General features: G+C 48.1%; 3 protein-coding genes across 6 annotated transcripts in view; 1 reads left to right on the forward strand and 2 right to left on the reverse strand.

The window, feature by feature from the left end:
* Window positions 1-4,354: 4,354 nt before the first annotated feature.
* TRMT44 (tRNA methyltransferase 44 homolog) lies at window positions 4,355-33,414 on the reverse strand. 2 transcript variants are annotated; one of them, XM_077301607.1, is made up of 11 exons: window positions 33,087-33,414; window positions 32,801-32,918; window positions 32,282-32,501; window positions 28,279-28,347; window positions 25,023-25,130; window positions 24,225-24,296; window positions 21,705-21,805; window positions 20,194-20,377; window positions 18,620-18,995; window positions 12,636-12,752; window positions 4,355-4,837 (listed from the first exon to the last, which is right to left on the reverse strand). In XM_077301607.1, the coding sequence occupies exons 1-11, from the start codon at window positions 33,397-33,399 to the stop codon at window positions 4,596-4,598; spliced, it is 1,920 nt and encodes a 639-aa protein (XP_077157722.1). In that variant the 5' UTR covers window positions 33,400-33,414; the 3' UTR covers window positions 4,355-4,595. The 2 variants fall into 2 exon arrangements, with proteins under 2 accessions (XP_077157722.1, XP_077157724.1); XM_077301609.1 differs by having other exon boundaries at window positions 32,282-32,457; window positions 33,087-33,221.
* Window positions 33,415-33,779: 365 nt separating this feature from the next.
* Window positions 33,780-90,888, forward strand: ACOX3 (acyl-CoA oxidase 3, pristanoyl). 2 transcript variants are annotated; one of them, XM_077301892.1, is made up of 17 exons: window positions 33,780-34,113; window positions 34,212-34,445; window positions 34,616-34,690; window positions 36,403-36,492; window positions 38,578-38,721; window positions 39,493-39,581; window positions 40,935-41,031; window positions 43,601-43,783; window positions 44,453-44,572; window positions 46,539-46,659; window positions 48,767-48,889; window positions 53,149-53,262; window positions 64,060-64,175; window positions 72,689-72,863; window positions 77,098-77,165; window positions 79,171-79,257; window positions 79,573-90,888. In XM_077301892.1, the coding sequence occupies exons 1-17, from the start codon at window positions 33,967-33,969 to the stop codon at window positions 79,690-79,692; spliced, it is 2,103 nt and encodes a 700-aa protein (XP_077158007.1). In that variant the 5' UTR covers window positions 33,780-33,966; the 3' UTR covers window positions 79,693-90,888. The 2 variants fall into 2 exon arrangements, with proteins under 2 accessions (XP_077158007.1, XP_077158006.1); XM_077301891.1 differs by having other exon boundaries at window positions 33,781-34,113; window positions 44,450-44,572.
* Window positions 90,889-98,576: 7,688 nt separating this feature from the next.
* The window catches only part of HTRA3 (HtrA serine peptidase 3), a 54,161-nt gene continuing 10,160 nt past the window's right edge, over window positions 98,577-142,577 (reverse strand). Inside the window, exons 2-9 of one of the 2 annotated variants that reach the window (XM_077301929.1) lie at window positions 134,052-134,151; window positions 131,879-132,101; window positions 121,223-121,417; window positions 120,668-120,700; window positions 114,450-114,558; window positions 103,799-103,847; window positions 101,911-102,006; window positions 98,577-100,272 (exon numbers count right to left, since the gene is read on the reverse strand). In XM_077301929.1, coding sequence (XP_077158044.1) covers window positions 100,107-100,272; window positions 101,911-102,006; window positions 103,799-103,847; window positions 114,450-114,558; window positions 120,668-120,700; window positions 121,223-121,417; window positions 131,879-132,101; window positions 134,052-134,151 — 971 coding nt within the window. In that variant the 3' untranslated portion in view covers window positions 98,577-100,106. Of the gene's footprint in view, window positions 100,273-101,910; window positions 102,007-103,798; window positions 103,848-114,449; window positions 114,559-120,667; window positions 120,701-121,222; window positions 121,418-131,878; window positions 132,102-134,051; window positions 134,157-142,577 lie in introns of both variants that reach the window. The other variant, XM_077301930.1, reaches the window with a different exon arrangement.

Below are 142,577 nucleotides of genomic sequence, written 5' to 3' on the forward strand. Positions count from 1 at the left end.
GGATTTGGAGCAAGGGGAGGGGTTGGTTTTTAAGGGGACTAAACTCTACATCCCTTCAACGGTCCAACAGGAAGTTTGGAGACTGTGTCATGACTCTGAAGCAGCAGGACGTGTGGGCTTCATAGAAACCCGTCACCTAATTCGGAGCAGCTGGTGGCCCTCTTTGTTCAGGGATGTGGAGGTATGAACCTCCTAGCTGGAGAAAGATAGTGCTGGAGAGATTTGCTCAAACTTTTAGGGGTTGAGCACGCCCTCAGTTCTGGTTACATCTGCAAGTTCTTTTAGTACCCTTGGATGCAGTTCATCTGGCCCAGAAGACTTTGTTTCATTTAAAGAAACTGGGTGTTTGTGGACTGTTCCAACAGTGATCCTAGGCCACCATTCCCGTCCCCCGTGTTGTGTTACGTTTTTGCCACATTGAGCACCATTTCCCTCACAAGTGAGGAGAAATAGGAGTTAAGCAGTTCAGCCCTCTCTTCATCATCGTTATAATTTCACCTTCTTGTTCTCCCAGTGTTTCTTGTTGTTGTTGTTATGTGCGAAGTCGTGTCCGACCAATCGCGACCCCATGGACAAAGATCCTCCAGGCCTTCCTGTCCTCTACCAATCCCCGGAGTCCATTTAAGTTTGCACCTACTGCTTCAGTGACTCCATCCAGCCACCTCATTCTCTGTCTTCTTCTGCCATCTTCTTTTGCCCTCGATCGCTCCCAGCATGAGGCTCTTCTCCAGGGAGTCCTTCCTTCTCATGAGGTGGCCAAAGTATTTGAGTTTCATCTTCAGGATCCGGCCTTCTAAGGAGCAGTCAGGGCTGACCGGTTTGTTCGCCTTGCAGTCCAAGGGACTCGCAAGAGACTTCTCCCGCACCAGAGTTCAAAATCCTCAGTTCTTTGACGCTTGGCCTTCCTTATGATCCAACTTTCGCAGCCATACATTGCAACTGGGAAGACCATAGCCTTGACTAAAAGCACTTTTGTTGGCAGGGTGATGTCTCTGCTTTTTAGGATGCTGTCTAGATTTGCCATAGCTTTCCTCCCCAGAAGCAAGCGTCTTTTAATTTCTTTGCTGCAGTCCCCATCTGTAGTGATCTTGGAGCCCAGGAAAATAAAATCTGTCACTATCTCCATTTCTTCCCCATCTATTTGCCAGGAATTGAGAGGGCCGGTTGCCATGATCTGGTGTCCCTATTCTTTTTCTTGCTTGAAATATAACTAAAGAAACCTTTTTTATGTTTAGCATTTCTTGCTAGCCTAAGCTCATATTGAGCTTTAGCTTTTCTAACATTCCCCCTACAATTATTGATTATTTGTTTATACTCATCCTTGGTAATAAGGCCTTCCTTCCATTTCCTAAATGACTTTTTATTCCTCAAATCTTTTGACAACTGCTTATGGAGCCAACTTGGCTTCCTTAGGCTCCTTCCATCTCTTCTTCTCAAGGGAATTGTTTGTGATTGAGCCTTCAGTATTTCACTTTTAAGAAACTCCCAGCCCTCTTGGACTCCCATCTCTTTGTCTTTCTGACCACGGGACCACACAACATACTTCTGACCACACAACATACCTTTAGGTCTGTGAACATCAGCTTTCCTGAAGTCCAGTCTATATGTCTGACTACGTAAAGGTTTTCTCTTTCCCACTTGGAAAATTCCAAAAGCACATGGTCACTGCTACCAAGTGTGCCCACTACTTCCACCTCATCTACCAGTTCTTCCCTGTTGATGAGAATCAAGTCTAAAATAGCAGAGCCCCTGGTTCCCCTCTCTACTTTCTGGGAAATGAAGCTGTCGGCAAGACAAGTTAAGAATTTAACGGAGATTGCATTTTTAGCAGAGTTTGTCTTCCAACCGATATCTGGGTAATTGAATTCACCCATGACCACTGTTCCCCCCCCCCTTTGTGAAAATTGTGTAATTTGGTCTAGCAGTACCTCATTCAAGTCCTCTGACTGGCTTGGTGGTCTACAGCAGACCCCCCCCCCCCCAATAATACCCCTCTCATTTCCGACTCCTTTTACATTTACCCAAATACACTCAACTGAACTTTCATTCTCGGGTACCTGTATTTCTTCACAAGTATAAAGATTCCTAACATATATTGCTACACGCCCCCCCTTCTTTTCTGTCCCTTTTGAATAGATTGTAACACTCAGTTCTAGTATTCCAGTTGTGAGTATTATCGCACCCAGTTTTTGTGATTCCTATGAGGTCATAGCCCCCTTCCTCTATTAGGACTACTAGTTCCTCCTGCCTGTTTGTTAATGTAGCCCCGTGGTCCCCAACCTTTTTATCACCAGGGGCTGGCCAACGCTTTGCCGAGGGACATCACCACTGCCGCCTGAGCCCCTGCTCCACTTGCTTTCCCGCCGGCGCCCCTGACTTCCCGCCACCCGCTGGGGAGCGCTGCCAGCAGGAGCTGCGTAGTGCCAGGCTGAGGGGGAGCCCCAGCCATGGCGGCCGCTGGAGAGCACCAAAGGTGAGCCGGTGGCAGAGTGGCAGGGCGGCCCCCGAGGCAGCAGCCGGGGAGGACGAGGAGCCACAGCCCGGTACCAACTGATCCACAGACCGGTCCATCACCTGACCGGGGGTTGGGGGCCACTGGTGTAGAGCAGTGGTTCTCAGCTTCCTAATGCCACGACCCTTTAATCCAGTTCCTCCTGTTGTGGTGACCCCCAACCATATAATGATGCAAGTGTTCTTTCTTTCACAGAGACTAAACTGAAACTGAACAGTGGCGTGAAGATTCAATGTTCATGACTGTATATAAATTGGTCCCCTCCCCCCTCCCCCCCCCAGGGTTTCTCCGTTCAGTGCTGCCTCTTGTCCCACCAGGCCGATCTCGCCCTTTTCTGCCTGCAGGAGGAGCGGCAACAGTGGCAGCGCCCCCCCCCCCCCCGGCCAAGCTGCTGAAAGGATCGTTTGACCCTCAAAGGGGTCCTGACCCCCCGGTCGAGGACAACCGGTGTAGAGACATCGCCACCCATCCTATGTGTGCCCCATGGTTTTGGTCTCGTTGGTAGTTCCCTGCTTATGTGCCGTCCCCTGTAGCTTTGCAATCTTCTCACCTTCAGTTCTTGCCATCACGCCAGGTTCTGAATTTATGTCTCGCTCCCCCTTTAGATTTAGTTTTCAGCCCTCTTCACCAGATGGTTGCCCACAAGCCCATTGGTGATGTTATTGACGGCTTCCCCTGTCACGTGATGTCACCAATGGGCTGGCCCAGAAAACTATTTCGTGTGTGGTTTTTGTCAATTTGTGTTTCCTTCTTCAAGCCAGGAACCCCTGCTGTAGCCATGCTCTTGTTCACTCAATAAACATTTGCTTGAGATGGCCAAGTAGTTGTTCCTGACATTTACTCTTGAAAATGCCACCCGAAGCGGTTTTAAAAGCCTCGCTGCTCAGCACAAATGGATTTGCCTCACAGTCTCCTAGTCAGAGTGAGAGTCCCTGGCCCAAGGTCACCAGTGAGCCTCCCTGAACTGAGGAGCCAAGAGCCTCACGGCCAATCGGACTGTGGGGGAAAGGTTTGAGGCTCGCTCTGGCGGAGCCTTTCCCAGGCTGATACGTTCAGTCCCAGATGAGGAGTATTTGGGGGCCTTTGTGTGATGCCTGTATGGCCTGTGAATACTGCCGAGAGAGCCCTGCCGGCAGCATCTCCAAGGGATGGTTGTCCAGGGCTCAAGCTCAAGGCACCAGTGGGTGGGTGTGTAAGGGGGGGGGGGCAGAAGGACCTGAGCTTTCTCCTCCCCACTCTGCTGGAGGGCACAGTGATGCCCGGGAAGATCCTGCTTCTCTCACAGCAGGGGCAGGGTCATGTGCGCTGGCCTGGTGGTTCAGGTGTGCTGCTGCCACAGCAGCAGTGCTGGTTCAATGGAGAGACCTTGAGCTGAATGCAGTAGGAACTGAGAGTGCAGTTCCTGCACCACAGGCTGCGCTGATAAGAATGGTGAGATCCCCCAGCCCAGCCCAGCCCAGCCCAGCCCACTCACCCTCGTCCCAACTTCTGCCTCCAGGACCTCTTCTTCCTCAACAGTGCTGGTGAGCTGCAGCCAGCTGCCCTGGGGATCCCTGGGCCACTCTGGCCTGGACGAAAATTCCTTCCTGACCCCAAAGTGGTGATCAGCATTAGTCTGGCCAGGTAAGAAAGGCCCACAAGAGCCAAGCACTGGCTCATCCCTTCCCACCCTCCCCTCTCACAGGCTGCCTAAAGTCACAGCATTGCTGTCAAATGGCCATCTGCTCAAGAAATTTCCAAAGATGGAGAACCCACTACCTCCCAAGGAAGCCTGCTCCATTGAGGAACCACTCTAACTGTCAGGAACGTCTTCCGGATGCTTTTGATATTTCAATCCATTGGTTTGACTTTACCACATTTTACTGCAAGATATTTCCTCAGTCGAACGATAGATTTGCATGTTCATCAAAACAAAAGGAAAATAAACTATTTTGAGAATACAGATATTGGTCAGGGCAGTAAGTCAACCATGGAACTTGCATAATCTTCTCTTACCCAGAAAACCTTTGTTCTCCTGCCTAAAAAAGGTTTGTTTGCAGAGAGGCCACCCCGGCCACATGAGCTGCTCCACTGGAGCTGCTCCTTAGTGCTTAGATTGACCTTTCTTTGGCACAGGCTGATGTGGCCTCAGGTCCGCAATGCCGTGAGCATAAGAGCAGCATTCGGAGGTCAAAGGACAGCCATGAGGATGGTGCATGTCAAACCAACACAGACGAGTTTTAGTGGCTCCTGAAGGAACTCCTTGCTCAGCCGGCGTGCTCGGCTTCCGCTTGCTCGACTGCTTCGCTTCTCTCCAGTCACGGATATGAACTCTCCCACTGAGCACTGCATTACCAGAAAGACACAGAGCATTACAGCTGGAGGTCTCACACTGTATGAAGTGGGACACAGTTCTAAATTGCAAACATTTTGCCCCCCCCCCCAAGAAAAACACAGGAATCGCATGCTAGTTAACAATCTGCAGCATGGTTGGGCTCCTGGCTGTATTCCACAGCCAGCAGAGGAGGCCTGCATTTGCCATCACACCGGCCCAGAGCCCTCCACATACCTCACCCTGTTCCACCCCGGCTGGCCTCATGACTCACTCAGGGAGAAAATGCAAAACACGTTTAAGACCAGGAAGAATTCATTTACGTTTACAGTTCTATAACGCTGTAACAATTTAAAGAGTTCCCAAGACTTGGAAAATTGGCAATGGCTTACCTGTACATTCCAGCATCATCTGTGCCTGCAGAATAAACATTTCCCTGGGCTGGACTTCCGTCAGTCACCCGTGCACAAGGCTAATTCAGGAGCATGTTAGCATACTATTTTTCTTCCCCAAAATCAATACCGGAGTCGCTAACATTTTGGAGTACGTATGTGGGCCAGCTTCTTAAAACAACATTTGGATCATTTCTCTTAATGATCGTTCTTAAATGAGCTTTGAACTTTGAACGTGAAGTGGCCATAATGGCCACTTACCACGTAGTTCTGTGGGACCACAGACATTGGTTTGTTACCTGAAGGTAAGTGTTTCTGAGCCACGTTCTTCAGGCTGCGGTGACCAAGTAACAAATGCATGCAGGGAGGCATGCCACCAACATGTCACCGTGCACCACTGTGCATAGCTAAATACCAAAGGTCATCTTCTGGAAATGAGAACCAAGGACTTGCTTGTTGACAGTGATTATCTTTTCTCATCCAGAAACGGCAACTCTGGCACGAGTCAAGCAGAGCCAGCAAACAAAATCTTTGGGCATCACCAATACCCTTCCCTGCCTTACAACCAGTACACTCAACCTCGCCACACAGGGTACACTGGGAGTTGCCGCCATTTTAACTCTGTCCCATACCTTTCAACCGCCACCACAAAGGAAGCAGCAGGCTGTCAGGTTGAGACGAAAGCAGCCTCAGCCACAGTCACCTAAGGAGCATGCCGGGCATCCATCCGCCTTTCGTTTCGGCTGAGAGGAGATTACATCTGATTCCTGGGTCCTCTCCATCGTTAGCAATGGACTGAGCTTCAAAAATGGCCTCCTTTGAGCCCGCTGCCCACTTCATCTAGGTTATGTTGGCCTCTTCCACCAAGTGGGGGATCTACTTGCTACTGGAGCACTGAACACGTGACCTCTGTGGACTTGGATTGGGGTTTTTACTCCAGATGTTTTCTGACCCCTAAGAGGGATGGCAGTTCCAAGGCCATTCTGGAACTTCGTCCATTGAACAAATAGGCTTCTGTTATGCTGTATAGTTATGTTCCAGTTGTTTTCCAGTTATTCAAATTAAGTCTCTAATTTGCAGCACTGGACTTACAAGAAGCCTATTTTCATCTATTATTATTGTTGTTGTTGTTGTTTAATTTATATCCCGCCTTCCCCCGGGGGCTCGAGGCAGGTCACATAAAATCAATCCCCTAAAAACAGTAACAAGAACAATAAAACACAGTACACCAATCACAACAAGGCAAGACAAGAATGGCGGCCAGGTTCATGCAACTAACCCAATTTCCATAACCCCACTAAAAGGAAGAAAAAAAGAGCCAGCCTGGTGTCGTGGTTAGGAATGCGGACTTCTAATCTGGCGAGCCAGGTCTGATTCCTTGCTCCTCTCCCACATGCAGCCAGCTGGGTGACCTTGGGCTTGCCACGGCACTGATAAAACTGTTCTGACCCAGCAGTGATAACAGGGCTCTCTCAGCCTCACCCACCTCACAGGGTGTCTGTTGTGGGGAAAGGAAAGGAAAAGCGTTTGGAAGCCGCTTTGAGACTCTTTCGGGTAGGGAAAAGTGGCAAATAAGAACCAACTCTTCTTCTTCTTCAGTAATCTCAGGGCTCTCTCATCTTCACCCATCTCACAGGGTGTCTGTGGTGGGGAGAGGAAAGGGAAGGCGATTGGAAGCCGCTTTGAGACTCTTTCGGGTAGGGAAAAGTGGCATATAAGAACCAGCTCTTATTCTTCTTCAGTAATCTCAGGGCTCTCTCATCTTCACCCACCTCACAGGGTGTCTGTGGTGGGGAGAGGAAAGGGAAGGCGATTGGAAGCCGCTTTGAGACTCTTTCGGGTAGGGAAAAGTGGCATATAAGAACCAGCTCTTCTTCTTCTATCTTCTTGCCGTGAGGTGTATGGCTGTCGTTGCTGCCTTTCTAAGGTCCAAAGGATGCACATTATAAAATCACAGAGTTGTACCTCCAGGGTCATCTAGTCCAGCCCCCTGCACAATGCAGGAACTCACAACTACCTGCCCACCAACAGTGACCCCAGTTTCATGCCCTAGGGAAGCACGCCTAGCCTCGACCAGGGCCAGGGCCTTTTCGGTCCTGGCCCCGACCTGGTGGAATGAGCTCCCGGGTGAGCTGCGGGCCCTGCGGGACCCTTTAACGTTCCGCAGGGCCTGCAAGACGGAGCTCTTCCGCCAGGTCTATGGTTGAGGCTGGGGCTGCCGGGGTACATCGACTGCTCTCCCCCGGGCTTCTTGAACATCGTTGACCTCCTTCTCCTCCACCCCCCCTTTTTTAGGAATGGGGGTAGGAAGGGGGATCTTATTATTGTGCTGCCATGTTGTGACATTTTAAAGTCTTTTAATGGGAGTTTTAATGGGTTTTTTAAGACATTGTAACCCGCCGCGAGCCATTTGGGAGTGGCGGGAAATAAATCGAAATAATAATAATAATAATAACAATTGATTCCCCCCCACCAAAAATCTCCAGAATCCAGCCTGGCCTGGAGGAAATTCACCTCCCGTCCCACAGTGGGAATCAGCAATTCACTGGGTCTGCAAGGAAGGGCCACAAGAGACAACCACTGGCACACCCCCTCCTGCCTCCCCCACTCACCATCTGCCAAAGTTCATAAGATCAGCATTTCTGTGAGATGACTGTCTAGCCTCTGCTTAAAAACTTCCAAAGGAGAACCCACCACCTCCTGAGGAAGCCTGTTCCAATGAGGAACCACTCTGTCAGGAAGTTCTTCTGGATGTTTAGCCTAAAAAACTTTTGAATTAATTTCAATCCATTGGTTCTGGTGCGACCCTCTGGGGCAACAGAAAACAACTCAGCTCAATCTTCTATATTTACTTATTTTATTATTGCATTTGTAGACCGCCACTCTCCGAAGACCCATGGTGGGTAACAAATACAGATAAAAAGCCTATTAAAATTCCATTAAACCCCACAGAATCTTACTAAAACAACACAAATTCATCTCCCCTCCAAACTATCTAGATCAGCCATCCACCTCAGAGTATGGGCTCACCTCGTGTCATAGCATAGCCTGAGGAGAGGCCCTATTTGCTCTGTGCTCTGGTCTCAACAAATGACTTGGCAAAAGAGCTCCGTCTTGCAGGCCCTGCAGAACTTTGACAGCTTCATCAGGGCCCTCAGCTCTCCCAGGAGCTCATTCCACCAGGTCAGGCCTGAGTTGAGGTCAGGCACATCTCTCTAGGGGACCACCAGAAGCTTAGCACCCGCACAGCAAAGACCCTACGGGTGTCATAAGGATATATGCAGTTGCTCAGACAGGTAGGGCCCAAGCCATGGATAGCCTTAAAGGTTAAAACCAGAAACCCTGAATCTGATCCAGGCGCAACTGGCAACCATTGTGGCTGTCAGAGCTCTGGCTGGATATGGGCTATCCAAGATTAATCTGTGAGGACCCAGCAGCTGCATTGCGTATCAGCTGCAGTTTTCAGGTCAAGGACAAGAGTGAGTTACAGAAGTTCATGGCCAAGCAGTCCAGTGACAGGCAGCGTGCGAGTAGCCTCACCTGGTAAAGATGGAAAGACGACTTGCGGGCTACTCCTGTGACCTGGGCCTCCACTGATAGGGAGGTATCCAGGATCACCCCCAGATTTGTGGTCAAGGACAAGATGTTAAGCTGCTCCCCAGCCAAGGTGGGTAGACAAGCTTCCCGACCCACCGTCTTTCTGCCCAGCCACAGGACCTCCATTTTGGAGGGGCTGAGTTTCAGGTGACTATGCTCTAACCATCCAGTTATGCCTTCTAGATAATTTTTTTTTTTTTTGGGGGGGGAGAGTCCAGGTGGCCATCCTTGAAGAGAGCTGGTTGTCATACGCATATTGGTGACAGCCCAGCCCATAGCTCCAGACCAGCTATGCCAGAGGGCACATAAAGATGTTAAATAGAATGGGGGAGAGTGCCACACTCTGTGGAACTCTACAGGGGAATCGATGGTTCACCCCCCCCCCCCAGTGCAGCCCTCCGTGTCCGGTTCCTGAAGAAGGAGGGCAGCCATTGGAGGGCCATCCCCTGAATCCCAGTCCCAGCGAGGCAGTGAGCTAAACAACTTGTGGTCGACCATGTCAAATGTGGCCAACAGATCGAGCATCTCAAGCCCAGTCTTCAAGTTTCACCTCTCTCAGGTGATTTTTCTACCCATCTTTCTTCCAAAGCCCTCTTCACCAAGAACCAAAAAGCACTCCACACCCTGGACCTTAAAAGGGCCTTGTGGTACTATTTATACCAGGCCTAACGCTTACTGTTTATTTGTCATATGGGTGCCACTGTTGTGCTAATGATTTGTTAGTTTATGAGCATTGATAAAAGAATGGAATGGAAGGCCTGAGTGGGTAACAATGCAAGTCAAGGAAGCTACAAAAAATAAAGAAGCTTCTCTTAAAAAGTAGAAGGTGTGCCCCAAGGAATTAAATGAAAGATATTAAGCATCGGCAAGGTCTTAATATCTAGAAAGATAGCAGAGTGCCTTAGGATGGCAAGCAGCACAATGTGGAGCAAAGTGCCTGCGGTCAGGAAACAACAAAGGCGCATTCACCAACACGGGACTTAACTAATATAAGCACTGGTTATTAGAGAACGTGATTCCACATGCTTAGAGGTAAAGAGAAGGTTCCTATTCCAGTCTAAACAGCTGGAGGGAGGGAGATGCTTGAGGCATTTCCCTTCCATGATATTGCAGGCTTGAGAGATGGAGGAGGAGAGAGATGGACGAAACAGGAAACTACCCTCTAGGGCAGGGGTAGTCATGGGAATTGTAGTCCATGGACATTTGGAGGTTTGACTCCCCCTGCTCTAGGGACAGGTCAGTGAGATCAAAGGAAAGCGGTCAGTGTCCCTGTCTATCTCACCAACTCTATGGTAAAGAGAGTTTCTGTTTCAGCCTCGCAAGACAGGAGACATCACCCAGAGAGGCTGTTTCCAACATTGAACGGGAAGGACTACAGGCTCTGGCTACAAGCAAGCAAAAAGAGATTCTGAGGAGCAAGTTGCTAAGAGCATCAAGATAATATATATATATATAAATAAAAACCAGTCAGAGAAGCAGTGGGGTCTTTGGATGACAAAGGAATAAAAGGATTGTTAAAGAGAAGCTCAAACGACTTTTTACTTCTCTGTTGACCTAGAAAGTGTGGGGCATGTTACCCCCATACCACAACCACTATTTTCAGGAAGGGAGTATGAAGAGCTGAGCCAAACTGAGATGACTGGAGGAAGTTCTAGAACTAGTGAGGACACTAAAAACCAGCAGGTCCCTGGCTCCTAATGGCACACGCCTGGAAGTTGTTAAGGAACCTCTAAGTATGGGAGTTAGCTGATCTACAATCTGTAGATGGAACCTTTCACTCTGTCTGACAACTCTACCAGAAAGCTGAAGAGTAGCAAATGTTACAGCAATTTTTAAAAAGGGGTCTAGGAGGTAGTAGAAATTGTAATCAAAGAGAAAATCATTAAGAATTCTTTGTGAAAATAAAGCAAATCAGTAAACAATGGGAGATTTTTTTACACGTGGACTTTCAAAAGGTTTTTAATAAGGTCCCTCAGCAAAAAGTCCTGAGTCAATTTAGCAATCATGGAATGAGAGGACAGGTTCTCTTATGGATTAAAAATGGTTAAATGAAAGGAAGCGAAGAAAAGGATTTAGTGGGCAGTTCTCACAGATGAAAGAAGTAAGCAGCAGAGTCCTACAGGGGTCGTTGCTGGGGCCACTACTATTGAAGTGATTCATAAATGACCTGTAACTAGAGGTAAGTAGTGCAGAGCCAATTTAGCAGGTGGCACAAAATAATTCAGGAGCATGAAAACCAAGGCTGACTGTGAAGAGGACCAAGGAAAGCTCCACAAACTGGGTGAGTGGGTCCAAGATGGCAGATGAAGTTCAATGTTGGAAAATGTAAATTGATGCAAGCTGGGCTGATAACAACTCCCAGCTTCCAGTATAGGCAATGGGTCTAAACATGCTGAGATTGCGGGGGGGGGGGGGGGGAGAAATCTTGGAGTTGTAGTGGGTGGCTCAGTGGGAGTCTCAACCCAGGTGAAAAAGGCTACCTTGATGTTAAGGATTATTAGGAAACAGATGGAGAACAAACTACGATAACATCCTATGGCCTCATTTGGAATCATCAGCCTCCCAGTCCCAGTGCCGGGAGGCAACATCGATGCTCTGCTGCTGGCCCTCCAGTGGAAAAAACAGCCCCTTCACTTCTTCCTTGATGTGATTTTTAGCTAATCTGCAAGGTGTCTTGAAAAACTAAGGAAAAATAATATATTTTAAACTACTAATACCCAATTTCCCCACAACTAATGTATTAATTCCAGAACAAGCTATGGGTGCGAAAGCTGCACTCTGAAGAAGGAAGACAGGAGGAGAATAGATGCCTTCGAATTATGGTGTTGGAGACGAATGCTGCTAAATACCATGGACAGCCAAAGTTACCAACAAGACAGTTTTAGAGAGGAGCAAACCAACTATGTCATTAGAAGGCAAGATATTATGGCTGAAGCTCACTTACTTTGGACACATCATGCGATCAAACTCGTTAGAAAAATCATTAATGTTCGGCATGGTCAGCAGCAAAAGGAAACGTGGTCACCAAAGGATCTGCTGGCTTGACACAATCAAAGCTGATACAGGGATGACCATAAACCCACTAAAAGAAGCAGTTAGGGACAGGGGCGCATGGCGAAGGCTTTCCTAAAGAATCGCCAAGGGTCAGACACAACTGAATGGATAACATCATCATCATCATCATCAATGTTTTAATTCACTGAATCTGAGAAATAATGTACTGCAAGACATCCAACAAATTATTTTTCAGATTCAGTGTTTTAATACATTAGTTGTGAGGAAAGTGGATATGTACTGAAGAAGCCTGTGCTGTCAAACTTAAAAAAAAAAAAAGATCAGTAAGAATGCTTCAAGGCATGCATTTGGCAGGACACTTTTTTCCTTTGTCATGTTCAACCAAAATACAGCTTTTAAAATCTAACCCATCTTAAAGGGAAAAAAGTCAAGCTGAAAGTCAGAGCAGAGCAGACCGGTCCGGGGCTGCCCAAGGCTCTGGGGCTTGAACTGCATCTCAAATTGCCACGGACATAAGAAAGGAGGGCGATTTGGGCTGGTTTCCCCTTCCATCGGCGAGACACTTCTCATTCCACCCACCATGAGTAGCATTCTGGAGGGAGGGGGAATTGGCAACAACAACAACAACAACAAAACCCACATGGAGAAACTGGAGTCAGGCCTTAGCTCTGTGTTTCAGCAGTGTGCCAGGTGGCCTTCAAAAGAACACAACTCATGACTTAATTCATGAATGACTTCTTGTTTGCGTTAGTAACAACTCTCCTGTGGCACACGCCAGGAAACAGTCGTGAGATATTCTTGTTCTTACCTTCAAACACTTGGTGATTATTTCTGAGCAAGGTCTGCAGGCCTCCATATTCATTCCTCAGCCTTTTTAAAGTGTCCTCATTTAAATGTGCTGCAATTTCACTCAAGGTGAGACTCCCTGCAGAAAACAAGGTGAGACTTTCAAACTCAGCCTCCTGAGAAAAAACACAAGCTGGCTTCAGCTGAGCAAGGACCACATCTATGCGGAGATGGAAAGTTCACTGTATCTTTCTGTCAAGAGTGCAGAGGGTACCATGTAAAATCTGGCCACTGTTAATCCCTGGCAAAATCTTGGAAGAGTCAATATTGATAGACAACACACCTACTGCTCTGCAATCACTGGAACTACGTTGAATCACAGGAGAAAATACATACTGCAGGCTTCAACCAACGTTTCTTGAAAATCAGCATCCTTATATAGTGTTTGATTTAAAAAAGAGAAGGAAACAACCAAAAAAAGTTAAATTTTCCTCTATGGGGTTAATCCGACTTATATAAGGATCTGAGTTAACCGTAAGTGACCCAGCAGCTCAAATAATGAGGGGAGGTCTGAATGCAAGCGCGAAGCCCCTCAGAGTGGTCACCCAGAAGTCCCCGTGGCTCTGCAACTCCTGCTCACGTGGAGGCAGGTCCATAACTGCCTTCATCCATCTTATCCAACATGAGACAAGGAAGGAGAAGAGACTCTTCTTCCCGCACAGGCTTTGGCGCCTTCTTCCATCAGGACAGACAAGGATCCAGTGCGCAGGAAGTGGCCTGAGCAACTCCAAGAACTCGGCCAACATCAGCCAGGGAAGAGGTGTCCAATGGCACCCCGCCGACCTTGCCAACCATCCCTCCAGCATCATAAACTCAGGAGCCAAACAGGCCGTCTAGCCCAACCCCCCGCTTAATGCAGGATCAGCCTGGTCCAGGCTTCTAATCTGGAGAGCTGGGTTGGATTCCCCGCCCCTCCAACATGCAGTCTGCTGGGGAACCTTGGGCTGGAGTGAAAAGCAGGGTATAAAACCCAGCTCTTCTTCTTCAGAACTGGCATCTGACTGGATGAGAGAGATTTCATCAGCAGAGAATCAGGAACCCTCCTCACAGCTCATTTCCCACTCAGAGCATGTTGCCCAAAGTGTGTTTGTGCTCAAGGCACATAGCTAGAAAACATCATGCTCTGAACCATCCAACAGTTTGGGTGGCAAAATGCAGCTAAGTTTCTTTGCTGTCTCCTCAGCCCTTGAATGTGGTTTGCAGCACGTTTTGTCTGATTTTCTCCCCAATTTGATCAAAATTCCGAGCTCCCGTGTAAACCAAGGGGCTGGAAAAGGCACCAGGAAGCAACTCTGTCAGTCGCATGCCACAGGATCCCAGCGTGGGAGGGAACATCCAGGCCCTCTAGTCACACCTCCTGCTCAAGGCAGTCAGTACTCAAGTCATGCAACTTTCTGACCTGCCTGGCTGACAATTTCATTTATCAAATGGTAGATGAACCCACAAGAGGGTCAGCCATACTGGACTTAATACTGACCAACAGGCAAGAGTTGGTGGATGAGGTGAAGGAAGTGGGGACCCTAGGGGGAAGTGACCATGTCCTCATAGAATTCCTTTTGAGATGGGGAGCCAAGGAAGCTTGTAGCCAGAGGTGGATGCTGGATTTTCGTAGGGCAAACTTTAATAAACTCAGAGACATGATGAGTGTCATACCATGGACGAGAATGCTGGAAGGGAAGGGAGCATGTGAAGGGTGGACGCTACTCAAACAAGAGCTATTGCATGCTCAATCAATGACTATCCCAGAAAGACGAAAATACTGCAGGAGATCTAAGAAGCCTATTTGGATGAACAGAGAACTTCAAGAGGAACTAAGAAAGAAAAGGGAAATGTTCAGGAAATGGAGGGAAGGACAGAGCTCTAAAGAAGAGTACCTACAGGTTACTAGGCACTGTAGATCAATCATCAGAAAGGCCAAAGCTGAGAGTGAGCTAAGATTGGCCAGGGAAGCCCATTGTAACAAAAAAGATTTTTCAGTTATGTGAGGAGCAAACGTAAAGTAAAGGAGGCAATAGGTCCACTGTTGGGTGTGGATGGACAAACTCTAACGGAAGATGCAGAGAAAGCGGAAGGCTTAGTGCCTATTTTACATCTGTTTTTTCCCACAGGTCAAAGGGTTTAGGCACATCAAGAGATGGCCGTAGCCAAAGGATAGTGTCTGGGTGGCAGGTTAACATGGATAGAGAGGTTGTTGAGAGGCATTTAGCTGCACTGGATGAGTTCTAATCCCCTGGGCCGGATGAAATGCACCCGAGAGTGCTCAAAGAACTTTATCGTCTTCGGGACCTCTTTAAGGACTGGAGATGTCCCGGAAGACTGGAAGAGAGCAAACATTATTCCGATCTTCAAAAAAGGGAGGAAGGATGACCCGGGAAACTACAGACCAGTGAGTCTGACCTCTGTTGTGGGGAAGATAATGGAGCAGATATTAAACATCTGGGGGACAATTTGGTGATCCAAGGAAGTCAGCATGGATTTGTCTCCAACAGCTCTTGCTAGACCAACCTGGTTTCCTTTTTTGACCAAGTAACAGGTTTGCTGGATCGGGGAAATTCGGTTGATGTCATTTACTTGGATTTTAGTAAAGCTTTTGGCAAGGTTCCCCATGATGTTCTGATGGATAAGTTGAAGGACTGCAATCTGGATTTTATTATTATTATTATTATTATTATTATTATTATTATTATTATTATTATTATTATTTAATTTTTAGACCGCCCTTTTCCAAATAGGTCTCAGGGCGGTTTACAACATAAACAGTTAAAACACAATTAAAAAACAGTTTTCAAAGTACTCGAACACATTGCAGCCGCCTCTCGTGTTTTGATTTTTAACTTTTCACAGTTCCGGCCTTCTGCGGCTGCTCAGAAAAAGCCTTTGAAAGCACATCAGATAGTCAGGTGGATTGGGAATTGGTTAGAGAACCGCACTCAAAGAGTTGTTGTCAATGGTGTTTCATCAGACTGGAGAGAGGTGAGTAGCGGGGTACCTCAGGGTTCGGTGCTCGGCCCGGTACTTTTTAACATATTTATTAATGATCTAGTTGAGGGGGTGGAGGGACTACTCATCAAGTTTGCAGATGACACCAAATTGGGAGGACTGGCAAATACTCCGGAAGATAGAGACAGAGTTCAACGAGATCTGAACACAATGGAAAAATGGGCAAATGAGAACAAGATGCAATTTAATAAAGATAAATGTAAAGTTCTGCATCTGGGTCAGAAAAATGAAAAGCATGCCTACTGGATGGGGGATACACTTCTAGGTAACACTGAGTGTGAACGAGACCTTGGGGTACTTGAGGATTGTAAGCTAAACATGAGCAGGCAGTGTGATGCAGCGGTAAAAAAGGCGAATGCCATTTTGGGCTATATCAACAGGGGCATCACATCAAAATCACAAGATGTCATAGTCCCATTGTATACGGCACTGGTCAGACCACACCTTTAGTACTGTGTGCAGTTCTGGAGGCCTCACTTCAAGAAGGACGTAGATAAAATTGAAAGGGTACAGAGGAGAGCGACCAAGATGATCTGGGGCCAAGGGACCAAGCCCTATGAAGATAGGTTGAGGGACTTGGGAATGTTCAGCCTGGAGAAAAGGAGGTTGAGAGGGGCCATGATAGCCCTCTTTAAGTATTTGAAAGGTTGTCACTTGGAGGAGGGCAGGATGCTGTTTCTGTTGACTGCAGAGGAGAGGACACGCAGTAATGGGTTTAAACTTCAAATACAACAATATAGGCTAGATATCAGGAAAAAAAATTTCACAGAGTAGTTCAGCAGTGGAATAGGCTGCCTAAGGAGGTGGTGAACTCCCCCTCACTGGCAGTCTTCAAGCAAAGGCTGGATACCCACTTTTCTTGGATGCTTTAGGATGGTTAGGGCTGATCCTGCGTTGAGCAGGGGGTTGGACTAGGTGGCCTGTATGGCCCCTTCCAACTCTATGATTCTATGATATGCAGTAATGGGTATGAACTACAAGTACAACGATACAGGCTAGATATCAGGAAAAATTTTTTCACAGTCAGAGTAGTTCAGCAGTGGAATAGGCTGCCTAAGGAGGTGGTGAACTCCCCCTCACTGGCAGTCTTCAAGCAAAGGTTGGATACACACTTTTCTTGGATGCTTTAGGATGCTTAGGGCTAATCCTGCGTTGAGCAGGGGGTTGGACTAGATGGCCTGCATGGCCCCTGCCAACTCTATTATTCTATGATTCTATGTCACTTGGCAGACCGAGAGCCAATTCTGGAAGCTGAGCAGGGGGGCTTTGCATGTGGGTCCTCCACATTAGATCACTGACTTGTCCTGGATTACACCGCCCTGATCCATACTGGGAGGCCAGTATATAAATTAAACTAAATGATGATGATGATAATGATAGCAACAGCCAGATATGTAAGACGAGCAAAAGGCCGTTGTGGATCTGAAGGCAGCCTTCAGTTCAGTCGTCCGGGAAAGGCGGAGGGCAAAACGGGCAACCACAAGACACCCACTTTTCTTGGATGTTTTAGGATGGTTAGGGCTGATCCTGCGTTGAGCAGGTGGTTGGACTAGATGGCCTGTGTGGCCCCTTCCAACTCTATGATTCTGTGATTCTATGATCCGCCTCAAGCAGCCAGGAGAAGGATCTGTGCAGCAGCTGCTTGAAGTGAGGGGGAGCTCCCCACCTCCTTGGGCAGCCCATTCCCTTGTTGAACTACTCTATGAATCCTCCCCCCCATCTAGCCAGTATTATTCTATAAATAGTGTAAACCTGTAACTGTGGGTCCTCTCCTCTGCTGCCAACAATAACGTTTCCCTGCCCTCCCCTAACTGACAATCTTTCAGATACTTCAAGAGAGCCCTCCTGTCCCTCTCAGCCTCCTCTGCTCCAGGCTGAACATTCCCCAGCCCCTCAGCTTGGTGTCGTGGTTAGGAGTGCAGACTTCTAATATGGTGAGCTGGGTTCGATTCTGCACATGCAGCCAGCTGGGTGACCTTGGGCTCGCCACGGCACTGAGAAAACTGCTCTGACCGGGCAGTGATATCAGGGCTCTCAACCTCCCCTCCCTCACAGGGTGCCTGTTGTGGGGAGAGGAAATGGAAGGCGAACATAAGCCACTTTGAACCTCCTTTGGGTAGAGAAAAGCGGCATCTAAGAACCAACTCTTCTTCTTCTAGGACTTGGTCGCTGGGCCCCGGATCATTCTTGTCACTCTCCTTTGCACCCCCTCCATTTTTTCTACGTGCTTTTTGAAGTGTGGCCTCCAGAACTGCACCCAGCACTCCAGGTGGGGCCTGTCCATTGCGGTCTGCAGCAGAGGGACCTTGACATCTTGTGATTTTGATGGGATGCCTCTGCTGAAGCAGCCCGACAGGGAGAAAGGCCTCCACCATAGGCTGCGTTCTTCACCCTCTGTTCCTCCCACAAGTCTCGTTCTCCGGAATCAGAACTCCACACCTGACCCCTCCCCCTCCCCAGCCACACTTCCCGGCACGCGTTCTCACACGCACACTTTTGTGGCCAGAAGACCTCCAGAGGGGCCAGCACTGTGCTGGGGTTCAGCCCAGGGCTCCATTTTTGAGACCCATGGAGACCAGCAGTGCCTCCCCACCCAATGCAGCCCACCCTGCACCCCTCAACTCCTCTGGATCCTTCCCTCCTCAACAGGCATGACAAGGCAAGCTGAAAAAACTCTCAGTCTGTGGTGTGCAGTCCACAGAACTTCAAAATGCTTTTAGAGAGCATCGGAGGAGGACTTTTTGGAAGGGTTATAATGTATTTTTCATAGAGTCCTAGAGTTGGAAGGGGCCATACAGGCCATCTAGTCCAACCCCCTGCTCAACGCATGATCAGCCCTAAGCATCCTAAAGCATCCAAGAAGAGTGTGTATCCAACCGTTGCTTGTATCCAGCCTTTGCTTCTTATTCATGGCGTTGTCATTTTGTACATTAAGCAAACCTTTACCTCCTGGGCTCCATGTGTCTGACGTGGCAGATAAATCTTGGATTCCACGTAGCAGGAGGTTTGCCACCTTCAGCACCACGCTGTCCACAAAGGCTCGAGGGAGAGCAGTGCAGTTGCGGACTGGTTCCTTCCCCCTCGGCTGAAACGTCGATATTAAGGCTCCTCCCGGGTCTGTGTTTTCCAGCACTTCTTTGCCGGCAGCTGGGCCCACGGCAGGAACCGCAGCCGGCCGACTCTCACTGGGACACGACCCTCCCGCTTCCTCTGGCGGGGCCCTGCGGCAGCACTGGCGGCTCTTGATGTACCGTGCTCGCTGGCCATCAAGGGCAGCACTTTCCCTTCTGAGGTACGTCCTAGATTTCCCAATTAAACATACCTAAAAGAGCAAGAACAGAATTCCTGCAATTTTAATGCTGGCCTTGGAACAAATTATTAATTACCCAGAACAAAAGTGAATTCCTATTCGAGGTCCCAGGCTCACAGCTTGGCAGTCCCCAGCACTACGACCCCAGAGGGTGGCTTTCCAGCACACAATAACCTGCTCTGGACACCCCAGCCTCTCACGTTATGTACAGGGGCAGAGACTTTTGAGCAGAGTGTCCACTTCAGCCTCTGATGATGCAGCTCCCTTCTTTTGCGACTGATAACTACTTTGGAGGAATTCAGGTATGGCTTCCTCACATTCCTTTCCACCTAAATCAATGCTGGAGTGTCTAAAAGGAGACAGAGTCACTGCAGTGCTGCAAATTCTCCTGGGCTAAGGGAGAAGGTCTCTCTTGCATGGTGCTTCCTCCACAGCTTCCAAACTGGGAAATGGTGGATCAAGCGAGCTTCAATGGCTTCAGCTGCACCCTCTGACGGCTATGGGCCTTGGCAGCTGCTCAATATGGACTCCTGCTGCCAGCCCTGATTATCAGCCTAAATAATTCCGGCTTCAGCATACCAATGACGCCTGCAAGGTAGAGTTGAGCTTCTGAATTAAGTAGCCCATAGCTGTACACCAAGGTAACAACACCTCCCCCACACGCCAAGGTGCTAATCTGATGTCGCTCGGTTAGACTTTGAATCCCCAACTCCTGAATCTTGGTCAAGACCAAGTTCATTGGGATGAAACTCCATCCCCACTCATCTCTGGCCTCGGGCAATGACAAGACACAACTGGGAAAGGGGGTGGGGGAGAGATATGCCTGCAGAGGAGAAAATGGAAGCTGAGAGTTCCAGCATGGGGTCTCAGGAGGGGTATCCATGGGCCTATCTATTTACATATAAAGATATAAATCCTCCTTAGATGCAGCTACTGAGAAATTAACCTAAGTGTGCTCCCACTTCCCTTCCCATTATTTCAAGGGGAAACTCAAACAACAAGCAGAAATGATACAAAAAAGCTTCCCACCAACACAGTAGGATGGTGGGTGACCGCTGCAATGTCCCTCTCCTTGGACTCTGCTGATTGGAAATGCAGTGACACTCATGGTCCAGCTCCAGAGATCTACTTATGCTGTAGCTCTGCATCAAACATCACAAGCATTAGAGGATCAAAGGGCACTAAATAAAACAAGGTCAATAGAAATCACCCTTTTCGTCGAAGGAATTCTAAGGCAATCTTCATCAACATTAAAGCCACACACAAGTCCCACTTCTGTAACGAAATCAAGGTATTCTCTGTACTGGGTCTTCCTACTTTGCCTCCGGTTATACTTTCCATGGAAGTCAAAAAAGCAGCAAGGTAATACGAAATAGCAGCAAGAATACGAAGACCTACAACACAATGAGGTGTTAGCAAAGACACATTTCCCCTGCTGGCTGGTACAACTATCCCCATCAGCCTAAAAACATCTCCTCTCCCTGGATTTGGCACCAAGGAGAAACATTTCACTAGATTCTCAGACTGGTCCCAGATGTTTTTCTCCTCTCAAAGCTCATCAATTCTCTTGATGTTCACAATTCGAGAGGAGGCGAATACGATTAAGCAAGTGAGCACAACATTTCTGTTCCAAATTACGTACCCAAGCTCCAAAGACATAGGGCACCACTGCCACAGACATGCGGCTCCTTCCACTATATCTTGTACCTAAGAACAACTCCTGTACCTCTGTTTCACGTTCATCCTATGCAGAAGCTGCCTGCTTGCAGCCGTCACCGTGTCCTGCAGCAGTGAAAACCCCGTGTTAATGACACTGATGGAGTGACCATCATGGGCTTTCCCTCTTGCAAAGCATCCTGCTGTCAGAGAAACAGTGAACTTTGTACAGGCTAAGGTATCTGCCAGGGGGAAGTCCCTGGAAGCAGGTCCCCCACCATGTCCCTGAAGATGGAAAAGACTATAGGTCAGGCAGAGGCTTAGCAAACTTTGTACAGAGTGGATAATTAGACAAGGACCTAATTTGGGTGTGTTATTTGGAGTGTCCCCAGTGTGGTTCTGGGTGGACGCTGGATTTTAGACAGAAGTCACAGAGTCACCCCTTTTATGCTGCAGCCCTTAAAATGCTATCTTGAAAGAATTCTCTGGCCTGGTGTGGGTAACTGGACCTTTCCCCAAAATGGGTAGAAACAAGCCTCAACTCCCCAGTGCGGGCCTATTGGCTCTTTGGGCGAAGGAATACGTCTTTTTATCTGTTCTAAGCCTGCTGCTCATTAATTCCACTGAGTGGTTGCAGCACAGAACTCTCTTCTCTGGATGACATTCTAAAGAATCCAAAGCACCCTTCGCTTTCATCTGGCATTCCTCAAAGGAGTGGAAATAGTCAGTTTACCTTTGCTTTTAACTGGGGGTGTTTTCATTATTACTGTATAAGCCACCTTAAACCAAGAAGAAAGGTGGGCTATAAATGTTTTAATAAATAAGGTGTCTCACACTCCTTGCTCCACTCATGACTTTTCTACCCCCACCCCTGGTCCTGAGCCTTTAAAAAGCTGGTGTGGTTTTAAATAATGTACTTTATGGTCTCCTTCTTTGTTCTACTTTCATTAGGCATTCTTCTGTGCTTGCTAATAAAACAACACTTCGTAATTTATTAGGTGACAGATCGTAGTATTTCCAAGCGGCTCCTGACCGCCCGTTTCTTCCTGGCCTGGCCAGGAGTACCTTGCTGCCACTACGGGGATCCATGGAGTCAGCTCATCAGAATGGTTCCCAATTAACCAGTCAGCATCTGGATACAGATCATTTGGACTAGCTGCACATTCCTAGAAGGAAGCAAGACACATTTGAGGATAGAACTTGCCCAAGAGACACAGGCACAGGGACCTGCAATGACAAGGCTGGCAAAGTTTTCTGTTTTCGTAGTCCGTTGAAATCTATTATTAGGGCCAATATTATTTGTACTTTATTCTCCTAAATAACATGTGTTAGGAACGTCAAGCTGTGCATTTTGAGAATTGTTTACAACCACATTCAGGGAGAACTATGTTGGAACTGCAGTTTAATCCCACCAGCAGGCCGTCTCTATCCTGCAGAGGGGCTTCTGCAAGGTCCTGCAACAGCTCGATGGCAGTTCATGAAGGCAGGACTAGGGAAGGTCGTTCTAACTGGTCCACTGCCTTGGAGTAGGCAGCTGGGGGAGCACAGGCTCTTAAACGGGAAGATGTGCAGTCTACTGTAGAAGTAACCAGAGTCTCTCTCCCCTGTATATTCAAAGAGAGTAAGGATTCAGTATCTTCTGGCTCTATGCATTACAGTCTTATCTAAGCAAATCAAGCTTACAAGGCAGTAATGGGTTTAAACTACATGGAGAACAATACCAGAAAGGTATCGGGAAAACATTTTCACAGTCCAAGTAGTTCAGCAGTGGAATGGGCTGCCTAAGGAGATGGGGTCTTCAAGCAGAGGCTGGACAGATCACTGGCGGTCTTTAAGCAGAGGCTAGACAGATCCTTCTCCTGCATGCTTTAGGCTAACCCTACATTGAGCAGGGGGTGGGACTAGATGGCCTGCATGGCCCCTTCCCACTCTAGGATTCTATGAGCCTAGTTCAGCAGTGGGATGGGCTGCCTAAGGAGATGGGGAGCACCCCTCACTGGCGGTCTTTAAGCAGAGGCTGGACAGATCCTTCTCCTGGATGCTTTAGGCTAACCCTACGTTGAGCAGGGGGTGGGACTAGATGGCCTGTGTGGCCCCTTCCCACTCTAGGATTCTATGAGCCTAGTTCAGCAGTGGGATGGGCTGCCTAAGGAGATGGGGAGCTCCCCTCACTGGCGGTCTTCAAGCAGAGGCTGGACAGATCCTTATCTTGGATGCTTGAAGCTGAGCCTGCATTAAGCAGGGGGCTAAACTAGATGGCCTGTGTGTCCCCTTCCTACTCTAGGATTCTAGGAGGCTGAATTGTAAAAGGTTAGCTGCAGCACTCAGACAAGTGAAGAAGAGAACGACCCCCATCCTAGTTATGCAGACAGACTCCTCATACTCACTGCTCTAGACCTCTGCTTTAAGCAATAAAAGCAGTTCCATGTTTTACAGGAAACCATAATTAAATCAGGGTCCAAAGCAGGATCATTAAGTACTTACAAAGTGCCAATTCAGCAGACACATCAGAATCCGTCTTTCCATATGCAGCCTATGCAAATGCCTCAGCTGCCTACATTGCTTTCTGCTTGCTGAAAGAGTCAGTGGTACACCCACTGCTGAAAAAACCCCTCTCGCTCAGCGGTAGCCCACCAACCCGTCTTGAATCTAGCCTTTCTGGGGGAAATGGTGGAAAGAGCTGCAGCAGACCAATTAGCAGCATTCCTAGAAGAAGCTTCAGCCCCGGCTCCATCCCAATCAGGTTTCCAGCCTGGCCCTGGGGTTGAAACACCTTGCCCTGACAGATGAGCTGTGGCCTCAGCTGGACCAAGGGGGGTTAGCGCTGAGGGTTAGTGATACTAGACTACCTCACAGCAGCATTTGAGCTCCTAAGCTCCCCAGAATACGAGGGACAGCCCTCCAATGGCTGATCTCCTTCCTCCAGGGTAACGGACAGGAGGTCGCAATTTGAGAGAGACAATCAAGCTGCTGCCAAATCACATGCAGAGTTCCACGGGAGCGATCCTCTCCCAATCTTATTTAACATCTTTATGCGCTCTCTCGCCTGGCCGTTACAGAGGTTTAAGACAGGGTGCCCTCAATATGCTGATGACCCCCAACTCTTCCTCCTGATGGATGGCCGCCCTGATTCACACCCGGACTCACTGGCCAGATGTCTGGAAGAAGTGACGAGCTCTCTCTGGCAGAGTCGTCTGAAGCTCAACTCTTCAAAGACAGAGGTCCTGTGGGTCCAAGCGAGGAAGCGTGACTGCCCAACCTGGCAGTGGCTCATTCCACCAGGAACTTGGGCATGATCCGGGATGCTTCCCTCTCCACAGATCACAAGAGTAGTGCGGCTGCTCATTCAAGGGCCAGGTTGGATCCTTTGCAATGTTTACTATAAAAGTACTGGAAACGTTTTCAGTTTTATCTTGTATGTCGATACAGGCCTGTATTAGATGCCACTCTGCATTTTGATTTATTTTGTTCTCATGGGAATTAATTCCAGAGAATGTGTTTGTAGAAAACAGACCAACCCAACCACCCAGGACTGAGACATAAAAAGCTGGAAATCATTATGCAGAACACTTTAAAAAATCGTACCTCCAAGTGTGTTTGGGGTCCATACATGTCCCATATTTTTCTTCTTCTAATATCAATCCCTCTGCCAGGATGCTGAAAGATTCCATGCAGCATTATCCGTTAAATGACGTTCATTAGACCTCACAATTCAAGAACGCTTCTCTTCCCCAGAAGAGCAGACACAATGGGCAGAATTCTCACACCTTGAAGGAGGAGCTGCAGGCAGGGATCTGGTCTGCTTGCTAATACTTTCACTTCCCCCTTCAAGTCTTTAACTCTCATTCCAAGGGACAGGCTGGATTTCTTTAGCTGATAAGGGAACTGGCTATTATTAACTGGAGAGGGGGGATTAGGGCATCCAAATGCATTCCCCCCCCACCCAAATGAACAGCACCCACTCATTTATCTAGTGAAAGGCAGGTCCAGGAGTACAGACCAAGCCTGGCCCATGCCAATATCCCTCTTCTTGGGCACAGCAGGTCTTCCACACACATCCCACCCCCAGCCCTGCCAACGACTCAGATACTGAAATGGGGGCCAGGCAGAGAATAAGGCCAGGCTCAGGGTCTGTTACGAGGTCGCACTATGACAAGGCAAAAAAGCCTGTTACACAATGCAGCACAAGCTTAAGTGTTGAGCCCTGAAGGCCAAAAGGGGATTGGCGTGGAGGGGGGCATCTGTCATCACTACAAGCTCTGCCAAGGAATTGCCCAGCCTGGGAAGGACAAGACGGGACATGCAGAGCCAGCAATCCCGTAATATTCCACTTCACGTCACAAAAGTCAGAGACGGGGGGAAAAGTTCCTTCAAACAAGTTACCCCTTCGTTGCTTAAGATGTGAACCAGAAGACCATTTCCACAGCCAAGGTCCACAAAAGACTGTTTCCCAGGCAGGCCCTTTGTGGCTCTCTCATCTTCCCAAAGGATCTAAGAGAAACAAAGACAAAGGGCAGACAGGAGCCGCTCGCTCTCCGCTAGGCCGGCGCATTCAGTTGAGTCAACGTATCAGGCAAACATTTTCACAGTCAGAGACGTTCAGCCGTGGAGGTGGGGAGCTCCCCCTCACTGGCCGTCTTCAAGCAGCGGCTGGAGAGATCCTCCTCCTGGACGCTCGAGGCTGATCCTGCACTGAGCAGGGGGTGGGACTAAATGGCCTTTGTGGCCCCTTCCCACTCTAGGATTCTAGGAGTCTAGTTCAGCCGTGTTAGGGGCTGCCTAAGGAGGTGGGGAGCTCCCCCTCACTGGCTGTTTTCAAGCAGTGGCTGGACAGATCCTTCTCCTGGATGCTGGAGGCTGATCCTGCACTGAGCAGGGAGTGGGACTAGATGGCCTCTGTGGCCCCTTCCCACTCTAGGATTCTAGGAGTCTAGTTCAGCAGTGGAAGGGGCTGCCTCAGGAGGTGGGGAGCTCCCCCTCACTGGCCGTCTTCAGGCAGCGGCTGGACAGATCTTTGTCCTGGATGTTTGAGGCAAGGCTTTCTCAGTCAGGATTTCATGAAAGCCTGGGGTTTCTTGACAGCTGTAAAAGGGTTTCCTAAATGGGTGGGAGTTAATTAATCCTCTATTATATCCTATTAGTAGTAAAGCCCATTGCATTCTGTACTGCAACGGCTACTAGCTCATGGTCTGCTGTGGGTTTAGTGCCTCACTTGGAAGCTGGCAACCCTAGAGGAGGCTCCTCTGGGCACAGCAGTCTTGACCCACGTCAGGTTTATGCACACCAAGGAAATATGGAATTCCAGAACATGAACATACACCAGTCTGGCAACCTTACCTCCTTGCTTCGATATTTTCTTGACCTGAAATAGGTCAGGGGGTGCTGGGTGGCTGGTTAGGTGGCTGCAGAGGCATTGCACACTTTTGAGGCCCCACTTTCAAACCACAAGGAATATGTTCAGATGAGGGGCAGCCAACCTCCAGGTGGGGCCTGGAATTGCTGCTCATCTCCAAACTATGAAGATCAGCTCCCCAGGCATAAGAGGCTGCTTTGGAAGGGTGGACTGTGTAGCACTATATCCCACTGAGGTTTAGCGATGCCAGCCTCCAGGTGGGGCCTGAGAATCCCCTGGAAATACAGCTCATCTCCAGGCAGGCTGAAGGGAAAGCTCTCTCCTCTCACATGCATCCTTTTAAAAAGAATACACATGGCCCAAGATACCCCTTGGCTAGCACAGTCTGTTGCTTGGTTGGTGATGTCTGCCCTTCTGAAGCCTGAGGCCAACTGCTGGCAACTACAGTCCCTGTTGTTGTCTGCAAGGCCAAGTCGTTGTCTAATAAAAGTGGATCACCTAGTTTTCCACAAAGTCTCACTGTCTATTTTTCTGTAAAACTAACTCCATTTGAAATTCTGGGCAACTTATGCCTTTGATTTCATAGGAGCTTCCTGGAAAATACTGATTTTTATTTACCAGGCCAAGCTTGAGCAAAGTCACTTCAGTTCCCATGTCTCTCTAGCCCATGTCTCTCTACTTGTTCACCATTTACAGTTTCAGGCTCTAAATGTTCCTTCTTTAGATCCTCCTGCACTTTCCAGACTTGCAGGACCCTTGCTGGCCTGTCTGTCTGCACTCCAAAATACGAATAGTTGCTAGTAAAGAATAGCCAGAGCTCATAGCCTAGGAGGGACACATCCACACCACTCCACCCCATCCTCAGTATGGAAGACTCTGCCATCGTCTCTATTGTCGCTGTTCATCTCTGACTATAAATATCAGCTCTGCAGGCAAGAATGGCTGCTTGGAAGGTGGACTCTGAGGCATTGTACCGTTTTAAGGCCCTCCTCCAAACCTCCAGGAATACTTCCAACCCAGGGGTAGCCGACCTCCAGGTGGGGCCTGGAGAGCTCCTGGAATTACAGTTCATCTCCAGAGTATAAAGATCAGCTCCTCAGGCAGCTGGTTTGGAGGTGGACAGGGTTGTTGTGCAGAAGAAACATTTAAGGCCTCCCATGGAAGTTGTTTTGGAGATGAAACACTTGACGTCTACTGCACAGGGTTGTTGTACAGATGAAGCAGGAGGCAAAAGTACCCTCGCAACAGCATCCAGTTTCATCTGCACAACTACCTTGCACGGTAGGCCTCAATGTTCAGAGAATGGTGAAGACACACGCATGGCTTTGCTGCATCTGCCCTTGAGCAGCGAGGCCAGCTACAGCAGCATTTTAAGTGAGGAGGGGCTTTTCTGTGGCCGTAGGCAGAAGGGGAAAGCTCTCCCCCCTCTAAAGGAATGCCCACGCACGCCCACGGACTCCCCTGCGTGGCTCTCAGAAGGAAGCTCCTCCCTCTCCTTAGTCAGGGGCTTTCAGAGGATCCTTCACAGCAGGCCTGAAGGGAGGGGGGATGTGGCATCCTGAGCAAGAGCAGCCATTGGCCCTGAGAGGGAAGAGATTCCACCAATAGGAGGCTTTGGAACCTTCAGCATGTTGTCAGAAGTATGAATCGCTCTTTATACATACAAACTCGTAAGAACTGAAGTAGAAACTGAAGTGGAGAAGGCATTTCTGCAGGGACAAAACCAGTGCAGCCAGAGTACTAGTGCCTAGAAGCCACCTAACTAGTGCCCGACCGCAGGACCTCTTGCCACTCTGTTCGAATCACCGAGTCGGAAGGGATCTCCAGCATCATCTAGTCCAGCCCCATGCACAAAGCCAACTGCAAAACCCTGTGCAAACCAACTAGTGTCCAACAACAGAACCCAGTGCCCCAACGTGGCAACTGCCAGCTCGACAGGGCTGTAGCCATGGAATCACTATTCCAGCGAAGGGGCAGTGGAACCAGTGCCCAACCCCACAGGACCAACTTCACAGCTGAGCATCTCTGAAACTGAGGGGGGGGGCATTTCTGCAGGGACAGCAGAACCAGGGCAATGTGCTAGAGCCTAGCAGCAGAACGCAGGACCTCACTGTGACATATGCCAGTTCAACAGTGCAATTTACTTCTAACATCACACTAAACTGCTTCATAAATTAGCCCCCATATATATTACATTTAGGAGCCCTGTGCAATGAAGTAATTTTTAATATTTTACATCTGAGTTGCATCTTAATGAGAAACAGCTGGTGCCTAAAAACCACCTACCAGCAGATATGCAGCTATAGCAACATCTTCATATACAAACTTTTGAGGATCTGTTACTTCTGGCCACACCTGCAGATAAACAAGGCAGAAATCTGAAATTCATTCTCAGGGTTACATATTACCGACTTATCAAGATTCTCCACACACAAAGCATACTCCAGCATAAGTAAGAATACTTATTTTTAGACACTGTGATGGAATGAGGGGTGACAACTTTTGCTCTTCTACTAGAAACTGGATAATACCTTTGCTTCCATAATTGTTTCTTAAATCAGCAGGCCTGGCTTGCAGGAGAGGAGACACTTGGCTGTGTTTCGGAATGCTGTTTTAGATAAGGATCCCCATAGCCAATGATGATCTTATGATTATGCCAAACTGACCAAATCCCGAGCCTAAAGGAAGGAGTCATGACTGCTTATGCAAACCATTGGAGGCTGGGTGGGTGGAGGCATGGAAGCTTTTCAGAACCTGCCAGCAATTGGGGGGGGGGGGCTGGCTCAGTGGCTGCAGGGTGGTCCTGTGGGATGACCAAGGTGGATGGAGACCCCAGTTTATTGGCTTGACCCGGAAGGACATCATCTCTCCCAGCCTCCAGTGGGAAGGCATTTAATCTTATGTAATGGCACAGGTCCTTTTGGGGGGCCAATCCCACCTGTGTCTGATGGCATCATCAGCCTTTCCACTAGAAGCCAGGAAACACCAGATGGGTCCCAAGTCAACCCCCCACTCCTGATCCAGAGGAAGAGGAGGTGTTTGCCACACCTTCCATTATTTGAATAAACAATCCCCTCCCAGACGAACTGACATTCTCCTAGAGGATTAATGGCTCTCAGTTAGTGAAACCTGAACTCGGAAGCCAAGCAAAGGATCTGGAATATTGAAGATCAACACCAGATATGTTTTGTCACAAATCACCATCTTATCATATTAGGAATATAAGAAATCTATGCTGTTTATTTGGTTTATTTATGTATTTGTTTGTTTATTTATTAAATCCCAAATATTGGCCCACTTCAAAGCTCTTCCACCTGTCCTTTGAAAAGGGAAATACCATGGCGCGCCATTCTGTGAACATGCATGTCTGTGTGCATACTTGATCTGCTACACCCCACTCCCACGAGGAAGGGCCACAAGAGATAAGCACAGGCACATCCCTTCCTGCCCACCCACTCACAATCCACCTAAGTTCATAAAATCAAGCAAAAGAAATGAGTTTCAAACTGGTGATGGCAATTAAGAGTTCATTCTAATGCAGTGGTCCCCAACCTTTTTATCACCAGGGACCGGTCAACGCTTGACAATTTTACTGAGGCCCCGGGGGGGGGGGTAGTCTTTAGCTGAGGGACATCACCACTGCCACCTGAGCCCCTGCTCCACTTGCTTTCCCGCCAGTGCCCAACTTGCCGCCGCCTGCTGGGGGGCGCTGCCAGCTGCAGCTGTGTAGTGCCACACCAAGGGGGAGCCCCAGTTCAAAGGTGAGCCGGCGGCAGAGTGGCAGGGCAGCCCCTGAGGCAGCAGCCAGGGAGGAGGATGAGGTCCGGTCTCCAGACTGGGGCTGGGGACCACTGTTCTAATGGAAAACAATTTCTCAACCTTTCCAAATCATAAAACAAACTCCTAGGTATATTCCGTTTTCAATATCTTTATAAGCAATATGTGACACTCCTGATATTTAATTAACAAATCCTCTTTAAATAAATTCTTTTCAGTGATAAAATCCTATAGCGATATGGTAGTGTATTTGGTTCATTCTCCAAATGGTTTTGATGATTTGGAAAGTCTGAGAAATTGCTTTCCACTTCTCCCTTCGTACCCCGTCTTTGCCAATTCCCTGGTTCTCTGTGTTCCTGCTGCTGATGTCTGTTCCTGTAGAGTGCCTTCAATTCTGATCTGGTCCAGTCTGGGACCTGGCTCTGCTGGTTAGCTCCAGCTCTGGAGAAAGCTGGGAAAATGTTGTCATGGCACATAGCAATTATTACTTAACTAGTAATAAAGCCCATTTCTAAAAATGGGCATGTGGAGGGCGGCGGAGAAGGCTGCGTGGGCAAGTGCAGCGTTCTGAGGACTGGTGTCGGGAGAGCAGGGGCAGAGAGGGCCAGCAGTGGCACCGTGGGAAGGGCCTCGTCGGGTGAATGGGGGAGTGGGGGCCCCAGACCCTTCCCGGGGCGCGTGGCAGGCTTGGCGGAGCGCCCCCCCCCCCAGCAGGCGAGGGCGGGCATGTGTAGGCTCATGGGTGTGGCGCGGCCTGCCTGGGTCCTCAGTAGCAAGGGAGCAGATGTTGTTGGCGGGCTGGCGGCAGCGGTGAAGCGTGTGTGCCAGCCGGTGTGAGGAGTGGAGGCAGGCTGGGGAGAGAGTGGTGTCAGGTGGTGCCCTGGCGGCGCGGCTAGGCGCCGGCTCTGGCGGGTGCCGTGCAGCCGCTGAACACCAGCTCCCCCGCAGGGCGGTGGCGGCGGTAGCTGCCAGCACCGGCCGCCTCCGCAGCCGGCTGGCTCCTCGTGGCCGCAGGTGTTGGCGGCGGCAGTGTTCGGGGTGTGTGAGCGATGGGCGGCGGCCACCACCTCTTGCCGCCCCTGTGTCGCAGCGGCTGTGGGGCGCGATGTCCTGCCGCCTCGGCTGAGCCTGGCAGGGCGTCGGTCGTCTGGGCGGCGAAGCTAGCAATGGTGGCGGGCCAGGGAACGCAGGCAGCTTTGGAGGGGGGCGGATCGGGAGCCTGCCGATTGGGCCCTCCAATTGCCAGTCATGAGGAAGGGGCCTATCGGCACCCTTCCTCATCACGGACAGGGCCCTCCTTAGGCGCCCTTAACCGATTATTTTATCCGCTCCGAAGCAGCGGTTAAAGATTAGTCACCTTAGAAAAAAGTGATTCCCATTCTTTGCAACAGCACTTTCTATTGCTAATCTATTTTTCACTTTTTCAAAGCAAAAAGGGAAGGAAGCCTTCTTAAATGGAATTTCCTTCAGCTCCTACAGCTTAGCAAAAGTTACTCCAACTGCTGCTGCTGCTGCCATCACCTGAAACTTTTTAGATGAAGCCCTAAAGTGAACCCGCCTGGACTCCCAGCCCTTCTGTACACTCACTAAAACTTTCCCTTATTTTAATCAACCAGCTGCTTCTATTTCTTAGGACAAGGCTAATTTTTCAAGGTCATGTGGACTCAACAGCCAAAAATGAATCAAAAGGGCTGGTTCAAAAATAACCAATATGGGGGAAGCCTCCACCTTCGGCTTTGAATGATTTTTATGTAACCATGTCATATTTCCTTAACCCATCTTACCTTGCCAGTATTAAAGATGAAAATCTAGCACTACAGGAAGGGAAAGCACTATTTTAGCCGTTTGGGCTGGACTTCAGACTCTATTAATATATATTGGTCAACTGTCACAGGATGGTTATTTAGCAGTACTCCTAGATGTTTTTCCACTGTCCACCTGAAGCCTCAATTGATAATTAGCCCTTGAAAAGGAGAAACATTCAACGCAACACCATAGTAGTCAAATATAAAAGGATGAATCCCCCTTGTCTTGTGTGTACGATATTTCCCAGCTCCAGTCAACTCTGGGCATCTTTTTACTTCATCTTCCCGGAGACTAATTCCTTTAAATTCCTTATTACTATCCATAATACATTGCACAAGTCAGGGAGTCAAGCTTCGCATAAATTTTTGAGAGCCTCAGCAACCAACACTATCAGTGTTGCAAGCAGATGCAATTTCATCATCTTTAGGGGTCTATCTTAGAATACAAATTTGAAAACTCAAGACTCTATAGTAAACTGAATTTATTTGATGTTTTCATTATTTAAGAAATCTGGAACTTACTAGCTACAGGATTACCATCTTCAAAGAGGCATTCTCTTTTGCCACTGATATCAGCTCTGGTGATATTTAAAATCAAGTAATAAAAACCTGACAGAGCAAAACTCAAACATCTGAAGGACAGACACCCCCTACTTTGGAAGAAATGCAAATTAAGAGTTTTTACCTAAATAAATAATTGTTCTTACCTTTACAATTTCTTTGTATTTTTCCTTTAAACTTTGATAAGTGCTGTTATATCTATCCACAGAAATGAGAGAGAGGGTATTCTTAAATTCACACTTTTTGGTTTCCAGAGACCACTTAGCCAGTTTAGTCAGCAGTTCATTTGCAAGCCATGTTGTCTTGGGGTATACAATTCCATCTGAAATATAGTTTTCTGGAGATGGTGATAAAACTGAGAGAGACCTTTGAACAACATCAAAAAACATAAATCAGGGTGGCTCATGCAAAGGCATTTGCATGCAGCTGTGTCACAGACAGGACATGAAAATCCTAGTTACTTTTGGTAGGTAACAAAAAACGGAAGATGCTGATGGCATGGCTGGGAGGGCTTTAAGCAGGCCACCTAACTCTCACTTGTGTCTCCCTTGAGTTTAAGCCGTAGCTTCATTCGATACTGTCACACACCAAAGGAAACAAAGTGAGCTCAGGCTCATTTCCAGGTTCACAACACCTGCCCTCCCCCCCCCCCAAAGGAAACTCACCATTCGCTATCTTTTCTCTGCACAAGTTTAATCTGGTAAATGTTGCATGCCAGGATCTTGCATTCGACTTCATGGACTTGCTCCAAGGGCACGAAGGTTACAGTCCCATTAAAGACATCTGTAAACACAGACTGCAGTTGTATTTATTTGCCCATCCATCCGGCCGTTCATTCATTCCTCCCCCACCCCCCACCCCCCGTGCGCCAGGCGCGCAATTCCCACGGGGATTTCAACCGGCGACAGGCCCCGCCTCACGAGCGAGGGGGGGGGCGGGCGGGGGGCCTACCCTGGAGGACGAGCTCTGCGGCGGGGGGCGTGCGGGGCGCGCGGGGCAGGAGGGTGCGGCGGAGGAGGCGCGGCGGGGGGGCGCCGGGGCCGGGCGGGGGCCGCAGGGCGGGCGGGAGGCGCGCGAGGGCGGCCCAGGCGGCGGCGCGGGCGGCGGCGGGCAGGGCGCGGGCCTCCTCCAGGCGGGCCCCGCACAGGCGCTTGTTGGCCACCTGCGGCCGCTCCAGCCACACGCCCACCGCCGCCCAGAAGCCCCCCGGCAGCCGCCCCGCCGCCTCCCCCCCCGCCAGCAACGCCTCCCCCAGCGCCTCCATGCCCCGCCCACTCCGCGGCACCCTGGGAAAGGGGCGGGGCCAGAGGAAGGAGACACGCCCCCGCCGTCGCCTTCAGCGCCTCCATGCCCCGCCCACTCCGGGGCACCCTGGGAAAGGGGCCGGAGCAGGAGGGAGAAGACACGCCCACGCCGCCTCCCAGCGCCTCCGTGCCCCGCCCACTCCCGGGCACCCTGGGAAAGGGGCCGGAGCAGGAGGGAGAAGACACGCCCACGCCGCCTCCCAGCGCCTCCGTGCCCCGCCCACTCCCGGGCACCCTGGGAAAGGGGCCGGAGCAGGAGGGAGAAGACACGCCCACGCCACCTCCCAGCGCCTCCATGCCCCGCCCACTCCGGGGCACCCTGGGAAAGGGGCGGGGCCGGAGAATGAGGAAGGAGACACGCCCCCGGCCGGCAGCTGGGGAGCCTCGGGTGGGAGAGAGAGAGAGAAAGAGAGAGGGGCTGCCTGAGCCGCGCCGCCCGCCCCGCCCCGCCCTGCCCTGCGCTGCCCGCTCTCCCTCCCTCGCTCTCGCTCTCGCTCTCTGGGGAGGGGAGGAGGGGGGGGGTCGCGATGCTGCCGCCGCCGCCGCCGGCCCGGGAGGCGCCTCCGCTGCCGGATCCTCCGCGCGGCCCTCTGAGCGCCTACCGGGCGCGGGCCTCCTTCGCGTGGCGCGACCTGGCCGCCTTCCTGGAGGACGAGGAGCTGCTGCGCTTCAAGGTGGGTCCCGCCCTGGGGGGTGGGGGTGGGGGTGGGGGTGGGGGCTTCGTGGGCGCTGAGCCTCCTCCGCCTCCTCCCGCTTCTCGCCCCCCCCGCAGAGCCGCGTCTTCGGCGCCCTGGAGAGCGACCCGCTGTTCGCGCGGCTGCCCGGGGAGGAGCTGGGCCTGGAGCGGCACCGGGAGCTGACCTTCCTGCGCTGCCGGCGCCTCTTCGAGTACGACTTCCTGCGGCTGGACGACGTGCTGGAGAAGCCGCTCAAGGTGGTCGGCCTCATCTCCTGCCTCGGCATGTACGACTGGTCCCTCGGCGCCAAGTACCTGCTCAACGCCCAGGTGCGGCCCGGCCTCGGCGCCACGGAGGGAGGGGGGGAGGGGGGGCCGTGTGCGCGGAGACCGGGACTCCGAGGCCGCGTTGGTACTGGCAACTGTGCATCCGGAACTGTTTGACATTTTATGCCCATGAAGGTCCTCTGAATCTGAATCCCTCACGTCCATGTCTGCAGGTGTTCAAAAGTGCCATTGAGAGTTCGGGCTCAGAAAGACACGAAGAATTTCTTAAACAAAATGGAAACATGGAGGTACTTTTCCTTGGTTTCTTCCTAGGTAGGAATATGAAACGGTCCAGTGAGGTCTTCCATAGCTGCAGAGATTGTGCTGTCAGGACGCCTCCCTTCGAGCCCCTAGAACGCCCGTTGCTGCCCCGGCCCCTGCTGGTGAGGCTCTGCCTGCCTGCCTGCCTGCCCATGGCCCCACCCACAGTCGCTCAGACCACCCCCCGCTTCTGGATCACCCACTTGGGGCTTGGCCAGCTGGCCAGGGGAGCTCCCCATCCTGGACCACCCCTGAAGACACGTGGCTGTCCGGGAGAGTATGACACCCCCATCACTGGCTGGAATTGAGCTTTCTCTGGAAGACTTGTTTATAATTTTGGGTTTTGGTTGCCTGCTGCCTTCCTATAAGAACTACAGATGGGCTCCCTAGTTACCGGTCCTTGTCCTAGCTTCTTTGTGTTGTGTGCAAAGCAGCTCCCCCACTTGGAGGCACCTGCCCTAGCCTGGCCGATGCAGGGCCCGTCAGCCTCAAGGCTCACTTTCTGCAGCCCTGGGGGGGGGTCCCTGGAAACCATCAGTAGGTGCAGAAGGCAGTGGCCTGCGGATGTGTTGGCACCAGCCTGGAATGAGACCGTCAGGATGTGTCCAGGTGCTGGTACTTCTCTTTAGAGCCCATTTTGTTGGGGGAGGGACCCACACATTTGAAGGACTGTGGCAGCTCCATTCCTCCTATCCAGATTAATGGACTGTTTATCCCACTGCAGCCCACTGATTTTCACCGAATGTTTTATCAAGAGGGGCTGGGAATCTAAGGGGGACTGCAGCAGCAGGAGGGGGAAAATATTAAGCATATTAAGAGAGCCAGCTTGGTGTAGTGATTAGGAATGCGGGCGAGCCGGGTTTGAATCTGCACTCCCCCACATGCAGCCAGCTGGGTGACCTTGAACTCGCCACGGCACTGATAAAGCTGTTCTGACCGAGCAGGAATATCAGGGCTCTCTCAGCCTCACCCACCCCACAGGGTGAATGTTGTGGGGAGGGGAAAGGGAAGGCGACTGGAAGCCGCTTTGAGCCTCCTTTGGGTAGAGAGAAGCAGCCTATAAGAGCCAACTCTTCATCCTCTTCTTCTTCTATGTGTGGATCCAGCTCAGGGTCTAGATATCCTCCCAGGTTGTCAGGTGAAACCAGCCTGTTTACGGGCTTGCTTCATGGCTTTCTATCAAATGAAAGAGGTTTGTCTCGTGTTCATTTGTTTGCTAGAATGAGTGATTTAGCTCAGTGGTCCACAACCTTTTTTTGGCTGGGGACCGGCAGGGTGACGGCCGTGCCCGCGCATGCGCAGCCATGCCGCGCATGCACATGCGCGCTGCGTGGCCAAAATCGCGCATGCGCGGCACTTGCACGCACGCGCTATTTCGGCAGTGCGCATGTGCGCATGCGCGGTGTGGCCCTTATTCCCTCTCCCCCCCCTCCCGCAGTAAGAAGCTTCCTGGGCCACAAGCTTGCGGCCTGGGAAGTTTTTTACTGTGGGGGGGGGGCGGGGAGAGGGAACCGCGGCCCCGCACCGGGCTGCGGACCGCAGGTTGGGGACCACTGATTTAGTTGATCAGCTTTAATTTTTTTGAACTCTTTGAATAGAGGCTCTTAGTTTCTCTGACCATAATACTCCAAGGATTCTGGTGGTATCCTTGTTCGATTAAACACAGGTTAACCTCTATTTCATGTGTGTTTTCCTACAGAATTTTGGATGTTTTGCTCTGACTGAACTCAGCCACGGCAGCAATACCAAGAATATGCGTACTGTAGCTAAATATGACCCCTCTACACAGGTTAGTCCAGCATCACTGATGTTCTTTTTGGGCATGGGTTAACTGAAGCTTTATTAACTTGGAACTTTGTACTTCTCAGCCTGGCCCCAACGGTCCTTTGCAAGCTGTTTTGAACTCTAAAAGGAAAAAAGGCAGTTAGTCAATATTTTAAATAAATACTATTTACAGCAGCAGAATAAATAATTTCTTGTGGTTTTAGGAATTATTAACAAATCTCCTGCTGCATTTTGTATTCTAGTATTAAACAAAACCCAGTTTCTCTGTATTTGTTGTCACCAGAAATACTAGAAACCTTAACCAAAAACACCTTTTAAAAAGTAGCTGTTTCATTGCAAAGGAATTTCAGAAACCGACTAGAATGGGAGATTACTGAGTTATAAATTATCACCATACTCTGGACCAGTGGTCCCCAACCTTTCTGAGGTTGGGGACCGGCAGGGTATTGGGGAGCGGCCCGCGGCCCGCGCGCGGGCCACGCCCCCGCATCGGGCCGCGCCCACGAGCCGCGCCCGCACACCGGGCCGCGCCCGCGAGCCACGCCCGCATGGGTGCGGCCCCGATTCCTTCTCCCTGCCCTCCCGGAAGTTTTTTACTGCGCGGGGCGGGGGCGGGGAGAGGGAGCCGCGGCCCGGCGCCATGGCCTTCGCGGCCCGGCACCGGGCCGCGGCCCGCAGGTTGGGGACCACTGCTCTGGACAATGGAACACCCAGGGCTTAACAGCTATTGTGGTTTCTTATCTCTACATCCTGATGTCATTCAGTTCTCAGACCTGTTTGTAACGTCTTTTATTATGCTGTATTTCTTACCAGTTGTCTTCATCTAGTCTTAGCTGTATTTATTGCTCAGTTACTGATGCATGTTGACTCTTATTAGCTCTTCCTGGCAACAACCTCCCACTCTCTGTGTATCTGAAGAGCTTTGTGTGCACATGAAAGTTCATACACAGAATAAAGTTACATAAGGTCATGTGCTGCAATCTGTAGATCGAGCTGCCCTCTGCTCGGTTAGGGATTGGCTTAGCATCGTCAAAACGTGCTAACATTCTTGCAGTACTCTGTAAAAACAACTTCCTGTTTTCCAAGTGTTATCATTTGGTTGGTTTGTCATCAAATCACATGGAGCTTCATCCGTAAAATAATTTGGTTTGCTATGTCCACTTATACATCCTTATTTTTACTTGTTACATGAACCTTCTCACATTTCCCCCTACAAATGCCCTTATTGTGTTTTAATGCCTCGTTTCTCCAAACTCCACTGATATGAAGGAGGGGGAGAATCAGAGACTGTTGGAAACGGTAGTTATTCAGGTTATAAACTTTCAAGCTTATCCTTATCCATGGTTCCTCTATATATTTGTGAAACAGCCTGGGGGGCGGAACGTGTCCGGGTGTCCAAGTTGGAATAGGGCCAATCAGGGTCTGGCCAGCAACCGAACACGAGCCCTCATTCCCTCCTATCACTCCTGCTGCAAGGGAGGCAGAGAGAGCTGCTCCAAGCTGCTGACCAGCCCTGTGTCCCTCCTAAGAACAAGCCCTAATTACCTGCTATGGCACCTGCTGCCACGGAGAGAGAGACACAGAGAGTCCTGCTGTGATGGAAGGAGAGAGACAGAGAGCTGCCCCAAACTGCACACCAGTCCTGCTTCCATTCTACAAACCACCCCTAACTACCTGTTATGCCTCCTGCTGCAAGGCACACCCGAAGACATGTAGGGAGAGGAAGAGAAAGAGACACAGAGAGAGATCTGCACCTCCTGTTGTCTCCTGGGTCCTAGCGCCCATTGCATTCCTGGTTGCAATGGGCTTCCTTGCTAGTATTCTGAATAAAACTTTGTTGGTCTGCAAGTTGCCACTGCACTCAAGCGCCGTTCCTATTCAGCCCTGCCATTTCTGCCAGATTTCAGCCTTAATTTTCCTGAAATTTGTTTTGTGTTAAAATTAACTCTGAAAATTTTTGTATTTTATTATATTTGAACCCGGCACACTCAAATCCTAAAGCAGAGGCATCGTTGGATTCATTTAATGTTGTGCTTTTACAAGTAGGTATATCTTGCAATAAGCATACTCTTTTTGGCCACCTGTGCAGGAATTTGTCATTCATTCACCTGATTTTGAAGCTGCCAAGTTCTGGATCGGCAATTTGGGGAAGAATGCCACGCATGCCGTTGTTTATGCCCAGTTGCATACCCCGGATGGCCAGTGTCACGGTCTGCACTCTTTTGTTGTCCAGGTAGGAAGGATGAGTGTACTGCCGTTCTCGAATGTTGGCGAAGCTCTGATGGAGACAGTTGAATTCTGCACACTGCAGAGAATCCCTGTATTTATCTGGCCCCAGAGAATATTCCCCCGGAGAGTTTCCATTCTGCCACAAACAGAAGCATGACTGCCCCAGGTCAGCCTGTAGCATGCACATAGGTTTGAGGAAAGTCAACAATCCGCACTTCCTTCTTCTCTGTAGGATTGCAGCAGTATCTGGAGTATCTGCATGTGAGATCATTAATTGAGATTGTCTTTCCCAATCAAAAGTATCAAAGTTTAAAGGTTTATTGCCAAGGGCACAGATAGGGGACAAATCTATAGAGAGGTGAAACCTTACAGGATAAGCTGTAGAAAACCAAGTTGCTTACTCAGCTCCTTAGAACGGAGTCTGTGGAGACCGTAGGAATCGAACCACCCATCTTGTCATCCCTCCTTCCCCTTTTCCAGGCAACCACAGGAACCTGTGAGTGGGGCAGTTGAGGCAGCCCTGGCAAGTGAGTCATTTGCACCCTTTATGCAGCTGTCCTCTTGCCCAGTGAAAGTATCTGCCCCACCCTCTGGTTGGTCTGGAAGCTCAGGGGCTTTCCCTTCCCTAGGCTGTCCCACATCTAACCATTTTTTGAACCAGTCTGGGGCAAAGTTTGGAATAATGCATAGCTAATATGCACAAGGCTTTCCATTCAACGGTGTGCTCATAGAAATGAAAACTTTTACAGAAACATAATGAGGAGTTTTGTTACAGGTTCGAGATCCGAAGACCCTGCTTCCCATGCCTGGGGTGTTGGTGGGTGATATAGGCAGGAAGCTTGGACAGAATGGCCTAGATAATGGGTAAGTGTGAACAAGCCCCCTTTGTTCCAATGGAACTCAATGAGGTAGTCGTGCAGCTATTATTCTGCAGCCCTCTTGGACAAAGACTCGTTTTATCATGACTGGATAGAGAGAGAGAGAGAAGATGGTGTGTCTAAATGGGAAGCAAGGGCAGCCTGGTAGGAATCCCACCCAGCTCTCCAGGTTAGAAGCCATCGCTCTTAACCACCACACTGAGCTGGCTCTTAAAAATCACTTTGGGACAGGGATCCTTAGCTGGTTGGTGTTGCTGGATCAAAGTGATCTCTGGGGAATGTATTCAGAGAGGCAGAGGTGAATCCACAAGCATCCTCACCTGATTTTTAAGAGTTCTGTCCCCAGTGGACGGAACACCCATTCCCAAACCAGCTTGGCTCAATCCATGGTGTTTCCTTTTGGTGTGGAGTGGTCTTGTTCACTCGCATCCGGGCCCTGCTTTGAGGGCTTTCATCATCTCCCTAGAATTAGGTGGAAAGAAGGACAGCAAAAGAGAGACAAGCTGCACCTCTTTCATTCTCTCTTCCATCCAGGGCCTGATGCAGCATGTCTCTCTTCTGCATTGCAAGAAGCTCATGCAGCAGCACAGACCTCATCTGCCAGTTCAGGGCGAGGCCTCTCTCCGGGGCTTGTGGGGTCCTGTCTGCTCATGCTGACGACTCCTAGAAAGGAGGCGGCCTCTCCAGAACATTTCCAAAGGAGGGAGTCCGAGCCGTCTTCAGCGGGGCAGCAGGGCTCAGGCCTCCCAAGGGCAGGGGTGGGGCTTGCAGCTTGGGGCTGTTTGCCTTGAGCCCCCTAGTGCTGCCACTTGGCTTGGGAGCCAGGCACCTAGCCAGAGTGGCCCCACCCATCCTGGATCTGTAAAAGAAATGGCTGTTGTGCCAAAGTTGTGAAAAGAGAAAATGATGGGGGGGGGGATAAGATCCCCTCCAGTGAGGCCTTCTGGGTCCCCTGGTCGCTGGGATGCTCTGCTTGCCAGGGCTTCCTTGGCTGTTGTGTCTTTGTGCATTCTGCATTTCTGTGCACTCAGATCCGTAGGGAGGGAGGGAGGGAGGGGGCCTGCAAGTGCCAGGCAGTGTGCGGCACAGAGAAATCTTCCTCACCGTCATGTTGAGACCGGTCCTCTGCTTCTTCTGCTCCCTCCCTCACGAGCCATGCCAAGCCCTTGATGCCAATGCCCTTGGGGGGAGGGAGGGAGGGAGGGGGAGGGGGGAGCTGGTGCCACGTGAAACGGCCGCATACTGAGGGACCACAAGGTCTTTGTGCGTCCAGCCTCTGATTTGGGGCTCCTGGGCCCCCCTGCGTCATCCTTGAGGGAATCCCTGTCTTTCCTTGTAGGTTTGTCATGTTCCACCATGTCAGGATACCCAAGGAAAACTTGCTGAATCGAACTGGAGACATCACAGCAGAGGGAACCTACGTGAGTGCCTATAAGGTAGGCATTGTTGCTTAACACCCATACTTAATCCCACAAGCCGATCAGGGCATTGTCCATCAACGCTTGTTACAAGAAATGAGGATTAAGAAGTTCGTCTTATTTATTTTTATTTTATATTTTATTTTTCGATTTTTAGCCCGCCACTCCCGTGAGTGGCTCATAGTGATCTACAAACTAATTATTACCCCCCAAAAGCCCATTAAAGCCCCCAAAACAATCACAGTATCAAGCGGCGAAAAAACCCCGCTCCCTACCCAACCTGCCGGTCCCCCCCACCTAGAGGAAAGGGAATAGGCCAGTGACCTGGCTCTGCCCACGATCTAATCTGCCCCAGCCTCAACCCAAGGCCTGGCAAAAGAGCTCCATTTTGCAGCTCCTGTGGAACTCCCCCGGGAGCTCATCCCCCACTGGGGGGGGGGGGCAGTATCAAAAAGGCCCTGTCCTGGGTCGGGACCAGGCACACTTTCCTTCGGCCGGGGAATTCCAACAGATTAGCACCCACAGAGCAAAGAGCCCCGGGAGGGGGGGGATAAGTAGGCAGGTGGTCTCTCAGGAATGTGAGGCCCAGGCCCTGTATGGCCTAAAGGTCAATATGAAAACTTTGCACCTAATCTGGGCCAGAGCTGGCAACCAGTGCAGCTGCCTCAGCACCAGCTGGATGTGGGCCCTCCGAGCTGTACCCATGAGGGCCCCAGCAGCTACATTCTGCACCAGCTGCAATTTCCGTATAAAAGACAAGGGTGGGCCCGCATAGAGCGCGTTACAGAAGTCTAGCCTGGAGGTGACGGTTTCATGAATCACTAGAGCCAAGCAGACCAAGGACATAGGGTGCAGATAGCCGAGGGTGGCGCAGGTGGAAAAATACAGTGTGGGCTACTCCCTGGGTCACTATTGATGACGCATCCACGATCACCCCCAAATTCTTGGCTGAGGGCAAGATCTTGAGCTGCACCCCAGCCAGGGTGATTAGGCGCGCTTCCTGATCTGCTCAGCCACAGGACCTCCGTCTTGGAGGGGTTGAGTTTCTGGCGACTCTACTCCAACCATCCAGCAACGGCTTCCAAACATCCAGGGAATGTATCTTGGGGGGGGGGGGGTCTGGGCAACGGTCCATGAGGAGATAGCGCTGGGTGCCACCTGCATATTGTTAACAACCCAGCCCATAACTTCGGGCCAGCTGGGCCAGAGGGGGCACAAAGATATTAAACAAAGCAGAGGAAGTGTCGCTCCCTGCAGAACTCCACAAAGGAGTTGATAGTGGCACAACAGCGGTGGCGGCGACGTCCCTCGGCCAAAGACTAGCCCCCCCTCCCCCCACCGGGCCTCAGTAAAATTGTCAAGCGTTGACCGGTCCCCGGTGATAATGAGGTTGGGGGCCACTGCAGTAAGGGATGGACCACTGCTGCCTTCAGAGCTTCTGGGAACTCTCCAGTAGAATGGGAGAGGTTGAGAATATCCCTCAGAGGCCCTCCTGTCCACTGGTCACTCGTCTTGAGCAGGGATCACGGACACAAGCGGTTGCCCTCTCTGACCCCAGCAAGTGGCTCACATCATATCGGGGAGCCACCCAAAGTCATCAAATGTATCCCGCCCCCCAGACGGCCAAGGGCCTCCGGCTCCTTGTTTGTATTAAATGCGGCCAGAAGGTCACAGCAGAGTGACAAGGGCCATTTTTTATTTATTTGAAAAAAAGCTGTATTTTTAGTCAGTGCAGCTATAAAACATTTGTTTTACTAGAATTAAAGCCCATTTATTAAAATGGGCAGGGCAGGGGCTGCCTGCGGAGGGAGGAGTGGGCGAAGCGTGCTGCCTGGCGGCCACGTGGGCCACTCGCGGCCAGCGGCATGGGTAGGGCTGGGGGGGGGCCTGTTGGGGGGGGGGCAATGGCAGCCAGCCACGCGCGTGCGTGGTGTCTCGGCTAAGAGTGGGGGGGAGCGGCCGTGGGCTAAGACTGGGGGGGGAGGGGGTGGCGAGTCTCAAGCGTTTGGGTTGGGGGGGGACCGGGACAGGTGGGTTGTTGGGAGGGAGGAAACCTTCGGCGAGCAACGTTGGTGGGGGGCTCCAGAGCTTGGACGGCTGGTAAAACTGTCAGTGCCGTGGCGAGCCCAAGGTCACCCAGCTGCTTGCATGTGGGGGAACGCAGAATTGAACCTGGCATGCCAGATTAGAAGTCCGCTCTCCTAACCACGACACCAAACTGGAAGTGATTTCCCCACACACACACATGCACCAAATATCTCCAGACACCAGCCTAGCCTGGAGGGAATTCACCTCCCATCCCACAGTGGCGATCAGCAATTCCCTGGGTCTGCAAGGAAGGGCCGCAAGAGACAACCACTGGCCATCCCCTCCTGCCCACCCCCTCCCCATCTGGCAGCCCAGGAGCTAGCAAGGTCTCCAGGATGTCTGCCTTAGGGGAGGACAGCCAGTTCCAGAACAGGGCGACTCTTCAGGCAAACCTCTTGTCTGGACTGAGCTTCACTTGTCTATTTTGGTCAATTGTTGCTGCTGATGGAAAAAGTTCTTAAATTGTGGGCTTTGTGTTTGTGTTGCCCTCCTTCCCCAGGACCTCAAGCAGCGCTTGGGAGCTTCGCTTGGTGCTTTGTCTAGTGGCAGAGTCATGATTATAGCCATGTCCGTTGTCAATCTGAAGCTTGCTGTATCGATAGCCGTCCGTTTCTCAGCTACTCGGCATCAGTTTGGACCAACCGATGAGAAGGAGATCCCCGTCCTTGAATATCAGATGCAGGTAGGAAGCAGACCTCTGTGAAGGGTTGAGGCACCTGATGAGCATCTGACGTAGACCACAGGACGCAGGTGGCACAGGCCTCTCTTGTTCTCTGGTGCCGTAACTGGACTTTGACTCTCCATGAAGTTGGCTGACCAGCATTATTGCTGGCTGGATGATTCTCATTGCCTCGTGAGCAAGACGTGGCAGGAGTGGGGAGGGAGGGAGGGAGGGAGGCAGGGAGGCTTCCAGGGCCAGAGGCTGACCTTGCCAAGGCTGAGGACACAGAATCAACTTAGCAAGCTGTGTTTTTCTCCTGTAGGAGTCAGCAAGATGACTGCCTAAGAATATTGTTCACGCTTTAGCGGTACAAAGGGATCTTGGCATCAATGTAGTTTTCCGTCTGAATCACTTTTGGGACGTGTTCCTGATAACTAAGACTTACTAAGACTCGTCTTTAAGAAGCTGAGCTCACTCAAAATTTAAACCGCAGGCTCCTGGGGGGCCGAAGTAATGTGGGGATGACTGATGTGGAGATTTCCGTGTACACAAATGTTATTGGGGGGTGGGGGCTGAGGTGTTGTTGTTTTGGGGGGGGGGGTGAATGTTTGTGAGGGTGTTTTGAAAAAGAACTCTTTCGTGCGCATCTCCTGGTTTTCCCTCATGCAAATTCCATTCTTATTTCAGCAGTGGCGGTTGGTTCCTTATTTGGCAGCTGTCTATGCCTTGGACTATTTCTCTAAGTCCTTATTTATGAACTTCATTGAATTCCACATCGGCCTTCTCATGAAGGACAAGAGTCCGGGGCAGGTGAGAGGCTTCTCGGCTGTTGGTTGTGTGGTGAGGCAGCCCCACTCCTTCCCGGGCTCAGCCTGGGCGTGCCAAGGTGCCTGGGGTGGGAGGCCCCCCGGAATGCTTCCTAGGCATGCAGAATACAGTCCCTGCCCCTGTTCTTGTGAGATGGGGGGCCCGGGGTGCCAGACTGGCTGCCAGGGCTGAAGGTTGCGGACCTTTATTGCCAAGGTTCTCCTGCCAGCAGGGGAGGGAGGTGGAAGAGAATGTGCTCCCAAACCGCTGCCTTGGCTCCATGACCCGGAGGTGGGTGTGGGCAGCAGTGCAGACACAACAGGGTTTTCAGCCCCATTGTAGCGTTATTCGCCCCTAGACATGGGGCAGTAACAGAATATTTCCAAAAGAAAATAAAGACATGGGTTCCAGCAAGGCAAATAGTTCTAAAGTACCCTTGAATACAGTTCCTGACCTAGAAGAAAGGATCTGGCTGATAATAGATACCCGCTGCCCTATTGACACCTTTGGGGGTAGCTTGGGATTTACCGGGATCAGGTGGGATTGACCTCATTGTCAAGAGGTGTGCAGAAACGCTGACTTGCTGCAGTAGCATCTGGTTTGGCCCCATTAATGACAGCTGAGCCCATTGTCCATGGACCCATGACAAGTCTTGGGGGGGGGGGGGGGAACATGGATTCCCCTCCGTTCTGTGCAGATGGATTCAGGTGGGCAGCTGTATTGGCCTGAAGCAACAGAACAAAGTCTGAGTCCAGTCAGGCACCTTTAAGACCAACCGAGCTTCATTCTGGGTCTAAGCTTGCGTGGGCACTGTGCAGCAACGGAATTATTCAGCCACATTCCCTCATATTGTTTCCAGTGGCTTGGTTGATGTTTGTGGGATACTCAGTCATGGTGCACATTCGATAGTGGGGCAAAAACCAATAAATGGTCAGAGAAGTGATCTGTCTCCTTGCAGTCATTCTGATCTGCTGTCATAGAATCATAGGATCCTGCACAATGCAGGAACATGCAACTTGCTGCCTACCCACCGTGACCCCAGATTCATGCCCAAGTGCCCCCACCAGGCATCTCAAGAGTCCAGCCTGGCCTGGGGGGAATCCTCCTCCCATCCCACAGCAGTGATCAGCAATTCCCTGGGTCTGCCGGGAAGGGCCCCAAGAGACAAACCCTGGCCCATCCCTCTGCCTCAGTTCATAAAAGCAGCATTTCTGTCAGATGGCTCTCGAGCCTCTGTGTAAAAATCTCCGGGGAAGGAGAACCCACCACCTCCCGAGGAAGCCTGTTCCACTGAGGGACCCCTCTAACTGTCAGGAACTTTCCCCCCAAGTCCCTTGATCTCGTTCGTTGGTTTGGTGAGCATTACCGTGATCTGCAATTTGCGGTGTGGCTGGATAGATTGTGAGATCCGTTCTTTTCTTCTTGTTTTCCAGACTAGCTGGGAGTTATAAAAAGGATCTTGCCCCATCCTCTTGAATCCGAGCATCCTTTATATTGCGCTCATGAAGCCTCTTATGCCCAGCAGGGGGGATGCTCTGTGGCGACGGGTCCTGGCTGGTCTCTCCACCAGAGAAGGCCGCTTCTCCCGAGGCTCCCCTGCAGCCACCGTCTGCCTCTTTCCCCTTGTGGCCACCCTGCCTCACCTAGTTTGCCTAGTGGCTGGGACTGGTGAGACCTTCAAAGCGTGAACTTTTTGTGCTTTGCTTTGTGAGTTTTCCTCCTTCACTAGGAAGAGGGTCATGCGAAGTTTTCAGAGAGTACTTGTTGGGAACCTGTGAGGCTTGCAGAGGCTGGAGGCCCTATCTTCTGCTCCTCACGGGCTGGCTGGCCGGTCCCCCCAACCACCCACCCACCCACCCACCCGCAGCACCTTGCAGGGAGACACTCTGATAGAGCAGAGGGACTTTGTTAGCTTATAAGGAGCCCTTGTACGTTGACTGCTGTATCCTTTAACTCCTTTGTGCATCAGGCTGAACTTGGGCGCGAGATACATGCCTTATCCACTTCGGGCAAGCCGCTGGCCTCCTGGCTCGCACAACAGGGAGCGCAGGAATGCCGAGAAGCCTGCGGGGGGCACGGCTATTTGGCCAGTAAGTTGGTTTTTTCATCATCATTTAAAAATCACACGTATAATTAAACTCTGCTTCTTACAAGTGGGGACCTGCAGTACTCATGTGGGGGACTCATGATGGAGGTGTCCGTGTGACAGCTGAGGATGGGAGCGGCCTGGCTGTCGTCTTCATCCCCAAGGCACGCAGGGCTGTCAGAACCAGCTGTAACACGGGGGGGAGAGAGAGAAATCTGCCTTAAAAGTCAGAAGTCTTTAAAGCAGGGGTAGTCAACCTGTGGTCCTCCAGATGTCCATGGACTACGATTCCCATGAGCCCCTGCCAGCAAACAAATTGTAGTCCATGGACATCTGGAGGACCACAGATTGGCTACCCCTGCTTTAAAGGAACTATTCTTTGGAGTTATCAGAATCAGCTGTACCCTGGGGGGGACCCTCCTTCTGAAAGCTCCCTGCCAAGGCTGAGAACCTTTAAAGAGATGCCCCCCCCCGCCCGCATTGTAGTTGATCACGCCAGCCTTGCGGTGCCTGCTACTCTAGTCAATGCTAATGCAAATGGTCCGCACACATTACATAGAAAAATACCACAACTCATAATGTTTTATTTCTTTAGATTTATAAACCACCCCCTTCCCTAAAGCAGAACAGCATCAAACCAAAAGCACATTCAGTCCACAACCGTAGGCCTGCTGGGAGAGCCTGCCAAGGTCAGTAAGCTCCAACAGGGCCCTGAGGCTTCCTGGGAGCTTGTCCCGCCAGGCAGGAGGCCAGCCCAAGGTCTCTGGGGCTGGGGACCACTGGCCTGGAGAATCGCTCCCTGCAGAAGCCCCCATCGGAGGCAGAGGCAGTGGTGTGACCGTTCTTCCCCAGTAGCTCTCTTCTGCCCCCAGCCCTGGAGAAAGGAGATGAACCGCTTGAAGGCAGCCCCCCACGTCTTAGCATCGACAAGGCGGCAGGCGGGAGGCTCACGATCTGCGTGTCAAACCCGGGCATAATGTGCAGCCATGCAAGCAGCGCTGACCCGCCTGGGCCCCACCCTGTGATATTGAAGAGCAGCTTCTGTGATGAGGTGCAATAAATTGACATGTATCTACAACTTGCAGGCCCGTTCTGTAGTTGATCATCCTCAGAAGTTATTCATAGTGGATCTTCCTCAAAAATGTAACTCTGTTTGATTTACAGCTGAACTTTGACAAGAGTCCAGTCAGGCACCTTTAAGACCAACCAAGATTTATTCAGGGCGGGAGCTTTCGAGTGCAAGCACCCTTCTTCAGACTATGATCTTCTTACATGACAGGGAATATATAGCAAAAATCAATTCTGTTGCATCAGTAGACTGTGTCACCACCAAATACAGCCAATGATAATCCTTTGTCAAAACAGCCAATCAATCCCCTGGAATTCAGTGGGCTTTACAAAGAGAAACCAAAATGCTGTTATCAGAGATCAAAGGACCTCTCCGTAGGATAATGTGACTGTAAGAGGAAACTCTGAGTTTGGCTCCCTGGCCTTGGGAGAGTGAGCAGCAATTCCCTGGGAGGCCACATTCGCCCCCTACTGCGGGTTAAGCAGAGGCCCTCTCAGGCGCCCCTCTGCTGCGGGCAGTGAGTAGTGGCAGCCTCTGCTGCGGGGCCCGCCATTCTGACCTCTGCGTGGGGTAGTGAGCTCCGGTGGCCTCCGGTGCCACCGCCCACTGGTCTGCAGAATCCTCCACGCCGGGGCGGGAGTGCTGGTGGCCTCTGCTGTGGGGGCTCACCTTTCTGGTCAGCCTCCCTGCAGGGCGAGGCACACTACCAGCCTCCCGTCCTGGGTGGCAAGAGCGGTCAGGGAGAGGGGCCCCTGCCACCCCCTTCCTGCCCCCCCGCAGCAAGACCTGAAGGGGGGGCCTTTTAAAGCGGGCTTCACCCCGAGTTAACCATAAAATACAGCGGCCATAAATAACAGCGGTCCCTTTTTGCAGCCTTTCCAAGGCTTTCCTTTGCTCACAGGTTTGCCACTAGCGGGGAGCAGCCCGCCCCCCTGCAACGCAGCATGTCCGTAGTGGGCTGCTTTGTATACCGTCTGCTGAGGCTGCAGCTTGAAAATCCAACGTGTTGTTTGCATGTGTTTCTCTCCCCAACCCCATAAAGTGAACCGTCTCGGTGAGATCCGTGATGACAACGACCCAAACTGCACGTATGAAGGAGACAACAACGTCCTGCTGCAGCAAACCAGCAACTACTTGCTCAGCTGGATGACTGCCAGGCGCCAAGGTGAGTGCCTAGACCAGCCTGAGGCGGCTGGGAGGGACCCCGGGAGGAAGTCCGCCAGGGGCCAGAGCCAGGGGCCAGAGCCAGGGGCCAGGCGGTTCGCCAAGGCAGCCTCCTGGGGCGGGCGGGGGGGGGGCTTCTGACGAGCACAGGTGGCCGTGCCTGCCTTCTGCTGGCTGCACTTTCCTCCCCCTCTGCTGCCCTGGCCCTCCAGGCGAACTCTTCCTGCGCAAGGAAGGCAAGTTGAGCCAGAATGTTCCTTCCTTCTCAGCGGCTTGCTTAAAATGCTGATGGGCGGCCCCTTGCAAGTGGGGATCACTCCCTGCCCTGTTCTTCTTGTGTCCGTTCTCTGTGGATGGGGGTCTTCTTACCATCTGCAGTTGTTGGTCAAGGGTGAGGGAAACTGCCAGCCAGAACCTTCCACACTCCAGTCATTCCTACAGCAGATAGTCTCCAAGGTACATGATGTTTTCTCCAGTCATTCCGGCTGAGGTGTCATTCGGCTTTGGGGGCGTGATTGGTGGATGGCGCCAGAGGGTTGGTGAGTGCCGGTGAATGCTGCCCCCCCCTCCCCGCCAAGAATTGAAGCCAGGGTCCCGTTTCTAGGAGACCCACAGTCTGGCCCTCCAGTCACTGCTGCTGCTCATGGCTGCCCGCCATTCAGCCCGCTGTGGTCATGGCCATCCTTACATCCACTGACAGGGCGTCCCACATTTTAATTATTAATCTTCCTTGGAATCACAGAGGTCCTTCCTTCCTTCTGCCTGTCTTGAAGCTCCACTTGCGTTGTGATGGGGGAAGGCAAAATGGTCTCCCTGTGCCCTTTCTGGACTCCAGGCTGCACTTGTGTCACGGTCACCCTCGTCCCTCTGGCTGCAGAGAGCCCTCGATGCCCCCATCCACAAGAGCCGCATGGCTGCTGCATGGCCTGCCCCATGGCAGGTGCTGGACGATTGCTCTTGCACACGGAGGGTGATCTCTCCCTGGCACTGGACCGAGGGAAGAGGCTTCCTTTCGCCAGGGGGAAAAGAGAGTAAGCTGGCCGAGGCACTTGGAGGGGAGCAAGGTGGAGGAGTGACTGGCTGGCTTCTTCAACAGAGATCCTTCTGAAGGTCTTTACAGTCTACCTTGCTTTTTACCATCCTTTATAATTTCGTATCCTTTGCAAACTTGGCTGCTATGCTCACTCCAGTTCCAGATCATTTAATTAGCAAATTAAATAGCACCAGTCCTTCTGACACTCACTGTTCCCTCCCCCCCCCCCATTTATGCCTGCTGTGCCCCCTTCCTCTTGTTTAACTTGTCATTAATTCTGAAGGGAACCTGCCCACTAATCCCATAACAGCCAAGATGAATCAGTCTCCATTTCATTCCTTCTTCCCTGCTTTTCTCCCTGGTGGAAACGCCGAGACCCCTGCCTCATTCTCGTCTCCAGAGTCAGAATCACACAGAGCTGGGAGGCTCATGCCCAAAGGGCTATCCAGCCCAGCCCCTCCCCCATCTCCTTGGGCACTTAAAAAGCACACACTCTTTTAAAATATAATTTTATTAAAGTTTTTCAATGCGTAAAAGGAAAACAAAGTTTTAGAGTAGAAAGAACAAGAGAGAATAGAAAGGAAGATAAAAGTATAGCAAGAACAGACTTAATAAACCATGATATAAATGTATTCTGAATTTACCCATATTCTTCATCTCACCAGTTGCCATAAAAAGCACACAATAGGTGTTCATCCTGTCTCCTTAAAAAACTTTCAATGAAGGCGATGCCATCACCCTCCGAGGCAGCATATTTCATCTACTGACAGCCCTCACCATCAGAAAATGTTTTCGAGTATTTAAGTGAACCCTCTTTTCTCATAATTTGAACCCATGGCTCCTAGTCCTTGTCTCTAAAGCAGCAGTAAACAAATTGGCCCTCTCTGCAACATGCCTGCCTTTTACATAATTAAACACAGCTCTCCTATCACCCCTGGCCCTCTTCTCCAAGCTACACATATCCTACTCCAGCTTTTCTCTCATGCAAGCAGCATCAGGCATTCTAGCTCATTTCCAAGGATCCTAAAGAGATCTGGCTCTCAATTAAAAAAAAATTTTTTTTAATTATATATAAAGTGTTTACAGAAAGATGGAAAAAGAAAAGAACGACCAGCTACCAAAGTAATTGTTGATACATATTGATACATATGAGAATATAGTCTGTTATTATCTTAAGAAGTATATAGTCAGTTCCCATCGCATACCAGCCCCAACCTAAAAGTTACTACTGTCTTTCTTAAGAAAGTCCAGGTAATTGCTCCACTGTTCGTCATAATCTTCAGGTGGTCACAAACAATGGAATTGTGCTCTTTTCCATAATATATCTGCTGGTAAATCTTGAAAGATTTGTGCTTCTTGATCCACCAATTTCTGCCTTTTGTAACCAAAACATTTATCTCGTCCGGAGATGCCCAAGGACGTGTAAGAAGTAACACTTTGGTTTATGGCACCTGGTGCCCCTCTCCCCCCTCCCTTGGGAACCTTCAAGGTTTGGGCGGGAGATTACCATTGAAAAGGGGTGGCAAATGTGATTTCAGGCAGAATTGACTTTTCTAGCTTAGGTGTCTGAAGTAACTTCTCAATAAACGCTTTCTTTTAAAGAAGCTTGTTGTGAGTTCTTGCAACGCTTGACACCTGGCTTTAAAGAAAGAGAAAGCGAACAGAGAACTCACAGTCTTTGTTTTGATAATTCACCAGACTGCCGCTCCTTATGTTGATTGTTCAAGCTGGGAAGAGAGAGCCTGAGAAGAATGCAGGATTTTATGCGGCTGGTTGTTTCAAGATTAGAAAGTTGTTTTCGAGAGCGGCGCCATTATAGCCCCGAGCACAGGCAGCGGTGGTGATCTGGAGAACTTAGTCTCCACGGATCTGTAGGACCCTCGGGATGCTGTTCCCAGCTCCTGGGGCAACCAGCGAGCGAGATTTGCACACCTTGCTCAGGTCTGCCAGGTGCTTCTGCTCCTGGCCCTCTGCTTGGCTCGGGAGCCCGTTACAGAACGGGCTAGCACGGCGCTATCTTTCTCTCCTCCCCCTGGCTCTCAATTTTGTGTTAACTTCTTCTGATGTCCCCTTATTTATGAAACGTTTACTCATTTGAAATCAAATGTGATTGTTTTGGACTGTGGGGGGGGGGGGCAACTATCCATTGTGAACTATGCCCAGCAGTTCCAAGGCACAGTCATTCATAGTATCTAGAGAACTTTCTTGTAGCATGACTTGAAAACACTGTCATCCTTTCCACAGCCCAACATTTTGTTGGGTGACCTCAAGATAATGGTTGACAGAGATCCCTGATGCCACCTTGGATCTGCTGATGTAAGGAGACATTTCTTGGAAACCTCGTGCATGTGAAGCATAGGATTACATGGCAACTTCCTCAGCCAATTATATATGTTATGAACAATAATTAGAGCATGAAGCTTGTGCCCTAGTGTCAGGTCCCTGCTGTGGCCTCAGTAAGTAATTATTATTTAAAATTGTTATTATTATTTAATAAATGTATATTCTGCCCTCCCATGCAGCTCAAGTCGGTAAAGAAAAAGAATTTCTTTATTATAAAAGGCAAAAGAACAAGGCACAAGGCTTTTCCTTGCTAAAACTGAAAGGCAGTTATATAACCATACTTTTATGTAAACGTCCCCCCCCCTGCCCCCAATTCTAGTCTTGGCGTGCTTGTTGATATGCCGGGCTGTCATTTTCCCTGGCCAGTTTTCTCAGAGGAAAGTGCATACTAACTCCCAGATACTGTAAGCATTCCTAAGAGCACCAATCAGTCCTGCAAGGTCAAGGTCACAACTGTGATGAAAAGAACTAAGCTAAAAAAAAGCACTACATAACTAAAACAAAGGTTAAACACAGGTTAAAGGAAACATCATTTAGCTATAGCATGGCACATGTCAAAAATCATAAAACAGGTCAAGCAGAACAGTACATACAAAAAAAATCAGGAGAGCATTACATGCTAAGATCACAAAAAATAGGCTCTTAACACCTGGAATGTAAAATTAGCTGCTGTTTCCAGCTTAGACTTTAGGACATTCTTCAAAAAAGGAAAGACCCCCCCCCCCCCAGAAGTATGGCTGTGGTGTGAAGAGGAATGCATGCTTGAGCCTGCAGAGAAAACAGCTTCTTAGGGAGAAGAATGGATAGACCTCTCCGTGACTTTCAAAGTTGATGCTGCTTGGCTCTTCATGCCTTCTCAATTGGTATTTGGGTTGCTGTTTCAGACAGGGGTCCCATGACATCACCCTTGGGTTCCTTGGATTATTTGGAAGGATACGACCAGATTCTTCACCAGAAATTCACCGTGTCAAATGTTCTTGACTGCATGGATGCTTCAGGTAACTTCCCATTTCACCTGCTTTGGTTTTCAGTGGGGCCTCTTCTTCTTCAAGTCATTTGTGTTTTCTGCTTTTGAGGTGTTGTACTTGGCAGTATCTGTGTTACAGGGGAGAGAAGAAGAGTTGGTTCTTAGATGCCGCTTTTCTCTACCCGAAGGAGTCTCAAAGCAGCTTAGAGTCGCCTTCCCTTTCCTCTCCCCACAAAAGACACCCTGTGAGGGAGGAGAGGCTGAGAGAGCCCTGAGATTACTGAAGAAGAAGAAGAGTTGGTTCTTAGATGCCGCTTTTCCCTACCCGAAGGAGGCTCAAAGTGGCTTCCAATTGCCTTCCCATTCCTCTCCCCACATCAGACACCCTGTGGGGTGGGTGAGGCTGAGAGAGCCCTGATATCACTGCTTGGTCAGAACAGTTTTAGCAGTGCCGTGGCGAGCCCAAGGTCACCCAGCTGGCTGCATGTGGGGGAGCAAGGAATCAGACCTGGCTCGCCAGATTAGAAGTTGGCACTCCTAACCACTGCACCAAGCTGGCTACACCACGAAGCTGCTGTCACCCTTAATCATTTGCCCAGCATTGGGAATGGGTTTAGTCTCAGGGATTGAGGCTTGAATCCCTTTGGTTTGTAGTAGGGTTGGGTGCTTCAGCATCCAAAGTGCCTGCCCCTCCCCTCCCCCCGAGTTTGATGTTATAGGACAAATGGGAAAGCCTTGAGGCACTCTGTCGTGCAACATGGTCTCAACCAGCCATTTTCAACCCTTTGACTTTGCGGTAACCCCCAAAATGTTTTGCAGACTTCAGGGTAACCCTGAAGTGATGTCACAGCTACACCTCCCTGCCACACCCCCGGAAGAGACATATCACCAGAAATAACTCTACCCAGCCAACCCCCCAACCAACCAACTCCAAGGAGGGGTAGCCTCCCCTTCCTCCAAAACACCCACACATTGTAAAAAGAAACCAAAAAAACCCTGAAAGAACCCACCCCGCCTCAAGAGGACTCTTCGCTCTCTGGCCTCCACCTGCCGCCCCCACGCCAACCAGGGGGGAGGAGTCTCGGCCCACAAGGGATTCCATGGCTGGTGCTCCTCCCCTTCCCAGCCTCTCCAGGGCCATACCTGGAAACCACTCTGGGTCCTTTAAAATAATCTTTTAATTAACAGAAATTCTCTGCTGGTGCTCTGATGTGAGCCTGGGGTCACCTGTAACCCTGGTTGGGAGCCAGAGGCCTACGCAGTGCTTAAGGCTGTATCCTTAGACATTTTTCATGTGTTGAAAACAAATCAAAAAAATGTTACTATACATTTTTACACTGTAAGTTCTTAATTACAGGAGTTGACCACCAAAACCTTTGGAAATATAGGAGTTTTAAAACAATATGGCATAGCAGTTTCATCTGCTTTGGCTTACATTTATTTAAAACTTATATAAAATACTTTTCAATTTCTGGACACAGGCTATCTATCTTGAGTAGATGTGCTGAAAAATAAAAATCCTTAAAATGTAACTTGCAGAAAAGGCATCTCCCTTTCTTTTCCTTCTGAAGGTACTGCCGTCCGTCCCCCCCCATCCTTCCAAGCACAGAGGCCTTGGCCACACTCCTTTCCTCAACTAGAGGGGGGGAGGCGGCAGGGAGGGGATCAGTGTTATATTCAGCCCTGGGATGGGATAGATCCTCCCGCAGGGACGACCTTAGAACAAAAGGAAAAACTTCCAAATTATAAAGTTGCTTTTGATTATAAAGTTGCTTTTGATGATGTACTGAAACTAGTTGTTTTCATGGACTACAACTGTCTCTTACAAATCAAGGAGTAAAATGCCTTCAACAGCATTTAAAAGGATGTGTTCTGGTGGTGAATAACGCTGTCTTGTCTTATTTGCAAGGAACACTGCAGGTTTTTTTTCACAAATCACACCATAGGATCCAAGGAGGGAGACTTTTCTTTGGTCTACTCAGATTAACATTATTAGGCCATAAATGCCAGTAATTTGTGATTTCCTTAATCCTTCTCAGGTCATCAATCAATACTCATTTTACTTTGACACATTACAAAAGCTGAATAGCACAGCTGACTTACATTCCGAAATACTTTTAGAGAGACGAATAAAAAAACGTGTCCAGCTCTATAAACCTGAACTAGCGGGAACGTCACTCAACCCTTGGATGTCTAGCAGTCCTCCTGCCGTGCAATGCCATTCCTTTAACGATGTGTACAACACTCCTCTTTTACCTGGATGTCACTCACTTTATATAGTATTTTAAACCTCCACAAAAGGCACTCCTGCCATGGTGAGGCTTCGTTGGGAGGGCTTGCTACAGCAAAAGCCAGCAAAACATCCGTAAAAGCACAGCTTGCAGTTGCACATAAAAAGTCCCAATTTTGTTTTTTTGTTTACATCCAACTGGTGTGATCTTGGCCCCACATTTAATCTGAGGGTTTCAACTAGAGGCACTTACTGGCCAAAATAACTGGGGGGGGGGGGGCTTCTTGACCAATAACATCTTCAGTTTCTGTTTCCTTAACAATATTTGCCAGCAATGCCAAAAACTGCTCTCATGGCACTTTCCCCCACAGAATGTGACCAGACATGCAGAGTCTTACAAGTCTTGTAGCTCCCTAACTCCCTGGAAATTTTTAAACCAAAAAGATCCTCTCCCTCTCCACCCAAACTGAATGGGAGCAAATAAGATGTACTAGCACCCAATCAAACCAACTCCAGACTGGGTAACCCTGAGATGGAGTAAGCCGATTGGGGCCATCGTTGTGGAATCCCAACCCAGCTGAAATTACCACACACACACACACATACACACACACACAAAATCAAATCAATCCACCTGAAACTGGAAAAACCAAAGGTTCCAAAACCAAAGGGGATTAGGGATCCCAATAATAAGCAGAAGAGAAAGAGACAGCGGTGGGAGGAGGCTGGACAATAGAAGGAGCTTGAGATATGACCGTGCTCGAACCCCTTCTAACCTCGCCCCATCTCTCAAGCCACTAGGGTGGAGGCAAAGGGCCACCTCCGACACTAATGCTGTGCAACGCCAGGTCAATTAACAGCAAAGCCTCCATCCTGCAAACTTACTTTGCAGAGCATGGGATAGATGGACGACCTCCGACGCCCTGTCAGCAGCGTTTGACACAGTAGATCATGAGCACATGTTATTTATATTATAAATGTGGTATTGTAATCTTTTGATGTTTTACTGAAAGTTACTTTGATGTTACAATCTGTATAACGTTCCATGTAAGTAAATAAATAAATCTTTATACTGCTCCGCGGTATAAATAAAAGCCTAGGGGGGCTGGGGGGGGGGCTCAGTCCGGAATACCTTACAGGGGCCAACAGAGGGGCCATTCAGAAGGCACGCACAGCTCTGTGCCCCATGCCAATGCCTGGGGACTTGTGGGGGAGGATTCAGGGGGGCAGGGGGGCAGGGCTGCCCCGGCCCCTTCAAAGCCCATCCTTATGGACGGGTTTTGAAGCCTAGTAAATAAATAAAATAAAAAATCTCCCAGCAAACCCCACTAACTTACATGGTGGAAACCAGCAAATCAGGGACTATGAGAGGAGGGAGAGGAAGCCCTTGATTCTCACCCTCTTTTCATTTGGCACACACCTAAAATTACTTCTTAACATCCAGAATCGGAGGTATATTTAGCACTCTCCAATTAAAATTGAAACCTAACATACAAGGACACATGCAGTTGGTGAAACTAAAAGTCTTTTGGATGTCTCAGAATTCGGTGTGAGGCACATTTGCCATCTTGCCAACAAATCTGATAAAAGCCAAAATGTTTTTAACGGCATGACCCCAGAAATAACTCTAAGAGCCCCCAATTAGCAACACCTTCAGTACATTGATTCATTTGGCTTCTTCACTGGAAGCATTAGAGCATTATGTGGGGAGTGACAAGATTTCAGTTTTCCAACAGCAAGCATTGACTCAATAGCAAATTTTAACCCCTTTGTGTCTTCCAGGGACATGGGAAACTGTTTTAGAGCCACTGGCTTCTTATCCTTAGGGATTTCTCCTTTCCAAGATCCAGCAGTCTCCTGCCATTCCTCCCAAATTCTTCCAGAATTGGGGACTGCACAGGCAGCCTGACCTAGCATCTATCTTTTCCCATTCCCATGCAAGACACATCACTTCTCCATCCGCCTTCCAAACTAGGTGTTAGCCTGCGCCGGTGAGAATTCAACCTAAGCCTCAGCCCCATCCCGTTGATCTCTAGCTGCCCTGCATCGGCACAGTCCAGGGCCAGCTCCATGGCTCTGACCCTCTCCCTCGTAGGACCTGCAAACTGCCCATCTGCTTCCCAGGTCGCCGGCCTTCCCAGGAGCTCTAACATGAAATGGGCGGTATAGAAATCTAAATAAAATAAATAAATAAAACATTGCCCCCCTCCAAAGGGCTACATCACGAAAGAGGGAGGAGGGAGTCCACATACACATGCATGTAATTTTTGTACAGCAGTTTCTAGAAACAAATAATGGAATTTTCCAATTTATAGTCCTCTGACCGTTTGAAATTAACTCATCTTGTTTTACCCATGCAATAATTCTTTTCCATGCATAGACAGGAGGTTTCCCTTCAGATCATAGAATCATAGAATCATAGAGTTGGAAGGGGCCATACAGGCCATCTAGTCCAACCCCCTGCTCAATGCAGGATCAGCCCAAAGCATCCTAAAGCATACAAGAAAAGTGTGTATCCAACCTTTGCTTGAAGACTGCCAGTGAGGGGGAGCTCACCACCTCCTTAGGCAGCCTATTCCACTGCTTGAACTACTCTGTGAAATTTTTTTTCCTGATATCTAGCCTATATCGTTGTACTTGAAGTTTAACCCCATTACTGCGTGTCCTCTCCTCTGCAGCCAATGGAAACAGCATCCTGCCCTCCTCCAAGTGACAACCTTTCAAATACTTAAAGAGGGCTATCATGTCCCCTCTCAACCTCCTTTTCTCCAGGCTGAACATTCCCAAGTCCCTCAACCTATCTTCATAGGACTTGGTCCCTTGGCCCCAGATCATCTTCGTCGCTCTCCTCTGTACCCTTTCAATTTTATCTACGTCCTGTTCATCCAAATAGGCTTCTTAGAGCTCCTGCAGTGTTTTCGTCTTTCTGGGATAGTCATTGATTGAGCATGCAATAGCTCTTGTTTGAGTATCGCCCACCCTTCACATGCTCCCTTCCCTTCCAGCATTCTCGTCCATGGTATGACACTCATCATGTCTCTGAGTTTATTAAAGTTTGCCCTACGAAAATCCAACATCCGCGTCTGGCTACAAGCTTCCTTGGCTCCCCATCTCAAAAGGAATTCTATGAAGACATGGTCACTTCCCCCTAGGGTCCCCACCTCCTTCACCTCATCCACCAACTCTTGCCTGTTGAGCTTAAGATGCCTTAAGCTCATCAGTAGTCTTAAAAGAATACATTGCAGTCTCAAATCCTGCTGAACAATAAGTGATCAGTTCATTTCCCAATTTTATTTGCCATACAGCATCAGTCCCAAAAGGTTATCCAAAAGAATTATGCCTTTCAGATGCCATAACATCAGCGGCATTAAAACATTTTGACCAAGAGAGCCACCTTGTGGCCAAATGTATACGGCAGTCAAGAATGGCTTTTCTCAACAGAGTTGTTTGTTCTCCTTTCCAGGGGCTTTCCAGTTCTCTAAAGAGCATGGCGCTGGGCTCCCCCGGGGTTCCTTGCTGAGGAATCCCTCATTTATCTTTTCCAGATGGCCAGTGCTTTCCAGTAAGGGGGGATTTGCTGACAAAACCTTTCAGGCAGTCAATTCCAACAAGATGGAAAAGAGTCTATCTGCGGAGTTGCAAAGGCAGAATCATCAGGCACATTCACCTCCACCCATCGGCAGCACTGGCTTTAGCAGACTCCCCCTTGGAAAGACTCAGCCATGCCCTACCTTAAATCCTCCGCAAGGCAATCTCCCCCTTCTTTGACGAAGGAGGATCCACTGCTCAGGCCGAAATAGGGGCAGCAATGCCTGTGTGTCAGGGAGGAGTTGGTCCAGAGGCCAAAAATGATAGTGCGGCCCCTTCAGCGGTGCATAGATGTCGGGGCCACCCTGAGCCAGGCACTCAGGCCCAAATTCTAGGCATCAAGTCCCTGTTCAGGCACCAATTCTGAGGCCCTGTGGCCTGATCAGGGTCCTTTTGTCGAGTGCATCACTTCTCAATTATCACATTCAACAGGAAAACATTTTTAAAAAATTATTTTTCTACTGCAGCAGGAAAATAGACACAGGGCATTTCTCCAAATCTGCATGCTTCACACGGGGTTACGAAGAATGTTATATGTCCACATCATGCCTACCTCACAGGGCTGCCAGTGCCCATTCCATAATGCCACTCCATGAGAGACATCTCTAGGACCTCCTCCCACAGCCCTCCCCATAACCCCTGAGGTGGGAGGCTCATGCTTCACAAAACAAGAAGTCCACGCTTTTATCTGGGGCCTGGATGCAGAGGCTGGCTGGCCCAGTCTTACCATAAACATCCTCTGCGTAATTTCCAGAAGTAATGGCAGAGACAGTCCCTCCCTCCTTTGAGGATGCAACATGCCGTCTCATAGACACTTTCCCAATAGGAGCTTAATCAATGAGAAGGTTGTAATCATTTCTTTAAATGTTGCTCCATCACCTGAAGGCATCAGTCAAGAGTACATACAAGAGGACAGACAAAGCAAGCGCATCAGTAACCCTGCGGAAGAGGGTCAGAGGCTAAGCATGGTGGCACTTTTCTGCCCAGCCAAGCTTAATTCTGGGTAACGTCAAGCCCCTGCCGAACGCTCAAGGAGCACCCTTGCACGTTGAAGACCATAACAGAGTGAGGTGTTCCTTACAAGAACTGAAAAGCAAAGCTAACAAGCATGACTCTCTGCTTTCTCTAATTGCCCGCCCCCTGATTTGTAAACAGAGACGCTGGACAAGAGGCCAGGCCTGGGCAGTGTCTCCCTTACAAAAGCACCCCGTGCCACTTAGACATGGCAAAGGCATGCCCAAGAGTTACCAGCAAGGTCAAAGCAATAAAATGCCCCTTGAAGTATAGGGGAGAGGCTTGAGAATCTAAGCTGTGGGAAAATACCATGCAAATAGAGCAGGGCCTAAACAGGTCAAGGATACATCCCATGAGAAAAACATAGAAGCATTCTCTAGCCTCTGCTTAAAAACTTCCAAAGATGGAGAGCCCACCACCTCCCGAGGAAGCCTATTCCACTGAGAAACTGCTCTGACTGGCAGGAACTTTTTCTGGATGGTTAGCCGAAAATTCTTTTGAATAAATTTCAACCCATTGGTTCTGGTCCGTCCCTCTGGGCCAACAGTAAACAACTCTGCTTCATCTTCTATAATAATAATAATAATAATAATAATAATAATATAATATGTGACAGCCCCTCGGGTATTTGAAGATGGCTATCTTCTTTCCGAGCTCCCTCTGGTCTGCCATCAGTGGGGCCTGGAACATGCCCAACGAAGCTTCCCAGGATCCAAGGTCCTGCGCATGGCTAAAACTAGGCATCTTATACCCTAGACTAGAAGTTAAGCCCGCTGTAGAAGAAAGACAGCAGGCCCTCGCGGAGGGGGAGGCAGACTGTGCGAATCGGGAGGGGGAGGTGGCAAGTGAAGAGGGGGGTGGAGAGCAGTGTGTGCCTGGATGTGTGAGGTGGGGGAAGAGGTGGGAGAGCGCGGTGGGTGGGTGGGTGGCTGTGTGTGTGTGTGTGTGTCTGGGCGCGGGGAAGCGGCGGCGGGGCAATAGGGGGTGGCCAGGGGGCTTTGTGTGTGTGTGTGTGCGTGTGCGCGCGTGTCTCTGGGCGCGGGAAAGTGGCGGTGGGGCGATGGGGGGGGCGGCCAGGGGGGTTTGTGTGTGTGTGTGTGTGTGTGTGTGTGTGTCTGGGTGCGGGGAAGCGGCGGCGGTGAATGGCCATTGGGAAGGGACCCCAGGCGGGAAAGGAGCAGGGATGCTGTGTCTGCGACGCAGCGTCCCTGCTCCTTTTGCGAGGGCGACGGAAAGCCAGCGGGAGTCCTCACCGTCGGGGAAGGCTGCTTCTCCTTGTGTGTGGGGAGTCCCCGGCCGGGCAAGGCGAGGCGAGGCTGGGCCAAGCAGCCAATGAGGAGCTGCACGTTGCGCGGTTGATAAAAGTGGAGACCAGGGCATGGATAGTAGCAATCTTCAAGAAGGACATCGATAAAATTGAAAGGGTACAGAGGAGAGCGACGAAGATGATCTGGGGCCAAGGGACCAAGCCCTATGAAGATAGGTTGAGGGACTTGGGAATGTTCAGCCTGGAGAAAAGGAGGTTGAGAGGGGACATGATAGCCCTCTTTAAGTATTTGAAAGGTTGGCACTTGGAGGAGGGCAGGATGCTGTTTCTGCTGGCTGCAGAGGAAAGGACACGCAGTAATGGGTTTAAACTTCAAGTACAACGATATAGGCTAGATATCAGGAAAAAGTTTTTCTCAGTCAGAGTCGTTCAGCAGTGGAATAGGCTGCCTAAGGAGGTGGTGAGCTCCCCCTCACTGGCAGTCTTCAAGCAAAGGTTGGATACACACTTTTCTTGGATGCTTTAGGATGCTTAGGGCTAATCCTGCGTTGAGCAGGGGGTTGGACTAGATGGCCTGTATGGCCCCTTCCAACTCTATGATTCTATGATTCTATGATTCTATGATCCTGCGTTGAGCAGGGGGTTGGACTAGATGGCCTGTATGGCCCCTTCCAACTCTATGATTCTATGATTCTATGATTCTAATTTACTATTGGCTAAGATTCCTTCTTCAACCTGCAGGCCTGTTTTCCTGTTAGTTGGCCCACAACCCACCTGGTGCACGGAGATAATAAACCTTTCAAAATAGATTTAGCTCATGATCAGTTTCCAGAAGAGGGATATAGGCAAGCAAAGCAATTGGTTTATCAGCGACTTCTGGATATTGGAGTGCAAAATAAGATGACCCTTCCCCTAAGCCCTCCTAGGCTATGGAAGTCTTTGGAGGAATTTTCCATACTGAACATCTGTCACCTTCTCCAGATTCTGTTGGGCTTCATGGGGAGCTTGGTGCAGTGCATTCCCATCAGCCCTGCTCAGTGGGACACCACAGCCGAGCCCTTGCTGTCCGCTGGCAATTAGATCAGTTGCTTGTGTTCCTTTGCATTGTGGCTTTAGTGGGACTGTCAGAAGCAGACTCCTGTCACCCTTGTTGCCTGGGTTTTCTTGATATCCTAAAGACATCTTGTAGCTGGAGTCAAAGTTGCAGGGAGAAGGGAGGAAAGTGGGAGCGCCAGAGATGGTGTCACTGGAGAGAAGATTCCATTAAATTCTTGTCTTGCCGACAGCTTCATTTCCCAGGAAGTAGAGAGGGGAACCAGAGGCTCTGCTATTTTAGACTGGTAGATGAGGTGGAAGTAGTGGGCACACTTGGTGGCAGTGACCATGTGCTTTTGGAATTCTCAATTGTGGGAAAGAGAAAACCTTTACGTAGTCGTACGTATAGACTGGACTTCAGGAAAGCTGATTTCCACAGACTTAAAGGTATGTTGCGTAGAGTCCCGTGGTCAGAAAGACTTAAAGCAACCTGGGGGTTGCTTTAAAAAGCCATAGCCCTTATTGGAGGATTCCGGCCTCATCTAGGAGGTGCCCATGGCTCTCTGCATACATATCCAGGGGGGTGTTTTCTTCCATGTCTGTCATCTGTATCTTCTATATGAATAATGATTTCAGCAAGAACAGCCACATGACATCTGGGCCCCAGTCCATTACTCACCCCAGGTGGCCGGCTGATAGGAGGCCTTAAAGGACATTATCAGTTTATTCCTGATGTCTGGGGAGTTCTCAGGGAGCGGAAGGAGGCAGTGGTTCGCCCTCTCCTGAAAAAAACATAGCTGGATCCGTGGGACCCCGCCGGCTACACCCCAGTCTCCCATCTGGTGTTTCTGGGAAAGAAACAGCACCTGACATTCTTGGAGTAAACTTCAGCCCTTGATCCATACCAGTCGGGCTTCCCTTCTGGCCAGGGGGAGACTCTGAGAGTTCCCTTGGTGGATGACTTCCAGCGCCAGCTGGATCAGGGTGGTTCATCTATCCTCTTACTTTTAGAAGAAGAAGAGGGGGTTCTTATACGCCACTTTTCCCTACCTGGAGGAGTCTCAAAGCAGCTTCCAGTCGCCTTCCCTTTCCTCTCCCCACAACAGACACCCTGTGAGGGAGGGGAGGCTGAAAGAACCCTGATACTACTGAAGAAGAAGAAGAAGAGTTGGTTCTTATATGCTGCTTTTCTCTACCTGGAAGAGTCTCAAAGCAGCTTCCATTCACCTTCCCTTCCCTCTCCCCAGAACAGACCCCCTGTGAGGGAGGGGAGGCTGAGAGAGCCCTGACATTACTGCTCAGTCAGGACAGCTTTATCAGTGCTGAGCTGAGCCCAAGGTCACCCAGCTGGCTGCATGTGGAGGAGGAGCGGGGAACCAAACCCAGCTCGCCAGAATAGAAGTCCGGCTCCTGACCACGACACCAAGCTGGCTCTCTTCTATTCTGTTTTATGAGTTTTATTGTCAACTACCTTGAGCCTGCATGGCCAGAGGTGGCAGTTAATAAATTTAAGTATAAATAAATAAACATGCATAAGGGAATGTGTTGCTCAGGTTTGTCTGTGTTTTTGAACTTTGTTTTCGTAGAGGAATGCAGATTTTGTTACAGACAATCAGCATACTTTGCTATCCACAGTTTTAAGATTTCAGATGCCTGAATTAACACAATAAACATCTACATGCCCTTTTTTGCAGTTCCTCTAACAGCATACAAGTGGCTGGTTTGTTACTTGCTCAGAGAGAGTTTACAGAAGCTGAGAGATCAGGAAAAATCTGGTTCTACTGAATTTCAGGCCAGGAACAACAGCCAGGTAAACAGCTTCTATAATTCTATGAGTTTGGGCTTTGTTTCACCTAGTTTTTCATGAACTAAGCTTATGTCCTGTTATTTTCAACTATTTTAGTCTTATCTTGGGCTTGCCTCTGCCTCCTAGATACCAGGCCCCTCAGAATCCAGAAAAAGCTCCAGCTGATATTTCATAGAATCTTAGAATCATAGAGTTGGAAGGGACCCCCCTCCCCCCCAAACACACACACACAAACACACACAAGAATCCCTGGTCATATTCCACTGAGGAACCGATCTGCCAGGAACTACTTCTAAATGTTAAGCTGGAAATTCTTTTGAATTAATTTCATAGAATCATAGAAACATAGAGTTGGAAGGGGCCATTCAGGCCATCTAGTCCAACCCCCTGCTCAACGCAGGATCAGCCCTAAGCATCCTAAAGCATCCAAGAAAAGTGTGTATCCAGCCTTTGCTTGAAGACTGCCAGTGAGGGGGAGCTCACCACCTCCTTAGGCAGCCTATTCCACTGCTGAACTACTCTGACTGTGAAAAACTTTTTCCTGATATCTAGCCTATATCGTTGTACTTGAAGTTTAAACCCATTACTGCGTGTCCTCTCCTCTGCAGCCAACGGAAACAGCATCCTGCCCTCCTCCAAGTGACAACCTTTCAAATGATAAAAGGGAAGACTGGAGTGAGTGTGGCGGAAGACTCGCGACGAAGCTACGAGAACATCTTATCGCACGCTTATGAGGGCGTATGAGATGGCGGTGAAAGTGGCAAAACGTGAATTTTTTGCCACGGAAATTGCGTCTGCAAGCTCTCGCCCAGCCCAACTATTTAGGATAGTTAGATCTCTTATCGCCCTTGAGGAGCGCCACAATAGTAGCAAATTGGAACTCGGCTGTGAGGCATTAGCGAGCTATTTTGCGGACAGAATCTCGTCACTCCGCCGCGATCTTCCCGCCACAGTTAATACAGCAAACGAACTGGAGGCCTGTTGGCCGTCTTTGGAGGTGATGTTTGATGGCTTCAGACGGCTCTCCTTACCCGAAGTGGACAAGTTGCTAGGTTCGGTCAGGGCGACCACTTGCCCCCTTGACCCCTGTCCGTCATGGCTCCTCAAGGGAGGTGGCCAGAGGATAGGAGGCCAGCTCAGGGACATTATCAACCTCTCCCTAGATTCCGGGGAGTTCCCTGAGCAGCTGAAGGGGGCAGTGGTTCACCCTCTCCTGAAAAGATCCATGCTGCACCCGCGGGACCCTGCCAGCTACCACCCAGTGTTGCACTTGGCTTTCCTGGGCAAGGTGGTTGAAAGGGCCGCAGCAGACCAGCTCCTAGCATTCTTGGAAGAAACTTCGGCACTCGATCCATATCAGTCTGGCTTTCGACCTGGCCACGGGGTGGAGACGATGTTGGTCGCCCTGTTGGATGACCTCCGCTGCCGCCAGCTGGATAGGGGCGGGTCGGCCGCTTTTGACATCGTGGATCACGAACTGTTGGTCCACCACCTCATCGGCACAGGGATACAGGGCACAGCTCTACGCTGGATACGCTCCTTTCTCCAGGACCGGACCCAGAGGGTAGCAGTGGGGGATGAGTTCTCGCGCTTCTACGGACTTCCTTGTGGGGTCCCCCAGGGCGCGGTCCTCTCCTCCACACTGTTTAACATCTTTATGCGCCCTCTGGCCCAGCTGGTGCGGAGTTTGGGGCTGGGTTGCCACCAGTACGCTGATGACACCCAGCTCTATCTCCTCATGGACGGCCGCCTGGACTCCCCCCCCCCCCGGAACCATTCGCCAGATGTTTGGAAACAGTGACGGAATGGTTCGAGCAGAGTCGCCTGAAACTCAACCCCTCCAAGACGGAGGTCCTGTGGCTGGGACGTAGGGGGCAGGACCAGGAAGCGCGCTTACCCACCCTGGCAGGAACGCAACTTACCATCGCGCCCCAGGCCAGGAATTTGGGTGTGATCATTGACGCCTCCCTGACCTTGGAGGCGCAGGTCAAAAGAGTAGCGGGCCAGGCATTTTTCCACCTGCACCAGGCCCGACTACTATCGCCCTACCTGTCCCCCAAACACTGAGCCACAGTGATCCATGCAACGGTCACCTCCAGAATAGATTTCTGTATCTCGCTCTACGCGGGCCTTCCCTTGTCCTTGATCTGGAAACTCCAGCTAGTGCAAAACGCAGTTCACTCCTTGAAGTGAGGCCTCCAGAACTGCACACAGTACTCCAAGTGTGGTCTGACCAGTGCCGTATACAATGGGACTATGAGATCTTGTGATTTTGATGTGATGCCCCTGTTGATACAGCCCAAAATGGCATTCGCCTTTTTACCGCTGCATCACACTGCCTGCTCATGTTTAGTTTACAATCCACAAGTACCCCAAGGTCTCGTTCACACACAGTGTTACCTAGAAGCGTATCCCCCATCCAGTAGGCATGCTTTTCATTTTTCTGACCCAGATGCAGAACTTTACATTTATCTTTATTAAATTGCATCTTGTTCTCATTTGCCCATTTTTCCATTGTGTTCAGATCTCGTTGAACTCTGTCTCTATCTTCCGGAGTATTTGCCAGTCCTCCCAATTTGGTGTCAATTTGGTGTCCTGAAGGGTTAATGCATTCTGCATTTTTAAAGCACTCTAGGGGCCAAGTGAGCTGTGCACATGAACCTCCATATTACCTAATAGTCAGACATTTTATTCTACTTGTGCCCTGAACATTTGGTCTACTTGTAGTTCGAGTCTTATATTTAAGGTCTTGAGACTGTTGGGAAGTCACAAACCCTAGTATTGCCATATTATCAGCATAGAGTTGATTTGATGTTTCCCACATCCACCTCAGGAGCAGAGAGGGCCCTGCTTACATACATGTTCTCAAGGTCCTACTCTTTTAGTCAGATAGTGGACTGATCCAGACACAAGCTGGACAGAACTCAATACGGCCATTTTAAGGAACAATGCTGTTCTTTAAATGGCTTAATTTCTAGGCAGATGGCCCTGTTGCTGTCTCCCTGAATTATACATATGCAGAGACTGTTTCTTCCGCAGCCATATGGCTCGATCGCCTCTAAGAGACATCTGCAGTATGACGACCTGGGTAATGCCTTGTATTCAATCCACTACCACGTTGTTGTGGATGTCAACTCCTGGGAAGGAGTTAATGTGGGTGCAGCGGTATTCTAATCCATTTCCGCAGTATAAACACACACACACCTCCCGGTGGAGTGATCTTGCTAGTCTCCCATGTGGGACAGCACAGAAACCACGAAGATGAAAACAGAGTTGCACTTACCTGTAACTGTTGTTCATTGAGTGGTCTTCTGTGCAGTCACACAACCCTCCCTCCTTCCCCGCTGTGAGCCGCTTAATGGATTGATGGCCTGTCTGGCGGCAGAAAGGAGTACTGAGGGGAGAGTGCTAACGCTTCCCACATCACGTGACTTTGGGCGAGAATGTCACTCTCTGTGAGGGGAGGGGTGAGCACTCCTTGGAGCTTCTAGAGTTTTATATATATAGCTTGCTAGCTCTTTCTCCGTGGCTGGCCTGCGATTCCGCAGATCCCATGTGTGACTGCACAGAAGACCACTTGATAAACAACGGTTACAGGTAAGTGCAACTCTGTTTTCTTATATGCCGCTTTTCTCTACCAGAAGGAGTCTCAAAGCAGTTTACAGTCACCTTCCCTTTCCTCTCCCCACAACAGACACCCTGTGAGGGAGGTGAGGGTGAGGGAGTCCTGATATTACTGAAGAAGAAGATTGGGTTCTCATATGCCACTTTTCTCTACCCAGATGAGTCTGAAAGCAGCTTACAGTCACCTTCCCTTTCCTCTCCCCACAATAGACACCCTGTGAGGTAATTGAGGCTGAAATCTACATCAGCAGTGTCCCCTGGTTTCCCGGATAGTTCCGCCGCCATCAGGCGGGGTGGGTTGGGAATTGTTTTTAGGTGTTTTTATGTATTAGGGTTTTTGGAGGGGGTTTACATGTTGTCACCCGCTGCAAGCCTTAGGGGAGCGGCGGGTTAGAAATCCAATAATAATAATCATAATAATAAAGAGTCCTGAGATTACTGAAGAAGAAGAGTTGGTTCTTATATGCCGCTTTTCTCTACCCGAAGGAGTTTCAGAGCGGCTTATGGCCCCCTCTCCTTTCCTCTCTCCACAACAGACACCTTGTGAGGTAGGTAAGGCTGAGAGAGCCTGATATGACTGCTCAGTCAGAACAGCTTTCTCAATGCTGTGACGAGCCCAAGGTCACCCAGCTGGTTGCATGTGGGGGGGGGGCATGGAACCCGTCTCTCCAAACTAGATGTTCGCACTCCTAACCACTACACCAAGCTGGCTTGGGGATCCCTCCAACCAGCGATGCCAAGTAATAAGAGCTAACTTGATCGCAGCTGCCTCTTTTTCCCAGATGGCTCAGTTCCTCTCTGTGTCCTTAAACTTCTTTGACAGATACACACCGGAGTGTAACCACCCCTCTTCCCCCCTTTGCAAAATTATTGACCCCATTGTCATGGCATTTAATTGACTTGGACCCCGAAGGACTTGGTGGGGTCGGCTTGGTGGAGGATGGGCTCGGTGGTAAAAAGTTTTTAAGCTCCTCAATTGCCTGCTGCCACTCGGTAGACCATTGGAGTCGCCTCCCCGGCCATTTCACCTCCACTTCTTCCCCCTTGGTCTTTAGTAGATCTGTAAGGGGAAGGGCCACTTGCCCGAGCTTGGGGAGGAAGGAATGGTAAAAGTATGCAAATCCAAGGAAGCTTTGTAGTTGTCACTGAGGGCGGGGCCCAGTTCCTGCACTTTAGCTGGGTCCATGTGCAAGCTTTGAGGAGACACCCAGTAACCCAGCAAGTCCAGGCTTTCTTTATGGAATTCATACCTGACAAGCTTGGCATATAGGTGGATGGCGTGAAGTCTTTTCAACAGCTCCCACAACAAACATACATGCTCGTCCCTCATTTTTGAATATAATACAATATCATCAGGGTAAACTAGGACCCTCTTGTACAACAGATCATGCAAGACCTAGTTTATGAGATTCATGAACACTCCCGGGGCGCTGGAGAGTCCAAACAGCATAACGAGGTATTCAGACTGTCCCAACAGGATATAAAAGCTGTAAGATATTCATGACCACGTTTTACCCTCGCCCTGTAATACACCTCCCTCAGGTCAAGTTTTGTAAAGATCCTACGTGATCCTAACTGTCCCAAAAGGTCCTTTATAAGGGGAGAGGTGGAGGTGGAAATGGCACAATCATAGGGACTGGTCTTTCTTTTTTACAAACAACACAGGAACCACCATGTGCTGGGCCGGATAAAACCCCAGGCTAAGTTTTTATCCAAAAACTTCTGCAGCTCTTTCATTTCCTGCGGGCTCGTAGGCCTTTGACAAAAGCTCCCCTGGTTTCAACAAATGACACCCTCCAGCAAGGGAGAAAGCTTGCCTCTTCCAGACCACACTCAGAACAGGCTGAGGTCTGCATTGAAAAAGCCTCCACTGCTCATCTGAAAGGTTGAGAACCCTGACAGGAATTTGTCAGTGCTAGGAGTACAGATTATGTCATATACATTTAAGATTTCATGCCTCAGTGCATCAACACAATACATTTTTCTCTGTCTATCTTGGCCTAAGTCATAAACATCAGAGATTTCAGAATGTCTTTTTCCTGCCTGGGCAGGATTCTAGGAGCTGGGATAGTCTAAAGTCAGAGAAGAGCTTGGAACAGCTGAGGCAAAAAGGGGCTAGTTCTTTCTGTTAGGAGGGGTTCATAATGAAACAGCATATTGTTAAATAAACTTTTTGAAGCAATACACCTCTTCAAATTTAACTGGACTGAAAACTCAGACTGAAAGTGTCACTTGTATTTATCATTTATTTATTATTCCGATTTATATACCGCCACATTTCCTAGGAACCCGCGGCGGTTCACAGAATCAAACATTAAAATATTGAAAGGCACAGCAATTAATTTTAAGATGTGAGAGCTGAAGTAAAGGGAGGGAGTTGGGGAAACTGGGAGACATGAGGGGTGGTGTATGAATTGTCCCTACTGCCACCATGTTGTTTGTAGAAAACCAGTCCCACTAAGCATCTGCATATTTCTTAAATCCTCATCTTAACAGTCAAGGGATTTTAAGGGGAGTTGTGTGTCTGAGAGAACTCATACGAGGTCTAACAAGATTTCATGATCCATCAAACATTGGGATAAGGATTGACTGTGGATAGGGGAGGGATGGGCTTATGCCACTTCTTGTGTTTTATGGGATTGGAGGGGTTGATTGGATTGATTTATTCTATTTTATGTGACTCGCCAAGAGTCCATGGAGAATGGTGGGATATAATAAATTGAAATAATAAAGAAAAGAAGCTGACCCAACTTTCAGAAATGGGACAACAGGTTGAGGGAATTGGTATTAACCCTTCCACATGGAATTTGCATGTTTTCCCCTAATATTGAATGTGCATGCAGAGTTCTTGCCAAGTTGGTTATGTAAGACCCACAACTATGTCCGGGTTCCCCCAGTTGGCTCACCAGCTGGCCTTTCTCCCATTCTTGGTCAAAGCAATAAAATTCTCCAAGGAAATATTAGTTAGAGAGGCCTCCAGGCCTCCAAGCTTTTGGAAAAATACTACACAGGCGAAGCTGGGCAAAAACAGGGCAAGGTAATATCCCATAGCAAAACCATGAGAACAAGTGAGCAGGCAACCTACAGATATGTGAACAGGGTCTTCATAGATCTGTTAGATATTGTTCCCTTCCTCTCTTTCTCAATAAAGATGTGGAGCCAGGCAAAAAGTAGCACCTTTTTATTTATTTATTTATTTAGATTTCTATACCGCCCATTAGAGCCTCTTGTGGCGCAGAGTGATAAGGCAGCCGCCTGAAAGCTTTGCCCATGAGGTTGGGAGTTCGATCCCAGCAGCCGGCTCAAGGTTGACTCAGCCTTCCATCCTTCCGAGGTCGGTAAAATGAGTACCCAGCTTGCTGCTGGGGGGTAAACGGTCATGACTGGGGAAGGCACTGGCAAACCACCCCGTATTGAGTCTGCCATGAAAACGCTAGAGGGCGTCACCCCAAGGGTCAGACATGACTCGGTGCTTGCACAGGGGATACCTTTACCTTTACCTTTATACCGCCCATTTCTTTGCAGCTCTGGGCAGTTTACATGGAACGATATATAGGCTGTAGGCCTATAGATATATAGGGGGCATCTGGGGGCTCAGCAGGTGTTCTAAGTCATTGGCCTCAAGCGAATGCCTGGTGGAAGAACTCCCTGTTGCAGGCCCTGCGGAACTGTGGAAGTTTGGGCAGAGCCCTGATCTCCTCAGGGAGCTCGTTCCACCAGGTTTGTAGGGACCGAGAAGGCTCTGGCCCTTGTTGAGGTCCGACGTGCTTCTCTGGGGCCAGGGATCCGCAGCCAGCTGGAGGTGGCAGAACATAGGACTCTCTTGGGGGTATAGGCAGGGAGGCGATCTCTCAAATACACTGGGCCCAAACCAGAACCTTAAACTTGATCCGGAATTCAATTTTGTATGTTTTTAGAAATGTGCATTTTAAGAAATTTAAAGTTATGATTTTTATCTTATATTTGTAGAGCTTTTAAATTGTATCTAATGGTAGAAGTCAGGAAGGCCTGGAGGATCCTTGTCCCTGGCGTCGCGATGGGTTGGACACAACTTCGCACCTAACAACAATAACAACAACATGTGTTGTTACCCACCCTGAGTCTTTGGGGAAGGACAAGTTAGAAATCGTCGTTAGTTGCGAAGTCGTGTCTGACCCATCGCAACCCCATGAACAAGGATCCTCCAGGCCTTCATGGAGAAATGCAATGATATAAATACAAAATGCAAACTGGTGGTATGACCACTTGGTTGTGATGTGGATTTGGGGGACAAGGTCACCAGATTCATGAGGCCTTATGGGAAGTGTGCCCCATTTCCCATCTCCTCTTCTGAGGAGTGCTGATATAAAATCTGTGCTCCAATTAAGGCCAAGTAATTTTGTTGTCTTCTATTATTACAGAGTTAAGTAAGGTGTAAGAAAGTGTTGAAATTTATGTTTTGGGGACAAGTCATTTTGGATAAGGAACTAGAAGTGAACATACCTTGTAGTATTTATTTGTGGAGGCTGAGGGTAGAATTTATTCTCTTTAGTTGAATAGAGCTAATAGAAATGCATTATTTGGGGGAAATATATGCTCCTCGGATGAGAACCATGGGGAATCCAACATAGATTTGTCTTCGGTTTTAGAGAATGTATCCTCTAGGGTTGAGGAATATATAATAAGTTGAAATGCATGAGTGAGCCTTGTTGCTTTAAAATTTTCATTGTTGGATAGCAGGAAATAAAGTAGCTAAATAATATTTGGATGGTGTCTTGTTCCATTTGCACAGGCCATTGCTTCTTTTAAACTGAGGATAAAATATCCTTTGCAATTCAAAATTATCTGTAATCCTACAGATTAGCATATCTGTATTTTCATTCACCTTAAATTTTGCTTCTTCTTTTCTCCAGGTGTACTACTGTCGTTCCTTAGCGATAGCTTTCATTGAACACACAGTTTTGCAAAGATACCATGACTATGTCTGTGGTGCTGACACACCAGCTGCTCTCCAGCCAGTCCTGAAGAACCTGTGCTCCCTGTATGGACTGTGGTCTCTAAATAAGCACATGGCTGTGCTCTACCAAGGTGAGGTCAACATCCTACCTGTGTACAAATTTAAGTCTTGATGGCCTGGAGGCTGTTCTTCTGCTGGTCTTGTGCATTGCATTGTACTTCCCTGAAGTCTGAATAGGTCTCCCAGCTGGGAACCAGAATGATCGTGGGGGGGGGGGGGGGCAGGCAAAGCACCTTCCAAAGCAGTTGGGAGGGAGAAGGGCGGAGTTGTTGGCAGAGTTGTGGTGAATGTTCCTTTGTGGATGGGGGCTCTTGACTGTGATTGGATCGCTAAACAGAAGTTCTGTACTGAGAAACACACAGTCTCGGGAGACAGGCCCCCTCCTCGTACTTGGCCACTTTTCAAAGATCCAGCAGGATGTCAGACTGGAAGTGTCTTGCAACTGGATTCTGTTATGTGCTCGAAGAAGAAGAGTTGGTTCTTATCTGCCGCTTTTCTCTAGAGGGGAGGCTGAGAGAGCCTTGGGATTCCTGCTCAGTCAGAACAGCTTTCTCAGTGCTGTGGGGAGCCCAAGGTCACCCAGCTGGCTGCATGTGGGGGATGAATGCGAAATCAAACCCAGCTTGCCAGATTAGACGTCTGTGCTCCTAACCACGACACCAAGCTGGCTGTTCTTAATGTATATCAAAAAATCTGTATTGAGGCATATGAAATAACTAACAGGCAAGCTGGTGTCTTAGGATTTCAGTTACTTGAAGATGTGATTTCCCCCCAGAATGTTCCTAGTCTATTCAGTGTTCAACCTCCCAGTCTAAGGAGAGATGAAAAGCCTGAGCTTGATGCTTAGAAGCTGGTGGTTTTTACAAGGGAAAGAGTTTTCGGCAGGGGGGAGGAGGGTGCTTCTCCTTGCCGTGCTCATTTAATAGGTGACGGACACACCCCGATTCAGGAGGATGGCTCATCAGCAATAGAGTGGGGCTTCCTCCTGGGTCTTGATTTGGGCTGCTGGGTCAGTGAACAGGGAGTCAAGACTCCTTTGGGGTTGGCCTCAGTGATCCTGGAGCCTCTCAGACTCTTTCTTCTGTAACTCCTGACGGCTGGGGGAGAGGGGTCAAGAGTGGTTGCAGCCTGTGCAGTCAGGCACCTTTCAGGCCAACAAAGCTTTATTCAAGGCGTGACTTTCATGTGCAGGCACTCTTCCTCAGACACACAGCAGTGCATGAATTGAATGAAGCCCAGCTTCTCCTTCTCTGCAGAGTTGGATAAAACAGTGGAAGGGTAATGAACGGGCAGGAGCCGGGGGGGAGGGAGGGAGCGGGGACCAAACTGAAGCTCAGTCCGGGGAAGAGGGAGTGACTCCTCAGTGGTCATCAGGGAGTGAGGCATGAGCTTGCTGTGGATGGAGAGTGCGCTCCCTTCAACAGAGCATGATACTCAAGGTTGGGGGGAGGTGCTTTTCGATCTGTATGTGTGCCGAGATCTTGTTTGTAGTGTGGAACATCTTTAACCCACTTTATTTATTTATTTATTTATTTATTTATCATACTTCTATACCGCCCTCCCCGGAGGCTCAGGGCGGTTTACATTATAACAGAGAACCATACATAAAACAGTCTGTAGAACATGTATAACTGATAACTAATAATTGTAACCAAATAACAACACAGTATAACAGTAAACAATATAGTAATACAAACAGGTCCAGGGCTTATTGATGGGATTCTGAGGGGGGGGGAGCAGGGGCCCTTGGTCGCTGATTGATTACGTCTGGTCTCGGCCAAATGCCTGGTGGAGGAGCTCCTTTTTGCAGGCCCTGCGGAACTGTTTAAGCTCCGTCAGGGCCCTGATCTCCTCTGGGAGCTCATTCCACCAGGTGGGGGCCAGAACAGAGAATGCTCTGGCCCTGGTCGAGACCAGGCGGACTTCTTTAGGGCCAGGGATCCTTAGCTGATTGGAGGCAGTAGAGCGCAGAGCTCTTTTGGGGGCATAGGCGGGGAGGCGGTCCCTCAGGTACACTGGGCCCTGACCGCGTATGGCCTTGAAGGTAATTACCAGAACCTTTAGTCTGATCCGGAATTCAACTGGTAACCATTGCAGCTGATGGAGAATAGGCCGGATATGAGACCTCCACGGTGTTGCTGTGAGGATCCTGGCTGCTGCATTTTGAACTAGTTGTAGTTTCCGGGTCAGGGCTAAGGGCAGGCCTGCGTAGAGCGAGTTACAAAAGTCCAGTCTAGAGGTGACCGTCGCATGGATCACTGTGGCTAGGTGTTCCGGGGCCAGGTAGGGCGCTAGTAGTTTGGCTTGGCGGAGATGGTAGAATGCCAGCCGTGCTACCTTTGTGATCTGGGCCTCCTTTGTGAGGGAGGTGTCCAGAATCACGCCTAGGTTCCTGGCGGAGTGAGCCGTAGAGAGCTGCACGCCATCCAGGGTGGGCAGGCGCGCTTCCTCGCATGGGCCCTTCCTACCTAGCCACAGGACCTCCGTCTTTGAAGGATTGAGCTTCAGGCGACTCTGCTTGAGCCATCTCGTCACTGCTTCCAGGCAGCTGGCTAATGCTTCTGGGGGAGAGTCAGGGCGGCCATCCATCAGGAGGAAGAGCTGGGTGTCATCTGCATATTGATGGCAACCCAGCCCAAACTTCCGTACCAGTTGTGCGAGAGGGCGCATGAAGATGTTGGATAGGATAGGAGAGAGGACCGCTCCTTTTGGGACTCCACAAGGAAGTTGCCGGCGGTCCGATGTTCTCTCTCCTATTGCAACCCTCTGTCCACGATCCTGGAGGAAGGAGATCAGCCATTGAAGGGCTGTCCCTCGTATTCCAGCATCGATGAGGCGGCGAGCTAGAAGCTCATGATCGACTGTGTCGAACGCTGCTGAGAGGTCTAATAATATCAGCAGTGCCAACCCGCCTCGATCCAACTGGCGACGGAGGTCGTCCGTCAGGGCGACTAGCGCTGTCTCTACCCCATGGCCAGGCCGGAAGCCTGACTGGGATGGGTCTAGGACCGAAGCTTCTTCCAGGTATTCCGTCAGTTGGTTTGCGACTGCCCTTTCTATCATCTTGCCCAGAAACGCTAAGTGCGAAACGGGCCTGTAGTTGTTAGGCTCTTGTGGGTTTAGAGATGTTTTTTTCAACAGTGGACGTACCACAGCCTCTTTCAAACCCTCCGGGAATTCTCCTGTTGTGAGAGATAGGTTGATTATCTCCCGGAGGGGGCCCTTTATCTTTATGCCAGCTGTTTTTAGGAGCCAGGATGGGCAAGGATCTAGTGGGCATGTAGTTGGTCTTGTTGTCGCTAGAATCCTGTCCACTTCGGTCAGCGTGAGTCGTCTGAAGTTACTCATAGTTTTCTCCAAAGACGGCCAAGGGGCCTCTAGTTCACTTTTTGTATCTAACGTTGGAGGGAGGTCGTGGCGGAGTGTCGAGATTTTTTTTGATGCACCACTTTGATGCACCACTCATGGCCTTTCCTTTAAAAATACGATCCGGCCTCCGTTCTCCATCCTACGACCACTGCCAGCTTTAGAAGACTCCTTAGAGACATAATTGGGTTCCAAATGCAGCAATGTAATGGCTGGCTGGTATAAACGAGGAAGAATTAACCTGGTCAATACTGTGAATATTATACTGGATGCCCATTGGCCTGTGGGCCTTCTTCAGAGTTGCTGGTCCTTACCTTAGTCCCAGGCCTTCTGGGTGGCCATGGGGTCCCTAAGGAGCCTGCCTGATGTTGAAGACCGTGAGATGAGGGCCCTCATTCTCTGACCTGAGGACCAGGGCTGCCCGGCCATTTCCAGCCAGTCCCTGTCTGCAGAGTTTCCTCCACCCATAATTGTACCTGGTACCTTCGCTTCTGAGCCTCATGTGCCAGGGAAAGTGTTTTTGTTCTCCTTGGCATTTGGCATGGGGTAGACTACGGGGGTTCTTCTCCCCCAGCCTCGCTCTTCTGCTTGGCCTGTTTGCTTTATTTGCTTTATCATGCATTGCAGTGAATAATCTCTTGCAGTTTCTTACTGGTCACTGTATGGCTACTGTTTCCACTTCCTGTCATTTCTGTTCTGCCATGAATTCTGTCTCATTCTCTGTGGTGTTTATCCGGGGGTCCCTTGGAAGAGCGGAGACAGATTGCCTGGAGAGGTTCACTGGGGGGGGGGGCTTCTCCAAGCCCCCCCCCCCCAGCTCAAGAAAAGAAAGGCGAGTCCCAGGGCCTGGATGGTGCGCACAGGCAAACTGTCCCTGCACCAAACACTTGTATGGAATTTTATGCTTTAGCAGGACTAATGACTGAATATCTTTTCTAGGTGGCTTTGCTTCAGGTGAGAAAGCGGGGAGACTCGTGCAAGATGCAATTCTAGAGCTTTGTTCAAAGGTATGTTCCAAACTTGGCCATCTAAGATGACAATAGTGAAAAATGTAAAGTTCTGCATTTAGGTAGGAAAAATAAAATGCACCGTTATAGGTTAGGAGAGACCTGTCTTGGCAGTAGTAGGTGTGAAAAGGATCTGGGGGTCTTAGTAGACCAGACACCGAACATGAGTCAGCCGTGTGACTCGGTGGCTAACAAAGCAAATGGGATTTGGGGCTGCATCAAACGGAGTATCGTGTTCAGATCACGGGAGGTGATGGAGCTGCTTTACTCTGATCTGGTTAGACCTCACTGTATTGAGTTTTGGACATCAGAATTGAAGAAGGATGTTGGAGTGAGTCCAGAGGAGGGCAACCAAAGTAGAGAGGGGTTTGGAAACCAAGTTGTATGAGGAAAGGCTGAGGGAGCTTGGTCTGTTTACTCACAGTCAGAGTAGTTCAGCAGTGGAATAGGCTGCCTAAGGTGGTGGTGAGCTCCCCCTCATTGGCAGTCTTCAAGCAAAGGTTGGATACACACTTTTCTTGGATGCTTTAGGATGCTTAGGGCTGATCCTGCGTTGAGCAGGGAGATGGATGGCCTGTATGGCCCCTTCCTACTCTATGATTCTATGATTCTATGTTTAGCCTGGAGAGAAGATGACTAAGAGGTGATAGAATAACCATCTTCAAGTACTTGAGGGGCTGCCCTAGAGAAGATGGAGCTGAGTTGTTTTCTGTTGCCCCAGAGGGTCGGACCAGAGCCAATAGGATGAAATTAATTCAAAAGAACATTCAGCTAAACATCCAGAAGTTCCTGACAGTTCCTCAGTGGAAGAGGCTTCCTTGGGAAGTGGTGGGTTCTCCTTCTTTGGAAGTGTTTAAGTAGAGGCTAGGTAGCCATCTAACGGAGAGGCTGATTCTGTGAACTTAGCCAGATTGTCAGTGGGTGAGGAGGAGCTTGGCTCTTGGAGTCCATTCTTGCATGCCCAAGGAAATCCTAATCACCACTTTGGGGTCGGAAGGTGAATTTCCTCCAGACCAGACTGACCAGGGATTCTGTTTTTTGGGGTGTGGGGGGCATCCTCAGGGCATGGAATTAGGGTCCTTGTGAGTGGGCAGGTAGTTGAGAATTTCCTGCAGTCTATAGGGAGGTGGACTAGATGACCCTGCTGCTCCCTTCCAACTCTATGACTTTATGACAGACTCTAAGGTCCCCGTGGTGGCATCTGTATCTGGAGGTTTCTTCCTGCCTTATCCAGACTCATTCACGAGGCACATGAGGCATTCTGGCTTTTCTTGCAGCTCTGACTATAGTTTTTTCTCTTTATTTTTGTTAACTAATTTTATCCCACTTTCTTCAAAATGGGACCCAGAGCAGCTGTCAGAGTTACAGACACCCTGTGAGGGAGCGGAGGCTGAGAGAGCCCTGAGATTACTGAAGAAGAGTTGGTTCTCATAGGCCGCTTTTCTCTACCCGAAGGAGTCTCAAAGGGGCCTCCATTCGCCTTCCCTTTCCTCTCCCCACAACAGACACCCTGTGAGGGAGGGGAGGCTGAGAGAGCCCTGATATTACTGAAGAAGAAGAAGAGTTGGTTCTTATATGCCGCTTTTCTCTACCCGAAGGAGTCTCAAAGTGGCTAATATTCGCCTTCCCTTTCCTCTCCCCACAACAGACACCCTGCGAGGTGGGTGAGGCTGAGAGAGTCCCAATATCACTGCTTGGTCAGAACAGCTTTATCAGTGCCGTGGTGAGCCCAAGGTGACCTAGGTGGCTGCATGTGGAGGAAGAGTGGGGTATCAAACCCAGCTCGCCAGATTAGAAGTCCGGCTCCTAACCCTTCCACCCAGCTGGGGAAGTTATTAATTTAGCTTTTGAAAAAAAAAGGCAAAGGTAGACGGGATCCTGAAGCTTTCCCAGTCTAAAGGCTTCAGCTGCTGTATGCTCCCAGCTTATCCTCATGACTGTTGTTTCTAGGTCACCCCAGAAACTGCAGAACGGTTTCCAATTTGCCTTTTTTGTCTCTGCACAGCTGAAGGATGAAGCCGTTGCCTTGGTGGATGTTATTGCTCCTCCTGACTTCATTCTCAACTCCCCCATTGGCAGAGCAGATGGAGAGGTAAGAACAAAACCAAAAAGGACACTGTTTCTCTTAAGCTCTGGCAGGGAAGATGGTGAGCAGATGGAAAAGAGGACGAAATACCTTTTCTCCCAGTAATGGCATGGAAAAGTTATTCAGCAGGTCACTCCCCTATTCCACCGTGATTGGTGGAATTCCTTTCTTTCCCCACCCAGTTCCCCTAGAAAGAGGCAGAGGTGTGCAGTAAACCCATTCTGTCCTCCTGAGTTGCCGTTTTGGGTGAAAAGTGGGTCCTGTGTCTGGAAGGGGGTGAAAACAAGGGCTCTGACAGAACTTGCTCTGTTTCCTTTGCAGCTGTACAAGAACCTCTGGAGCTCTGTCCTCCAGGGCAGCAAAGTGCTGGAGCGGCCATCTTGGTGGGCAGAGTTTTGTGCCAACAAACCAGTTGTGGGTAGACTGAGGTCAAGAATGTGAGTTGAAGAGTACGGAGGAACAGCTGAGGTAGGGTTGGGAGGATGGACTCTGCTATGAGCGAAAGAAATCATGTTTTTAGAATGCTGCAAATGACAGGATGTTTTGTGAAGGAAGTGCTGGGCCGCGCACAGCTTTGAGTCGGCATCCAGGCCTGGGCCCATGGCATAATCCGGTCAAGACCAGCACAGACCAGTTCCGGGCCAGTTCTCTCTTGTGTGGTTTATTCAAAATGCAGGCGCGTGATCCTTCTGAAGCTCAAATATTACTTCCCTTTCTGCTCCTGAGAGCTGGTGGCTGGAATTGAACAGCTGCTTTTGGAACAGTAACTCTACAGGAAACTCAAGGTGGGAAAATAATTGTAGCAAGTAGAAGGAAAAGTATATCCACACAAAGCTAAACTATTCACTTAAATAGTTCTGTCGGAGTCACTGAAGTGTCCTCTTGCGGCTACTGAGCAGGGATGTTTGACTTGGTTCACGTAGGATGAGACATTTCAGATTTTGATTGCCTCTCTAAGGCAACGGATTCCATATCCCTTCATTTAAAGTATATTTAATTGATGGCAGTGAAAATGTTGAATTTTGCATAACATCTCCAGTGTTCTGCATCGTGTCTGTATTTTTAGTTTAAGTGAAAGCAGATGACTTAAGCAGATGCCTCAAGCAGCCGTTTTCAGAATGTCAACATTTAATTTCTGTTAAATGAACTAAAATTATGATACGTTATAAAATAAAATTCTTCTACCTGCTAGGTACGTTTGGCTCTCAGAGTTTGTATATATTTTGTCCCATCATTAGAAATGATGGAATCAGTATTAACAACACTAAACTCAGTGGTTTCTTTCAAATACTCATGAATGATCCAGTTTTCTGGTTTCCTGCACAGTCTGTGTCGCTGTGACCTTTCTGCCTCCGCCTTGTTGCCTTTGTCTCTCCTCTTTAGTCTGCAGCCTGCCTGTCCGGCACAACTCAAGACGCCTCTCCAAAAACATCCTTGCTTGAGGATGGTTCTGGAGTGGGCTGTGCAGGGCCTAAGGACAGCAGAGACATGAAATGTCCAGCCAGCTTGGCCTACAAACAGAAGCAGGACTGTCACAAAAGAAGGATTCCGAGAGAAGAAAGAAATTCTTATGAACACTGCTGTCAATTACGTTACTTGAGAGTAGGCATTTGAACTTTCCATTTGCAGCCTCCCGCTTACAGTCCTCCTGTCAGTCACCCCAGTGACCCTGAGTGCATGGAGTGCCTCCACAGCCTCATGGCGGTGACCGAGCCTGGCCGAAAGGCAGCTGAGAAGGCCCGGATGCGGGGCAGGAAAGCGCTGGGCAGCGTCCTCACCAGGAGGCCCCGGAAGCAGCGGGTGAGAAGTGTTTCATACGAGGACGAGGGTTGGCCTCAGAGAGACTGGAAAGTCCTTTATAAACTGGCTTCCTGAAGCATCTCAGTGCAATTGGAGGCACTTTTGCATGTTAAGAGACAAGCCCCTTTTAAATAAAGACAGCAACAAGACTATAAAAGCTCCATGGGCGTCCTCAGTCCAGTCAATCTCTTTCAGCTTAGCCTACCTCACATGGTTATTGTGAGGATAGGAGGAGGATAGACCACCTACTCCACAATGTGCGGGAGGGAGGGAGGGAGGGAGGAAAGAAGGAAGGAAATAATTTTAATGAGAAGACAGGTTCCTTTTTACCTTTGCCAAATGTTAAAAGGACATTCAAAGTGAGAGAGCGATGGGACAGTGTTTCTTGCTGACTCAGATCCTGTCCCCAAAGCGCTTTCTGTACACAACAGGCCTTATTGCTCGTCAACCCTCATGATCAGGGGACTCAAGGAGCTGCCCTATGAAGATCAGTTGTAACACCTTCTGGGATTTAGCCTAGAAAAAAGGCGAGCAGGAAGGTTATGCCTGGTGGAGAAGGAATGGACACAAGAAGAAACCCTTCCCCCTCTCCCGTAAGAGCCCAGGGTCATCCACTGAAGGAGGGTGGGAGATTTAGGACAGACAAAAGGACGTATTTCTTCACAGAGTGTAAAGTGGATTGTGTGGGACTTGCTGACATAGGATGTCATTATGGCTGCCAGCTTGGAAGCCTTCCAGAGGGGGAGGAGTGGAGACATGGCCATTGGATTGGGTCTGGAAAACAGGATCAACACCATAGGAAATACTCTCCAGGATTTCTGTTTCTGTTGTATAGTTCAGAGTTCAGACTCTGAATCTACCATTTCCTCTAGAAGAATTTATTTCTGTGCTCTGGTGGTCAGTGGTAATTTTGGGAGCGCTACAGACCCCACATTAGATTGGGAAGCTTAGAAATGAGAGGGAAGAGAGAAGAGATTCCTTCCCATGTTCGGCTGTTTTATGTGTTCCTGGGTCCGGCTTGGGAAGCGGTTCAGAAATAAAAACCCGCCGGGGTTTAGCTGCCGTCATCCACTTGCTGATCAAGACCACAGATGTGCGAGTGGGAGATACTTAAGCGTCTGCAGATGTTCAAATCTTGAATAATCTCTTTTCCAACTGGCTTTACAAAATAATTTTTAAACCAGTATTTTTGGGATGAAGCAAGTAGCACATCAGAGTAGCTGAAATATAGAACGTGAGACTTGAATCAGTCAAGAGCTCTTGCACGTGTTAGTTGAAGCCTGGCTGCATGATATGGGCTGCCACAGTCCTGGCAAGAGATGTGATGCCTGGAAAGAGTAGATGCCACTCCCTACATGAACCCCACAAGAACATTGTGGAGTCCCCAAGCGGCCCACCCTCCAACAACTGCGCTGGCTAACAGTTGAATCCCGGATGAGGCTTAAGGTCTTGGTAATCGCCTTTAAGGCCATACGCAGTCTGGGCCCAGGGTATCTGAGGGACTGCCTCACTATTTCCCCCAAAGAGCTCTACACTCTGCCAACTGACTGGTGATCCCTGGCCCCAAAGAAACTCACCTGACCTCAACCAGAGCTTTCTCTGTCCTGGTCCCCTGCTGGTGGAAGGAGCTCCCAGAAGAGACCAGGGCCCTGCCAGAGCTAGCTCAGTCCCACAGTGCTTGCAAAACAGGCCTCTTCCACCAGGCATTTGGTTGAAGCTGATCTGCTGGGCCTCCCAGAACTCATCCTCCCTACCCAAATGGAATCCTGAACTGACCAACTCTTAGGGTTATAGTTAATATGTTAATGTTGCTGAGTTAGCTATGTTTTATCAGTTACAAATTATGCAATCACTGTTACTATTGTCATTCCTTTGACATTACTCTTAATTATAATGTACTCACCTTGTTTCCTGTGTTATACGTAAACTGCCCTGAGCCGCAAGGACAGTTTACATATAACATATGTAACATATATAAATAATTTATTTATTTAATATATAATGAAGCCACAGGCTAAGTTTTTATCCAGGAACTTCAGAAGTTCCTTCATTTCCTGCAGGCTCATGGAATACCTTTTTGCCTTATGCAAAGGCTTTCCCGGCTTCAGTTCAATAGCACAGTTGTTTTACGATGGGGAGGGAGGTCTTCACATCCTTGTTCCTCAAAGGCATTGTGTAAATCCCAGTACTCCCATTCTTCTTGACTCACCCCTGCATGCTCAGCCTCAGATGGAAAGGGCTCTCAGTGTGGAGCTGCAGAACGGCAGTGATCCCAACATCCAGGATCATGAAAAGTCAGTATTCTGGATCTCCGGCGCATGCTGGGGCCCTCCTCCCACAGCTAGTCCAACCCCCAAACAAAAGGGAAAGTAGTCCCCGGGCCATTTTGGGCTGGATCATTTTGCAATGCTCCTCAATGTCTAGATTAAGGGGGGCTTTAAGGTGTGTAGCTGCCCCACCCTTTGAAAGGCGCCCATCCAGTTGTGCAAACTGTGTGGATCACTTCAGCTCTTCCAGACTCACTCTGAGAGTATGGACCATTTCAGGGTTAAGGAGAATCTGTGTGCACCCACAATCCACTACTCCTGTCTCTGGATCTGAAAGAGTGACAAGTATCAACAGAAGAGGGATGCAGCAGCATCCAAAATTATGTCAATACACATTTTATTCACACAGACACAATGCCTATTCAAGAATAGACCAATGCTGGTCATCAAAGCAGATGCTCTCGAAACGGATAAATTCTGAAATACTACCAAATACGTATGCGGACCAAAATCCACTGCTAATTGAACTATCTATAAGAAGAATCGGATTGAAAAGGTGGAGGATGAATGATCATCTACTTGAAGACCCAAAGATACACCAAACCTGTGACTTGTAGAATCATAGAGTTGGAAGGGGCCATACAGGCCATCTAGTCCAACCCCCTGCTCAACGCAGGATCAGCCCTAAGCATCCTAAGGCATCCAAGAAAAGTGTGTATCCAACCTTTGCTTGAAGACTGCCAGAGTCCAATCTGCAAGAGTTCTTTCAGCTAAATACCACACCCCGTCTCCCTGGCCACAGTCTGGGATGCGAGCAAAGCTTTTGCAAGGGGCATATTTATGCGACAAAACACAAAGACAAGGAAAAGAAAAGAAAAAACTGGCTGAGATCAAGGAAAAGTTACAACAATTAGAATGCCAGCATCAAAAACTACAAACTAGGAAATTGTTAAATCAAATTAAACTATTGAGAATATAGAGAGATAATATTGAGGTAGAAGAGATGAGGAAGAAACTAGACTACCTCAAGCAGAAAACTTTGAGTGGGCAGACAAATCTGGAAAATGGCTGGCTCACAAATTAAGAATTTTTTTTTCAAAAAAGTAATATTAATAAACTAAACCACAAAGGTGTAAATTATATCAAAGAAGCAGAAATTCATACATGCGTCACCAAATCTTTTCAGGACATATACAAAGAATCAGATCAAAAAAGGGATTTCATGATGTTTTGCAAAGACATGCCAATCAATAAATTCACAGATACTCATAGAAAGATCTTAAACCAAAGAATTACCATGCAAGAAATAAATGACGCCATATCTGCAACGAAAGTACAAAAAGCCCCAGGGCCCGACGGGCAAAGCGCAATATATTACAAGAAGGTGGGACACGTAATTTCTCCCTATCTGCTTCAGTTATTAAATGAGGTCATTGATGGGCCTCACAACGCAGAAAAGTCCCTTCCGAAATTTTGGCAACAAGCTTCAGTTTGGTGTAGAGAGCCAGTTTGGTGTAATGGTTAGGAGTGCGGACTTCTAATCTGGCATGCCGGGTTCGATTCTGCGCTCCCCCACATGCAGCCAGCTGGGTGACCTTGGGCTCGCCATGGCACTGATAAAGCTGTTTTGACCGGGCAGTGATATCAGAGCTCTCTCAGCCTCACCCACCCCACAGGGTGTCTGTGGTGGGGAGAAGAATGGGAAGGCGACTGTAAGCTGCTTTGAGCCTCCTTCGGGTAGGGAAAAGCGGCATATAAGAACCAACTCTTCTTCTTCTTCAATAACGCTCATCCATAAAGAAGGAGGGGACGTAACATCACCCAACGCTTATAGACCAATATCTTTACTAAATATGGATTATGATTTTTTTGCGAAAATATTAGCGGAGAGACTGAAAAGATGTATAGGGGACATAGTACATCAAGACCATGAAGAACAACCTCAGGTTTGTCCTGAATGTTGCAGACTACATGCGGAAGAAAAAGTTGAAAGCGGCTTTTTTATTCCAAATGTTACCAGTAGAAATTATGGGAAGAGTACTGGAAAAATGGCAATTGGTATTAATAAATTCATATGGAGCGGGAAAAGACCAAAATTGCTTTCAAAACACTACAAGATGTAAAAAGGAGAGGAGGACAAGGAGTACCAAACCTAAAGCTGTACTATCACACAGCGGCACTCACGTATATAGCGGATTGGATACGAGAGCCACAATTAAGAGAACTAATATTTGAAAAAGAGGCCTTAGGCAACAGTTTCCACGAAAGACTTTGGCCGACAGGAACGCAAAAACAAAAGACACCTGGGAACTCCTGGATTGACGGACTGTTAAAAATCTGGACAAAGTATGGTAGCAGATTATCTCCGACGCCATCTATATTGAAATCACTAATCGAAGCTCATTTTAGCACAGCACAAAAAAAAAGACTGACTTGTCTACGATACAAAGTATTTTTAACAAAATCCGGCAAGTTCAAAGAAAGACAAGTTTTAGAGAAAGGAGTGGAAATCCAATGGCTGGAATATAACCAACTTCTATCTAGGTTCAAAGCAGAATTCCAGCATCCATTAAACTTAGAGGCTCCAGTACCAGAATTTGAAAACCTATTAATCCAAGAAAAACCACACTTACCACCGCAGTGCCTCCCAACATACACAAGAAGTCTATTCTTCTATGTGATGACAGCTGCAAGATTAGTGCCGGCTAGAAAATGGAAAATGCAGGAGCTACCGTCAATAGAAGACTGGTTGAGCAAACTGGCAGATCTCGCCAAGATGGCTAAATTAACATTATTGGTTAATGGAAAATCAGAAGAAGCCTTTCAGGAACAATGGGGTCCTTACCTGAACTATCTAAAAAAGTAAATGAGATGGGAAAGGAGCGGGCTCTAATATGCTTAGATCCTAAACAATTGCTTCACTAATGTTTATTATATGTATATTCTAACTTTTCTGGAAAAATAAAAATTATATATTAAAAAAAACAAAACAGAAGAGGGATGTGACTAACTGATCTCACACCCCTGGAAGGGACCTGCCAGTGGGGCTGTCTCACGTCAGGTCACCCCGCTTCCCACTGTCTTCTTTCCTGCTTGCTGGGCTTCCACCATTTCCACTATCCGGAAACAGGCTTAGCTCTCCCCCATGTGACATACCCATCCCACTAAGGTAGTAGGGTTTGCCTGCCCCATGCACTGCCACAGAACATCGGGCTGCAACCCCTTGTGTAAGAACTGGACCTTAGTGGCCTCATTCAAGTGAGAACTGGACCTTAGCCACTAGATGCCAAAACATACCTGAGGGACCGCCTGTCGCTCTGTGTGCCCTGCAGGGCTCTACGCTCTGCAGGAGAAAACCTACGGATCATTCCCGGCCCCAGAGAAGTGCGCCTAGCCTCAACCAGGGCCAGGGCCAGGGCCTTCTCTGTCCTGGCCCCTACCTGGTGGAATGAGTTCCCGGTTGAGCTGCGGGCTCTGCGGGAGCTGTCAGTGTTCCGCAGGGCCTGTAAAACGGAGCTCTTCCACCAGGTCTATGGTTGAGGCTGGGATTGGCGAAGAAGAACATTGCCCCCCTGGGGGGGTTGAATCCCCAATGGCCTTGTTCGGGTAGGGGAGAGTGGTATTTTCCGCCGTGTTGGGTATTTTTATAGTCTTTTAGCGGGGGGTTTAATGGGGGATTTTAAGACTATTGTTACCCGCCATGAGCCTGTAGGGAGTGGCGGAAATAAATTTAATAATAATAATAACAACAACTCAGTGGCATACTAAGAGACTTTTTTAAATCCCTGCCACAGGTTTTCAAAGTGCGCCTCCAGGGCTTGTTTAAACAGGTTGTAATTCAGGAGCTCCAAATCATGTAGCCCCACATACCACCCCTTTCTCTAGGAAGGCACCCACATGACGCACTTTCGATATTCCATTGGGGAAAAGGTGGCCACAGTCATCCATATAGACTTGCACCTGAAACAGGAAGGACAGCTTCTCTGCTGAACCATCAAAAAAGGTGTGGAGCTTCCTTAGCTCTTGGGACCCTCCTGGGTTCGGGGCCGGAGGGGTCAGGACTGCTGCATCCAAAGCTTCCTCCTGTGTCCGGGCCTCAGTCGATGTCGAGGCCGCCGCCTCTGCTCCCGAGGCCGATGTGCCCAGTCCTTCCTTGTCCAAATCCTCACCATCCAAGTCTTTTTCCATCAACATGTTGGTCAAACGGGGGGTGGGGCAGCTCAGAACCAATAAGCTCTTGTAAAATGTGAGGATCTTCATTAGGCCAAAAAATAAACTATTTTAGTAAAAGTTTCATTTATTGAGCCAAGCAAGTACACTAAGGCATTGATAGAACTGGGTTTTGGGTTACAGATCTTTGCATATATCATCCCCTGTTATTTCCCCCCACCCCCACCCCTATGGGAAGCGCCTGCAAATGGCGGGCTTTTTACAGCCATAACATTCTGATAAGGACACAGTCTCCAAGACACCAGGGAGAGGCAGGGATGGTGTGTGAAGGGAAGGGGAGGTTAGAATACAGAGGGAAAGTGTCATAAACCATACATTAAAACTTAGCTACAATCAATCTCTTAAATCATGACAGACCCATGAGGATTCTGACAAACTCCCAATACCTGCCTATACACAGTGACCCCAATTTAATGCCCAAGTGATCCCTCAAACACACACACCAAAACTCTCCAGAATCCTGCCTGGCCTTGAGAAAATTCATCTGATCATTGTGGTGATCAGCAATTCCCTGGGTATTCAAGGAAGGGCCATAGGAGACAAACACTGGCGCACCCCCTCCTGCCCACCCACTCACAGTCTGCCTAAGTTAATCAGCATTTCTGTCAGATGACTCTCTAGCCTCTGCTTAAAATCTTTAAAAGAAGGAGAACTTGCCACCTCTCAGGAAAGCCTGTTCCACTGAGGATCTGTTCTAACGGTCAGGAACTTCTTCCAGATGTTTAGCCGAAAATTCATTTGAATTAATTTCAGCACGGCTGAACCGCCCCAAACCATTGGAGATCATCCACCAAAGCACCTAGCACCGTCTCTACCCCATGGCCAGGATGGTATGGGTTGAGCACCGAAGCTTCCTCCAAGTATGCTAGGAGATGTTCTGCACCAGCCCTTTCAACCACCTTACCCAGAAACACAAGATGTGAGACTGGGCAGTAGCTGGCAGGGTCCTACGGATCCAGCGATGCTTTTTTCTTTTAAGTAAGGTCCGAACCACTCCCCACTTCAGCGCCTCTGGGAACTCCCAGGGAGAGATTGATAATATCCCTCATTGGGACTCCTACCTTGTGGTCACTCGTCTTGAGCCACTACAACGGACAGGGATGCAGGGGGCAAGTAGTCACCCTCACCTTCCCCAGTCACTTGTCTACTTCAGTTTCTGAGAGCCACCTGAAGTCATCAAACGAGGCAACCAAGCGGCCTCCAGTTCCCTTTCTATGTTAAGCGCGACAGGAAGGTCCTGATGGAGCAACAAGCTCATTAATGCCTCACAGCCAAGTTCCTATTGACTAATGTGTTAGCGCCCTTCCTTGGGGGCAGTAAGAATCCAAAGTACCCCAAACAATTGTGCTGGGCAAGACTCATGGAGGTGATAGAGGTGGCATAAATTGATTTTGGTTTGGGGGGCCTGGAGATCTCCCTGGCTACAGACTCATTCAGTAATGAAAAGTGGGGTATAAAAACCAACTTCTTCTACCTACGGTGATGCTTAAGAGGCTGTTGTTCTGAGCTTTGGGGAATGAACTTGTTCTTCTTGCACAAAGGAAGGAAGATACTGTGAAGCCCCTGATTCCTCCACCTGAATGATGTAGATGACCTTATACGCTATCTCCGGTCATTCAGATTTTACTGTAGTGACAATCAACTAAAAATAAACTTTGAAAAAACGAAGATCATGGTATTTGCCAAGACCCGATATAAGTTTCCCTGGATAATAAATGGTAAACATATAGAACAGGTCAATCACTACAAGTATTTAGGCATAAACTTTACTTATAATAACAGTTGGGCCAACCATAGAGAAAAAACAATCAAATCTGTAAAAGGCCAGTTGTCCCTTTTAACCAAGTTTTATCATCAAAAAGGCAACACAAACCTTCAAGCAGCCATTAAAATCTACAATGCCAAAATAATTCCTCAGATTCTTTATGGAATCCCAATATGGATGGATGCATTTAATAATAAATTAGATAACATCCAATCTTTCTTTTTCAGAAATCTGCTAGGAGTCCCAAACTGTGTGGCCAATCATACACTTGTCGCAGAACTTGGCCAACAGAGTGTAGAAGCCTGGGCTTGGTTTCAGTCCTTTAAATACTGGTTAAAAATCCATTTCTATGCTCAAACAGGTAGTTTGTTAATTTTGAGTGACCCTTATTCTTTCAGCTGGCTGGGCAAAATGTCAAAAAAAACTTCAAATTATGGGTCTGGACATGTCATCCCTTAGCATGCAAGATGAAAAGACGATACTTAAGCTAATATCACAGAGACTAGAAGATCAGGATACACAGATTCTGGGCTCCTCTAACAACAGTGTATGTTCTCCCCGCTTCTGGGATATTCCCTTATCTTACAAATCCATGCCCATGTATCTCCAAATTCTGGAGACACACCAGTTAAGAAGAGCATTTCTAGTAGCTCGCTTAAACATCTTTCCCTCAAATGTCACCCGAGCTGAAAGAACTCACAACAAATCTTCTATGGAAAGAAAGCTTTAATGGAAGTTAGCTCTAGTCACTATAACTCGAGAAGTCAAATCTGCCAAACAACAGAACTACAGGCACTTATCAATGCAATTCTCCCGCCCAAAACTTGGGTGTTCCCAGGGGAGGGGTGCCCCCTCTCCCAGGTGCCATCCCAGGCTTCCCGCCAGAGGTGTTGAAATTTGCGCGGCCTTGAGCCAGCCGGCACCAGCGACAAGATAAAGCCTCTCGCAGGCATCACTGGGTTTCTTTTACAATGTTTCTGTTACAATATGCAGAGCGAGCAGGCAGAGATCAAAGTAAACAAATCAAAGCAGGCAACTACAAAGCATGATTACATGGGAACAGAGAATAGACCTGGGTTACAAGGTTAAGACACAATATGCAAGGAAAAGTACACAGGCAAGATGGAGTCACCCCTGTCCATTGGATCATGGCAGAGAACAGGCACTGATCCTGACAGGTAGATTTTTGAAGATCCCTCCTCCGGAGAGATACTGTTTACATGGATTTAGTGTCCCAGACATGTTGTACCATATACTTCTGGTTTGAAGTATTTCGTCGCCCGTTAGCTAATTATCTGAAGAAATTGAAATTCAGCTGTGTTAATGAGAAACACTGGATTAAAATGATACTAAATGTGAGGGACACAGCAACTATTATAATAGTAGCAAAGTTTTTACTGGCAATTTTAAATGAAAATCTTTTACGATAGATTTTACATCTGAAACTTTGAAATGTTCGTTTCATGCTTTGCAATTTTATGCCAATAAAGGTACTCTGAATCAGAATCTGATGTAGATGCTGAGGTAGATACCAGGTCAGATTTCTTTATAATAAATACTTTGTGTTCCACATCATTGTCATTGTCGTCGTCTTCTGTCATCCAGTTGCAGCTAACCTTTTGGGCTCTTCAAGGCAAGAGGTGTTCAGAGTTGGCTCACCATTGCCTGGTATTCATCCCTTGGTGGTCTCCTATCCAGGACTGCCCAACCCTGACAAGGCTATAGATCTTGTTAAGACAAGAGTGATAGAAGCAGAGAGGCAACATGATCTCAACAATATTCAGGACCCGCTTTTTAGGAAAGATCTTCTAAACAGCAACACCCTGATGCACTATCTAAGAAAAGTGGTAAATCCTGAGCACAGGAGATCCTTTACCCTCCTTCGTCACAATGCCCTGCCCTCTGTTTACTTGAGTGGGAAATTTGATGGACTCCCTCTCAAAGATCGGCTCTGTATCTGCAACGAGGGTCAAGTAGAGAACACAGAAGACACCCTATTTGAGTGCAAGCTGTATAATCATACTCGCACAGGTGCATTAGTACCAATGCCTATAGAACGCCCTCTCGACCTAAGAAAGCATCAGCTGCAACTATTGCTATCAGATTCTAATAATTTTTTAATCAGCAATGTAGCAAAATTTGTGCGGCTAGCTTTAAAAACTAGGAAAGATTGGGTCACAGAACTTCTTATGTAATTTAGGTTAGTAGCTTTTAGTCTCTTAATCTTGTTCTTTGTTTTATACTTTAACAGTTTTAATAGTTTTATTGCTTTCATGGCTCATTTTATCCTTGTAAAATAGTCAACGGTATTTAATGCTTTTAAATGTTGACTTTTATGGTGAAGTTTTTAAGTTTTATTGTTGGTGCATTTTTAACCTTTTAAATGTACTACCTTCCCTTTTTATAAACTGCTATTGTATAGTAATGCATCTAAAATTTTGGTCTAACTGACTGCAAAATAAAGATTATTATTATACTGCCCAACCCTGCTTAGTTTCCAAGTTCTTTTGAGATTAGGCTTCCCTGGGCAGTCCACGTGAGGACTCTAGTGCCCCCTGTCGTGCTTTCAGAGAGCCACACTCCTCCAAGTCAACAGTTTCTCTTTGCTGTTAAACTTGTGCTCAGTCTTAGAAAACAAATATGATTTTAAAAACAAAGGTGTTGTGTTTCTCCCTGATTTTAAAAAAAACTACAAGGCCAGAAACCAGCCTGCTGCCAAATGGACCTCCAGAAAGCTCAAGGCTGTGGAAGGACAAACTTATGTCGATATAAGTGCCTTCTGGTGAAGATACTTCTGAAGTCCAGAAGGGCTGTGTTCTTTGCACAGCTACCATGAGTTCATACAATGGCTCCGTCATCTGACTGAAATCTGGCACAAATGCCCTGGGCAAAAGTCAAGAACCCCTATAGAAGAATCCTCCATGAGGATCAGAGCAGCAGATGTTAATTACAGCAACTTCATATTAAGGAAGAATCCACTCTTCCCATTTCAGCAGTCTCAGATTCATATTCTTGTCCACATACCAACATCTGGATATGATAAATCTTATGTTTCTGCATATCATGCCAAGATTTTGCAAATGTATAGCCCAGCCTTGCTCAACCTTTTTACTATTGATAAACCCCCGAAACACTCTTCAGGCTTCAAGAAACCCCAGAAGTGATCTCTGGAGGCCACACCTTCCTGCCACACCCCTGGAAGTCACATGTCATCACTGGCTGTGATATAACCAGGCCGCTTTCACAGGGCAGGAAGTGACGGCCCAGAAACATTTTCAGATGATGTGTGAACTGAGCCATACCTGTGCTCTGGGCTAGCTACCAGTTTGTTCTTCTTCACCAAGGAGATTCTGCAGAAATAGGGCTGGGACAGACTGCTTCAACTCCTCCATCCCCTCCCACCCTAGAAACAAGGCCGGGGAAAGCCTATGCCTCTCCGTCACCCCCCTCCCACACTTGTTAACATTACTCCAGTCGCTACCATGTGCAATGAGTCTCAGCCAGCAAGGATTTGTGTAGCCAGGAGGGCCCCTTCCCACCCCCCTCCATGCCCATGGTCATTCTGGGAAGGAGGGGCAGGTTGACAGGACCATCTTATCGCCCAATTATTTTTTATTTTAATTAAAAATAATTTGAAATATATGTGAACAATTAATTAACTCTCACCAAAATGGTGGAACTCTTTTGGGGCCATCGCAAAACCCTGATTGAAAAGCTTGGTGTAAGCACTGCTAATCTCTTCTATTAAGAATCCAGATTTCACACATTTTATTTCTGCTCCAGTCTTTATGAATCCCTAATAATCGTTCCCATTATTGTTGTGCATTGATTAAGGGAAAGGAAGCCACTGTGTGCTTCTCTTCTGTCCTCTGGGGCCGCTTGGTGCAACTGAGAGCCAGTTTGGTGCAATGGTTAGGAGTGCAGAATTCTAATCTGGCGAGCCGGGTCCCATTCTGCACTCTCCCACCTGCAGCCAGCTGGGTGACCTTGGGCTCGCCATAGCACCGAGAAAGCTGTTCTGACCGAGCAGGAATATCAGGGCTCTCTCAGCCTCACCCACCCCACAGGGCGTCTGTTGTGGGGAGAGGAAAGCCGCTTTGAGACTCCTTTGGGTAGAGAAAAGCAGCATATAAGAACCAACTCCTTATTCTTTCTTCACTCATTGAATCACCTTTGGATTTCCTCTGTTCTCACATTGGGGGCTTTGCCTGGCGAGGTTCCTCCAGCTGCTTCAGCTTTCTTATTCTGAATATCTGCTGCTGGGGACCATTCTGAACCCCCATAGAGGTAGATCAAGATGGAGAGACAGAGATAGATCTCTGTGTGTGAGAAACTTCAATTTCTAAATAAGTAACCTCATAAAATGAAAGTTTCTTTTTGTAAGAAAAATGAAAGCATCTACAGCGAAGGCATAGTCAGGACTGAGATACAAAACATAGAGCAAGAAATAAAGGGGTTTGCTCCCTCCTCCCCTGGGAATCTGAACCAGGCATAGTTCAAAGTAGTAAAATAATTGAGATAATCATTTGGTTATCCGAACAACAGGTCTGAGAACTAGGGGAAACTTAACAGAAGGATGGTGGGATGAATGTGGAGAGAGGATAGGGGGTCATAAAACATTGCAGCAGGAAACGAACTTGGGGTGTCAAACCAAAGCATCTGGGTTACATCAGGGCAAAACAGGTCAGAGCAAGCAATAGAACCAAATCATGGAAACCAAATAAAATCATGGCTGAAAACCTGGGGATTCTGACACCGAGTTAGTCTGTCGGTAACAGGAGGAAAGAGTAGGACTCCAGTAGCACCTTAATGACTAATCACATTTGTGGCAGGGGAGGAGCTTTCATAAAGTCACTGCTGAAGAAGTGAGCAGTGACTCCCAAAAGCTCATATTTTACCACAAATGTTGCTAGTCTTTAAGGTGCTTCTGAATGCTTCCTGTTTTCCATTTGAACTCTTCTGAAGTTCTTGGCTGAACAGTATTAGAAGCAGGATGCTGGACTGGATGCACCTAATCCAGCAAGGTTCTTTCAGTGTTTTGAAATGGAAATATTTGCTGTATTCGTGAAGTGGGGTGCACTTGTCAAGTCAAAGCACCTTTATGTGCTTAACAAAAGCATTTAAGTTAAAAGACAGGATATTTCAAATCCCAATTTGTTTGAAGAAAATCCTATGGAGGAATTTTGCAACAGCTTCAGTTGCTTGAGAGTTTTGATCCGATAAGAGAAAGTGCACTATAGTCGAGGGATCGTGAGGCTTGTTCTCCCTCGTAAGAGGATTTATGGACTGATCTCTGAGGTGGTTGCGCTCCTCACAATAGAGCCGGACACGTTCCACCGACTCAGGTTTCCTTGAAGAGCACAAGCAAAGCCTGTCAGCAAATGGAATTTGGGCCGAGCAACCTTTAGTCGGTGCCCTCGGTAGGAGGGTTAGTCTCGCAAGCATACAAAACGCTTCCAGTGGCCAGGTCTCCACTCGTTCCCCTTTTAAAGCCCTGTGCTGGGAAACCTTTTTAAAAACTAAGACCCAGCTGCCAAATGTGAGCTGGGGTCCAGATTGCCTTGAGAATGCTGACGTGTTCTGCCTGATTGGAAGAGTGGGTCATATCTGGCAACACAATAATACTAATCTGTTAACTATATATTGAATTTTGGAGGTCTCCACCGGAAGATTAGATGAACAATATCTCAGCAGCGAAGAATGCAAAATCCTCCCCCCACCCAGACATGAGCCACTCTTTAGTCAGGAACAAATGTTTCACAGGATTTCGGTGGAAGAGTCAGTGGACGTGTGAGACTTCTAAGGAAATGTTCTCTGATGAATAATTCCGAGAAATGGCCCCTCTGGGGAAGGCGCCCCTGGAAGGCCATCCAGCCTGATTCTCCATCGCCCTGGCAGAGCTCCTTGTGCTTTGGTCTAGCCATGGGAAGGCAGTTCCCAGGAACGGCAGTGCTGCTGTGCCTGCTTGTTGTTCCAATGGTTTTTTCTGGTGACTTCATATTTATATTTAAAAACCGTGATCGCATTGGGCTGGAGGAGGTAACGTCCCCAGTGCTGCCCCTGCCCCACTCCCCGGGCCACAGGAAGGCAGGTGGTGCAGAGGCCTACGGTGGCCCTGGCCCTGTGCGGGACCCGGAGGCCGTGTGGAAGGTGCCCCAGTGTCCCTGGTGTGGCACCAGCCCCACTCCCCAGGCCACAGGGAAGTGGGCAGGCAGGCAGGCAGCGCAGAGGCTGCTGGTGGGCCTGGGCCTGCCATCACTGCTCCTCATCCACGGGGAAATCTGCGTGCCACTCCAGCGCTGCTCCCTGCCCCATGGCAACATGGAGGCGTCTAGCAGGCCTGGCCCTGTCAGTGCTGCTCCATGGTTCCACAGGATGGCGGGAAGGTGTACAAGGAAAAGACAGGGAGACATCTTGTCACGTGAGATTAGGAGGCCATGCGGCAGCCCCTGCATGCGACGTTTCTGAGGCTTCCTGCAGGCGCCCCAGTACAGGGTGGGCTGCCCAAGGCATGGTTGGGCCAGTGCAGGCCATTCTCAGGAGGACTCCCTGGGGGACCAACCAGGAGGGCTACGTGTTGTCGTTTCCATGTTATTGTTTATAGATAGATGTGGGTGGTCATGGAGTTCTTGGGGGTGTTAGCCAATGTGCTGGACTTCTCCCCCCACCTGCCCACTGTGGCCTGCCCCCATCTTCCACCAGTGCTGCACAATAGATTGTACCCCTCAATTTTAGTATACACCATTTTTTTCTTATTGCAACTCAGTAGACCATATTTACAATGTTATGTATGTAATATTGGAGAAATATTGTTTTATTCGTATTTGTACCATATTGTTTTAATTATGCTTTGTAACGCCCTTTGGCTGTATACAATAAATGTTTTTGTATCGTATTGTAAGAGAGAGGTTGATTAATTCCCGGAGGGGGGGCCCAATTCTATGTCTATTGTTTTTAGGAGCCATGATGGGCATGGGTCTAGAGGGCAAGTGGTTGGCCTCGTTGCTGCTAGCATCCTGTCCACTTCAGTTTGTGAGAGTCGTCTGAAGTGACTCCTTGTTCTCTCCAAAGACGGCCAAGGGGCCTCCAGTTCACTTTCTGTGTCTAAAGTTGAAGGAAGGCCACAACGAAGCCTCGAGATTCTGTCTGCAAAGTGACTCGCAAATGCCTCACAGCTAATGTCCAATTGGCTATTGTTTTGCCGCCCTTCATCGAGGGCGGTGAGAGATCGGACTTCCCTTAATAACTGTGCTGGGCGTGAGTGCGCAGACGCGATGCATGTCGAGTAAAAGTTGCGTTTCACTGACTTCACCGCCATCTCATAGGCTTCCATCTGCATTCTATAAGATGCTCTCGATTCTTCGTCACGAGTCTTCCTCCAAACTCGCTCTAGGCGTCTCAGTTCCCGTTTCTTCTGGCGGAGCTCCTTCGTATGCCACGGAGCCCGCTTGAGACGGGGTCGGAGAGGGCGTTTGGGAGCTACCTCGTCAATGGCTGCCAGCATCCTGTCATGCCAGTCGCTGACCAGTCCATCTAGAGAAGTGCCGGGAGGCATTGGGTTCCGCAGAGCATTCAGGAATCCAATTAGTTCCATAAGTCTATGCGGGTGAGCTGAAATGTGCTCAGCACCCAACTGAGGGGGAGGTGGCAACCTGAGCTGGGTCTTCAGGGTATAGTGGTCTGACCATGGCACGGCAGTAGTCATGACCGGATCCATGCTCAACCCTGCACAAAAAATGAGGTCCAGGGTGTGGCCTGCCTGGTGGGTAGGGCCAACAACAAAGAGCGAGAGCCCTAGTGTTGCCATGGCTGACACCAGGTCCAGCCCATTGCCAGAGGACGGCAGTTCCGCATGGACGTTAAATCCCCAGAATTAGCAGTCTGGGGAACTGTAATGTCCAGGAGGCCACTGCCTTGAGCAGGGCTGGCAAGGCATTTGGGGGTGCATTGGGCGTGTGATACACCAGCCAGATGGCCACGCTCTCGGTTGTGCCCCACCTGAGGCCAACACGTTCAATTCCTGGGATTGTCAGTGCAGGGAGAGCCCTGAAGGAGATGTTATTACGGATCAGGATTGCCACTCCTTCCCGCCCCACGGTCTGCGACTGATGGTGGACAGAGAACCCTGCAGGGGCCAGTTCTTTGAAGGTGACTGTTTCACCATCCTTGGACCAGGTTTCTGTCACACACAGCAGGTCTACCCCATGCTCTGCAAAGTAAGTTTGCAGGATGGAGGCTTTGCTGTTAATTGACCTGGCGTTGCACAGCATTAGTGTCGGAGGTGGCCCTTTGCCTCCACCCTAGTGGCTTGAGAGATGGGGCGAGGTTAGAAGGGGTTCGAGCACGGTCATATCTCAAGCTCCTTCTATTGTCCAGCCTCCTCCCACCGCTGTCTCTTTTCTGCTTATTATTGGGATCCCTAATCCCCTTTGGTTTTGGAACCTTTGGTTTTTCCAGTTTCAGGTGGATTGATTTGATTTTGTGTGTGTGTGTGTGTGGGTGTGGGTGTGGGTGTGGTAATTTCAGCTGGGTTGGGATTCCACAACGATGGCCCCAATCGGCTTACTGCATCTCAGGGTTACCCAGTCTGGAGTTGGTTTGATTGGGTGCTAGTACATCTTATTTGCTCCCATTCAGTTTGGGTGGAGAGGGAGAGGATCTTTTTGGTTTAAAATTTTACGGGTCAGGATTGCCCTGCCCCACAGTCCGCAACTGATGGTGGACGGAGAACCCTGCAGGGGCCAGTTCTTTGAGAGCAACTGTTTTGCCATCCCTGGTCCAGGTTTCCACCAGGCACGCCAGGTCTGTCCCCTGCTCTGCAAAATAGGCTTGCAGAGTGGAGGCTTTGTTGTTGATTGACCTGGCGTTGCACAACATCAGTGTCGGAGGTGGGTTGTTCACCGCTGCCTCCACCCTAGTGACTCGAGAGATGGGGCAGAGCTTAGGAGGGGCCTGAGGTTGATCGTATCTCAAGCCCCTTCTTTTGCCCAGCCTCCTCCCACCACTGTCTCTGCCTCTTCCCTTTCCAGTCAGTCTAATCAGTTCACTTCCCGCCCCCAATTTCATTTATAAATTATAAATTGTGCTTAATCAGTAAAATAAGTTTGATAGAAAGTACTGCATACATTACTATATTCCCCCCCCCCCCAAATCTTTTTTTCCCCCTATCTTTCTGTCACTTCAACATTCTGGAAAATTTTACACCTCTAATATCCAGTACTAGGAAGAAAAATGAAATAAAAACCATGATTAAAAACAATATGTTCTTTGTGTAAAGTTTATTATTTGTACAGTAGGAACTTACCATACAAGTCATAAGTATATACTTTGTACAATGCTTTCCAATACGATGAAAAAATCCTGAACATCTGTGCACTTCCTCAAAGATTCAGCTTTGTCCCGCACATTGCTTTGTGATTACATCACGCAATAATTCTATAAGAATCATTTACTACATTCCACTTTTGTACGGCCTCCTTGTCACAAGGGACACATGAACCAAGCAGCACAACGGACCAATAGCCCAGGCCATTTTAAAAGGAAGGCTATAGTATCTCGTGCACTGGTGGTTTCCGGTGCTTATGGGGTGGTCAGCCCAGCTGTTTGCCACCAGTCTGTCTAGATTTTTGGCACAACCTCAGTGAAGCCCCTAACAGCCACTCTCCCTCCTCCCTCCCCCCCTCCCCCTTTCAACCTGTGTCTGAAGTATCCCCCTGGAATGTCTGCAAAAAGTGCTTAGAAAGACAGGAGACTGTAGCCTTAAGCCGGGGTTGCTGTGGGCACGTCCATAGGGCCAACTCCGCTGTGGAGGAGTTGGGGAAGGGGCTTCTATTCAGATAAGTCCTAAGAAAGATCCCAGAGGGGAACTCAAAATGTTTCTCTATGGCCATTGATACACCACACTTTTTAAACCTCATTCACTTTCTCTTTGCCACAAACACCACAGCACTTACACGGACACATCCTGCATTTTATGACACACTCAACCACACACCCTTCATCTCAGTGATGCAGCCGCTCAGATCTCCAGAAACGCAAACCCCTCTCCTATCCCCACTGGCATTTGCCTGCCCAGCGGCAAAGAGTCCGAAGAACAGGGAGGGGCTCCCATCCGCTGAGGAGATGCTGCTGCTGCTGCTGCTGCTGCTGCTTCTGCTGAGCCATCGTTGTGCTCTGTGTTTCTGGGGCAGGCCCAGTGGCTGGTTTGGGTCCCTGGGAGGGGTGGGGCATGTTCATTAGTTCTGGGAAGCTGCATGAGTTTTCATACAGCTGGAGTCTTGAGAAGGCTTTCCTAAGGATCACAGCTGAAATTTCCTGTTCACATTTGTAGTTTCTCACATCAACTCATATGTATTGAGGAAACCAACTATGTAAGGAAGTTTCCAGAAGGGCAGATTTGGACCAAGCTGACTTAAGCCACCATCCACAAATCACAAAAGCCAGCCGTCTGCGTGAGGCTGAAGCAGGGACAACGCATCTTGCAGGGATAGTTTGCTGGTTGGTGTCTGACCCCAACGGAGCCCAACTGGTCCCGCCATTCCTCAGCCCCAGGGGTGGGATTCTGGCCTTGCAGATGTCCACTGTGCTCGGCTTCCCAATGCAAAACTACCAGCCTCTTTGTCCCAAATATATCTGCTAGGACCCAGCTGAAAACTTGTCCTGCTGACAGGCTGGCTGTTTGGCACAATGATGGCTCAGGAAATCAGACCCCTCCCCCCCCCCAACTAGCCTAAGGCACATGGGAGGCATCCAACATCCCAGAATAAATGAGCCGACTGCCCCTCAGCGATGGCCTACATAACTTCTTCTGGCTCTATGTTGAACAGCAAGTCGTCGTTCCCCCGCCTGACTTCCAGCAGCAGAGGTGCTTCCTTCATCACCGCCTCTTGCAAGGCAGCCGGAGTCATCAGCGGACGTCCATTCACCTTAACAATGATGTCTCCATCCTTAATCCCACCTCTGCAGGGAAGAAAGAGGAAGACAGGGACCCTGAGCTGAAGCTTGCATGCTGGACAGACGTTCTTACACAGAAGGGACCGCTCCACATACTTCTGGAGAACTCGGTCACATTCCTGAAATCTGGGCAACCTGTGCTCAAACATGCATGCCCTGTTTTCTCCCTACAAATTATTATTCTTTTAAAAACTAAAACGCAGCTTCTGCCACCAGGTTTTCCATTTCATTTGACAGCTGTTTACCAGATTCTTTGGCAAGAAACAATTCCAAGGTGAAGAATGTTTCATACTGGAGGGAAAAAATTAACTGGCAGAGGCCAGCTCCCTGAATGAGCCACCTCCCCTGAATCAAATGGAGCAGTTCCTTCAACATAAAACAGAAGATACCTTTCCATGGTTTGTGTGCTGCTCCATCTATATGCAATCCCACCTTCCTGCAAAATAACACCCCCACCCCCACCCTGCCCCTGCACGGCAGAACCTCTCCGCCACCCGCGAGCAGATCCGGTGCTGATATGTGTCCCCTGTGGGGACACAGAATACGGCAGCACATAAAGCTCCACATCACTGCAGCTGTGCAGAATCAGCCTAAGAGTTGCTTGCTGAGTAAAGTGGATGAGTCTCAGAAGCCAGAGTGTGTGTCGGACAAAGGAGGCAAAGGCTGGCCGGGAGAACAGAAGGATCAGGCATTCTAATCCCGTCACACAACAGCCAGCTCTGGAACAAATAAAAAGCCCAGAGTAAAACCTCCCCATCGGGAGGGGCATCTAGCAAGCACTGAAATTGCTCCCAGGTTCCCACCGGGAGGCTGGCCTTCCTCGTGCTCGCCCTGCCCACGCCATCCAGCAGGTGCCTGTTGCAGCCACCTGGAAAAGAGGCTCCAGCATCCGCTTGGCCAAGCATGAAAGAGGTTCACGTAGCAGTTGGGACTGGCACTCCAGCCAGACTCACACACAGAGAGAGTGGATAGAGTCAATCTACTTGAGCACGTGCATTTTGAAGAAGAAGAAGAAGAGCTGTTTTTTATATCCCGCTTTGCACTGCTCAAGCGAGTCTCAAAGTGGCTTCCCATCTCCTTTGCTCCTTTCCACACAGTAGACACCCTGTGAGGGAGGTGGGGCTGAGAGAGCTGGCAGGACAGGTCTTTGAGAACCACGACTGTGACTGGGCCAAGGTCACCCAGCTGGCTACTTGTGGAGGAATGGGAATTCAAACTCGGCTCTCCAGATTAGAGCCTGTCACTCTTTTCACACAGTTGCAAAGGGCACTATTCAGTCTACTTCTGCCTTTGAAAACCATTTTGGCAGAATTTTGCAAAGGTGGATTAGACATACATATATATTTTTAAATGATGTTTGAGAGCAAGCCGACCCTCAGGGGCCCTCCTGTCCCACTAGAACCTGCTCAGAAGGTGTCACTTAGGAACAGATGCTTTGTGGAGCCTCTTTGACCCCACTGCCGTCGCATTGCTAAGCTGGTGCCCCAGAAGAAAAACATCCAACCCTTCATCGATTTCTAAAGCAACCTTATTTCTGTCCCTTGTCCCCCCCCCCACATCCCCCCCCCGATGTATTTGCAACCTCCTCCGACTGTGTGGTTGAGCACGAGGCTCGTCTCTCCCTTGCCAACCTCTGGGACATACCTGTGAGAGGGAGAATTTGGGAGCACTTCATGTACATAAATTCCACTGCTGACATCAGGAAAGTCTGGATTGTTAAACTTCAGTTCTTCCACAAGTCTAAAAAAAGAGAGCCAAATTTAAAGATTTCTATCTCGAGATGCCTTTTTTAAAAAAAGAAAAAAGTATTACCTTATTGTGTGAAATTTACTACACACCTAACATGAACCAAATGCAAGCTTTTTAGGGATGTTGATACATTCAGTGGTGAAGGAGAAGATTGGGGGGGGGGCACTTAATTTGTTAAGTATCACAGCAAAGGGGGAGGGGGATGCCCAGGAAGGGAAGGCTTCAACAACACTGCAAGCAGAGAGCAGGCTCATGGGCCTGGCCTCATCAACCTCTGCCTGTTCCCTTAAGGCAGCCTGTCTCAGCCTTTGCCTGCTGAGAGACCCCGGCATGGACCATCGTGCAGAATCAGGCTGGGAAGCACAGCTGTGGACACGCCCACCCAGGGTACCTCCTCTTCCCCCCCCCTCCAGGCCCATCTTTGGCCATTCTGGGAGGGGTGGGTGGGTGAACACAGCTATATATAGTCATACCACCTGATAAATATTTAACACATTTTAAAATATTAAAAATAATTATCCCCCATGCATTTGGGAAACCCTTCCAGGGCCATCAAGAAACTCCGGGGTTTCCCAAAACTCTGGTTGAGAAAGGCTGCACCTGGTCTTCTCCCCAGTTTCCCCAAGAAGAAGAGAGTCTGGTTCCTCCTGCAATCTGGAGGAAGACAGCAAAACAAGCTGGACAGCGGAATTAGGATACCACATGGCGGTGGGGGGGGGGGTGGTGCAGCGCTCACAAACTTCTCAGCCTCTCCATGCAGGCACAGGTTGTGTCCAGGGCCAAGGCCAGGACGCTGCCCAAGCAAGTTGCTGCAAATGCATCACAGGCCTTTCTGCTCACAAAGGGGGTGGGGGGGGTGGACTGGACCAGTTGCCCCTTCCTGGATTACAAAGGACTCAGCTGGCATTTGTCCTGCAGCTGTCGCCCCAGGCTTTTTTCAGTTTAAACTGCCTGTTTTTCTTGCAACCCCAAATCCTTCTCTAAGTGGTCAGCTGGAGATCTCCAAGAGTGCAGCAATCCACAGGACGTCTCTGCCCCTCTTCCTTCTGAGTCTCTGCCTCCCCAGCTGCAGGGCTCAGGCCAGCAACAGACTGGCTCATCTGTTATGGGGCCTGCAGTCAGCCAACGCCAGCCTCCGCTACAGGCCGCTGGAGCTACTATGATTTTCCCCCCTGGAAATCCCTGCGCTCCAGGGAGCCCTAAAAGAATCCTCACCACCTGCCCTGTGCCAGGGATTCCCAACCGGGGTGCCCAGACCCCTGGGGGTCCATGGGAGCTCCAGAGAGGATGCATGGCCTTTCCTCTCCTGCCCTAACAGACACAGCCCCCCAAGCCAGGGAACCGGTCACTTGTGACCTCTGCACCTGCGAGGAGGGAGAGCCTGCATGCCTTGTCTCATCTTAATCCCCCCTCCCCGTCCTCCTTGAGCCAGCCTGTTGAACATGGGTGGTGAGGTCACTTCCAGTGGCAAGGCACTTGCAGGAGGCGTGGCCAACTGACGACATTTCTGGAGTTCCTCGAAGGCCGCAAAATTATTTCAGGGGCTCCTCCATGGTCAAAAGCTTGAAAAGGGTTGCCCTACACCAACTCAAGACACACCTTGTGGGAGAGCAGTCCCTTGCATCCAACCCCACCCCCTGTTGGTGATGCAGGGCTGCAACTGGTGAGCATCATGCCTCAGACCGATATGTGCAAGAGCCATGTGTTGCACCCCAAGATAGCAACACAGCAGGGGAATGCAGCACAAGGTCTTTCGAATTCTTATACATTAAGAAAGACTTACGCAGGTGTTATTGTCAGCATTCTTAAGCCAATAAACCTTTTCTTCCCATCTGGAATAAAAAATGAAATGAAACTTTTCAACTGAAGAACAAAGTGTGAAACAGAACCAGATAAAATCATACAAAGCAGATCGGAGGCTGGAGTTCTTATCCATCACAGGCCACCTCTGAGAGCAGGGAGTCAGGTTTGCTGCAAAAGGACCTCTTGGGCAACACTGGCCTCAAGCCACAGCTTGCCCTCTGTGCCAGACAGCACTTTAAAGCCAGGTTCCAAGTGCTGAAGCAGCAGAAAACTAGGAAGTGGAGGGTTAATTCTTCACTCAGAGAGCTTGAGTGACAGGCTGCTCCAAGCTCTCTGATTGGCCACCAACAGCTGTGAAAGAAATGATATGAGAGCTGTATGCTGAGGGAAGTTATGCAGATTCTGGTTGAAAGGAGATCTTTCTGTGCCTTAGCTGGAAAAAAATCTACTCTGAGATTTTAGTTAGAAAACTCACTCTTAACTATTGTTTCTCAATTCAGCATAAACTGAAAACAGTGCTATGCAGTCAGGAGAAATGGGAAAGATATTTTGACAGAGTGATTTTGGGAGTTGTTTGGGACTTCCAAATCAGGCCAAAGGAAAGGGGGAAAATATCCTAGGGAGAGGTCTTCTAAGGATCCTTGCCCAGTTAAAGGACTGGGGTGGAAAAATACTGTTGTAGACATGTCAGGAGTTAGGGGAACTGGTGCTTTTCAAAAAGGAGTCAGAGGTTCAACAGAGGAAATCAGCTTTCAAGAAAACCAGGGGAGTTCAAAGGACTTCGAAAGCTTCTGTATCTTTCAACAGCTGATTTTTATATCAACAGCTCCTTATTCTATATAATCTTTCACTGTAAAATAAAATTTTATTTGACTTCAGGAAATAGTTATAACATTGTTTAATTTTGTTATTGTTATTGTTATTGTTAGGGGAGGGATAGAGGGAAACTGTATTGTTATTGGGACTGTTGGAGGCAGTACGTGAAGGGGGGGCAAGGTGGAGGATGAATAGTAGGGAGACCAGCCAGGAACTGGGGATTGCAATAATTGGGGGAGGGGGGAAGGATGATGGTGAGAGAAGGTGGTTAAAATGAAGGGGTAGGAAGCATGCTAATGCTCACACCCTTTTAAAGTTTTGTGCCATTCCGAAATACTATTTGGGGTGAGAACCAAGCATTCACACAGGAAAACAGGATCACAGAAGCCTTTGATATGGGAAAGTGCGAAAGCACTTCTCACATCTATTATTTTGCCAAGCTGGGATGAGCAGCCTTGAATGGGAGATAGTAAAGAGCTGCGGAAGGGATGAGCCTTTGAAATGCATAGCTGAAGCAAGGGAGGGGGGTGGTGCTCCTGGGCTCGAGCAAGATGCCAGAGTGGGGCAGGAGTTCCAGGAGTGCTGGGGAAAATTACTATACATGAAAGCGGATGAGTGGGGCAGGAACATAGGGTTGATGACAATATCAGAATAATGGCTGAGGAGGGAGTTATGATATTGGTCTGAGAATTGTTGAGGGAACTCTTCATCCCAACAATCCCAGGAATCAAAAATGTGGGCCTAGTGTGGAATGCAGGGGAGAGTTTGGCTGTCTCTTTGGTGTACAAACTGCCTAAAACTCTATCAGATGCCCTGCTGCATTTCCTGGAGCTTTGCAGTTCCACAGATTATTGGTCACAGGGGATTTTAATGTCCACACAGAGTTAACTGGCTCCTATTGGTGGAGAAGACTAGAGACGTAGCAGTGATGGCCAAGCTCACTAACTTAGTCAACAGAAGACCACTGATAGAATTTCAAGAACACTGGGATACTTTCCTGGAACAATTACATGAATAACTTAGAGACTCTTTTCTTTCGTGTAACACTCTATTATCAATAAAAGTTTTAAAAATTAAAAAGAGTTAACTGACTCCTGGGGTCTGCCATAGTGACTAGAGTCCAAGCTGAGATAGGCAAGGTAAGAGTGTGGGCTAAAAAGGATTCTTTAGTTATATTCAAAGTAAGAAAAATAATAGGGACCTGGTAGGACCACTGCGGGAGCAAGAAAGAAAGTGACATTGTTAACTGGTGATGAAGATAGGGCTGAACTGCCCAATTCCTACTTCTCCTGTCTACTCTTCCAAAGGGAATTGTGCTCAATGTGGCAAAATCATTTCACATAATAAGGAATGGGAGTTGTGGCCTAGGATCACTGTAGAGGTAGTCTATAAAATTCTCGTTTCCTTAAATGAAACCAAATCCTCCGGGCCGGATGAATGGCATCCAAGGGTACAAAAACAACTTGCAGGTGTAACTTCTGAGCCTCTGTCCATTAGTTTTGACAATTCCTAGAGAACAGGTGAAGAGCCAGAAGGTTGGAGGTGGACAAAAGTTGTCCCCTTCTTCAAGAAGAGGAAAAAGGAGGATCCGGGTAACTACCAACCTGACTATAGCTGGCAATATTTTAGAACAAATAATTAGACAGAATCATAGAATCATGGAATCATAGAGTGGGAAGGGGCCATACAGGCCATCTAGTCCAACCCCCTGCTCAACGCAGGATCAGCCCTAAGCATCCTAAAGCATCCAAGAAAAGTGTGTATCCAACCTTTGCTTGAAGACTGCCAGTGAGGGGGAGCTCACCACCTCCTTAGGCAGCCTATTCCACTGCTGAACTACTCTGACTGTGAAAATTTTTTTCCTGATATCTAGCCTATATCGTTGTACTTGTAGTTTAAACCCAATAGTAGGTCCTTGAGCAGTTAGAGCGGAGGGCTGTAATTACTAAGAGTCAGCATGGCTTTCTCAAGAACAAGTCATGTCAGACTAAACCTTATATCTTTTTATGAGAAAGTTAATACCTTGCTAGATCATGGGAATGCTTATGGACATTGTTTACCTTGATTTCAGGAAGGCTTCTGATAAGGTTCAGCATGATATTTTTATTGCCAAATTGGTCAAATGCAGTATGGATCCTATTACTGTTATGTGGATTGAGAACTGGTTGACAAATTACACCCAAAGAGTACTTGTAAATGGTTTATCATCTTGGAAACGAGTGATGAATAGAGTGCCTCAGGGATCTGTGCTACTGTTAATTGTTATTTATATTATAATGTGGTTTTGCAATGTTTTGATGCCGTATTTGAAAGTTAATGTTACATATTGTTGTTACTGTATATCGTTCCATGTGATTTGTATTATATAATGTTCAATGTAAACCGCCCAGAACTGCAAAGAAATAAATTAAATAAATAAATAAATAAATACATAAACTTTAATAAACTAGGGCAAACTTTAATAAACTCAGAGACATGATGAGTGTCATACCATGGACGAGAATGCTGGAAGGGAAGGGAGCATGTGAAGGGTGGGCGCTACTCAAACAAGAGCTATTGCATGCTCAATCAATGACTATCCCAGAAAGAAGAAAACACTGCAGGAGCTCTAAGAAGCCTATTTGGATGAACAGAGAACTTCAAGAGGAACTAAGAAAGAAAAGGAAAATGTTCAGGAAATGGAGGGAAGTACACAGCTCTAAAGAAGAGTACCTACAGGTTACTAGGCACTGTAGATCAATCATCAGAAAGGCCAAAGCTGAGAGTGAGCTAAGATTGGCCAGGGAAGCCCACTGTAACAAGAAATGATTTTTCAGTTATGTGAGGAGCAAACATAAAGTAAAGGAGGCAATAGGCCCACTGTTGGGTGCGGATGGACAAACTCTAACGGAGGATGCAGAGAAAGCAGAAAGGCTCAGCACTTATTTTACATCTATTTTTCCCCACAGGTCAAAGGGTTTAGGCACATCTAGAGATGGCAGTAGCCAAGAGATAGTGTCTGGGTGGCAGGTTGACATGTACAGAAAGGTTGCTGAGAGGCATTTAGCTGCACTGGATGAGTTCAAATCCCCTGGGCCGGATGAAATGCACCCGAGAGTGCTCAAAGATCTTTCTGGAGAACTTGCACAGCCCTTGTCCATCATCTTCGGGACCTCTTTAAGGACTGGAGATGTCCCGGAGGACTGGAAGAGAGCAAACGTTATTCCGATCTTCAAAAAAGGGAGGAAGGATGACCCGGGAAACTACAGACCAGTGAGTCTGACCTCTGTTGTGGGTAAGATAATGGAGCAGATATTAAAGGGAGCGATCTGCAAACATCTGGACAACAATTTGGTGATCCAAGGAAGTCAGCATGGATTTGTCTGCTGTCAGGTCCTGCCAGACCAACCTGGTTTCCTTTTTTGACCAAGTGACAGGTTTGCTAGATCGTGGAAATTCGGTACTTGGATTTTAGTAAAGCTTTTGATAAGGTTCCCCATGATGTTCTGATGGATAAATTGAAGGACTGCAATCTGGATTTTCAGATAGTTAGGTGGATAGTGAATTGGTTAGAGAACCGCACTCAAAGAGTTGTTGTCAATGGTGTTTCATCAGACTGGAGAGAGGTGAGTAGTGGGGTACCTCAGGGCTCGGTGCTTGGCCCGGTACTTTTTAACATATTTATTAATGATCTAGATGAGGGGGTGGAGGGACTACTCATCAAGTTTGCAGATGACACCAAATTGGGAGGACTGGCAAATACTCCGGAAGATAGAGACAGAGTTCAACGAGATCTGAACACAATGGAAAAATGGGCAAATGAGAACAAGATGCAATTTAATAAAGATAAGTGTAAAGTTCTGCATCTCTGTCAGAAAAATGAAAAGCATGCCTACTGGATGGGGGATAAGCTTCTAGGTAATACTGTGTGTGAACGAGACCTTGGGGTACTTGTGGATTGTAAACTAAACATGAGCAGGCAGTGTGATGCAGCGGTAAAAAAGGCGAATGCCATTTTGGGCTGTATCAACAGGGGCATCACATCAAAATCACAAGATGTCATAGTCCCATTGTATACGGCACTGGTCAGACCACACCTGGAGTACTGTGTGCAGTTCTGGAGGCCTCACTTCAAGAAGGACGTAGATAAAATTGAAAGGGTGCAGAGGAGAGTGACGAAGATGATCTGGGGCCAAGGGACCAAGCCCTATGAAGATAGGTTGAGGGACTTGGGAATGTTCAGCCTGGAGAAAAGGAGGTTGAGAGGGGACATGATAGCCCTCTTTAAGTATTTGAAAGATTGTCATTTGGAGGAGGGCAGGATGCTGTTCCCTTTGGCTGCAGAGGAAAGGACATGCAGTAATGGGTTTAAACTACATGTACAACGATATAGGCTAGATATCAGGAAAAAAAATTTCACAGTCAGAGTAGTTCAGCGGTGGAATCGGCTGCCTAAGGAGATGGTGAGCTCCCCCTCACTGGCAGTCTTCAAGCAAAGGTTGGATACACACTTTTCTTGGATATTTTAGGATGCTTTAGGTTGGTTAGGGCTGATCCTGCGTTGAGCAGGGGGTTGGACTAGATGGGCTGTATGGCCCCTTATGATTCTGTGATTCTATGATTCTAAATAAATGATTTGGATGAAATAACTTATTAAATTTGCAGATGATACTAAACTGGGAGGGGTAGCAAACACAGCCAAAGACAGAATCAGGATATAAGATCATCTTAATTGGCTGGGAACTGGCCTATAATGAATAAAATGAATTTTAAGAGTGAAAAATGTAAAGTTCTGCATTTAGGAAGGAAAAATCAAATAGGATGGGAGAGGCTTGACTAGGGAGTATTACATGTGAAAAAGATCTGTGGGTCTTAGTAGACCATCCATTGAACATGAGTCAGCGGTGTGACTCAGTGACTAAAAAGGCAAATGGGATTTTGAGCTGTACTAAAAAAAGTATAGTGTTCAGATCACGCGAGGTGATGTTGCCTCTTTACTCTGCTCTGGTTAGACATCACTTGGAGTACAGTGTTCAGTTTTGGGAACCACAAATGAAGAAAGATGAAGAGAAACTAAAGTGCATCCAGAGAAGGGCTACAAAGATGGTGACAGGTTTGGAAGCCAGGTCATATGAGGAAAGACTGAGGGAGCTTGGTCTGTTTAGCCTGGAGAGGAGACGACTAAGAGGTGTTGTGATAACTATCTTCATGTACTTGAGGATGAAGCAGAGTTGTTTTCTGTTCCCCCAGAGGGTTGGACCAGAGCATCACTATAGGATGGGCAAGACTTGTCTTGACAGTAGAAGCTTCCACAACTTCCACAATTCCGCAAGGCTTGCAAAAGGGAGCTCCTCCACCAGGCATTCGCTTGAGGCCGAACGACTTGGAACATCTGCTGGGCCCCTCATCAGACGCCCTTCCATGACTGAGCAATTTGATCTCCCCAGTTGGTTGTTATTCATGTTGTGTTGTGAACTGTTACTTGATAGATTGTTGTGATGTTCTATTTAAACTTGTATAATGTTATAGATTATTATAATGTTCTATGTAAAGTTATAACGTTCCATGTAAACCACCCAGAACTGTAAAGAATGGGCAATAGAAAAATCCAAATAAATACATACATACATACATACATACATACATACATACATACATACATACATACATACATCTGTAAACCGCTCCGTGGGAGCGGTATTAATAAAGCCCTAAGGGCTAAGTGGGAGGAGAAATGGGTGGGGCCTGTCTGTGATAAAAACTCGCAGTGCGCCTCCCCATTGGCCACTTGGCCCGCCCTGGATTGGCCACACAGATGATTCGCTGCCGGGAAAGGTGGCGAACCAGGGACCTTGCCTGGAGAGGAGGATGCAAGGAAAGAGCAGGGCCGCCGCATCAAAGACGGGGTGGCCCTGCTCCTTTCCCGCCACCGAGGCAGGAGCCTCGCCGGCTGGGGGCCTTCCTGAGCCTCCCCACCAGCCTTCCTCCCAGGCTGCGATTGTGGCCCTGCCCGCCGCTCCCGTGGCCAGCCAAGAGGTGCCACCACGATGGACACAGTAAGCTAACCCACCCCACGCCACCCCCCTAACACCCACACACCCACCCTCCCTGCTCTTGCCTCCCCCCAACTTGCCCCCCGAACCATCGACACTCCGTGCCCATTTCTACAACCTGCCCACCCACCCCAAGTCACCACCGCACTCCCCCCGCCTACCCAGCCGTAGCTGTCTTCCCCCCCCCAACGCTCAAAACTCAAACCCGTGGATCCCCCCACACACCCCCCCTCTCTACCCCACGCTCCCACCCGTCCCTGTCTCCCGCACTCTCCCAACACTTGCGCTCCCCCCTCCCAACCCGACGTGGAACCCCCATCCCACTCACTGCCATTCTGAGCCTCCTCCTCCTACACGTGGCAGGCCCAGCACTGGGCCCACCAGAAACCCAGGGCAGCCTGCAGGGGTGGCTGCCAACGCAGCCTTCTACAAGGCCCACGGACAGCATCGCTGCCTCCAGCACGTGCCGCTGCTGTCTCTGGACCCGCCAGAGGGCCGCAGGGACGTGCAGCGCCAGCTGGAGCCTTCTGGCGGGCCCAGGGACAGCCCCCGCATGTCAGTGATGCACCCAGGCTGCCTCAGGGTCCAGCAGAAGTCTCTGGCTGGCGCTGCACGTCCCTGCGGCCCTCTGGCGGGTCCAGAGACAGCAGTGGCATGTGCTGGAGGCAGCGATGCTGTCCGTGGGCCTTGTAGAAGGCGGGCCCAGAGACAGCGTCGCCACGCTCTGGAGCCGGCATGCCTGCCCCTGCACCATCCAGAAGCCCCCGGGACGCTGACAAGCTGGCCAGACCCACGCCTCTTCACCCTCCACCTACCTTCAGGTAAGCTGGCGAGGGGGGGGACTCCTCTGTCCCTTCCCTTCCCCTTCCCCCCTTTCAAAGCCCAATTTTATAAATGGGCTTTGAAACTAGTAAATACATAAATACATACATACATACATAGTGGGTATGAAAAGGATGTGGGTGGTCTTAGTAGACCAGACACTGAATTAAAAGGCAAATGGTATTTTGGGCTGTTTTAAAAGAAGTATAGTGTCCAGAGGTGATGTTACCACTTTATTCCACTCTGATCAGACCTCACTCAGAATACTGCGTTCAGTGTTGGACACCACAACTGAATAAAGATGTAGGAAAACCTGAGCGTGTCCAGAGGAGGACTATAAAGGTGGTGAGGGATTTGGGAACTAAGTCATGCCATGTAGAAGATGGAGCAGAGTTGTTTTCTGTTGCCCCAGAGGGTCAGACCAGAGCCAATGGGAATAAATTAATTCAAAAGAATTTTTGGCTAAACATCTGGAAGCAATTCCTGACAGAGCGATTCCTCAGTTGAACAGGCTTGCTCAGAAGGTGGTGAGTTCTCCTTCTTTGGAAGTTTTTGGAGGCTAGATAGTCATCTGATTGAAAGTCTGATTTTATTAATTTGTGAGTTGGGTGGGCAAGAAGGGATGTGCTAATGTTCGTTTCTTGTGGCCCTTCCTTGCATACCCGGGAAATTGCTGATTGCTACTGTGGGATAGTAGGTGAATTTCCTGGAGATTTTTGGTGGGGGTCACTTGAGAATGAAATTGGGGTGGGGAAGTAGTTGTGGGGAAGTAGTTGTGAGTTCCTGAATTGTGCAGAGGGTTGGACTAGATGACCCCTAAGGTCCCTTCCAACTCTATGATTCTATACAAGACCGGGTGATAGTTGGCAAGTTCTTGCAGGTCCTGAAATGGCTTCTTCACTACTGGCTGTACCACAAACTCCTCCAATCCCTCTGGGAATTTGCTGGTCAAGAGGGAGAGGTTATCTCCCTATCCTACTATGCCACGAGACACAGGGGTCTAGGGGGCAAGTGGTTGGCCTCATGGAAATCAGTATCCTCCTATCAGTGAGAGTCATCTGAAGCCATCCAGTGTTTCCTTCAGAGGCTGACAAGGGCCTCTAGTTCTTTTTCTATGTCTAAATTTGGAAGAAAGTTGTGGTGGAATGTAGAGACTTTGTCCACACAATAGTTTGTAAATGCCTCACAACTGATTTCCAATCTATTTCTATTTTGATTCCGTTCTTGGAAGGCAGTGACTGAACTACCCTAAATAGTTGTGCTGGGCACGCACTTGCACATGTGATGGAAGTTGAGCAAAATTCACATTTTACTGATTTCACCACCATCTCATAGGGCTTCATAAATAATCTCTACTGTGTTCTCGACACTTCGTTGCAAGTTCTCCTCCAAACTCACTCCAGTTCCTGTTTGATCTCATGGTGTTCTTCTGTGTACCAGGGGCCCTGGTTTAGGTGGGGGTGGAGAGAGCATTTGAGAGCCATTTCATCTCTGGCAGTCAGCATCCGGTTGTGACAGTCGATAATTAACCCATTCAGAGAGGCACTGTGAGGCATTGGGTCACAGTGTTCAGTAATCCATTGGGATCCATAAGTCTCCTTGGGTGAGCCAAAATTTGCTCCGCACCCAACTGAGTTGGGGGGACAATCATAGCCAGTGGTTTGGCCATCAAATGGTGTCTGGCACTATCAACCCTGCTTCCAGCCCTGCACTAAAGATAAGGTACAGGATGTGACCTGCCTGATGTATGGGATCAGTTGCAAACTGTGAGAGCCCCAGTGTTGGCATGACCGACACCTGGTCCAAGCCATTTCCAGAGCACAGCAGCTCGACATGAATATTAAAGTCCCCCAGTATCAGTAGTCCAGGCTGCCACCGCCTCCAGCAAAGCTGGTAGGGCTTCTAGGTGGTTCATTGGGTATGCCGTACACCATCCAGATGGCCAAGCTCTCAGCTGCATCCCACCAGAGGCCAACATATTCAGTGCCTGGGATTGATGGAACAGGAAAGGAGTAATCCTCCCGGATCAGGATTGTCATCCCCCTACCTTGTGGTCGATGACTGATGGAGCATGAAGTACGTGGCAGGGGCCAGTTCTTTTAGGGTGACTGTTTTGCCCTCCTTGGTCCAGGTTTCCATCACACAAACAAGGTCTAATTTATGTTCCACAAAGTAGGTTTGCAGTGTGGTGGTCTTATTATTATTATAACAAATGATCAGAATTTGCTCATAGAATAGGATCATGGAATCCTGGCATTGGAAGGGGACATTCTGGACATCTAGTCCAACTTCCTGCATAATGCAGAATCAAACTAAACCATCAAGGATAAATATCTATCCAAACGGTGCTTGAAGACTGCCAATGAGGGGGAGCTCACCACTTCCTTAGGCAGCCCATTCCACTGCTGAACTACACGGACTGTGAAAAATCTTCCTGTTATCTAGTAAACTGTTTGTAGAATGGTACCAACTAGATATCCATTACTGCGGGTCCTATCCTCTGTTACCGACAGGAACTGCTCACTGACATCATCTTCCAAATACTTAAAGAGAGCCATCCTATCTGAAATCTGAATTCTTCATCTTAAAAAAAATCAGCATTCCAGTTCACAACTTCTACTTTCTGCCCATGAGCAAAGCAGCACAGATTTTGCCCCCTCTGCATGCTAGCTCCCCCAGCTAGTTTCTGGGCAGCAGGGTTCCCACACAGCGCACGGAAGCGCAATCTTCTCTACCTGATTGCACAGTTGGAGCTAAGAGAGCAACACTTCTCCTTTCCTCTGTGGCTGGTCAGAAGGCCTGCCAATGTTTCAAGCCCAAATCCTGCCTCCAAGTGGAAAGGCCTCCTGCGATACCCCAAGGGACAACTGAGCAGAGCCTTAAAACAGTGCCCAGAGGACACTCCTCACGGTCAAAGACATCGCCCCTCCAAGGACCGAAATTATAAAATGTTGCCTTTACTTTGTTTGCTGTTATTCTCAGAGAGGAACTGGGAGATTCGATCAGATGGTATCGCGAAGGAGATTCCTGCAGTCACCTTTAAAGTATTGATGCCTATCACTTCCCCATCCTGTTGAAAAAAGATATACATTTTGTTAGTTCAGAAGCATGGCATTTGTTGGACTAGGCAATGTCTGGTGTATAAAGAAGAGGAGAAGATGACCTTGCAGGGGGCAGGAACAAGACCCTGAGAGAGGATAGTGAGGTAAGGACCTTCTCTTCTCAGAAGCCACTAGTCCAGTCTCTCTCTCTCTCTCTCTTTCTCTCTCTCTCTCTCTCTGTTAGACATGTGGCCAGCTCCTTTCTCTCGCTCTCTCCTCTGCACTACCAAATATGGCAAAACTGAAACAAACCTTTACCTACTCTTAACCAGGGTGAGCATCCTCACTGCCTTATTTACTCTGCCAACAGCATTTTCATTTTACTTTTAGCTTTTGAAGAAGAAGAGTTGGTGCTTAGATGCTGCTTTTCTCTACCCAAAGAAGTCTTAAAGCGGCTTACATTCGCCTTCGCTTTCCTCTCCCCACAACAGACACCCTGTGAGGTGGGTGAGGCTGAGAGAGCCCTGATATTACTGAAGAAGAAGAAGAAGAAGAAGAAGAAGAAGAAGAAAGGAGAAGGAGAAGAGTTGGTTCTTATAAGCCACTTTTCTCTACACGAAGGAGTCTCAAAGTGGCTTCCAATCGCCTTCCCTTTCCTCTCCCCACTACAAACACCCTGTGAGGTGGGTGAGGCTGAGAGAGCCCTGATATTCCTGCTCAGTCAGAACAGTGCTGTGACAGGCCCAAAGTCACCCAGCTGGCTGCATGTGGGGGAGCGCGACATCAAAACCGGCGTGCCAGATGAGAAGTCTGCACCCCTAACCACTGCACCGGCAGCCTGGTCTCTGCTGGCCCTTCCTCTGCTGTGTGGCAGGACCAGTGGCTTGGGATACACCATGAGCTCCAGGCCCTTCACTGCCAAGGAAAGGGCAGTTCTGTAGGGGGGCAGGGCTGGAGCCTCTTGCTAGAAGAGCATCAGGTATAGTAGAGGAAAGGATACAAAGGCGTAAGTCAGTGTGTAAACCTTCCATTTCAATCAGATCTACTTCTTTTCAGTAACTGGGACAGTGAAGTGGTTGTTTGAAATCTTCTGAAGTTACATGGCAGTTTTTCAATTTTTAGAACAATTTTGTTCCTTTCCAATAGATGTACTTATTCATTCTTTTGCGAATTCCTAAGTTCCCTAAGCAATTGACCAGAAGTCAATAAAGGCAATGAAAAGTCTGCTGTGGGCAAATTTGGGGCTTGATCATCCCTTAAGCGTTCACTGGGTTGTTCTAAGCAGTGGGAGATGTAGTTTAATTTGCAGAGCAACATTTGGAGGGTCTCACCCATCAGCAGAAAGGGTCCTGCTGTGACTTCTGTCTTCTATAGAGAGCATCTGCTGGACTACTTGAGGCTACCTTTCAGTATATAAAGAGACTGCCCTCACCCCTTAGAACACAGAGAAGCCCAAAATTGTTCCCCCCCCCCATCTCTGCCTCTGCCAGGTATACACATTTCTCACCAGACACTCCTTCCAGATCTGTTGCCAAACAGCACCGTCATCCTTAATTGTTGCCTAATTGCAGGATTTGCTGTGAAGAGCGTTATGTCTGTTCAATATTATTATTACTAGAAATTAAGCCCGCTGTACCGTAAATACAGAGGGCGCTAGCGAGCCTGGTGGGTGGGGCGGCTCTCCAGTTTTCGTCCCCCGCACCCACACCCGAGGCCAGCCGTGGGGTGGCCTGTGAGCCAGCGCCGGCTTCTCCGTTCCCCCCCCCCGCCTCGCCGCCTACCTCTGTTGTTGGTCCCGAGGTAGTGAATGGTGGCGGGCGGACTCAAGGCCAGGACACATTCGATCTGCCCGGTCTTCTGTGGGCACCGGCTCTGCCATCGCGGTGGGTGCAGCCGCTAGCTACGCCACCGCCAGTCCCTGAGCTTTTGCCGCTGGCTACTCCTGGCAGCGTGGGGCGGCGGGAAACGTGTGGTATTAGTGGCTGGCGCCGCGGCCCTTGGAGCATCTGTGGCCGCCGGCTGCCGCCGCCGCTTCCAAACCTCCCACCACCGGGCGCTCCTGGCTGCGTGGGGTGGCGGCCAACATGTCGTGTTAGCGGGCAGCGCGGCCATGGCCGCTCCCGCGGCCATAGCTAGTGCGTGTCCTGCTATGCGGGGCGGCAGTGAGGCGTGGCTCAGTGTGGCTCACAATTGGTCCCTTGCCAATTGTGCGCTTTGGGCCTGCCAATTTGGCCCTACGATTGTCAGTCCAGGGGAAGGGGCCTATCAGCACCCTTCCTCATCCCGCATAGGGCCCGCCCTCGGGGCCATTACTGTTTTATTTTATCCGCTACGCAGGAGCGGTTGAAGATTGGATTTATTCCCCAACTGGGAATGTCCCACAGTCACCCAGCAGGCCTCAGGTGTCTCTAAGCAGTTTAAAATCACCTTTCCTTCCTCTCCCAATAAAAGACACCCAATGAGAGAAATGGGGCTGAGAGGTCTGTGAGAACTGGGATGGCCCACAGTCACCCAGCAGGCCTCATTTGTCTCTAAGCAGTTTAAAATTGCCTTCCCTTTCTCTCCCTTCCTCTCCCCATAACAGACACCCTGTCAGGGAAGTGAGGCTGAGAGCTTTGTGAGAACTGGGAATGGACCACAGTCACCCAGCACACCTCAGGTGTCACTAAGCAGTTTAAAATTGCCTTCCCTTCTTCTCCCTTCCTCTCCCCATAACAGACACCCTGTCAGTGAAGTGAGGCTGAAAGCTTTGTGAGAACTGGGAATGGACCACAGTCATCCAGCACACCTCAGGTGTCTCTCAGCACCTTAAAATCACCTTACTTTCCTCTCCCCATAACAGTCATCCTGTTAGGGAGGTGGGGCTGAGAGCTTTGTGAGAACTGGGAATGGCCCACAGGCACCCAGCATGCCTCAGTTGTCTCTCAGCAGTTTTAAATTGCCTTCCCTTCCTCTCCCCATAATAGGCACACTGTGAGGGAGGCGGGCATAGGGTGTAGCTGTACTGGCCACACCCTGATTAGCCCGTATTCACTCACAGATGCCCGGGACACGCTCCTTTCACAGGGCTGTTTCACAAGTATATAGAGGAACCATAGATAGATAGATAGATAGATAGATAGATAGATAGATAGATAGATAGATAGATAGATAGATAGATAGATAGATAGATAGATAGATAGATAGATAGATAGATAGATAGATAGATAGATAGATAGATGCCAACTCTCTGTTGGCATAAATTTGTCTTGAATTTTCCTTGGTGCTAATGCAAATGATGATACATTATAACTGATTAGGGGATTGGTATCCAACAATAAGAAGACCATTTTGTCTAAATTCACAGGGAAGTTCTGGCCCAACAAAATCTCTTAATATATTTGGTTCTTGGCTCCAAGTATAATGGGCAATCTAAAACATAATGCTAGAGGTCTTCTACAACAGGTTCTCCACAAATACATAAGTGAAGATCAAAAGGTACAACAGAAAAATGGCCTGCGAGTAGGGCTGATGGCTTGAAAACTTATGTGGGTAAAAGCCATTCAAAGTTTTTGTACAGAAAGAGTTACTAAATAATCAGATCTGAGATGGACTTTTAAAAATAGTTTAAACAAACAAATGGATTAAACAAAAATTAGATTTTATTATTATTTGTTTATCCAATATAACATCACTTTTAAGGATCCAATCTCTCAGATTTGCCCCATCCACTTGTGCTCTTAGTATATTAACTGGGATGGAGTACTGTGTTCGTATTTTATCATAGCAAGCAAGTCTAGAGGGATCCGTATTCAAAGTTAACTCAAAACACTGCTTGAATATTGTTAGAGTTTTTTCTGTGTTTTATCCAAAACTTTAACAAAGCTAAGTGAACTCAAGCCCTAATCAATGGAAGTCTTCACTCTGCACACATATGTGCAGCAGGAGTTCCTCTGGGAAAAGCTAAGATATGTCTGAGGAAATTATTCTGAATTGCTTCCAAACTAGAAATCAGGTATTCCCTCCATCCCCAAACTTTGATACCATAAAGGAAATGGGGTAAGACCTTACATACAAATAGTTTTATCACTGGATCAATAAGAAATCCACCCTTAGACACATAGAATCTTAGAATGGCCCTGATTATTTTAGGAGTGGAGGCCTTAATTAAGGCCAAATGGTTGTTCCAATTCAGTGTCTCAATGAAGGTCACTCCCAGGTACTTGAATGAACTGCTTTGTTCAATGGAAATACTATGGATGTTCCATTTAAATCTCTTTGGCCTTCTCCTAAAGACCATAATTTTGGTCTTGTAATTTATATTAAGAACTTCCTCATTAAATCTCTTTAAACCAATGCAGGTGCCTGAAATTAAAACCACATCATCCACATACAATAGGACTGATACTTTTTGCTGACCAAAGGAGGGAGGAGTAAACTTTAGTCCAGTTAACCTCAAAACAAAATCGTTAAGGTAAAGATTAAAAATCATAGAGGCCAGGACAACCCTCTTAACTCTTCTCTGAATTGGGACTGGGTTAGTTACTGAGTCAGAAATACAAACTCTAAGTTTTGCACATATGTCAGTATTTAGTTCCTGTTAGAGGCAGAGAAGGCATTTGTCAATATTTATTTTAGCTAACTTTTCCTAAAGGCAAACTCTATTATATCAAATGCTGTGGCCAAATCTACAAAAGCTACATAAAAGGCTTTGATGGGACCATTGATGCTTAATGTGGCAAGGTGATTAACTGTTTGAATATTGTGTTCAATAGTACTTTGTCCTTTTCTGAACCCAGCCTGATGGGGTAAATAACACAATTAGTTGATTCCCAGTCTTCTAATTCATGCAATAGATGTTTACTATAAAGTTTTGCAGTTATATTCAGCAAGCTTGAAGGGTGAACCCTTAAGAGCAGTCTCATGTTTCCCTTCAGCAAAAGGAAATGTATAAAAAATATGTTGTCCTCATACTCTCAAGGAGTGAATAAGCAGCAGCACAGGCATTGTCTCCTCAGTCACATCTGTGCCACTAATTGCAAACAGATAATCATTAAAAAAATGCAGATCCATGAAGTAAAGCAACTGGAAGTTCTCCGAGACGTTGCAAAAAAGGTACCAGTGCATTCACAGATCCAAAAGCCATCTCACCGTTGTCACCAATTTGTTTTATCTGTTCAATAATTATTCCAAATCAAATTCCAAAAACTGTTTATTAAGCTCACAGCCAAATAATAGTTAAAACACATTCCTTCAGGTCAGCTCCCACTTCCAACATCCAACTTTTATAACCTCTTCCTACAATTACTGTTCTCTTAAATAAATATACACACACCTCCACCACCCGGACACTCCAAGTGCATTTGACTCCACCCTCTCCACTTAGTTTGCCTTGCCCAGCTTCTGCAGCAAGGGTCCACAACCTTTTTTTGAGCCTATGGGCACCCTTGGAATTAAGAAATAGGGTGGGGGATGCAACTACAAAATGGATGCCATTGGAGGCGGAATCAATCACACAGAGGGATCCCAAGTGCAGGGGAGAAGAGGGGCAATTTAAAATATATACGAAGAGAAAGGAGTGAGAGAGAATAAAACCAACCCAAAGGTGCCAGCTGCCACTGAAACCATCCAGTTTTGCTCTTTACAGTGAATCAGCTCTCCAAGTTGGCAATCAGAAGGCCAGCTGAGCAAGAGCCCTGCATGGCCCCCGGCACACTCCTGGTGGGTGCCAGGAAAGGTGCTGGTGCCCATAGCTGCCACACTGGGGATCCCTGTTCTAGAGTGTTGCAAGACAGCAGAAAAGCAACCCAAGAGCTCAGTCTGGAGCAGATGCTCTGTATGCACCCTCTTCAGACTCTATCTCCCCACCTCAAGGAGCAGAAAGATCTCCCTCTGCCCAAGACCACGGAAAGCCACAGCCCATCACATCACAATAGACATAAAAACCCAGGTCTCAAGGAGTGGGGCTGGAATTAAAAGAAGGCCAGGGACCCCACCCTTCTCCCCACACATGGGTATTTATGGATCTGATCTGGTGACATCTAAAAAGAGCCATGCTCTTGGGTGAATTAACAACAGCCACTTGATTTGTGCTGGAAGGGCAGCCGTACTGAAGTTAAGCTCTCAGGACACAAACACAAAAATGCAGCAAGTTCTTACCAAGTTGACTAGTGGTCCTCCTGAATTCCCATACTGCAAAAACCAGGACAAGAAAATATTAATGTCCATACCAGAAAATGTAAGCCACATTTCAAAAAAGCATTTTGCATTCCATTCTCTTTGGGTGGTGGGGAGGGGAGAGCTGTGTACGACCTAAGAAATCTGCCCCTCCCCCTGGCCTCTGATCTAGTCCCATGCTGGTGAAGCCCTCTTGTTCCTCCACCCTCTCAGGATGGAGGTCCCACCGGCTGGCCCTTGTCCAGCCTTTTACTGTTTCCAGGCACGTTTTCAGTGCTGCCATCATGTCCACTGAACCCCCTGAAAAGGAGAGAAAGGGCTGAATGACACGAGGACAGAGGCGAGGCTTCAATGCAGGTCCAGCAGCTTCACATAAACCCTGGAAGGCACAGGGGATAAGAGAAGCACCTGAGTGGCTAAAGGACATCCTCTTCTTCCTGGGAGTAGGACCCATCCCCCACTCCACCTGACTAAGACAGCACTGAAACCTGCCATGGGATCCCGAAGAGCCCTTTCTGCAGCAGAGCTTTGACTCACGTTGATGATGGCGTCTGTCTGAATGTAGTCCATATCTGAATCCCGCAGGCCCAGCTCCTTGCCGTCCCTCTGTGCCGTGCTGACAATGCCTGTGGTCACCGTGTTCTGCAGAGCAAAGGGGCTCCCCATCGCTACGACAAATTCCCCTGGCCTCAGGTCCCCAGACTGGCCCAAGAGGAGGACGGGCAGCTTTTTCTGCAAGATTTTGAAGGGGGGGGGGAGATGGCTTACATGAGTATGAGCAGGACAAGTCTAGTGATGGATCAGAAACAAGGACCATGGGAAAACCTCCTCTGAGCGGATGGAAAGGCACCACATATCACTGGGCTCCACTGAGTTTGCAGCTGAGACGCTAAGTCTGGAGGTTGTGCCTGAGGATGAAGCTCACAGGTAGTCTCAGATAAGCTGGCCCCACTTAGTTTAGCTGATGGCACAAAGCGGCTGTGGAGAGAACAAGGTCCTGAAAATGCTCTCAGTGGGACCTTGTCCTTCCTCCTGTAATCCCTTCTCATCCCCAGAATATTGATTCCGGTCATCAACCTGCAAGAAATAATATCCATCAGATTTGCACAGTGTAATCTGCATTGAGTCTCAGGGAGAGAAGTGGACTATAAATAAATAAAATAGATCAGTAGACTATAATACGGAGCAGAAAGGGCGGTGAAATTACTCTCTTTGCTTTGTCATTGGGTCAGAAGGGGTCAGAACTGCAGCAAGCAGTTTCAGCAACAGTACCTAAAGTTCAAGAGTTTATCATTGTTGGAAACGTTTTTGTTGTCCGACAGGAAAGGACTATTTGGTAGAGAAAGGTAGGAAATATATTCCTTAGATTTTATTGAGACCGGATTCATCCCAGGAACTTATTATTAGAGGTTACAGTAGATAAACAACTGAAAGTTTAAAGCCATTACCAGAATATCTTATTCTAATGATGGCTACTGTAGACATGTGTAGGCCCAGTGTAGGGAACTGTATGGCAGTGGCCAGAATACATATTGTCTATATTGGAAGGATGAAACAGGAGGGAAGGAACAGACATTAATATATGTGTGTAGTCTGCACGGGGCTTTTTACCACTGCCAGCTCGAATAAATCCCTGCCATCTACACTGAATTCGATTTCCACTTTGATTTGGGCACTTTACATTTTCCCTCTGCAACATCTTCCCTCATGCTGACCAAAGGATACTAGCAACAGCAAGGCCAACCACATGCCCACTGGACCCTTGTCCATCCTGGCTCTTAAAAACACCTGGCACAAGGATAAAGGGCCCCCTCCGGGAGATAATCAACCCATCTCTCACAACGAGAGAATTCCCGGAGGGACTGAAAGAGGCTGTGGTACGGCCACTGCTTAAAAAAAATCTCTAGATGCGCGAGAGCCCAATAACTACCGACCCGTCTTGCATTTAGCGTTTCTGGGGAAGATGGTAGAAAGGGCAGTCGCAAACCAACTGATGGAAGACCTGGAAGAAGCTTCGGTCCTAGACCCATCCCAGTCAGGTTTCCGGCCTGGCCATGGGGTAGAGACAGCGCTAGTCGCCCTGACGGACGACCGTCGCCAGTTGGACCGAGGCGGGTCGGCACTGCTGATATTACTAGACCTCTAAGCAGCATTCAACACAGTCGATCATGAGCTTCTAGCTTGCCGTCTCATCAATGCCGGAATACGAGGGACAGCCCTCCAATGGCTGATCTCCTTCCTCCGGGATCGTGGACAGAGGGTTGCAATAGGAGAGAGAACATCGGACCGCTGGCAACTTACTTGTGGAGTCCCACAGGGAGCGGTCTTCTCTCCTATTCTATTCAACATCTTCATGCACCCTCTCGCACAACTGGTACGGAGGTTTGGGCTGGGTTGTCATCAAAATGCCGATGACACCCAGCTCTTCCTCCTGATGGATGGCCGCCGTGACTCCCCCCCAGAAGCATTAGCCAGCTGCCTGGAAGCAGTGACGAGATGGCTGAAGCAGAGTCGTCTGAAGCTCAATCATTCAAAGACGGAGGTCCTGTGGCTGGGTAGGAAGGGCCCATGTGAGGAAGCGCGCCTGCCCACCCTGGATGGCGTAGAGCAGTGGTCCCCAACCCCCAGTCCGGGGACCGGTCCCAGTCTGTGGATCAGTCAGTACCAGGCTGCGGCTCCTCCTCATCCTCGTCGCCAGCTGCTGCTCACCTTTGGTGCTTTCCAGCGGCTACTGTGGCTGGGGCTTCCCCTCAGCATGGCACTGCATGGCACTGCGCAGCTGCTGCTGGCAGCGTCCCCCAGCGAGCAGCAGGAAGTAAGGGGTGCCAGCGGGAAAGCAAGCAGAGAAGGGGCTCATCCTAGGTAAAAGACTACCCCCGCCCCGGGCCTCAGTAAAATTGTCAAGCTTTCACCAGTCCCCGGTGATAAAAAGGTTGGGGACCACTGGCGTAGAGCTCACTACGGCTCACTCTGCTCACAATGGAAGTCCAGATCACGAAGGTAGCACAGCTGGCATTCTTCCATCTCTGCCAAGCCAAGCTACTAGCACCCTACTTGGCCCCAGAGCACCTAGCCACAGTGATCCACACAACGGTCACCTCCAGGCTGGATTTCTGTAACTTGCTCTACGCAGGCCTGCCCTTAGCCTTGACCCGGACACTACATCTGGTCCAAAATGCAGCGGCCAGGATCCTCACAGCGACACCGTGGAGATCCCACATCCGGCCCATACTACATCAATTGCAATGGTTGCCAGTTGAATTCCGGATCAGGTTAAAGGTTCTGGTAATTACCTTCAAGGCCATACGCGGTCAGGGCCCAGTGTACCTGACGGACCACCTCCCGGCCTATGCCCCCAAAAGAACTTTATGCTCTGCTGCAACCAACCGGCTACTGGTCCCTGGCCCAAAAGAAGTTTGCCTGGCCTCGACCAGGGCCAGAGCATTCTCTGTCCTGGCCTCCACCTGGTGGAACGAGCTCCCAGAGGAGATGGTGTTTCATCAGACTGGAGGGAGGTGAGTAGTGGGGTACCTCAGGGCTCGGTGCTCGGTCCGGTACTTTTTAACACCTTTATTAATTATCTAGATGATGGGGTGGAAGGACTACTCATCAAGTTTGCAGATGACACCAATTTGGGAGGACTGGCAAATACTCCGGAAGATAGAGACAGAGTTCAACAAGATCTGAACACAATGGAAAAATGGGCAAATGAGAACAAGATGCAATTTAATAAAGATAAGTGTAAAGTTCTGCATCTGGGTCAGAAAAATGAAAAGCATGCCTACTGGATGGGGGATACGCTTCTAGGTAGCACTGTGTGTGAACGAGACCTTGGGGTACTTGTGGATTGTAAACTAAACATGAGCAGGCAGTGTGATGCAGCGGTAAAAAAGGCAAATGCCATTTTGGGCTGTATCAACAGGGGCATCACATCAAAATCACAAGATGTCATAGTCCCATTGTATACGGCACTGGTCAGACCACACCTGGAGTACTGTGTGCAGTTCTGGAGGCCTCACTTCAAGAAGGACGTGGATAAAATTGAAAGGGTACAGAGGAGAGCGACGAAGATGATCTGGGGCCAAGGGACCAAGCCCTATGAAGATCGGTTGAGACACTTGGGAATGTTCAGCCTGGAGAAAAGGAGGTTGAGAGGGGACATGATAGGCCTCTTTAAGTATTTGAAAGGTTGTCACTTGGAGGAGGGCAGGATGCTGTTTCCGTTGGCTGCAGAGGAGAGGACATGCAGTAATGGGTTTAAACTTCAAGTACAACGATATAGGCTAGATATCAGGGAAAAAATGTTCACAGTCAGAGTAGTTCAGCAGTGGAATAGGTTGCCTAAGGAGGTGGTGAGCGCCCCCTCACTGGAAGTCTTCAAGCAAAGGTTGGATACACACTTTTCTTGGATGCTTTAGGATGCTTTGCGCTGATCCTGCGTTGAGCAGGGGGTTGGACTAGATGGCCTGTATGGTCCTTCCAACTCTATGATTCTATGATTCTATGAGATCAGGGCCCTGACAGGACTAAAACAGTTCCGCCGGGCCTGCAAAAGGGAGCTCTTCCACCAGGCATTTGGCTGAGGCCAGGCCAACCAACCAACATCTACAGGGCCCCTGCCCCCCCCTCCGCCCAGAAACCCACTAAGACTCCTAGACCTGTTTGAGTTACCGCAGTTTATGTTATGATATACTGTTATGTTATACTGTCACTCGGTTTATCCATTAATAATATTAATGTTATTATATGTATGGTTTCATATATAGTTTCAGTTATATGTAAACTGCTCTGAGCCTTGGGGAGGGCGGTATATAAATATGATTAAACAAACAAACAAACAATTGTCCGCATGGAGGGTGCAAAGACAGACCGCTGCCTGGTTTTTGATCCGTTGGTTCCTTGCCCGATGATTCCCACTTCCTAATGGGAGCCTTTGACACGCTGAATCCCCTTGTCCTGCCGAGATCTACGCTCCTGCGGGAATCAGCCGATGAACAGGAAGTCAGGACTTCATTTTAGCCCAGTTTTCTAGCCTGTCAAGGTCATCCTGTATCCTGATTCTGTCTTCTGGTGTGTTTGCTACCCCTCCCAGTTTAGTGTCATCTCCAAATTTAACACGCCCCCCTCTATTCCTTAATTCAAATCATTTATCAATCTGTTGAACAACACAGAGCCCAAGTCAGATCCCTGGGGCACTCCACTTGTCACTCCTCTCCAAGAAGATGACAAACCCTTTACAAGGGGGAGTCGACTGAAGATGGCGCCATAAAAAAGCTGGACTTCTGTTCAGCTCTTAAGCCATGCCGAGGGTCAGGAGCTTCTGCACCTGGCTGACCTGAGCAGATACGCAAATCTGCTCACCGGTCGCCCCAGGAACCGGGAACGGCATCCTGAGGGTCCTACAGATCCGTGGGGAGGTAGGGGGACCGAACTCCCCGGATTAATAGCGGGCGTCCTTGTCGCAAACAACTTTACAAGCTTGAAACGACCAGCTGACCTTACATTCTTCCCAGACCATCTTTTACCAGATTGACAGGAGCGTTGATAGAAGCTGGAATCTGCAACAGTAAGAATTGAAAGCTTTCTGGCTTTTCTCTTTCTTCTCCCACAAGCTCTTCCCTCCCCCCCCTCAACCAATTCACAAGCGAATTCCCTCTTTCGTCGAGTGAGAGACTCCCAGCTAATTATACCCACTAACCAAACAAAGAGAGAGCTTTGAAGATTTGTTGGTGAAAGTTCAGTGGGGGAAGCTGACTTGATACGGAGTTCGACAAACTGATAATTTGGGATCGCTCGTGCTCCCGCGAGACCTCACGAGACTTTCTGTTTATAGTTTGTGACTGCCTAGAACTATGGAAGAATTAACTAAGGGACAGCTTTTCCATCTGTTATGCAAAGGAAACTCAAAGATACTGAAAGCAGTCAATAAGCTGGAAAAGGAAATCCGAGGGACTAAGGGGGAGCTTTTGGATGGAGCCCATGGTCCGGAGAGACCAGCTGATGACGTAGCTCAGCTAACAATAAATCAAACGAAACTTCAATGTCTGGAAGTTAATCAACTGGAGGGAGAGAGTGCCAGAGATGTAAAAACCCAAAGTACCTTTGAAGAACCTGGGAAAACAGATTCAAGGAAGGAGAGTACCGAAAACCTGGAAGTCTATTCAGAGCAGGAAATGATTTGGATCAGCAAAATAAAAAGAGTCTATTCAAAAGCGACAGCAACTAGGAAGCTATCAGGAGATATTCCTGCGCGACCAGAGGAAGAGATCCAGATTGACAAAGGATTCAGAGCCTACTCAAAGGCGACTGCAAGCAAGAATCAAGTAAGAGATTTCTTTGGCCCTGACAGAAGGACAATCAGAAACACTCTACTATGGAAAAAAACACAATTTCATTTTCTGCGACCACCTGAAGGATGAGTTGAACAATGGAGTATTCTCCTGGCTTCCTGTGGGAAAGACAGCAGCAGTAACTTTTAGGACAGGACCAATATATGAAGGGAACTGACTTTATATCATCTAAGACAATAATAGAATATATCCTTATAATAGATTATACCCTCATATGTATCAACAACTACTTTGCTAAGAAAGATGGTAATAACTCCTAGATCAGGATTAATATGCGATGGGAATTGAATATGTATGTCAATATGTATGCTAAAAGAGGATGACAAACCATACTTCATAGGCATTAACAAGACAGCAGTAGTAATTCTTGGGTCAGGGCCAATTTATGAAGGAGACTGACCTAATATCATTTAAGATAATAACAGAATGTATTCCTATAACAGATCATACTCTCATATGTATTAACAATCACTTGGCTAAGAAAAATGGTAAAAACTTCTAGATTAGGAATAATATGTGATGGGAACTGAATATCTATGTTAAAAGAGATGGCAAACCATATCAGCTGGTCGCTTTTTCTTCTCAATTTCTCTGTAAATGCTTTATATAATAATAAATAACAAACCCTTTACAAGCACCCTTTGGGTGTGATCTGTCACCAGTCGTGTGGCATGCCAATTTCTCCCTCTCCCTCCTGGATGGAGGATGACCAATGTGTTTGTGCCTGGGCCTAAGTTAGTTTCCCAGGGGAGCTCACACCTCTTGTTTTCTTAATCTTTTATCTGTATGTGGAATGTGCAAGGCCATCCTGCACTGTGGTATCCTTGACAATGTTCTAGAATGTGCTCCCGTTGTATTTCCTTGGCCATGTGGTTCTCAAGCCCTTTTCTGCAAACTACAGGTTGGTTTTGAAGTGTATCGTGTTTGAAGTGCTAATTATCCCCTTGAAGGAACTGCCTGCAAGTTGCATATCTTGCCCCAAGGCAAGGGGCACTCCCGCCACTCTTAATACAGAAAGGGAACTAGAGTCCCATTGGCCGTCACAGGGGGATATGTTTGATGGCTTCAGATGGCTCTCAGGACCCAAAGTGGCCAAGTTGCTGGGGGGTAAGGGCAACTAGTTGCCCCCTCGATTCCTGTCCATCCTGGTTATTCAAAACAAGTGACCAGCCGATAGGAGGCCCTCTGGGAGAGATTGTCAACCTCTCCCTGGTTACAGGGGAGGTCCCAAAGGTGCTGAAGGAGTCAGTAGTTGTTCCCTTGCTGAAAAAAACATCGCAGGACCTGAGAGACCCGGCCAGCTACCGCCCAGTCTCGCATCTTGTGTTTCTGGGTAAGGTGGTTGAAAGGGCTGCAGAGGACCAGCTCCTGGCTGACTTGGAGGAAACTTGGGTGTTCAATCCATACCAGTCGAGCTTCTGTCCTGGCTAAGGGGTGGAGATGGCATTGGTTGCTTCGTTGGGTGACCTCTGGCACCAGCTGAATCGGGACAGGTAGGCAGTACTTGTCTTACTTGATCTGTCGGCCACATTTGATGCGGTCATCCACAAGTTACTGACCCACTGCCTCACTGGGGCTGGAATTCGGGGAACAGACCTTTAATGGCTCTGTGCCTTTTTCTAGGACCACACACAGAGTTGGCAGTCAGGGAGACATTATTGCACCCTTATAAACTCCCTTGTGGGGTCCCACAAAGTGCGGTTCTAACCCCCAAGTTATTTAACATCTTCATGCACCCTCTAGGACCGCTGGTATGGAGTTATGGGCTGAGTTGTCATCAATATGCAGATGACACCCAGCTCAATCTCCTCATAGATGGCCACATAGACTCTCCCCCCGGATACATTTGCCAGATGTTTGGAAGCCATGGCTGGATGGTTAGTGCAGAGTCTTCTGAAACTCAACCCCTCCAAGATGGAAGTCCTGTGGCTCAGCAGGAAACGGGCAGGACAGGAAGCGTGCCTCCCTACCTTTGCGGGGGCGCAACTTAACATCTTGCCCATGGCAAGGAATATGAGGTGATCCTGGATGGAGGCACCAGTCACAGGGGTAGTGCAGATGATGTTTTACCATCATTGCCAAGCGAGGCCACTACCCCCCTACCTGTCCCTGGACTGTCTGGCTGCAGTGATCCAGGCGGCCGTCGCCTCTGGACTGCACTTCTGTAACTCACTCAATGCTGGCTTACCCTTGTCCTTGACCCAGAAACTCCAGCTGATACATAACACAGCTGCTAGATTCCTCACTGGTTCATCTTGGAGGGCCCACATCCAGCCAGTGCTGAGGCAGCTGCACTGGTTACCAGTTCTGGCCTGGATCGAGTTCAAGGTTTTGGTTTTGACCTTTAAGGCCATCTACGGCTTGGGCCCAGCATATCTGAGGGACCACTTGACTGCTTATGCCCTCTGACAGTAATTATTATTATCAGGCAAAATGGGACCATCTTTCAGTGTCATTTAAATCTAATAACAGCTGCTCTTTTTTGAAAATAATTGCAAGGCACTTAGGTGGAAGTAAAGGGCCATTAAAATCTTCTCTCCCTTCCCAAACATGGTGCAATTATTTTTCTACATTCTTTGCTGCCTCCCCAATCCAATCCGATCACCTCAGCCTACCCTCTGTTGATTCCCTTTCTAGCTGGCCGCTTGTTAGTCTGGATGATATTGAAAACCTTATGCAAGAACTAAAACTAGGCAAATCTCTAGGCCCCGCCGGATTACCAGCTGAGCTATTTAAACTAAACTCTAACTGGTGGAAACGAATCCTGGCTGTCCTTTTTACAGCTATCGACCAATCGGGAATATTCACTGAATCCTGGCTTAATTCAGTCATTGTGCCTATTTATTAAAAAGGTGGTTCCAGCTCTCCAGAAAATTACCGTCCTATTAGCCTTCTATCTACAGCAAAATGTATGCCAAACATCTAGATCGTAAGCTATTAGGGTGGGTGACTTTAAACAACCTAATAGGTCCCAAAGGAATCGGCTTTACTAAAAACTGTTCTACTTTAGAGCACTGTTTAACACTTTACTCTCTTGCAGAAAAATACCTTCATACAGGCAGGAGGAAACTCTATGCAGCTTTTATTGACCTCAAGGGCGCATTCGACTCTATCTCCAGGTGTTTACTATGGAGAAAATTGCAAGACCTTAAAACTGATTCGCGCCTACTACTACTTCTAATGAACCTCCATTCCAACAATACCTGTCAAGGTCAAATTTACTACAAAGGGTAATTTAACTAATCAAATCTCTATACTCAGAGGAATTAATCAAGGCTGCATCTTTGCTCCTCATTTATTTAACCTTTTTTTACATGACCTTCCAAAAACCCCAAGACTTATAAATGGTCATCCCCCCAAACTAGATAAACTGCCAATCCCACTTCTTTTATATGCTGACAACACTGTTTTGCTTTCCTAGTCCAGAATTGGTCTGAATAGATATCTAAACACTTTTTATGAATATTGCCAACTCAATGACTTATCGGTTAATTTTGAAAAAAACAAATTGTTGGTCTTTACACAGAAGTGGTCTCCCTCTAATTGGCATATTGGTGGTCATCAAACTGAGCAGGTCAAATGGTTCAAATATTTAGGAATTATCTTCCAACACAATCTGCACTTGACCAAACATAGAAATAGAATTGTTTCACAAGCTAACTGTTCCATTTCCTATCTAAAACGTTTTTTCTTCCTTAAAGTCAATCGATTTATCCCAGCTTCCATTTGTGTTTTTGATTCAAAAATTCTTCCCCAAATTTTATATGGTATCCCTCTCTGGATCTCAGCTTTTAAGAAAAACTTGGAAAGGTTATAGTCTGCCTTTTTCTGGCAGATTTTGGGAACACCAAACTGTGTTCCATATTCCTCTCTATGTCTTGAAATTGGCCACAATCTTCTCGAAACTAAGACCCGGATTTCCACCTTCAAATATTGGCTAAAACTGCAGTTTAGAGAGTCTAATGGCTTGTTTATTGAGAGATTCCTTTAAATTTAAATGGTTCTCCACCATCCCAATTACACTCAAACAAATTGGCATCTTATCTCTGAGTGACTCTTCCATTATATGCCAAATTAAACAAAGGCTTCTTGATCAAGAATTTCAAAAATTCCATCCAACTGTTCCAGCAACTTGTTCTCCCCGTGCTCTCGGTCTCCCAGTGAAGCATGGGATAATGCTGGCTTATTTGTATAATTTGTCAAATCCCCTTTAATGCAGAGCGTTTTTGCTTACCCGGATCAATGCTTTTCCATCCAGAGTATTACAAGGGAGATTTGCCAAGATTCCCTTCAAAAATAGACTATGCCCCTGTGAATCAAGTACTCTTGACACTATCCAACATATTTTAATTGACTGCCTTTTGTTTATTGTCCAGCAAAGGCATGCTATACCTCTTATTCCCAAACAAAGAAATCATTCAAAAGACCTGATCTGCCAATTTTTATTGAGTGATAAGGATGTTGATGTCACTTTTATTGGGGCTGAATTTCTGTTTTCAGTCTTTAAATTCAAACTTGACTGATGTATTTTGACTATCTCTGCTCTTCTTGTTCCTAACCTGCTTTATGCCAATAAAGGTATTGTGTGTGTGTCTTCTTGCCAATAATAAGATCCATACCACATTTTACCAACTTGTCATTAAGCCTTACTGAAATCAATGTCTACAGCATTCCCCAGATCTAGCAAGGTAGTAACTTCCTCAAAAAAGAAAGTCTTTGGGGTGCATGCATCAGAAATTACACCCGCAAACAAGTTTATTTCAGGAATAAATTTAAGTTAACTGTGAAAGGCTGCCTGTGTTTAAATACATAAAGCAATCTGGTCCTCGTCTCAGTTCCTTACCCGGGGCTTTATCTTGATGGTGGCTATGTCGGACTTTTTGTCAATGTCCTGGATGGTCGCCTCATAGGTGTCCCCATTCTGGAGCTGCACTTTCAGCTGCTGCCGCCCAGTTGCCGGGCTGCTGCTGGAGACCACGTGGGCATTGGTGACAATCAGTCCCGCGTCGGACATGATGAAGCCAGAACCACTGGAGAGGGGGACGTTGCGTCCAAAAAGGGGGTGCCTGTACAAGGAGTCAGCAGGGTTAGCTCTTCAGTCACATAGAAAGCAATAAAACTGGAGCATCTACATTCTACTCCCATCCCATAAATGAAGAGAAGCCTTTTTCTCTAGTGCCAGTCTATCAGTTGAAGGGCAAAAACTCCAGAACAACCATCTGGGAACAGGCCTGTGAGCCAACAAACAAAATATGTGTGTATGAACCTCATATATGGTCAGACACACCAGGAGCAAGCCGAGCCCCAGCAATACCACCAATGCCTCAGGGTGCAGCATTGACCCCATGTGTTAAAACAGCCTTGCTGGCTGCCCTGCAGTGCATCTCCTCCACGTTCCCCAGCCCTGCTCTGACACTGCAGCAAAGATGACCAAGACATCATTACCTTTTCATTAAGATTTCAATTTTATACCCAGCTTCTCATTAGCCCTTATGATATCTCAAATGCTCACCAGAGGCAGCAGCACAAGCAGCTGGGCAGGGAGAAGGTGAAAGAGCCAGCTCAGGTGCAACTGGTGAATGTTGCATCTTTCTTACGCTGTGTGAAGGCAGAGTGTGAGGGTGTATAGGTTGCAGGGGAGTGGGGGCTGTCTGAGTGTGTGTTTTTTTATTTTTCCTCTTCTTTTGCCTGGGTGGTGGGGCACTACAACTAATCATGTTAGCTAATTAGCATTAGGCGGCAGTTTTGCCTGGGCCTGACTGCTGGCTCCACCCTCTGCTGCCTGTGCTATAAAAGGCTCGCCAGAGGTGCAAGCCCTTGACATACCCTGAAAGGCAAGAGAACTAAAGGGCTCTTGGCTTGTCGATCAACGCAGAGGACATTGTAAGTGTTCCAGACTTTGCAGAAGGAGTATGATTTTTCTTGCAATCAGTCGAAACAGCATAGTCGGCAATGGGCCTGAGGCTGTGACATATACGGTCTGTGGCCTGTTTGTATTTTCGCCTCAGGGTAACTATAAATGCACCTGCACCAAGGACAACTTAGTAGCGCTCCTGGAGGAGAAGGCGCAGAAGCCAGAAGAAGAACACAGATCCACACTTTGTTCTATAAAGGAAGGTGAAGAGTTCTTGGAAAAAACTCATGGAGCACATTTTGGATGGCAATTGGGAGAGGTGGGAAAGGTGTCTCACCAATTAGAGGAGGACCCAACAGAAAAGGATAGCAGGTGGAAGAATGGTACCCAGAGGTGTTGAAAAATAAGGAGATGCTCAGCCCCTCTGACACTCAGAAATCGCTCCCAGGATCTGCCTGTAGACAGTGACTCTGGACCACAGGAACAAGGGCTATTCCCCCAACTCCCTCTAAGCTCAGAAGATCTTTCACTGGCCCTTGAGAACAAGAGGACTAGCCCTTCTGCTCCCCAACATATTAGGACTGGGGGACGGGTGCTGGTCATGGGGGATTCCCAATTAAGAGGAGCAGAAGCCAAACTGCTTCCAATTGGCCCTCAGCCCCCCCCCCCGCCTCCTATTATGACCACCACTAATCAGCCTAACGCACTGGGTCCCAGTAAGAGTTGAGCTGAGGCTCCTTTGCAGTTCTATCTTATTATTACTGCTTCTATCATGTTGGAGTTATTATTGCTGTATTGTTATTGCTGTTGTCACATATGTTTCCTTATGTTATCTGTACCTGTTTCTTGTTCCCTGTAAACCGCCCTGAGTCTTCGGGGGAGGGCGGTATATAAATATAAATAAATAAATAAAATAAAATTACTGGGCCAAGCACCGAGCCCTGAGGTACCCCGCTACTCACCTCCCTCCAGTCTGATGAAACACCATTGACAACAACTCTTTGAGTGCGGTTCACCCTTTCAGCCTACCCTGCCTTGCAGGATTGTTGCAAGGATAAAACAGGGGCCAGGAGAAGGATGTTGTAAGTTGCCATGAGGCCCCCTGAGGAGAAAAGTAGGGTGTGACCATCTCAGTGCATGAAATAAAAGGCCCAAAACTTACCTGAGAAAGAGTTCTATGTGCACCACAGCAGGGCCAATCTTCTCCACCACATCTGCAATGAAGTTAAACTTAAACCTTGGGCTGTTGGCATGCTGATGATCTGCACTAGCAAAGAGAAACGGAAACCACATTAAGAGCCCGGAGATGAGCAGGGTGGTCTGTCTTAGGACCAGCTTCCAGTGCAGTCTTATGCTTCTCCCCAGGTGTGACACTGATGGCCACTCGTCCCGGAGGACTGCCAGTACGAAATGAAAGAATAAAACACTGAATAATACTGTTGAAAGAGTCAGGTTGAACCAATGGGTTGAGATTAAGCCATGATTTTCTGAAACATGCAAAGCTTCTATCTAGAATTAAACTTTGCTGGTCTTAAACGGTGCTGCTGGACTCAATATAGCGGTACCAGAAAGTGTGAGTAGAACCACCTCCCCAAACTGAGACCACCAGTCAGCAACGGTGAACTGGCACACTCCCCCAAGGGGAGAAGGCTTGAATGAACAGAAAGACCCCCAGACTAGTATGGTGGGCCCCTCCACACCTCCCCGCCCTGAGGTACATTTTTCCTCAGGGACTGAGCTGCCCAGTCGCTGTTGTTTCCTGGTTGTGGTTAATGAAGCTGACTGCCCCACGCTGTCACTGGCAGAAGATTTGGCTTTTAGCTCAGTCCGGGAACGCTAAGTGCAGGCATAAGAGCCTTCTTTACTAAACCCTTCAAAATAGCAATAGAGTGACAAAGTCACACAAAACAAAATATTTTATTTAACATACAGGGAAATGTGAAATGGGAACCAATGGGATGAAATTAATTCAAAAGAAATTCCATCTAAACATCCGGAAGAAGTTCCTGACAGTCAGAGCGGTTTCTCAGCGGAACAGGCTTCCTCGGGAGGTGGTGGCTTCTCCATCTTTGGAAATTTTAAAACAGAGGCTGGAGAGCCATCTGACGGAGAGGCTGATCCTGTGAAAGCTTAAGGGGGTGGCAGGTGACAGTAGATGAGCGATTGGGATGTGAGTGTCCTGCATAGTGCAGGGGGTTGGACTAGATGACCCATGAGGTCCCTTCCAACTCTATGATTCTATGATTCTATTACTGTTTATAAGAGCTGGCATTAGGCTGCAGGTCAAAGGTTAACTGTGGGCAGGGCTGCCAGACTCCCCCATGACCACCAGCAAGGGGTAGGGTGGTTGCAACAGTCCTTGAGATCTGCAGGTGGGGCCTGGGGGGAACCGGACCTGAGTGCATGGGATTGCTAGAGAGTCCACCCTCCCAAGCATCAATTTTCTCCAGCACTGTAGGTTGGAGCTGAGCTATAATTCTGAGGGATCCCCACGTCCTACCTGGAGACTGGCATCCCGAGCTGTGGGCAAAGGCTTCTGATGCTTGCTTGAAATCTGACTGCATTTTGTAAACACGGCATGTTTTATTATACTGTACTAGCTTCAAAGCCCATTCATAAGAATGGGCTTTGAAAGGGCTCTCCCCCCTCCCGCCACAGTGGCTGCTTCCCCATGGCACAGCAAGCATGGCTGAAGCAATCCCCGTCCTCCGGGCTCCGGCCCTGTGAGTGTGATTGATTGAGGACTCACTGGCGGCGGGCTGGTCGGCGGCGGCGGCGGCGGCAGGCTTTTGTAGGCCGGGGGCTCCCTCGGGCGGCGGTCTGACGCGGCGAGAGGCGCGAAGCGCCTCTCGCCGTGTCAGGCCGCCAGGGAGGGAACCCCCGGCAGCCGCGCTTCGCCGCTGCGCGCGGCTCGCAGTTGCTGGAGCTGGGAATCGGAGGGACCAATCGGCAGGCGCGAAGCGCCTGCCGATTGGTCCCTCCGACTGTCTGTCGTGAGGAAGGGTCCAATCCAGACCCTTCCTCATCACGGACAAAGCCCACCTCCAGGCCCCTTAACGCTTTATTTAGTCCGTGGCGCCCGTGGCGCCACGGGCGGTTTAAAGATTCTATTGAGTGCTTTGTTACAGTCAGCATCACTCATTCACTCACTCACTCACACCCCACCCAATTCCAGTTTAGGACTGCCGTTTTAACCCTTATTATTTGGAAGTAACACGCTTTACCTTGATCATCTTCAATGTAACTTGATAACAGAAGTGGAAGCCTCGATTGCACACACCCCAGAATTTCACAGTACAATCTCCCAATCTATCTATGTCTGAGGAATGCTCCTGATCCAGCAATTTCTTGTGCTACCAGAGGAGTCTGGCCAGAAGAGCCGGTCTGCTTGCAGCCCCCCCCCTTAAAATGAAGAGATTAATTGGGGCAGAAGCCACAGAGGGGGTCACTGCAGCAGCTGCAGCACCGCTGGGAAGCAGACCTGCGCTCCCCGCCTCCAGCGGCCGAAGGGCCTCAGGCAGTGCCCCCGGTCCCCGCTAAGAGGCTGTCTGTGTCCTGGGTGGAGGTCCCTTGGGGCTGGATGCTGCGGGGCTCGGTGGGACTTTCAGGTGCTACTGGCCAAGAATCTTCTTCTGCTGCAGGCCCACCTGAAACTTCTAAAATATTGACATTAGATTTAATTTCGAATTCAGTTTTAGGGACAAGCCTCAGATGGGGGGAGGGGAGGTTTAGAGAGGCATGCTTTGTGCTCTAACATTGGGAAAAAATATTTCTGGCATCACCTCCACGCTTGTTGCTCCAGGATTTCAGACGTTTTTTAGAAGACATTCCCATCCCAGGGAGAGGGGCCGGGAGCAAGGGAGCGAGGGAGAGACGAGGCAGGTGCCTTTAGCACGTTTTAGCCTCCATAACTTCCCTCCGCTGGTTGCTTGCTGGTTGCTCTCCATTAGGTAGCGCTACACTGGTTGGTGAATCGACTTTATGCAATTCCCCAACTTGCGCTTTAAAAGGAGGATGTAGGCAGCCAACACTGCATGGTGGTGACGTCCTATGGAGGGGCTGGAATATAATGACAACGAAAGGTCAGCACTTCAGTATTTTTAACGGGCACAGAAACCCCCGCGATAGCTCCGCCAGGGCCCTCAGCTCTCCCAGGAGCTCCTTCCACCAGGTCAGGGCCAGGAGCAAAAGAGCTCTGCGGGAAGCATAAGGAGACACGGGATCCCCCAGGTTGGGCCCAAGCCGCGAATGGCCTTAAAGGTAAATATCAAAACCTTGAACCTCAGCTTCCGGTTGCATGGGGGAGAGGTGAGACGACCTTCCTTGCTCTCTAGAGCTCAAGGCTGCTAAAGGGAATTTTTTTTCTTTTGCTGGAGATATTGAGTCCGGTTTTTGTTCCTGGAGAAAGGGGAACAAAAGTAGGCACCTGCTGTAAGCTTAGCTGTTCGGAAGAAGCGGAGACGAAGGGGAATTCCTTCTCCGCAACAGAAGAGCGGCACAGCTCAGAAAGTTTGGCCGTTCCCTTTACAAAATATAAACACCTCACCGGAACCTTGCAGCTTCATTTAATATGGATAATTAAGAGAAAGGCATAAATATGAAGTACCACTGAATACAACAAAGAGATAAGAACTGTGTGAGTAAAAGAACCACTTGAGGGGAGGAGTTTTACCTTCCAGCTGAGTTTGTTTAAGGCTGTGGGAGGTGAAGAAAGGAATTCAAGGTTATTGAAATAGCATGATTGTTGAGAAAATATATTTCATATGTGTCAGCTAAAGTAAATATCTTTGGCTTTGTGTCTTGATTTGGAATACCTCTGGGCAAATTAAACTAAATATGTATGGACTCTTTAAGAGGGAATACAGTATTGGTTTTTCCTGATCAAACCTGTTAATAGGGAAGTGCGGCTGGAAGGCCATTTGGAGAATAAGCAGACTGTGAATAAACAAATGAATAAAGGTAAAAGCCAACAGAATTACCAGACATCCCTGAGAAGGTTTTCATTTGCCGGTAAAGGGGACCCTGGCTCCCAAGCCTCTCAGACAAGAAGTGACAAGATGAATGTGGAATTAAATGAATCACTAACAACAATAAAGCAGATCTTGCAAACGAATACGGAGGCAATTAACCAACTGAGTTTGAATATAAAAGGGTTAACCAAAAAACAAGGAGGACTGGAAGAAACAACAAAAAAAATAGTGGAAGATTTGAAAGAAATTAAAAGGAGAATGGACAATAATGAACAAACTGTGGAAACTATAAGAGAAGAACGGGAGAAACTTGAGGACCAAATGGCCATGTTGGAATACAGACAAAGAGAGCATACCCTAAGATTTAGGGGTCTACCAGATAAAGATAAGGATGATATTGATATTAGGAAATTTATGATAGATGGACTGGCCAAATTACTAAACATTAATGCAGAATATATGGAAGACCAAGTTGACACAGTATTTTGGGTTAACTCTATATATGCAAAACAACATAAACTTCCCAGAGATTGTCTTATTCAATTTACTACAAGGAATATAAAAGATCAAATTTTGCAAGAGCATTATAAAACACCTTTTTGTGTTGCGGGAGAACATATTAAAATTTTAAAAGAGATCCCAGCAAGGCTTCTGAGGAAAAGAAAAGATTATAATTTTTTGTCCACAGCCTTAAAGAACAAAGGAATAAAATACAGATGGGAGCTACCAGAGGGAATATCCTTCAGCTACAGAGGGAAAAAATATAAGTTTACAGAACAGATCAAGACACAAGCTTTCTGGCGAAAATACAAGAAAGAACTTATTCCAGATCCAGATTTAGACAACTAAGTGGTTAATAACTTTAGTAAGTTTTTGATTTTTTTTCTTTTTCTTTTTATAAATGAGTCTTAGGTTTTTTTCATGGAATGTTAATGGGTTGAATGGGAAAAGCAAACGTGGAAGGGTCTTCCATTTTTTGTATAAACAAAAAGTTGATTTAATTTGCTTACAGGAGACACATATACGTAATAACGATAGAAGGTTGTTGATAAGGAGAAATTTAGGTCTTGAATTTGCTTCTTGTTATGGGAAGAAAAAGAGAGGAGTAATTTTTTATGTTAAAGAGAAACTAAGCCCAAAATTGATTTATAGTGATAACGATGGTAGGATCTTAATAATTGAGATTGTGGTAGACGGAGTTAAGATGACTTGTGTTGGTATATATGCACCGAATGATAAGAAAGCTTGTTTTTATAAAAAATTGGAAAAGAAATTACTAGAGTTACCCAATGAGGATATGATCTTGATGGGTGACTTAAATGGAGTAATAGATAAAGGACTAGATAGAGACAGTATCAAAACAGTTAAAACAAAAGACAAAAAGGATGGATCACTTCCCCAAAATTTTCACAAGATGGTAAATCAACTAGGTTTGAAGGATATATGGAGAGAGCGAAATCCAAGACAGAGAGAGTATACATACTACTCAAATAGATTTAACTCCAATTCCAGAATTGATATGATTTGGGCAACAAAGAGAGTTACGAATGAAGCCATTGATATGGAATTTCACCCCAGGTTCCTTTCAGATCATAAAGCAGTAGGAATGACCTATAAAGAAAGTAGAAGGAAAAAGAGGGGATGGAGATTGAATGAGAGATTATTAAAAAATATGGAGGTGATAGAAAAAGGTAAAGAAAAAATTAGAGAATATATGGAAATTAACTGGAATAACGATACAAGTATAGGCAATGCATGGGATGCGGGGAAAGCATTTATGAGGGGTTTTTTCATCAACCAAAGTGCAATTATTAGAAAGAAGAGGGAAAAAAGACAAAAAGAATTATTAGAACTAATTCAACATAAGGAAAAACAACTTCAAATACAGAAAACTAGATCTATTGTTAAGGAGATTAATATTATTAAAAAGGAATTGGAAGCAATTATGGATAAAGAATTAGAGTGGAATCGGGAGTGTCTTAAACAAAGAACATTTGAAACCTCAAATCAACCTGGGAAATTATTAGCCTGGAAATTGAAAAAACATAAAGAAAGCAGAATTATTAACAGAATTAGGTCGGGACATGAATTAATATTTGATCCAAGTAAAATTAAGAGTGAGTTTGTAAATTTTTTTTCCAATCTTTATAAACAGGAAGAACCAAAAATAGATCAAATTAGAAATTACATTGAACAACAAAAAATAAGAAGTTTAACTGAAGAACAGAGGGAAATATTAAATAGGGAAATTAGTTTAGAAGAGCTTGAGACAACCATTAGTAAGCAAAAACTAAATAAATCGCCAGGACCTGATGGCTTGTCAGCGGTTTATTATAAAATGTTTAAACAAGAATTGGTAAAACCTCTACTTGAAATGATGAACCAGGTACTGAAATGTGGTGAAGTTCCAAACTCATGGAAAGAGGCACTCATAACACTCATACCTAAAGGGAATGTGGACCAAGAGGAAATAGCAAATTTTAGGCCCATATCACTTTTAAATAATGACTACAAAATTTTCATGAGTATAATGGCACAAAGATTGAAAAGGGTTTTGGGTGAGTATATCCACAAAGATCAGGCGGGCTTCTTACCAAAGAGAAATGTTAAAGATAATATGAGAGTAGTACTAGATATCCTTGAATATTATGAGAAACATTGCGAAAAGAAGGTGGCTTTAATTTTTGTTGATGCTGAAAAAGCATTTGACAATATTTCTTGGTATTTTATGATGCAAGTTTGTGAAAAGATGCAGATGGGGGAACATTTTTTGAAGAGTATAAGATCAATTTATTTAGATCAAAAGGCAAGAATTATAGTAAATAGTGATTTATCAGAAGAATTTAGAATAAATAGAGGGATGAGGCAAGGGTGTCCACTCTCACCCCTACTTTTTATATTAGTTCTTGAGGTATTATGTAATAAAGTTAGATCTGAACAAGGGATTAAGGGCACTAAAATTGGTCAGCAGGAATATAAATTAAGAGCATTTGCTGATGACGTGGTCTTCTTCTTAGAGGATCCCCTAAACAATATGAATGAAATGTTGGAAGTTATTAAGGACTATGGTCAGGTAGCAGGATTTAAGATGAATAAAAGTAAAACGAAATTATTGATTAAAAATATGAAGCATGAAGAAGTGGTAAATTTACAGGAGATGAGTGATTTGAGATGTGAAAAAAAGGTAAAATATTTGGGTATTTGGATGACTAATCAAAACATAACACTATTCCGTAATAATTATGAGAAAGTATGGGAGGATATTAAGAAAGATCTAATTTTATGGAATAAACTTAACCTCTCTTTGTTGGGAAGGATTTCAGCTATAAAAATGAATGTGTTGCCAAGGATGATGTATCTATTTCAATCAATTCCGATTATAATTAAGAAAAATTGTTTTTTAAAATGGCAGAAAGATATTCAAAATTTTGTTTGGGCAGGGAAAAGACCAAGAATTAGTTATAGAATCTTATCAGATTCAAAGGAAAGAGGTGGGTTATCTCTTCCAAACCTGTATCTATATCATGAGGCTGTTAAATTAGTTTGGATTAAAGAATGGGTGACATTGCAGGATACCAGACTATTAGACCTTGAGGGTTTTGATAGACGATTTGGATGGCATGCTTACATGTGGCATGATAAAGAGAGGATACATAAAGATTTTAAGAATCATTTTGTAAGAAGAGCCCTACTGCAGACATGGAATAGATATAAAGTTAGGTTAGAGAGGTGTACCCCGCTCTGGATTTCTCCTAAAGAGATAGTTAAAAGACCAGAAAAGAATATGAGAGATCAGTGGATTAGATACAGAGATATTTTGACTAAATCAAAAGAAGGCACTAAAATGTTGAGGTGGGAAGAAATGTCTGAGGCAGTGGATGGATGGTTTCAGTACCACCAGCTATATGAATGTTTTAAGAGAGACAAAGTAACGGGCTTTAGTTTTAAGAAATCCAGATTTGAGATAGAGATAATAGACAAGGATGAGAAACTTATATCAAAGGCTTATAAAATGCTATTAGAGTGGGACACTGAAACAGAAAGTGTTAAATTAGTCATGATTAAGTGGGCCAAGGACCTAGGCTATCCAATAGATATGGAGACTTGGGAAAATTTATGGAAGAAACAAATTAAGTTCTCAGATAGTTACGATCTGAGGGAAAATTTTTATAAAATGTACTTCAGGTGGTATTTAACTCCATCAAAATTGGCAAAATGGTCTCAGGATACTGACAAGAGATGTTGGAAATGTAAGATAAATGAGGGCCACTTTTTCCATATGTGGTGGAGCTGCCCAGGGATGGCTAAATTTTGGAACAAAATATATGTAGAACTTAAGAGAATGCTGGGTGTTAACTTCAAAAAGAAACCAGAACTATTTCTATTAGGTATAACGAGAGGTGAAATACCTAAAGAATTGAATATATTGTTATTGTATGCCTTAACAGCAGCCAGAATGGTGGTAGCAAAAGTTTGGAAAACAAAGGAGACCCCATCGCTGGAGGATTGGAAAATGAAATTATTGGATTTTTCAAAAATGGCTAGACTCACAGCATTGTTCAAGGACACAGACTTAGAAAAGTACAAAAATCAATGGAGACCATTTTGGAATTATATGGGGAAAACATATATAAATTTGGAGTGGGAATCCTCAGTTGAGATTTAAATAGGAGGTTCAGAATTTGTTTATTTGCATTTGTCTCAGTGTACAAAAATTA

Source organism: Paroedura picta, chromosome 10 (assembly GCF_049243985.1).
Source record: "Paroedura picta isolate Pp20150507F chromosome 10, Ppicta_v3.0, whole genome shotgun sequence".
In the NCBI taxonomy this organism is placed as follows: Eukaryota; Metazoa; Chordata; class Lepidosauria; order Squamata; family Gekkonidae; genus Paroedura; species Paroedura picta.

Bases quoted from the DNA above. Each gene is read 5' to 3' on its own strand.
- ACOX3 (XM_077301891.1), top strand. From the start codon at position 33,967: ATGCTGCCGCCGCCGCCGCCGGCCCGGGAGGCGCCTCCGCTGCCGGAT. The intron at 46,660-48,766 runs GTAAGTTGGTTT...AACCCCATAAAG, and splicing joins GGGGCACGGCTATTTGGCCA to TGAACCGTCTCGGTGAGATC. The intron at 77,166-79,170 runs GTATGTTCCAAA...GTCTCTGCACAG, and splicing joins TTCTAGAGCTTTGTTCAAAG to CTGAAGGATGAAGCCGTTGC.
- TRMT44 (XM_077301607.1), bottom strand. From the start codon at position 33,399: ATGGAGGCGCTGGGGGAGGCGTTGCTGGCGGGGGGGGAGGCGGCGGGG. The intron at 32,919-33,086 runs GTAGGCCCCCCG...CTGTGTTTACAG, and splicing joins CGCAGAGCTCGTCCTCCAGG to ATGTCTTTAATGGGACTGTA. The intron at 28,348-32,281 runs GTAAGAACAATT...GTTTATCTGCAG, and splicing joins AATACAAAGAAATTGTAAAG to GTGTGGCCAGAAGTAACAGA.